We start from the raw sequence: 144179 nt of genomic DNA, 5'->3' as shown, positions 1-144179 counted from the left end.
ATATCTCATGTAACTGCTGCTATAGTATAATGTGTATACTAATGTGTTCATTCCAGTATTTCAGCACATGCAATATTGTCTGAACATACAGTATTTACACTGGTCTGCGCTTTTTTGTGTGTTGTCTTTTGTTTATTGTCTTTTGTGTATTGTCTTGTATTTTTGTTTGCACTGTCTTTTGTCCTGCTTTTTTGTCTTTCTGTCTTTTTGTCTTTTATCCTGCACTGTCTTTTTGTCTTTTGTCCTGCACTGTTTTGTCTGTCTTTTTTGTCTTGTTCTGCGCTGTCTTTTTGTCTTTTGTCTCTCACTGTTTGCACCAGGTTGCACAGATGCACTTTATGTGGCTAGGACTAACTTACTAAGTCCTTAGCACTGTCTTTGTTTTATGTAGCACCCTGATCCTGGAGAAATGTTGTCTCATTTCACTGTGTACTGCAACAGCTATATATGGATGAAATGCTTCTTGACTTGACTTGACTCGACTTGACTTGACTTGACATATAGGTGTGATGGTTAGGTGTACACATAGAATCTGCCACTTAACCCATTAAAACAGTACTAAATAATTAATTAAATCTGAGAAGCATTACAGGGGGCATGGTGGCTTAGTGGTTAGCACATTCGCCTCACACCTCCAGGGTTGGGGGTTCGATTCCCGCCTCCGCCTTGTGTGTGGAGTTTGCATGTTCTCCCCGTGCCTCGGGGGTTTCCTCCGGGTACTCCGGTTTCCTCCCCCGGTCCAAAGACATGCATGGTAGGTTGATTGGTATCTCTGGAAAATTGTCCATAGTGTGTGATTGCGTGAGTGAATGAGAGTGTGTGTGTGCCCTGCGATGGGTTGGCACTCCGTCCAGGGTGTATCCTGCCTTGATGCCCGATGACGCCTGAGATAGGCACAGGCTCCCCGTGACCCGAGGTAGTTCGGATAAGCGGTAGAAGATGAGTGAGTGAATGAGAAGCATTACATGGCAACAATGTGTATTTAAGGATCTATGTGAACGTCTGATGTTCAATCTCACACAAATAGGTTATCTGGAAAAAGCAATAAAATTATAAAATGTCCCATAGATGGCAGCAGAGGCCTGTTTTAATTCTAAATGACCTCAGAAAATATATTTTAAATGATTGTTTTGTTATACTATATAATGCAAGGTAGGAAATGTATTTCTCGACGTGCTTGATGTTATTTTGCGGGTTCAATAAGCTCACTAAATAAACCCAGTAACTCTAAACATACCAGTCTGCACAGTCAAGGGTTAAAAGCACTGTACTCAATGACCCTTATAGGTTGCACAGGATTCTGGGGTAATTTTAGAACATTTATGCAAATTTTAATGTTTACTATATAATCAAGTGTTGCATTAAAAAAATCTTATCTTAGCCTAATTAACAAAAAATACATAATAATAATAATAATAATAATAATAATAATAATAATAATAATTTACTCTTTGTGTAGTATGTTTATTCATGTACAGCCTACTGTAGTGTATGAATGACAGCTCCGAGTAGCCAATGAATGTATCGTTAATGGAAACGAAGCGAGGACCTGGTCCAATCCTAATGGGAGTTAAGCAGTAAGTCCCGCCTCTCAGGGTTCACCCAACCAATCAGATAACGGCATTCCTGAATAATTTACACTGGATGGCTTTGGGCAGTGACGCAGAGAAGGATACAGATGCTCGACTACTTTTCCGTTAAATTGTTAGAAATTTGCACAGTTTGGACGAACCTTTCGTTTGTTTCTTTATCGTGAGGCTTTACATCGACGTGTCAGCTCGAGTAAATGTAAAAGTGTGTGTTCGCTTCTTTATGTGGTGTGGTGTCGCTGAGTAGGAAAATAAAGATGCCGCAGCCCAAATCTCGAAAAATCGCCGTGCTGGGTTACAGATCTGTGGGTAAGTGAAGGCCTGATTGTGGCTGCACCTGGGGGTTAGCTGGAGGGCTAACGTGGCTAACTGCCACTGATGGCTAACGTGACTAAGTGTCACTGATGTCTTATTAACGTCGGCTTACGCACTGCTTAATCGTGTGTGTGTGTGTGTGTGTGTGTGTGTGTGTGTGTGTGTGTGTGTGAGAGTAAATGAGAGTGTGTGCGTGAGTGTGTGTGTGCGTGAGAGTGTGTGAGTGCGTGCGTGTGTGTCCTCATTGATTCGGCATGAGAATGGCTCTCCTTAGTGACAGATCTATCTAACCAGCTACATAAACTTTATATGTATATAACATGCATTGAAATTATTATTGTTGTAGTAGTTATAACTACAATTATGGATTATGATGATTATTTGACTAGTTTTGCCTTTGTGTGTGTGTGTGTGTGTGTGTGTGTGTGTGAGAGAGTGTGAGAGAGAACGAGAGAGAGAAGAAACAGTACATTCCTAAAATAACTTGGGATGCGATGATGTACATGACCTTGCGACTAAATGTTCTTGTTTCATTTTTTTTTTCTTTTCTATGTACCTGGTTATTTAAGTGCAATTAAGCCTCAACAAAGAAGAATCTAGCTGTTTCTTTAAAGGCAATAAAAGTAGCATCAAATTAACGCTGACATATATTTTCATTCATCATTCCTGCAGAAGACATCAGTGCAAGTAGTGTTAATGCTGCTGTCAGGGAGATTTACTCAGATTACTCTTTGTGAAAGGGTGAATAAAGGTGTGAGTAGTTAGTCAGATTTTATTCTACTGATGCATGATATTTGCTCTTGGAGTGAGTTTCCCATGTATTTCCCATGGATTAAGTAGATGCAATTCGTTCTTTAAAAAGTCGCAATGACACCATGAATCATTTGCATATTCATTAAGTTGTCGCGATCATTTGCATATCAAAAACACATTCTGGAAATACTTGGAACAGAACAGAGTTTTATCAGAATAGAAAACAACAGTCTTAAAATCTAGGATGATAATGCTGTACTTTAGTATTTACGTACTAAAATTTCTATTAAGGACATGTACAGAATAATGCACTTGATGGGAGATATTTGGGAAATAGCCCTGTTCTACATGTGCTTTAGGGTTGTATATGCTGGTTTCCTCCCACACTCCAAAGACACATTGTAGGCTGATTGACATGAGTGAATGCGTGATGAATTGGGAATGTCCCCTGGTATAAGTGGTACAGAAGATGGATGGGTGGATTGCTTGTAAGCATATCCAAGAAGATTGTTTACAACAAAGTTCAAATAAGTGCAGATATCACATGGTGAGCTGGGTAGAATGACTGCCTCACAGCTTCAGGGTCCTGGTTTTGGAGTTTGACATTTTTCCTTGGGTGGATTTGGATAAACATGCACGGAGGTGGATTGGCTAGGCTAGGTGGTCCTGGGTGTAATTAAATGTTGAATGTTGGGGTGAATTCTCCTGCTGTATCCAAGTGGTATGGCATCGGGAATGAATGAGTGAGCAAAGAAGTGGTTATTGGAAACAATGGGGATCAGTGATTGGTCATAGGAATGTAGATCTACACAAAAACAGAAGTGTAAATTGACCAAACTCCTGAAACCAAGCTCTGTGATGTGAGCTGGAGAATCATATAGAGTGCAGAACAGGTACAATTGTCTGCTGAAAAAGTCATACGATTTGTCAGCATGCTCTTTTTTGAAATCTTGGTTTGACAGCACTGTTGAGACTGCAACATTGGTATGTAGCTGCTATAGACGCTTGATTAGATTCTCTGCAGCATAGTTACTGTTGGCCTCTGCTATCCTGTAAAGTAGAACATTTTCATCCATATACAATCAACAACATACTTAGAAAGTGTTACACTGCATCCTGGTCAGTCTTCTAGTAACGCTCAGAGGAAAGATAGATAATAGCATGCCATACAAGGTAGTTTTACAGGGTCAAATTGTGATGGCTAGATGACTGGGTCAGAGCATCTAAAAAACTGCAGCTCTTGTTGGGTGTCCATGGCCTGCATTGATCAGTGTCAAAAGTGGTCCAAGGAAGGAACAGTGGTGAACCATCGACAGGGTCATGTGCAGCCAAGGCTCATTGATGTGAGGGGTTGAAGGCTGACCTGTGTGGTCTGATCCAACAGATGAGCAACTGTAGCTCAACTTGCTAAAGAAGTTAAAGTCTAGTTCTGATGGAAAGGTGTCAGAATGCACAGTGCATTGCAGTTTGTTGCGTATGGGTCTGCATTGCCGCTGACCAATCAGGGTGCCCAATCAGCAGGGTGCCCATGCTGACATCTTTCCACTGCCAAAAGTGCCAACAATGAGCATGTAAGCATCACAACTGGACCACGAAGCGAAGGAACAAGGCGGCCTGGTCTGCTAAATCACGTGTTCTTTAACATTACTTGGCTGATCAGGTGCATGTGAATCTCTCACCTGGGGAACACATGGCATCAGGATGCACTATGGGAGGAAAGCATTGCTGGTGGAGGTAGTGTGATGTTTTGGGCAATGTTTGCTGGGAAACCTTGGGTCCTTTCATCCATGTGGATGTTACTTTGACACATACCACCTACCTAAGCATTGTTGCAGACAATCATAATCATATTCAGAATCAGTCATTTTTAGTAGCAATCTGAGCCCATCTCTGGTTTTCACCTCAGTGTCTGTGGTTTGTTAAACTGGTTGTTAAATAATATTAGACTATAATATATATTTTGTGTAAAGTTATAAGGTGAATTAATAAAATGTAAATAACAGAAATTAGTCATAGAGACATACTGCTGGTTTTCTCAGACCACCACACATGCCAATTCAGGTGCCTTCATGCTAGTAGATCTTTTGTTAATTTTATCCAACCTGTCCATGTCACCTAAAGGGTTAGTGTTCAGACTTTATATGTATGAATGTGTTATTTCACTTTGCACATGCTGCTATATATCGTCTCTGTCGGGCGGAATCCTCGTATCTCCAAAACCATTATTTTTCAGGAATTTAAAAAACGGCGTATTTTTTTGAGTTATTAAACATTGTATCGTTAAAGTTGTTATACCTTATATTGCTACCATATACTGTTGTGTACCAACATTAACACAACATTTTCCTAAAGTCACGTTTTATCGGAGATACAAGTTATGACTTGGGAGCAGGGAGATACGAGATTATGCTGTCATTGATAAGAACGGTACAGACACAGACGTCGCTGCTGCCAGCTGTGTTCAATAAAGTCTGCGGTCACGTTGAGCCTTTTGACAAGAGACAGGGCTTCAATAGTTAACCAAAGCTAATGACTGTAGTTACATACATCTTCCTAAACTCTATTTTAAAGGTTTAAGAGCTATAAGTGATGCAATACAAAACACGATAAGCTGATTAGGCTGTCTAATAGGTGGAAATTAGTCTAATCTGCTCGCAAACTTACCTTTGTGGCTCACGGGTTTCTTTCTGCATAGAAGCATTATAGCTATCGATTTTTAACAAAACAGAAATACTCAAATGTATCTACCCTAACTATTTTCACTTGTTAGTGTCCAAAAAACAGTGTTTTACATGCACAGTGCCAAGCGAGGCATTGTCTATAAGTAGGCTGACTTAAAGTCAGTAAAATAATAATAAAAACAATAATTTAATAGTGGTATCCAAAACATTCAATTTAATTCAAATATTATATTATAAAAAAACATTTTAAAATGTCAATGAACATGTATAACAAGCAGTAATAAATAGATATTTAAAATACATCAATAACACAGATAAACATTGATAAAATCATAGTTAAAGGGATAGTTCACCCAAAAAATAAAATTAATAAAGTTTAAATTATCGTTTCACTACGTTATACGGCATGTTTACGTATAATAACGAGGCAAAAAGCCAGCCAGCTTGCTTAAAGTGATGAGCATGACGGTTGCACATAACGGTTTGCTTTGACATTGTAAGATACAATCCTATCTTATCTGCAGTGCACAGGGTTTAGTCCGTGTTGCAATGGATTGTCTTGCGCTAAATTCCTGTCCTCAGACGAGCACCAGAACTAGCGGGGGTCAAGAATTTTTTTTCTTTGAGCCCCACGAAAATCACTTTAGATATCACTTTAAGACGTGGTGATTCGTTGCGACTCTTAATCTTGAGGAGAAATATGCCGCGCAGCTCTCCTGCGGAGTGAAGAGGTGGAGTTACGAGATTTCTCAGACAGTTGAAGTGTCCAATGGAGTTATGAGATTTGCGTTCAAGCTATTTTCAAGACTTTAGATTGGTTAATAACTTGTAAAAATAACAGACCCACGTGGGGACTGACCAATAGTATCGATATGTGAAAAAATATGAAATTGACCAAATTTGGACATACGAGGTTTCCGCCTGACAGCGACGATATATGACTACTCTGAGATTCATGCTTTACTGTTTTCCCTGTGTTTCTAAGTGAAACATCTTATGGCACTGTAATATAAGCTGCTATTTGATACCTTTTCAGGAATTTACATTTACAGCATTTGGCAGATGTCCTTATCCAGAGCGACGTACAAAAGTGCTTAAGTCTATCATTGGATACATTAACTCTGGTTCACTAGGCCAGTGATTCAGCTGTCTGGAGCCCTAGGGAAAGTTTATTCCACCACTTTGGTGCCAGTACAGAAAAGAGTCCTATAATATATTTACCCCCTAACTCTTACCCCTGAGAGATGGTGGGACCAGTCGACCAGTACAGGTAGCTCTGAGGGTGTGAGGTGTAGTGCGAGGAGTGATGAGGGCTTTGAGGTAAGAGGAAGCTGGTCCATTTTTGGCTTTGTAGGCAAGCATCAGTGTCTTGAATCTGATGCGTGCAGCTACCAGAAGCCAGTGGAGGGATCGCAGCAGCGGGGTGGTATGCGAGAACTTAGGCAGGTTGAATACAAACCATACAGCTGCATTTTGGATCATTTACAAAGGACAAATTGCGTTCATAGGTAGACCTGCCAGCAGTGAGTTGCAGTAGTCCAGTCTTGAGATAACAAGAGACTGAACAAGTAACTGAGCAGCCTATGTGGGCAAAAATGGCCAAATCCTTCTAATGTTGTATAGAAGGAACCGGCATGAGCGTGTCACATTAGCAACATGCAGGGAAAAGGATAGTTGATTGTCCATGGTTACCCCAAAGTTGCGAGCTGTGACTGAAGGCGAGATCAGATCGTTATATAGGGATATTGCAAGATCATGACCTGGGGATAAATCACCTGGGATGATCAGCAGTTCAGTTTTGCTAGGATTGAGATCCGATCAGAAGCTGTGGTATCTGTGGGTGGGAAAGAGATGATGATAAGTTGCGTATCATCAGCATAGCAGTGGTAAGAGAACCCATGTGAGAAAATAACTTCACCAAGAGAGTGAGAATTCAGGGAGAAAAGAAAAGGACCAAGTACTGAGCCTTGTCGGACACCAGGGGAGAGTCTGCGTAGAGCAGATGTCACGCCCCTTCATGTTACCTGATATGAGTGACCTTCCAGGTAGGAAGCAAACCATTCCCACAGTGATCCACAAATCCTGACTCCTGAGGGTGGACAAGAGAATCTTGTGGTTGATCGCTGGATGGATGACCGCTTGACTGATCTAGCAGCATGTAGTTTCTCAGACACATCCAAAAGGGCTGTTTCTGTTGAATGAGCTGCTTTAAAGAACGGACTGGTTGGGAATTTTATTAGGTGTGTCCCAATACTTTAGAAATTCTTGAAATTCAGACAAGTTTCATTTGTTTCAAGAGTCTCAGCATCATTAGCTCCATATGTGTTTGTTTTATTGTGTGCTCTTTTGCTTAAACTTGCTCACACATCTGCTCTTTTTCCTGCACTAAGGAGTCTGAGCTCTGTGATACTCCCTACCCACTCTGTTGCTGTGCCTATTTATAGTTGGAACCATGCTTTAATTACCATGCATCTTTATTAAAGCCAAGAGGGTTCGGGAAAGCTCCTGCACACAAGTCTCAGAAAGCAACTGAAGTAACTGTAGTGTAATAAAGAATTGTAGAGTATGATTCAGATTAAAGGAGCAGTGTGTAATTTTTAAAGACCTCTTCTACTTGTCAGTTGAATCACAATCGTAGAAAATGTTACATTTCACCTATTTCCCGTACCCATCTTAGGTTTTGTGGTCAAGCATATGACATGTTTTAAGGACAAGCTGCAGTCATCTTTCATTCTGCCTGTTCTGAAGTTTTGCTAGTCGAAATTCAACAGCTAACCTCCCACATACAAGTGGGACTACAGACATGACTGCTACCCCACGTTACATCTTCAGTCATCACCTGGTATCCTTCACAATCACTCTCCCTATCCTGCCTAACACCACGGCAAACATTTCTCTCTAACCCACCATAACTTCCACTCTCTCTCTTTCCTTTGTAGCTTCCTGTACCCTTTCATCTCTTTCCAACCCTGACTCCCCTGGACTTGTACACAGACACTTTCATCTTTTTTTCTCGACTATGGATCTCCTCTATCTTCTAAAACCAGGAAGACTTCTTACCCGGTTCCTTTGCTATTGCATGTGCTGTATAGCCATTGGAGAGAACTGAGATCAGCGGAAAGAAAGTGGAAGAAATCATTACTCGACACAGATCTTCCCATACTTTCCTGTCCAGATTCTCCTCGGAGATGACTTATAGACTGCCTTCCAAATTTCTGCACTGTCCTTTGTAAGCATCACATCTCTTCACTTCTCAACTCTCTGTCTCTACCTTCTCTGTCCTCACTGAATTCTGAAGCCTTTGCTCCTTCTCTGACAGGAAGATTTAAAACAAGTCTGCCAGACCTTCTCTCCTACCACATTTATCCCTGCATTACTCAACCAGGATTCCCCTTCTCCTTCGCTGGGATAGTTTTCAACCCTAGCAACAGAAGAGATCCAAGTCATCTTGTCCTGCAATCCTACCACCTGTCTACTGGACCCAATCTTTTCCACAATGCCCTAGACCATCTTACAAGACTTCCTGCCTGACTTCATCAATGTCTCCATAATACCTGGTCATGTACCAACTACTTTCAAATCAACAAGGGTTATTACCATCCTATTAAAACTACTCTGGATCCTTCAGACTGTTTACAATCAACTGTCTTTACATCTCTCACAGAACAACCTCCAAAAAAAAGCTTAAGAATCTAGCTTTTAAGCAGCACATTCTGTACAGAGCTGTCACTGGAAAGTACATACTGCTAGATCAGCAAAACTGTCTTCATCCTCTTTGACCTTTCAGCAGTGGCCGACACAGTGAACCACAAGTCTCTCCTGTCCAACCTCAAGAATCTTTATATTCGTGGAGCAGTATGGCAGCGGTTTTCTTTATACCTGGAAGGTCGTTTATATCAGGTGACATTGAGGAATCCACGCAGACTTTCTACTGGTGTCCCACATGGCTTATTAATTGGTCCTCTTCTTTTCTCCCTCTATACTCGTCCTTACGTGTGTTCTCATTCCACTGCTATGCTGTGAAACTCAACTCATTTTTTCAATCCCTCTCTGACACCACTGTTTCTGCTCGTATCTCAGCATCTCTGGCAGACATTATTATGGAGTGCAGCTCATCAGCTGAAACATTATCACAGCAAAACTGAACAGCAGGCCATCCCAGGTGATTTATCCTCATGTCTAGATCTTGTGATCTCCCTGGACAACTGATCTCCCCTTTGGCCACTGCACACCGCACCAGGGTAATCATGGCCAATTAACTGTCCATTTCCATGCATCTTGCTGACTTGGCATTCTCCTGTCAGTACCTCCCTTATAATATCAAAAATATTTGGCCATTTTTATCCACAGAAGCCACTGAGGTGCTTATTAGGTCTCTTGTCACTTTGATAATGGATTACTGCAACTTGCTCTAGGCAGGTCCACTTCTGAGTGCAGTCCGACCTCTACAAATGATCCAAAATGCAGCAACACAACTGCAACCTTCATAAGTTTAATTCCCACACCACCCCATTGCTGCACTCCTTCCACAAGCTTCCAGTAGCTGCCCACATCATATTTAAAACACATTGCCTACAATGCCAAAACCAGAGCTTACCTGGAAGCTCTTATCACTTCTTTTGCTGTACCATGCTTTCTCAGATCTTCAAGCTCTGCTCAGCTAGTCCCACAATCTCTTAGGGTGCAAGGTAGGTATGCATCACGACTCTGTTCTGGCACCTAGGTGGTGGAATGCAGTTCCCCTAGATGTCAGAACAGCCAAGCTGTCTTCAAATGACTGGTGAAGACCTTCCTCTGGCATTCTTCATCTGTGACCTAGTGAACTAGTATTTATGTATTCATTGATGGTGGCTTCAGTGTAATTTTGTACATCTCTTTGGATAAGTAGTGGGCTGAGCATCTCCCTTCTAATTATTGGCAGGGAACACTTTAGGATTATTATTTCAGCCACATTTGTTCATTTGTCTCTCTTTTATTCAACCAATTATTTAAAAATATCTTGACACCATTTTTCTATTCTGTTAAAATTCTCTTTACGGCCTAGAGAACATTATGTCTTTCTGCTCTGAAATATCTGGAGGTCGATTGCGGTTACATAACCTGTTAATAGATTCCAGCAGCATCCATTCAGATGCCGTGTACAAATTAGCTTCATCTCTCACTGGGCTGCGTGTTCCTGTGCGAGTAGTCACGTCGTCCTTTGGGCTTTTCCCTCTGAAGGAGGGCTCACATTTTACACATGCTGGCGGGATTGAGCGGTCGTTATAGCAACAGGCTGAGTTACATGGCTGCCCACACGCTTGGACATCTCGTGCTGCTGCTACTCCAGTTCTACACTTCTCTAGTACAGATACCCAAAATCACTCTGAAAACACAGAGGCTATCCTTGTTCATGTCCGTACCTAAAATCAGGAACCCTGAACACAGAAACCTAAGGTTTTAAACAGTTGATTCATTCTGATTATATAGAACATATGTGGTGTTTATAACAGCATTTAACTTTTTGACATTTTTGTTTAAAACCTAAGATACAAGACAGATCAAAGTTATGTTATAGTTATTTTGAATAAATAAAAAACGTGGGAAAATTGCTTTGGTATAAGAGAAATAAAACATTTTGGGGTATTGTTATACGGTAACTCCTCTTCATGCATCATTGATTATTTTTTTTATAACAGCACATCCTATTGTGTTTTGTTCTGTACGTTTAATAATACTTAGTCCACGTTCCTGAATCTCCTGAATGTTTGGCCGATTAACGGCATGTTGGGTTTGTTTGGAAAAATTGCTGGGGAGTAATGAGAAGTGTCACTAATGCTGAAGTCTTTAAGCAATGCTTGGCATTTAATATCCGTGCACTTGCGCTGTAAGTAGCTCGTATGCGGTTAATATAATGCTGTTTTTTTTTATTGCAGGGAAGTCCTCTTTGACAATACAGTTTGTGGAAGGACAGTTTGTGGACTCGTACGACCCGACTATAGAAAACAGTAAGTGCAATTCAATTAATCTGGCAGACTGAGACTGAGTCAGAGAGATAGAGAGAGGCCCTGTCAAGTAACTGCTTCATTCTGTGTGTGTGTGTGTGTGTGTGTGTTGCTATTAGTAGAATTAGACCTCATTTCTCAGCCTTCAGCTGTATGATGTGCTTTGTGTGAAAAGCTTGGAATAGGCACCAGGTAGATTTCACTTCTCTGTTCCTCAGTATAGGCTGTAGTGTGGATGTGATGGAAGTGTGACACTCTGCTTTGTCAGAATCAGCACTTCCACTTCTCATTAGGGAGCAGAGAGGACGCTTACACAGCCACCTATTTGCATGCAGTTAGACAGCAGTGGTACAGCAAGGGCCTGCCAAAGAACTGCTCATTGCTGACACCTCGACTTTTAAGAGCCATCTCATATCATACCACAGGAGGTGTCTACTCACCGACATTTTCATCCAGCAAAGAACAACCCTAACATACCAGACGGTGAAACTGTTGTGTTGAGATACTTGACACGAGTAGTTGAGTTTGAGTGGTAACATCAGGCCATATTTAGCTACTGATATATTTGTTTTATTCAACACAGTTAAATCCTTTGAAAGTAAAACCCACAAATCTGAGGAGCTATTTGTTCAGACTTTCTCACAAGCTTTAAAAAAAGATGCTGGTATGATGAATAGGATCACTGTCTGATTTGGTACATATTTTCAATTTTTTTTTGCTTTTTTTTTTTGTTTTTTTTACTGTTAATGTTATGCTGAATGTCTCATTATGGATCTTGCATGTCAATACAAGAAATAAACCTGTCTTCAGAGTAATGCTCAGTACCAGAACCTCACACATGGTGTCGGTTACTTGTCAGTGTCAGGTGTTGGCTAGTACTCAGCCATGGCACCCTAACAAAAATGGAAAAACCCACACCGCTTGGGAGACCATGGACTTAGTATAGATTTGTGGAAATGAAACCTAGCTTTGTAGGTAAATGTGTTAACTGTATGTGTTTGAATATTACACAAACCCACAAAGATACTGCCATTTGGAAATATATAAGTGGGTGATAATTGAGAGAAAATAAACAAGCTGTTTTACTATGGTGTCAGACCACCATTTCCCACCAGACCAGATTCAAAGGAACAGATACCGCAAGTCTCTGGAAAATATACTTGAACAACAGTCATGAACAACATTCTTCTGAAAGATACTATTTTGGTAGCATTTGGTAGCCAAAAAAAAGCCCATGACTAAAAGAGACATTATGATGTACAGAAATGAAATTAGCAAAACACTGTTTGCCTTGTGTAAGCTCATGTATGTGGAAGAGGGCAGATTTCCTTTCTTTCCAAGTTTCAGTTCAGTTCACTTTTATTTATATAAAGGGCTTAGTAGTGAACATTGCCACAAAGCAGCCTTACCGAGCTATCTAAACTCAGGATATAATCGATAAATTTTAAATCTAATCGTGTTCATTAAAATGTAGCCCTGAAGATAATGTAATATTTGCCAGTGGCAAGAAAAGGCTCGAGGAACCAAACTTTTAAAAGGGAAGGCATCCTCATCTCTTATTATAAATCATTTTCCTTTTATAACTGTGTGGTCAAAAGTGCAATTGCATAACCAGGAAGTTAATTCTAATTTTAACATGAAGTCTTGTAAAACTCTTGTTGAAGTTTATTTTGGAGTTATCAACTAGTCACTGATGGTGACTTGAGTACAAATCTGTTTCATGCTAGTTGCAGTCCAAAGCCATTTTCATGGTTTTTAAGTTTGATCATCCACAGCAATCCCATTTAACTCGAAATGTAGCCAGCCTCAGCAGCAGCGAGTGACCTCCATAGGATGAGATCTCCAACCAGAAGCAGGGCATCGAGTGCGGAAGGGGTCAAGATCACTGGTATCTCAAGAGTAGCACATGGAGCTCCAAGAGAAAAGCAGCAGTTTGAAAATGGTTGACTGACTTCTTACTTCTCTGAGTTGGTGTCTGTAATTGTGGAGAAATGAGGGGATGATAAAAAAAAAAAAAAAAATAGTAATTGTGATTAATTGCATGTCTCTCAAGTTTAGATTTGTGTAAAATTCAATTTAAATGTAACTTTAATCTGAAATATCCACCAATTATAAATATAAGCAGGCCGGGATTTTGTATTTCTTTTAATAATATTCTGTTAATGAGCTAAAAAGTTAGCTGTATGTGGTTTATTCAGTATGTCTCTTACACTCACTTTAGCTAGCTGTTCAGAATCTCCTGAGGATGTTCAGTCCAGATCACCGTGAAGGTGGTAGCATGTAAACAATACATCAATAAATCTCAAATGTGATTATTTTTTGCAGAGTGCGTATTGCTAGGATCTTAGATGTACAGTATGTGGAACATTAGACTGTGCTGTAATGTCTCAGTGTAATTTAATCGGTCTGTGTGTGTTAGTGAAGCATGCAGGCTGCAGTTTGCGTAGCGAGGTTCAGCTCAGCTCAGAGACTCTCTGGAGCACAGAGGACATGGAGATCTCTGCTACAAACTGTGTCACACACACGAACATCATAATGATACCTTAGCTTTTGTCTCTGGAGTCTGAACATTAAATTCTTTCTTTCTTTTCAGCTCTGTGTGTCGGTGGTTTGAACGGAGAGGAGAGACTAAGGAAAATGCCTAGCGCAGTTGTATTAAAGGAGCAAATTGTCATTTTTAGAGCAGTTTGCAGCAAATGCGGTGAAATTAATTAATCTGCTTTTCCACAAGATCAACCTTGGTTGAAACTTTGTATGGCTCTGAATAATTTTTTATTGAAAAGGAATGAAAGCTGATTTGCTCTGTTTTAACTGGCTGGGGAGGCTTATTTCAAGGCCAGAAAAATGAAAACAAGCCTAAAATTAATTGAATAAACTAGCTAAGTTTATTTTGCTGCAATATATTTCTAATTACATTTGTGGTATGTGCTGATTAGAGGTTTAAAATGACTACGCTTTTAAATATTGCAAATGACATGTCCAGCCCCTCTTTAATGTTTAATGCCCCGCAACCAAACCTACCCACCACCACCACCACCCAGCACCAGAAAGATAAAGTGTGTCACCACCCCTGCCCCCATTCACTTACAGACTACTGTATTTTCTATAGTGTGTGACTCAAATGCCCAAATAATTATCCAGTTGACTTGCACTAGGTGTGGTGTTAGAGCGGCTGAAACGACTCGAGCAATCCAAAAGGCACATAAGTAATTTTACAAGGCCAGACCTAAAATATTTCTTATCCAGTATCGTCTCATGAGACACTTCTTAAGATCATATGGGTAATGTTTAGTATGGCTCCATTTTGGGAAGATTTGGTACGTCTTTAAACGTTGTCCGTTAAATAAGTTTGAAACACAATCTGAATTTAACTGTATTATTTTTCAATAAGGTATAGTTGTTTTTTGGCACTATGCAAACGTAGATGGGGAAAATTATGTTCTGTTAATACTCATGTGTAAATTGAAGCTTAGGGGGACTAAAGATTTCTAGCCCTAACATCAGTGGATGGAAACACACCTAGTGTGATGCAGTTAATTGTCCTTTATCTTGATGTGATTGTCTTTTCCATGTCCCCAAGCCATGAAACACCCTGTTCATTCTTCGCTTGTTTGGACAACAGTGTGACTTTATTATTGCTGAATTACCTCCTTCTCTCTTCTCCTCACATCCCCTTCCTTAGTGATTTTACTTGCTGGTTTGACTTTGGGAGTGGAGGAGAAGGAGGAGGATGGTAGGAGAGGAACTGTGCTCTCAATGCGTCTGAATGCTTGAGTAATAGTGCTAGGCGTGCTGGCTCCACGCTGAGCTATTTTCTTTCTCGGCTCGGCAGCTCCGTTTGTCCTCGGGGATCTGCTACGTCCTCAAATTGCTGCGTGTGACACTGTGTCTTAGATTTTTAGCCCCATGAGATCTCGGCCACACAGTTTCAGGCTGCATTGAGGTGCTGATGTATTAGCCGTGCACCTTGGCTTACAAATATTTCAGCGTTAGTCTGTACCAGTGCCAACCTTGTATTTAGCTCAATCACACCCATTTTGTAAAATCTACGGCATCATCCACAACGTAAGGCTGATGTCTTAAAAAATAAGGATCGCTGTCTTCCTCTGCCTTCGATTCTAGGTTTCTGTGGCAGCTGCAGTGATGATGAATGACTGTGTTGTGAGTTTGGGCGTCAGTTACAGAAAGAGCTTCTAATGGAAGTGAAATGTTTTGAAAAGCCCCTGGTCTGATACTGTTCTCTGCTCCTTGCTAACACCCTCCCCCCGAATTGTCCTTGTATCAGTTCTCCATGGCGTAGAAGCTGAGGACTGCAACATGTATAAACCTCTCATTCATTCACACACACACTCTTTTTTTTCTGCTTCCTTTAACACTGTTGTCTTTTTCTTTCCATTGCAGCTTTTACCAAAATGATCACAGTCAATGGCCAAGAGTATCATCTGCAGCTGGTCGACACAGCAGGGCAGGTAGAAAACACACACACACACACACACACACACACACACACACACACACACACACACACGTGTGTGTATGTATGTATGTATATATATATATATATATATATATATATATATATATATATATATATATATATATATATATGAGAGAGAGAGAGAGAGAGAGATACACTCATACCTACACACACACAATTAGGTGTGGTTGAGCTGAAATAGAAGTAGTACAAGTGAGCGACTCACACTGCTGTTAGTAAGCTCAGATAGCAAGTGCTCGCTGTGACACTCGGATTCAGAGTGATGTTTCAGCTGATTATCCATGATTCACAGCTTAATTAAGAAAGAAAAAAAGAGGTTTATTCTGATTTTATTCCTTATTATCTCTTTCTGACACCTTTTCACAATTAGAAGTGACTTTGCCTTTCTCTATGATCACGTGATGCCAAATTGCACGTCGGTCCATTTAACGCTTTCCGAATGCCCTGCAGAATGACTAGGTGCATCCAGATACTTTTGATTTGTGAACTCAAAATCACATCTTTTAGAGAAAATCAGTGACACAGGCAGTAACCAGTGACGGATCTGGGAAGAAAATGGCACGATGTGTGTCCAAGCTCTGTGCATGTGTACTGCAGAGACGGAGGATGGAGCTGCTGAATCCTGTCCTCCATCTTGTACAACTGGGTTTTCTCAAACACATCTTCATTCAGGCTTTTGCTTCTTACACCACTTGTATTATTAAGATACAGAGTTAAAACCCTTAGGACTTAAAGACGAAATTCTGTTTAAAAATTGTTTTATAATGTTAGGCTATAAAGTATCAAACCTAGACATTCATTTGGTAAACAGCTTTACACAAAGGCTGTTCTTGTCTTTTTTATTTGGCTTAAATTACAGACTTTTTTCTTTTCCTCCACAGGATGAGTACTCTATTTTCCCTCAGACCTATTCCATAGACATCAATGGTTACATTTTGGTGTATTCCGTTACGTCAAATAAAAGGTAGGTCGACATGTTATTGATTTTGGACTTTATGTGCAGTATGAAATGAAAAGTATAGAGTTCAGTGAAACTAGAGATGTGAAATCCTGGCCCTGTTTGTGAGTGTTTACCTGAGTGTTTACTTTTTTTTTTTTGACTAATTAGTCATTTCATTTGACAGTGTTTTACCCTATTTCTTTTTAACCAGTGGATTATTGAATGGACTACATAGGTGGACAAATCAATAGCCACATCACTGGTGCTGGGCTTAGGCAGATTCTGTGTTTGGTTTATTTTAGCATTAGGATTTATTTTTAACTCATTGTTGTCTGGAAATTCAATAGGAAGAAAAAGGATGAAGTTTCAGTATGCTGTTGATAGAAGTCATAAGCGCCTCATTACTTTACTCTTCAGACAGCTGAAAGGAACATTTTTTTTTCACAAATTCTTACTCTTCTTTTGATGTTTATTTAATCATAACCCACTCCAGTTGCTCCGTATATTTCTCTTCATGTATTCTTCACCATGTATTTCTATTCATGTATTATTCTTATATTTCTATTCATAATTCTTGCAAGAATTCAAGACGATCCTTTCAAAATCAGGAACATGAAAGGATGTGGAAAGTAACCAAATCGTCAAATACCTCTTATATGACGCTAATGCTGAGTCAAACTATATTAACTAATGCTTTTTACCTATTTACTGCAGCTTTAGGTAATTAAAATGTAAATTAATTAAAGATTTCCTGAAGGAATAGCTAATGTATTTATGATTTTTGGGAAATTCAAGAAACTATGCTATGGGAAGAAGGGCATGGATATGTTTTTAAGATTAAGCACTGAAGTGTCATGCTGCACAGATGTGTTATCTTTCACTCTTTCTCTATCTCTCTTTCCCATTCTCTTTGCTCTGATTTCAGTCACCCTCTCCTGTATCCGCCCTTCATCATCATCACTAATAGGAAATCAATCTTTCTCAAGACACTAATTTAATCAAACCACTTAGTGAAGCCTTAGTGATTGCATGAATAGCTTTCTCAGTCAGACGCTTTCAGACTCCCGAGCACTGACGTCCTCAAACCTAGAGTTACATTTACATTTATGGCATTTGGCAGAAGGCCTTATCCATTTTATACAACTGAGCGATTGAGGGTTAAGGGCCTTTTTCAGGGGCCCAGCAGTGTCAGATTGGTGGACCTGGGGTTTGCACTCGTAACCTTCCGATCTGTAGTCCACAGCTTTAGCCACTGAGCAACTACATCCCCCTAGATGAGCCTCAATGACACAATGCTATAAATCACCTCAGATAAACACCACCAACCACCTGAGTAGCAACATTACTATGCTTCCAGTGAGCAGCAGATGAAGATGACACTTCCTGCTGGGCTTCTCATGCACTTGATATCGGAGGTGTTGGAGTAGAAAATTAGCTTTCTGTAGCTGAATCACAAAATGGTCCAGGTGACAGCACTAAAAGTTACAGGGCACAATCATCACACTTCACACAAGCTTCTTTAAACTGGTTCTCTAGTGCCGAAGAGCTTCTTCCTCTGACACACGTTTGGAAAATATTCCTAGTCTCCAGCACGACTGCGTTCCACATAAAACTGTCACATATCCCAGTCACACCGTCCCCTAGGTTTTATAGTCAAAATTCTCTCTGGGGAAAATGTTTACAGCACTCCGTTATGTGAACCCTAAACGTCAAACTAAATAAAGATCTCAGTGGAATTATTTTTAATGAGAGCGAATAGCATTGCAGACATTTGGCCATTTACTACGCATTAATCGCTTGAATCATGTAAGCCTTTTGTATGAGCTCATTGTGGGATTTACAATTTGATGTTTATGTAGATTGACCAACACTAAATAACGTACAATTTTTTAGATGCGCTCGATTTTATTGACTCCAGTTAGTCAGCAATAAGCTCAAATTCTCGCATATTAGTGCAGCATGGAATAAAGACATGCATCAAGTATAGAACTGGATTTTTTCCCATGGTGCTATTTAACATACAAGGGATTATTTAGTATAGTTCAATAATATTAATATGTTCCATGTTTGGAAGGAATTATCACTTACAGGCATAAATGACCTTTTGGTCCTCTTCTGAAGAACTCTTGATTAGCTGCTGTTGCTAAATCATTTATCTTTTCTTTTTTCCTTCTTTTTTTTTTTTTTTTTTGCAGTTTTGAAGTAGTAAAAGTTATTCATGAAAAATTGCTGGATATGGTGGGAAAAGTACAGTAAGTATCCTTTTTTTTCCCAAAAAGAAATAATGTGACTGAAAATGCGCATCTTTAAAAAAAAAAAAAATTTTCATTTTGACAATATAGAAACCGATTTGTGATTTTTATACTGAGGTCATGCTCCTTCTGTCTTCTACACAGAGTACCAATAATGCTGGTGGGAAATAAAAAAGATCTCCATATGGAGCGGTAAGTGATGCATGTGATACATAAAGGGAAATCCACAGTTCTCCTCACTGCCAGCTCAAACAGCCTTCTCTAAAGAACCTGTGATATGTTCTTGTGTGATGAATAGACACTGAGCTTGTCTTATACACGTGTAGTAAAGTACTTGTAGTCTGGTGGCAAAAATGTCTTATGAGCATGAGTGCATGTGATGAGGTGCAACTAACTTAACCCCTTGAGAACAAGCTTGACCTCCCAGTGCACCCTCGAGTACATCACTCGAGTCTTCCCTTCTTCCAGCTTAGCGATTCGGTTTATCATCGGCACACAGAGCCATACACGACGGGTAGAGATGGATAAATGGGTCAATCTAAGTCAAGGCATCAGCTCTCAGAACACACAGGGAACACAGTGATGGTACGCAATCAGATGTGAAAAGATTTTCAGCTTGATGGTCCAACTATTGGAGAATAAGACTTTAGCAAACCTTTGTGTAAACTGTTGTCATGCTTCAGGGGACATACTATTGAACATTCCATAAATAACTACAACAGGGACACAAACAGGGAATAGAACTGACGTTGCATTGGCCAGGCATGCTGTTCCACAGGATATGAAAACATGGGTGAAAATTTCCCCCTCATTAATGCATACAGGGTGTTTTTTATCAAGTTTTGAGTCATCCAAAATTTTCCTCTCTTTTTACACTCTCCTAAAAATCCTACACCTCGTTTCAGTAAAACCTCACACACTGGTTTGCCGTGAGCACATCTGCTTGTGATTCCTGTTTTACTCATGCCTGTGATATCTGTTGCAAAGGTTAATTTACATTCTGCACCAGTGCTTTGAATTTTTCTTACTTTTTCTCATGCACTCGCATGCACACACAGTACATAAAGTGCTTGCGTATCTAACAGCAGAAGTGGGTAAAGCTGTTACTGTAAAAAAGAGATGTGTATGAATGGATTATTTAGGAGAAAGTAGTTTCACTGTGGTGTAGTCACCTACACCCTAGAGACTCGATATCCTGACTGTCAGTATCAATATCAGTGCAGGCCTCAGTAAATTTACAGTTGTGTAAAAACTGCAAAAGGAGCTCCAGGGTTTGTTTGGAGAAATGGGCTCAAATCGAATTTCAAGTTATTTTGGCATAGAGAGATCAGATCATCTTAAAAAAGGCAGTTAGATAGAGAAGCCTATTTAGATCATTTTGCATAATGCCTGGGGTTTCGTACCACAATTCAAGGCAACATGCTGTGAAAGGCACTTTTAAGTTGAACGTAGGGTTTGAAAATGTCTGCTCACTTGACATTCATAGAAATATAAAAGCAAAACTTAAATAAGTATGTAATGTTTAGGTTCTTGCATGAGAGCAGGAAGTAGAAGACTGGGAAAGCTTAGAGAAGCTTCTCTACTTCGCTTCCCTGTGTGCATGTGCATGGATACAGTTCAGCATGAGTGAACAGGACAGGGCAGTTTATCTGTTTTATTGGGTCTCTCAGGATGGAATGAGAAACACAGTCACACTACTGGCTTGGAGTAAAGCTGCCCAAAATTTGTAGTGTCACATTAAATATAGTGTTTCTCCGTGGGCATCCTCATGCCTTTAAAACCCTTTATTACTCCTTTATTGAGCTATAAAAACGTACATGGGAATACTGATGAGCTTATCATGATCAAGATCTTTGACCTTGTGGAAAAGTTCTCATAATTTCCCATCCCTTGATTTATTTTATTTATTTATTTTAATTGCATACTTCAGGTTTGAGGAAGGTTTTTCTTTAACTGTACTACAAATGGTGTACAGCAGAAACAATAACAGTGATATGCTGCTGACTAGTGAATTTGCTCCATCTGCAGATCAGCAGTGTGTGTGTGTGTGAGTGTGTGTATGTGAGAGAGAGAGAGAGAGAGAGAGATCTAAAAGCCATAGAGGATCAATAGCTCCATTAGAGTTCTGTCAATAGGCATGGGCAGTCTCCTATACTGACTGGTACGTTCAGCTTTATCTGCATCCCTGCTGAGGAAGTGTAGGGACACGAGCAGCGAGAACATAGCTTCTTATTTCATTATTAGTATATTACAGTTTACTATGCTGAAATGATCCTTTTTGTGAAATGCATAGGTCAGTCGCTGGCTATGTAGTATATCACAACATTTACGTGTTTCCCAACATAGATCGAATAAAAATAGATAGAAATGCTTAAACCCATTTGACGGTTCTGATTAGTATTCTGATGAGCAGGTTGGATTTAACATCCTTCACAGGATCTAATTAGTAGGAATCAACCATTTGGGTTCCCTGTGGTTTTACAGCTCCTTTACAACCCTGTTGATTATTTCAGAAGCATACCTTTTTTTTATAGGATTTAAAAGAAACCCTTTTATAGAGTAATTCCGTGTAAAAACATTTATTTGCTTCATGTGTAACAGGCTTAATCAGGACATATGCTGTAAGAGAAAACTGTGCTGTTCTATGACTCTGCATTATGACTAGATATTACAGAGCTTTATTGTTAAGTTAGCCATGTACAAGTTTATATAGCACAACAAAATGGCCTGTGACAGTTTTCTTGGTAAGTCTGGTTCCTTTCGTCAGTAAATATAGACAACATCTGCCTACTTGAACAAGAAGAAGCCTTCTGACTGACTTTACAACTGACTAGTTACGTTCTAAGAGGTTTCTGACAGAGTCTGGCATCACATTGGCTTGTTTATTTTATCAAAACTCATTATAAACTTCTAAGAATCTGATTCCGTGAACTAGTTTCCAGTCCAGTGACTATCTTTGATAGAATGCTTAATGAATCACAGCGTTTCATTTCAGAATCTGGTGCAAGTAAGTGCATATTCACAGAATGTGAATGACTGTAGCATGATCTCAGCCTTCATAAGAAGCTTGTGACCAGAAAAGTCTCAATAATTCTCACAATCTCTTAAGCTTATATACACTTTTCTCCTTTAGGGTTATCAGCTGTGAAGAAGGTAAAGCGTTGGCAGAATCATGGAATGCAGCGTTCATGGAGTCCTCTGCAAAGGAGAACCAGGTAACAAGCCATGCTCAGCACACACATGCTCTATATTTCCTTCTCACTCTATGATGTAGTGCATTTATCAGATTCTGCTCTCTGGCTGTAGTCAAGGTTATTTAATGATTTGTCTCGTTCTCAGCCAGTTTGTTTGTTTCTCTGTGCTTAACGAATGCATAGCCGCATATCAATCGGAGACGAAGCTAACAGCCCTTCCTGTGGTGTGTGACTTTTTCAGGCATATGAGCTATTTGAGTCGGTTTTTAGGGCAAGGATTGGTTGCTATGCAGTTGCTATGGCAATGAGGTCATATGTTGGCATTATGAGATGCACTGCAGAGGGAAATTGAGTACCTGGAGGGGAGAGTATGGATGTATGGATGAGAGTATAGATGTCATGTGACTGAGTCCCCAGGTTTCTCATGTTGTGGTTGTCGGTGCATATTTCACTGTTCAAACACTATTCAACGTGGTTCTGTATAAGTAAATCACATTTGTTTTAATTGTGTATCAAGGAAATGATTCCTAATACTGATACAAGATTTTATGCAGTTAATAAAACTTGTGCTCACTCTTTTCTTGTGTCTAAATCTCAAACAGTGTTTTATTATAACTCCTTATTTAGCTTCTATAACATCACTGTTTTTGTTAGTTGAGCGTATCATTTTAAAAAAAAAACAAAAAAACCAGAAAATTGTATAAAGATGAGTTGAAGATGGCAGATTGTTCACTTAAGATGTAAAATGTATACTATATGGGCAGAATGTGTGCACACCTAACCATCACACCCATATTTGTGTCTTCCTCAAAGTATTTCTACAAAGTTTGAAAGCATAGACTTAAGAATGTATTTAATGCTGTAGAATTGCAGTTTCCCTTAACTGGGAAACTAACAGGCCCAAACCAGTTCCAGCAGGACCATGACATGGTTTGATGTTGTTGTGGAAGAACTCACAGGTTCTGCACAGAACCCTGACCTCAACCCCACTGAACACTTTTGGGATGAACTGGAACTCTTGACAGCACCACAGACCTTCTCATCCCAACATCAGTGCCAGACCTCACTAATGTTCATATAGATGAACAGCCACACTCCAAAATCTCTAGTGGAAACCTTCCTAGATGATCAAGGGAGACAGAGTCCATATTAATGAGCTTGGTTTTAGAACTGGATGTTCAATAAGCATGTGGGTATGACGGCCATATTTTGGCCATATAGAGTATAATTTGGGGAAAGAAAACACAATTAAGCTGCTATTCCTTGTAGATTGACAGTATGTGGTGTAATCGATACAAATACATAGCGTAATGCTACTGCTATTATTTGCTGTATTTGTTGTTAGTATACTGTAAGTAATGTGTATTTGAAATTTGAGTAAGTAAATTATATTTGCACTAAAAGGAATATTATACTGATAATATCCTGGGTTTTCTTAGAACGTGACATTGTTGGGCTATAAAATAAAATAGTTTAGTCTGCTTTCATTACGACGGTTCCCCTGATGTCTTTTTCCAGTTGCATAAGAGTGACAGTTGTTAGTGCATTAATCCCAGTTTGCCCTTTGGTCCAGCGGCATTACAAAAGCTCTAACATATCAGCAGAAGTCGTCATCTGTAGCGCTCTCCTCCTGTCCACACAGGCATCATCCTGAGCAACAGCATCTCCCTGGAGATCTGCTAACTCCACAGAGGCAGATGATGTGGAAGCTCCTAATCGAATATCAGATCCACGGCTGCTTTCTCTCTGAGCCGACTGTCCACTGGTCAGACCAAAAAAAAATACTAGGTTTACTTTTGACCCATTTAATAAAGATAAAGTTTCTCTTTTGAGATTAAACACCGACACATTCAATCCCCCCCTTTGCAGAAACGATTAGTAATTTGAAGGCTATAAAAAAAAAAAATTTAAAATGTATTTTTGTAATAAATAAATAAATAAAACATTGCCTCAGGGAGAAAGCTCTAACAACTGATGTGGAAGTGTTGATATGCCTTTTAATTAGATTTTTTTGTTTTGTTTTGTTTTGTTTTATATCTATAGTGAACATCATAAATGATTTTGTTGAAGATCTTTGATTGTGGTTGATAACCGGTTTTGGGCTTTTTAGGAATTTCTCTGGACTTTGTTTCTAATGTGGTTAGAATGAAGCAGAACTGTTACTGCTCTCCAGTCACATGACACATCACATTGTACTCCATTAGATATTTTTAATGGACACACAATCACTTTTAGTGTAATCTTATTTATTAGTTTTCTTTAGTTGAATCTTTTTTTTGTTTTGATTATATAAAGACATGACTAACTTCTTTCACTCTGTCCCTCTCGTCAGACTGCAGTGGAGGTGTTCAAGAGGATAATCCTGGAGGCTGAGAAGATGGATGGTGGAGCCCCACCGGGCCGAACACCCTGCTCGCTGATGTAGATTCGCACTCCCTGCCTGTCCTGACCACTGGAGGACACACACAGACCTTTCTGGAGAACACTTTCTATCAGTCCTTTAGTTAAGGGAACACTTGAATTTTTGGCTTGGGTCAGGACGAGGTGTCGGGGTTCAGCTTGAGGGTTTGGATTGGGTTTAACAGTTAGAGTTAAGCACATCTAATGATAAAGGTTCACCAGAAAAGTCTGTTTGGAGTCCACTACCCCACCCAAACTCCCACAACCCCCAACTCCTTACCACAACACTGGACACTGGGAAATCCCTCTACTTGAAGTGGCTAACTGCCTGTTTTCCTCCATCAAAATGTTGACTTTTTTCTTTTTAACCTTCTTTTTTATACTTTATTTCATTTTAATTTTTGTTTTTTTTTATTTTAAATATTCTTTTGGAAGATACACTGACTCCTCAGCCGTACTCTCTTCTCTCTTTCTCCCTCTCTCTCTCTTCCTCTCCCTCTCTCTCTTTCTCTCTCTCTCTCCCCCTCCCTCCCTCCAGCCATCTCTTATTCTCCAATACAAGCAAACTCCTATCAAATACTGAGCCTTACTTTCTCACCGCTCATCTCCCCTCATCTCTTTTCTGCCTTCCTCTTTTCTCCCAAACCATTATCAATTTGTATATTGTATTTCTTAAACAGTAATAATGGCCAATAAAGTTTGCAGCATTCATTCTTCACTGTAATGAATGATGTTGAATTTTTTTGATTGTAATCATTAAATACAGCATTTTTGTTTCACTACATCTCGTGTTCTTCACTGTCTTGGGTTTTCATAAGCAATATTACAAATTTTAGTCAATAAACCTAAAATCTTATAAAAGGTGCTAAAATGACTGATGTTAGGGAGGTGTAAGAATCATCTGACATCTGCATGAAACACACTGATTAAAGATGTGAATGTGTTCATTTCTGTTATAAATAACAATCAGTGTTTAGATTGATTTAATAACATTTTGTACTATTCCATCTTGAAAAATCATCACCCAGAGCATCCACAAATAAATATTTGAGTACTGTTGGAGCAAAATACTGCGCCGTGGATCCTGATACAGCACGTTCGCTTTTTCACATTAAGCATGCGTAATTCAATAAGACACTGCAGTGCACAGCAGCTAGTGTTCACCCAGAGTGCAAGGGAGTTCTGTCCACCCAACCCCACCCCTCACACACACACACTGCAGTGTTATACTAGGATAACTACTGGCATTTTGTTTATAAGGAGTGTGTGTGTGTGTGTGTGTGCGCACGCGCGCACGGTGCTCTGCGTCCCATACAAGGTTTATTCCCGGCTCATGACTCTACCGCAACCTACCCATAATACTATTATAATACTATACTACTGAAGCTGAATGAATAAATTAGTTACATTTGTATTGTGTTTGCTTAATTTTAAGCAAAATGATAATGAAATGATAATTATTAGAATATGAACTGATGCAAATGTGTGTGTGTGTGTGTGTGTGTGTGTGTGTCTGTGTGTTTGTGTATAAATAGTAGTACAATATGTAATGTATGAGTATAAGGAACGTCACAATATTATTTTATTATATTGGTTTCTAGCACATGTGATCATTTCCTTAAAAAGAAACATTTCTGCACCTGTATAGCTTACACGTATAATAGAAGCAGAACAAAGTCGAAGAGCAAAGAAAGGTCAAGGCAATTAGCGCTTTGAGCTTTTCTGCTTCTCCTTTTTTACACATTTTTAACATCCCTCCACCTGGTTTCCATGGTTATACTGGGACCATACACAAGCTCTTTACAAAGGTCAAACCATAAGCAATGTCCTATAGGATACAATATCCTTACACTCTGCATTAAATGCTGTAAAGAGAAGTGTGGCCTGTGCACATGGCACAACGTCAAGCAAAGCAAAATCTATTGTTCTTCCTGCACTGAGCCAAATCCCAGAATCAGCAGTGCTGAAAAGAGAACAGAAAATGTCCACCAAGCAAAAGCCATAAGCCCTCTATTGTGGAGCCTTTGTTAGGCAAACGTCATGATACAACGAGGCACCAGACAACCCGTATATATTGGGGTGTCCAAATTTTTCCACTGTCACACTTTCTTACGTGTGGGTCAGGTTGGACAATCTCCAGTGGAAAAATGTCACAGTATTCTGGAAAGGTAAGCATCCAGGCCAATCAGGAGCACATCATCATCATCACATGTCACCAGAATGCAGTCTCACACAGCATCCTACTGCACTGCTGGGAATCTGGAAATTTGGAGTTGGCTGAATGGTTCCTGAAATGATTGGCACTTTTTTACGTCATCATTATCGTAAAATTGAAGATCACCTAAAACATGAATAACACCTGATTTTCTGTTTTGTTCTGTTACTAGTTTTATTAAGGAGACTAACAAGAATTGATATAATGAAAAAAAAATCTATGGTTTATATCAAACTGTCACAGTCTAGGTATTGTCCAATGTGCTCATCTATTAGGTTGCTATATGTTGCTGCAATACTGATTGTACAGATTGATTGATAATCTCTTTTCTATAAGATCTGATCGAATATACTGTACTATATATTTTTCTGTCCACTCCTGACTGTTTAACATTTTTAGTCTGCCAAATGCCATAAATAAATGTAACCTGATATTGAAACTTGTCCTACCTGCTGCTCCTTCTGCTCAGATAGTATTTTATGAGGGAAGATGCTTCACTGGCAGGAAGCTGGAGGTGTATGGAGACTGTGATAACTTCCAGGACCGTGGCTTCATGAACAGGGTGAACTCCATCCGTGTGGAAAGCGGTGCTTGGATCTGTTATGACCACCCTGACTTTAAGGGACAGCAGTACATCCTGGAGCGTGGAGAGTACCCAGAGTTCCAGCGCTGGAACTCCCACAACGACCACATGGGCTCCTGCAAGCCTGTCAGGATGGTGAGAACTCCACACAACTATTTTACACAGTACAAATTAAAAACGTTAAAGCCATAAACTTGTTGTACAAGAGCTCAGATGGCACAATTTGTTTAAAGAATGATTACCATTAGCAACCCAATGTTTCTACTCCAAAGCATGGAGAACAGTACAGGATCGAGCTGTACGACGGAGTCAGCTACACGGGCCACTGCATGGAGCTGTGTGATGACTGTCCCTTCCTGCAGAGCTGTGGCTATGGCAGGCCCTGCGTTAAATCCGTCAGGGTATTCGGAGATGGAGCGTAAGTGTCACTTACAAACCCATAGTCTGACGATCTCATCATCCTAGGAATACACTAAAAATGACTGATCTGAAAACCTATTCGTTTTACAAGCGAAGGAACTAGGCTACTGTATTTTATCTACATAACTGCTCCTGTGTTTCATTCTCTAAATAGCCTGGAATATGCTGCACTCCATTACAGTCTAAAATAATCAATACGTGATGGAAGTTAGTTAGTTATTTTATTGTGTAACAAATCCAAACACTTTAAGTACATTTACATTTATATTTATATTATTTAATCATCTGATAGAGATTTATTTATCTAAATTATAATCTTTTAATATTTTAGAATAATAATGAAGACATTAACACTATGAAACGACACAAATGGTATTATGCTGTGACACGTTTTACGACACAAATCAAACTATTTCAGGTTTTAAATTCTTCACAGTATTCCTGATGAAGCATTACACAATCCAGACACCTTATTAACCAGCTTCATGGAGATTTTTCACAAAAGAGCTCCTTACGACTTCAAAAGGAAAACCTGTTCAGAGAAATTTTCATATTTTTAAAAAACCTTCACATAAATAAATTTTACTTTAAATCTAAACTAATACATCCACATTTAACTTCACTATTTATATTGGCCTTAGGAACAAACCATGACTCCTTATATGCAGTTCAGTGTCTGAATTAATTTTTTATTTTGTTACTAGAAAAACAGAAATGTTTCTTTGTCTTTTCTTTAACAAGTTTAATCTTTAGCCAGTAATCAATCGAGTGATCAAATATAATGTAGTTAGTTTCAACCCACACTTTAAGAGAATTTCATTTTTAAGAGTTTCATTTATATCCGTATGTTTTTAGTTAACTGAGCGTTGTATGTTTTATGTGTGAAGCTGGGTGATGTACGAGGAGCCTAACTTCCGTGGCCGTATGTACATAGTGGAGAGAGGAAACTACTGCAGCCACAACGAGTGGCAGGCCCAGACCCCCAACATCCAGTCCATCCGCAGGATTGTTAACTACTTCTAAACCTCCATCTCTCTTTTCCTGTCCCCTTCTCATTCATACCTCCTTCTGCCAGGCCACAGACTGTTACTATCCACTCACATAATGTAAAATAAATTACTGAGTGCTACAACAAAAAGACGGTATTTTATTAAATGTGTGTCTGTGTCTCATTACGCTCCACTAAACGAGAATGTATGAGCAGTTACATACAAATATCTCTGTTTCAAATCAATACATTAACACTGCTTAGTCATAATTAACAGATTTTGTCCTATAGACGTAAAACAACAAAACTATTTGAAATTTGCAAATACAAATAATATAATAAATGGATCTAAAATTTGTCATTGAAATTATTACAATATAAAATATGACTCAAGACAACTTTAAGATGAATTAGTTTCTTAATTAAACTAATTAAATTTATTTGAAAAGAAATTAAACTTCTTCAAAGTTCAAAAGAAAAAAATTATTCATGTTTAATCAAAAATCAAGTCTGTTGAAAAGTTGAAGCTATATTGTGAGATGAAAGACTAAAAATATACATGGGAGCATGCATTTTCAACAGAAAACTCAAACCAAGAAATATCATTATAAACAAACCTTAACTTAAAACTTTTTTCCTTAACACTCATGCCAGAATTAAGCTATTACAGTAATGCAAAAGAAAAACAAAGTGATAAAATCAAAGCTTAAATTCGTAAAGTACATTGAAAATGTCTTCAGTTATTGCCTTGTAGCCAAGTGCCGATTGGGGCTCAGATTCAGGGGCTAATGATAACCTAATATGTTAAATTGATCTCAAATGATTGTAAAAAGCACATATGATCAGTTCTTTAGCGGGTGTGTACAGAGCTCTTCTCCAGATAAGACTTTATTAGAATGAGGAGTTCACGCTCTTCCTCCAGGGTCACGTCCAGATAATCCTCTTCATGTTCGGGGATGTACTTCAAAACCTCATCCACCAGTTCAATATCAGGGATGCTCGAGCCGGATGCTGAACACAAACACGGGGTATTTAACACACTTTTAACAGGCTAACTAAATAAATCTGGTGTGTCTAATAAAATGTATCCAATTAAATCAAATGAGTTAATAAAATAAAATGTAAAAACTTTAATTAGTTCTCAGTTCTTTAGACTGTGCAATCTAGCCACAGAGGTTGCAAGCCAGAGGATAGATTGAGGTGGTGTGGACATGTACAGAGGAGGGAGATGGTTATTTTGGTAGAAGGATGTTAGAGATGGAGCTGCCAGGTAAGAGGTCAAGACGAAGGACAAAGAGGAAATATATGGATGTGTTAAATGAGGACATGAAGTTAATTGGTGCGAGAGCAGAGGATGCCGAGGATAGAGTTAGGTGGAAACAGATGATTCACTGTGGAGACCCCTAACGGGAAAGCCGAAAGAAGAAGAAGTTGTTGTTCTTTGGACAGTACAATATGATAATATGCTTTCGATATTGTGAAAATTACAAAAACGGATAAATATAAATTTGAATTTTAAATGTTACATTTTTTTACTCAGAATTTTTATATTTCTGTATTGTTTTAAAAAGTGTTACATCCACACTTTTCTGGGATAGCAGTAGTATTTTTTCTGATTTTGGGATTACTTTTAATAACATAATAACATAATTATCACACACAATGAAATTTGGAAGCGGCTGATTTTATGTTCATTTTAAAAAATCTTTACAGATACTAAGTATTACATAAAATATATTTGCATATAAAAAAATATTTAAATTCATTTGCACACATGTACTTTAATAATACTTTTCTTCTGCTTATTTCTAGCAAACATAAATAATCAATACTGTGAAATGTCCAAATTATCATATTTTCATATTGCCCAGCCCTATCGTATGTATACTTTTAAATATTATCATGTGAATCAGGCTTCATCTGGAATTAAAGTGATCTTCAATAACTGGGTGAAACTTTAGTGCCATTTTTTTTCTGAAGTACTCGGTTCTGCATTGGAGCATTGATGGGAACTAGAATAAAACTGACTTTAGAGTAAAATTAACTTCAGAGAAAGGTGACGATATTTTGGTCCATATAAAATTATTGCACATACTACAGGTGTGAGTAAGAAATTAGACTTAAAAACAGTGAATCATTTGTTTAACATTCTGTCAACTTTAAGACACTAATCCACTATTACTGTTCCTTACCTGTGAGGTCATCTGATGAGGTGCTGGGCTCTTCTGGTGAGGAGGATGGTGAGGAGGATGGTGATGAGGGGGTGCGTAGCTCTGAAGGAATAACCCCCTGATTAATTAAGAGCAGCTGAACTGCCTGAGCTACATCATCTCCCACCAAATTCAGAGCTGCCTTCACTTCCTCCCTCTGGAAACCCATGTGTACAATCTACGCTTGTGCAAACACAAACATAAGTGAGGGCAGAAAATGAAATTAGCAGGAAAAAAAAAATGAATGACAGCGGCCATTAGTAAAAAGCCTTTAATCTTTTCTTTATGAGATGCTCTTCACCTGTTCCACTTTGGTCTCTATGTCTGTGTCTGGCTGATGGATCCCAGAGGTGCTGGGTTCAAGTGAATCCAGCAGAAACTATGAAGGAAAAACACAAATTTTAGTGGAAATGTAATGTTTAAGAAAACAGAAGGTGGTGGTTTAGCCACATTAAGGATATAATATGATGACAGGTCTCACCCTGTAGGCTTCATCCACATCTCCATTTGTCTTATTAAGGGCCTGGGCTGCTGCTTTCTTGTGGTAGCCAAGTTCAACAAGGGTGTTGATGGCTTCCAGACGCTGTCTTCTCTTATTTCTCTCCCTCTGCTTTATCTTTTCCCGCTCCTACTAGAGAGCACCATAATTAAATATTAATTTGTGGTTAGCTTTCTTAACTATAATGTGTACAAAATAGTGACAGCTGGCCTGACATAAAATAGGTGTTAGCACCTTGCAAGCCAACCTTTGGCAGAAGAAAGAAGCAGAGGCATTTATAAAATATTTAGCAAAATGCCTGAAAAGTAAAGCTAAAGTAAGCTGTTCAAACAAATAATCCCGACAATGAACAGTGGTTTAAACAGCAGTGTGTGTTTTTGCAGGAATCCTGTGTGAACTGAAACAATCAGATCTTTATGCATAAAAAAAATTTGATTTAAAAAAAAACTTTAAGGAGATGCATTTAATTATTTTCTCAATGGATGAAAGTGAAAGTATTAGGATTTAAGAGCAGCAAATAATTATGCTAAGAAATATATTCATGTAAGGCCCACAAATTCTCACTCACTCTCATTTTCTACCGCTTATCTGAAGTACCTCGTTTCACGGGGGGCCTGTGCCTATCTCAGGCGTCATCGGGCATCAAAGCAGGATACACCCTGGACGGAGTGCCAACCCATTGCAGGGCACACACACACTCTCATTCACTCACGCAATCACACACTACGGACAATTTTCCAGAGATGCCAATCAACCTACCATGCATGTCTTTGGACCGGGGGAGGAAACCGGAGTACCCGGAGGAAACCCCCGAGGCACGGGGAGAACGTGCAAACTCCACACACACAAGGCGGAGGCGGGATTCGAACCCCCAACCCTGGAGGTGTGAGTCTAATGTGCTAACCACTAAGCCACTGTGCCCCCTGGCCTACAAATTTATTTTAAAAATTTGCATAAAAAATTTCAACATGCATAAGCTTCAACATGCAACAGTTTCCCACTGTTGTGAATACAATGGATACTCAAACTGATTTGTGTGTGTGTGTGTGTGTATGTGTGTGTGTGTGTGTGTGTCTGACCTGTCCCCTGCAAGTGATGTGCTTCACAGCCATCCCCACATCACCCCTGCAGGCTCTCAGGGCCAGGCGTGCATCCTGCTCTGAGAAGCCCATATTCAGTAGTTGGGTCATCTTCTCTGGGTCCAGGCACAGTTGATTGTAGAGCTCCTCACACTACCACAAAGAGGAAAGAACAGTGATCAGCACAACCTCTGTGAGATAAACAGCTTCCCAGCATGGGCAGAAAACATTGTGTGAACTTTAAAGACACCTTCTGGAGTTTCTTAGACGCTTCAAAACCATTGCCATTCAAGTACGCCAACATGCTCTGAAGGAGATACAGCCTGAGAAACAGAACCTCCTCTCCACCTGTATTCCCCTGACAATCAAAAACAACCAACATGCAAGTGAGCAGGACCAAATGAATCAGTTTAGTGATCAATAACATCAACAACTCCTTTGAGTTATATTATGAATGGACTTAATATATTATAATCACCTACAAAACGCATGAAAAGACTTTTCACTACAATTTTATACAATATTATGGTTTTAACATTATACACAAAAGAGCACAATACTGATGGTGTTACATAAATTCTATACAAATTATAATTACTTACAAGATGCGATTGCGCAACTATTTGCCGGTTAATGAAATTCATAATTTAGAAACATGGTTCATAAAGAGACATGGTTGAAGTTTTTCAGCTTGCCAATAAAATAATGTTTATTGCTCTATTATGCTCCCTAGTGGAAGAACGGGTGTGTTTTATAACTTTTTCAAGCCAGATTAGAATGTTTGTCACCTCTGGATTATTACATACATATATATATATAATATGAAAGACTAGAGAATACTCTTCGGGACGGTGAACAAAATTTTTGTCCTATATAAAAATGATGAAAATGATGATTTGACAATGTACAAATTAGTGCTAGATGGCAATTAATACAATACTGGAAATTAATATATGAAGAAAAATCATAAGAATTGCTCATAGCATTGACAGTAATTAAAATCATTCCCTGATAAATCTGTGAGAGAAAGTAGTCATTAAAATGTTTTCAATCTATCCGATGCTTTCATTTCATTCATATCCGAACATTTCTCTGTAGTGAGAAAAGAAGGTTAAAAACCTGCTTATTCACATCTCACTTGCAGTGGAAGTCTAGCAGTCAATTACATTTGATGTGAAACAATTTTGTGGAAGACTTTCAGAAATATATCACTATATGTAATTTAACCTCCAAATCCCTGCTTTCGTACATGGGAGTTTTTTCTTAGATGAACATTTTGCAGTTAAAGTAATAAGCCACATGGTTTACAGTCATTTTAGAATATGTAAAGTGCATTGTTGAGAATGATTCAGAGCAGTGAGGACACACAAATGGTGCCTTAATGGTGCATGGTGACCACAAAACTTCTAAGTGCCTTGAGGACATATACTATACATACAGTAATATACAGTGTTATATAGCAGAGGTTTAAACTTTCCACTGAAAAAACAGGTTCAATTTTAATGTTTTTTTTAGTTGTGGAGATTTGGATTGAGCCCATTCAATTAATCATATCAAATAAATGTGTTAATTACTAAAGAAGCATAATAACAAATGTTAGTAACAGTATACTGGGATTTCCAGCACTGCAACAAAAGATCTCAGATTCTCTCACCATGCTCTACGTATCTGTTGGGATCCACAAATCCCACTTGGACAAACGGTATGTAAACGTTCATTTACAAAGTTTTAATAATTGTCTTTAGATGTCGATTATAAGCGAGTCTTGTGTCCATTAATAATTTTTTCCAGAAACAAATCTGTAAAAGTCTCTAAAACTTTTTTCCGCTATGTTATTAAAGGTTACTGTGGGCAAATCCATAGCAAAAAATGAATCCATTCTAAATCAATTAAAGATGTAAATAAAAGTGAAGGGGTTTGAATACTGTCTGAACTTACTGTGTGTTACAGGTACAATGATTAGAGATTAGACTGAACAGCAAGCCTAGGTGCAGTGCTACAGTCTAGGCAGCAGTGAAATTTACTAATCTCAGAACGCTCGCTCCAATCTTAGTTCCTAATGCAATGTAATGCAAAGGATTAAAAGTAAAAACCTTGATTTTCTGCAGTCTCTGCTGCTTTTCTCCATAACAACTGAGAAAGCAGTGCTCAGCATTCTGCAGTCTCTGTTTGCAATCCTCCAAACAGTGCAGAGACTCCTTAGCACAGTAACACCACAAGATGTCCAGTTGTAGCACTGCATAGTTATCCACAGTGTTCAACAGCGTAGAGACACATTTTCTAGAAAAAACAAAATCATTTCAAATCCATTTTTAAATCATAACACCAACAATATCTGGATGTATTTCTCTGTAAGGCAGCTGTGATTAGCAGTACCCAAACTGCTCATCTGCTTGAAGCAGGTGACAAAGAGCTTCATCATATTCCTTCTTCTTCATTAAGGCTCTGCCCTTCTCATGGATGCCCATGGCTAGGATGAGTGCCTAAAAAACCACAGAGAAAAAACAGACAAAGCAGATAAGATAAGATAAGATAAGATATACCTTTATTCGTCCCACAATGGGGAAATTTCTCTGTTACAGCAGCAAAGAGAAAGAAATGCAAATATATTAAAAAAAATAAAGACATAATATAAGATACAGTATATACACAACACAGTGTATAAAAATACAAAGAAGAAAAAGAGACCACGAGTAAGAAGTTACACTAACAGACATATTGCACACAGGTAATATTGCATTTTTTTTTTAATTTCTGTTATTGCTTGTTTATGTTGTTTAAAATACTTTGTTATTGTTATTATTGCAGTTAAACAGTAATAAGTGTGTGTTATGGTGACTGGTTCACTGGGAGCAGCTTTGGTTGTAGTCTAAAAGCAGCAGGGAGAAAAGACCTTCTGTATCGCTCCTTCAGACACTTAGGATGTAACAGTCTGTCACTGAATCGAGCTGCTCAGGGATGAAACCGTTTCATACAGGGGGTGGGAGTTGTTCTCCCGCAACGATGATAGTTTTGCTACCATCCTCCTTTCTCCCACCTCCTGTACAGTGTCCAGAGGAATCCCCAGGACTGAGCTGGCCTTCCTGATCAACTTGTCCAGTCTAATAATTTCTGTAGTAGAGATGCTGCTGCACCAGCATACAACATAATAGAATATGTCTGAGACCACCCACAGTCAAAAGAGGTCTTCAGTAGCTCTCCCTGCACTCCTTAGTCTCCTCAGCAGAAAGAGTCTGCTCTGTCCTTTCTTACAGATTGCCTCAGTATCGTCTGTGCAGTCCAGTTTGCTGTTCAGATGAACACTCATGTATTTGTAAGTGTTCACTCACACAATGTATTTTCTCTGAATATTCACTGGAGGTAAAGAAGTTTGTTTGTGCCTACGAAAATCCACCACCAGATTAGGGAACAATATGCATGTTTCACTACAACAGAGGGTTTCTTAGGTAACTAGTTAAAGTTACTGAACCTGGACAAAATACAGCACTGTTTAAACAGTTTGCAAATGGAATCTGAGAAACTTTTCTTGTCAGTAAGAGTATTGCCAAATGTATTTGTTCATAGCCTCACAGAGAACACTGAACAGCTGGGACTCGGTCACCTTTTTCTCATCGAGTGAGAGCTGGATGCTGTTGCCTTTCTGATCCGTAATCTCCAGAACTGGGGTGGTGTCTGGATCCTCACTACCATCTGAAAAGTGCCAAGAAGCCATGCATGTTAGTGGAGTGTACAGAAGTGAAACCCTCCTGCAAGATTTAAAGTCAGAAAGAACCATAATTCTACCATAAAGTTTACTTTGATTTGACGCAGCCATAATATACTTATTATTAGCTAATCTTATGCCACTGACCCCATTATGAATAGTAATATCTACAATTTGAAATTTACCTAATTAGACAAAACTGTACCAGCATACTAATTTATTTGAGAATGTACAGGTTTATGTTCCTGAATGTTCTGCCTACAGGACCAAAAAACATTTACACCAATATTTTTAGTATTTACATGGACTGTATAACATTAATATCACTATTATGAAATTCAATTATATACAAGGTGACACGAATTATGCTTGATTATCTATTAGATTGACAGAACCACTCATGACACAATACACAATAGTTTCTGTCTTCAATTAAAACATAAAAGTTATAACTACGATCCTATAACATCTATAACATCTTAATTAACCACATTAATTTTGATACAGCTGCATACTCCACATGTCTCATGATGCAAATGCACAGATGAAGCATGACAGAAATTTGACAGAATGTTTCACGGATGAGTAGAACCAAGTGCTCATAGTCTCACCTCTTTCTGAGAGAATCTGGAAAACTTTTTGGGTTCTTTGCACACTTTCGTCATAGGAACGCTTCTGTTCCTCTACCTCCATCATGGCTTTCTTCTTTTCCGGTTCGGTCACCTTCAACACCATGATTTTACTGTTGTTCTTTACGTTCTGTTCATCGAGTCGCTTATCTGAAAGAAGCAGGATGCAGAAAAAAATATAAAAAAATAATCTCCGATGTTCCCCATTTCTCACACATCAAGGTTCACATATTTATGAGGCAAATGCAATACACACCTGGATTTAGAGTTTTTCCATTCAAAATCAGCTTTATATATTTGACCTCAAATTTCTCTTTGATCCTAAAGGATGAGAAACACAAGACAGGACGCAAAAAGGGTGATGATTGTTGCAATTAAATATTATGATTAAGCATTTGTGGGAAAAAAAAGTTGTACTTACTTATTCATCAGTTCCTGAGTGGTAATATCCAGTTTTGTTTCGAAGTCCTGTTTCTTATGATCATTCTATGCAGTGACACAGAACATATATTGTAACACATTGGATGTTATTTCAAGAACAACACACACTTTATAATGTTAATACCTTTCTCATATCCTTTGGTAAATGGAGCTCCAGTGTTGCAACATTTGTCTCCCTGTAGGCTTTGTTTCCTTTCCCTCTTTTCACTGCCTGTGATCTTAAGTTTTCCAAAGCAATCTCCACATCAAGCTGAGGTAATCCCTCCAATTGTGAATAGTGAACAGCTAGCGCCTAAAAACATATTACACATAAGCATGAGAGGGTCCAGTGCCATCTCGCTCTCCAAAACAATGGGTAATACACATTGATTAGTAAATACAAATATAAGTTATAATTGAACACTTGGTGGTTACTATTAAGGTACACTAACTTTGTGTTTATACCCATTGACCCTTTAACCTGGAATGTGCATTTGTGCTCAAAAGTTTGCGTATCTTGGGAGAATTTGCAAGATGTGTACCATTTTTTTAAAACATGAGTAGGGCAAAACAAATGTATTTTATTTCTTATAGGACTCAAGTTAATATGTAAGGCATAACGGAATAAGACAATCATCAACAAGACATGACAAAAAGGAAGATAACAAAATAATTCCTGTTAAAAAGTTTGGATACCGTTAGTTCTTAATATTGTGTTTTGTTCCCTTTAGCATCAATGATGGCATGCAGTCTTTTGTAATAATTGTGCACGAGGTCCTTAATTCTCTCAGGTCATATAGCGGTCAATTCTTCTTGACAAAATGACTCCTGTTCCTGTAAATTTTTTGATTGTCTTGCACAAACTGCATGTTAGAGATCTCCCCAAAGTGACTCAGTAATATTGAGGTCAGGAGACCATGAGGGCCTCCAGAACTTTCACCATTTTCTGCTGTAGCCATTGGAGAATCAATCTTGCCTTGTGCTTTGGATCATTGTCATGTTGGTACATCCAAGAGCGTCTCATGCGCAGCTTTCGTGATGTAGAATGCAAATTGTCTGCCAGCATTTTCTGATAACATGCTGCATTCATGTTGCCATCAATTTTTACTAACTTCCTCGTGCCACTAAAACTAAAACATAAGAGATTCATCACCATGCTTTACAGTGAGGATGGTGTACTTTTCACTGTAGGCCTTGTTGACTCCTCTCCAAACATAGTGTTTATGGTTGTGGCTATAAAGTTCAATTTTGGTCTCATCACTACAAATGACTCTGCTCTAAAAGCTGTGAGTCTTGTCTAGGTGATGTCTGGCCTACTGAAGGCAGCCTTTTTGTGGCATGGGCGCAGTAACCTCTTTGTCCTGGTAACTCAACCATGCAGGTCATATGTGTTCACGTACCTCCTTATTGTGCTCCTTGAAACAGCAGCACTTTTTTTCCCAGAGCAGCCTGTATTTCCCTCAGAGATGTTTGTGGGGTTTTTCTTTGTGTCCCAAACAATTCTTCTGGCAGCAGTGGGTGAAATCTTTCTTGGTCTAACTGAACGTGGCTTAGTATCAACAGTACCTGTTATTTTCCACTTCTTTATTAGAGTCTGAACAGTACTGACTGGCATTTTCAAGCCTTTAGGATATCTTTTTATACCCTTTTCCTAACTACCTTATTACGCAGGTCTATTGGCAGTTCTGAGTTCTGTTGTCTTCCCCATGGTGCAGTATCCAGCCAAGTCAGTGCATCACCTCATGAGCTTAGAAACTCACTGCCTATTTATGCACAGTCACTAATTACAATAACAATGAGTCACAGGTGTGGAAACTTTGCTTTAATGGGCATTTAAACCTCTGTGTGTCAACCGGTGTGACCAAACATTTAAGGATATGTAAACTTTTGATCAGGGTTATTTAGGTGATTTCAGTTATCATTAGGTTTTAAAAAAATATTTTGCATTATCAGTCATATTTTCTAAATAAATGTCATTGTTTAACAATTTCTTTCAGGGTATGCAACCCTTTGAGAACAATAGGAGTAAGTTAAAAATATATAATTGCACAATTTGCCCATTATTGGAAGGAGACCACCTTAGGACCTCTGGTTTTCTGGTATTTATTTGAATGGTTGTCCATCATCAGTACAGTAGTGGAACCAAAATGGTGATGGTAGGTTAATGAGCAATTTGTTGGTACATCATGTACAACAGAAATGCTGACACCACAACAATTCCCCAACCAAAACTATCCGGCCGATACTAGTGGCTATGTGGTTAGTAAAGTCCAATTCATGCAAATTCATTCATCTTTGGTAGGCGACTTATCTTAGTCTGGTTTATCTTGTTCATAGTGGGTTTGTAGCCTATTACAAGAACAAAAGCAGGAATGCAGGTATACAACTAAAATACAGTATGCACATCGGACAAGGCTGTTTTGTGTATTTGTCTTGAATGTTTTTTTCCCTTGCATTGTTTGCACTAGTTTGGACACGTGGCACTTTATGTGGCTAAGACTAACTTACTTTGTAGCACCGTGGTCCTGGAGAAACATTGCTTCATTTCACTGTGTACTATGTCAGCTATATATGGTTGCAATGACAATAAAAGCTTCTTGACTTGACCTGGCTTGACCTTGGATGGGATTTCAGACCATCACAACGCTCGATGTATACATATTCACACATTCATTCAGAACCAGGGGCCAATTAGTGTTGCCATTTAGGTGGAAGGAAACAGGAGAAAACCCCCAATCTCAGAAACAAACCAATAACCCAGGATCTGTGAGGTAGCAATATATCAGAGGTACCAATGAATGCAGAAAAGAAGGGTATAGTCTCTATCTGCACACAGACAAGGTGCTCTAATTTAAGGAGGTGTGTCTATTAAAGTTAATACACACAGTGTTCAAAATCCCCAACAGCAAATGTAACAATATAACAGCACCAAAACAGGACAGGAACAGATTGCAACGCACAGTAAAAACAGCAGTAAAAACTAGATTTGTAAAGTTCGTCGCAACAAACTTTGATGTTGACTTTGACGAGGCAAGTATTCGCAAAGGCCGGTGCTTTTTGGAGGTGAGTGGACATAAGGGTCAGTGTTACTTTTGGAGGCAAGTGGACAGAAAGATAGGGTGCCAAAACAAGTGGAGACGAGCATGTGATGTCATCCGAATTCTCCTGAGGAAGTTCCCCTCCTGTTGTGCAAAGTTTTTTATTTTCATGTGACATCACGTGATGTCACGTGACGTCATCAGAATACATGCGAGGAAGTTCCCCTCATTGTTCTGAGTGTTTTGATATGTCACATGTGCATGTTGTAAAATGTTTTTTGATTTTGCATATTTTGGGGGCGGGGCTGCGGCAAAACCGGAAGGCCAGTCAGTACACCAATTTAAAAGTTTGTTCACCCTAAAGGAGCTGGCCGCATTTGGTGTAGATAGTTCAAAAGCTTGCCGAGTTATAAACCTCCAAAGTTTATAATGGGAGTCTATGGGAAAAAAAGCCACTTTGAGACCAGGTACCGGAAGTACCGGTACTCAGATCGCTTAGAAAAGTAATAGCAACAAACTTCAGACCAGCGTCTACAACATACCCGAATTGGGTGCATGTGGCTCGAAAGTTTATAAATTTTTGTCTAAGCTTAAATAGGAAAACAGAATGCTGGCTTCTACAAAGCCAACATAATAATTGGTTCCCCCTGCCCAATCCCCAGGACTTGTAAGATACAAGAACCAGAAACCGGGTAGGAAAAATCACTACTGACACTTCGCACCCTGGACCTCTTTCAGCTCCTCACTTCTGGCAGGCACTACAGAGCTTTGTTAATAAAAACTCCCAGACACAGGAACAGTTTCTTTCCTGGTAAATCACCCCGATTAACAACTCACCATAATTATATTCCCTGCTTCCTATCTATAAGTACTGCATTATCAGAACTGTCAGTCATTACATCATCTGTATATGTTACACACACTACTGCTGCTGCATATTGCACATAAAGCATAATATTGCACAATACTGTTATTTGCACTACTATGCACTCTCACACTTTATGTACATAACTGATCAGTCATATATTCTGTATTCATATTTAATACTCGTACTGTCTATATTGTATCTCACCGTCTGTATTGTCTTGTATAGTCTGTTTTGGCTTCTCTTTTATAGTATAGTGTTATTTATGTCTGTACTTTTGAGTCACAAACAGTTGGAACCAAATTCCTTGTGTGTGTGTCAACATCAACACACTTAAACCTGATTCTGATAACTATTAGTTACATTAATTTTAGTTATTTTAAGTATTAGATTGCACAATCCTCGCTTTAGACATTCCCTGGAAACTTTCCAGCAAAATAGTGCTGTTTGGAAGATAGAGTTTATTTACAATGATATATGCTTTCTGTAGGACACAGAATATTGTGCTTTATCTCTGTTGAATGTTTCCAGGAAAAAGGTTATACTGTGTACAAGCCAAAGCATTTTATTGTGATGTAGACAAGCTGGGAGAATCGACGTTAGACGTCATTTTGTCTCAGATAGTGAGGGAATGACTCAAACTGAATTGTAGCAATAAACAACTGTGAGGTTTCAGTAGTCAGATACAGTAAGCATTCTTCTCCAAACAACATAAAGATAAAAATATCATAATCTAACACCAAAATATTTTGAACGAGAAAAGAATATTCGGTCAAATCTGGTTCTTTTACGGAAAGGAGCGGCTGGTGAATGGCAAACATATAGCAAACATTTACATTACTTTTTTGTTTTTACAGTCATATCCTAATTATACAAGGCCATATAATATTAATAATCATACAATTAGCTGTTAGAAACACAGTGTAGATAAAACTGGTTCAAGGAGAACGTCAACAGGAAATGAACGTGAACAGACCTGGTAAATCTGAACCTCCTGGTTCTGACATTTTCTAGAAATTATCTTCATGCTCTTACCTGTAAGTGTTCAGGACTAGCCTCATTAGTTTCTGTTGTATATGGAGGATTCCACAGCAGAATTTTGTGTGATCTGAGCATAGCTTTGAGCTTCGCCTGGATGTGCTGCTCGGCCATCGTTCACACCGTAACTGCAATATTGAAGCAGCATTATTTATTGTATTCAAGTGAAAATGAAAGGAAAAGTTGCAGGGGAATTCTTAGTCTAACTAACTCAATGATATAATAACAACGTATTATAACGTATAATAACGTTTGTACGACATTCATTATTAATTTGTTACTTGATCATTCGTTATTATTTTATTGTCATTTCACAATGTGTATTTTAACCTCTTAAGTCTGAAGCCTATTTTTCAACCTGTTTTTCAAAAATGACATGCTCTATTTTATAAAAACTACAAGGTGTATTTGAATAATCCTGGTACCAAAATAAAGATAACACATGTAAGAAGTGATTAAATAAGTATATATATCTATATATATCTATATATTACCAGATCAAGTAAGAGGAGATGGAACACAGCAAAAACAAACAGAATCTGACAAAATATTAAAATTTTAGACAGTATATCAAAAAATATTGTTATAAAACATATATTAAAAACTCCATAAATCCATTTTATAACATCTCACCATTAACTTTCTCAAGATTTATTGATCTATTTGTGTATCAAAGAGATTATAGAGAGGTTGGTAGTGGTGCCAACACACACTCCTGTGCCAAGTGGGCACATGTTGGCACCTCTCTCTGTGTGTATATATGAGTTTTCTCAGCTACAAAAGTCAAACTTCTGATTTCTGTGTCACTGTAAGTGTCCATTAATGTTTTGTTTTGGAGATTAGAGCCCACCTCTGACTACAGTATAATACAGCACGATCCAAAACATCTACAAGCCACAGCTTCCTGGTTTAGATAAACACAAACAATCCACAGTAAACCCATCGTTACATACCTTACAGCTGTTTCAAGGTAATCGCGTTCAGATAATCCGGGGGGAGTGAAAACTTTTAGCACGATCGCGTTGTGTTGTAAACACACCCGTTTTCCCTTCCGCGCGTTTTCAAAAGGCCAAATAAAGCGAGAAAATGCTTCGTCATTTGGAAACGAGTTTGAGCCGCCAATCCAAAGCTCCAAGCCTCTGAATCGGTTTCAGATTCGCAGATTCGCGAATTTTGTAGCACGATCCAATGGAAAGGCAGTAAAGTCTTGTGCGTCATGGTGGTTGTCATGGAGACGCCAGTTAACAGGAAGTAGATATAAAGTAATAAAATATGTAAACAAAAGTGGATAAAAACGATGAATGTAGTTTAAAAAAACATACGTTTTTTTTTTTGGCAGCAGACAGAATAGATTTTGTAATTCAAGCGAATTTTTTTTGCTTAACAATGTATAATCCTGAAACTCTAAAATGTAAAAGCAAAACTTCTTTTATTTATTTATTTTTTCCTTCTATATTTGTGAATAATAGCCACACAGATCACTGTGGATTGTGTAGAAATCTTTCTGACTGATCGCAGGTTGTGTTTGTGTGTTGTAAGGGAGGATGACAGGGTTAGAAAAGTCGTACCGACGACACGTTTACCAAGTTTTGTTTTCCTTCTCTACTTCCTGGATGTGTTGCATACACTCATGTCTGCACAAATTACCTGAATTTCTAGGCATGTTCATCTAAGAGCGAGACCGTGCAGCACGACCCTCCACGATGCACCACCAGTGGGTCATAATTACCTAATAATCTCATTTATACCTGTGCATTCATTTATTCTTATGCACATAATACCTGCATAAATGTATTTATTGTCGTACAGACATTTATCTGCACGCGTTCCTTTCTACTAGTTTTATTTTTACTATTTGCACTAGCAGCATTTCATTGCCATGTACCTGTATTATGCAATGACAAAGTTGTTGTCTATCTATCTACACAATAAGTCTGCGTACAACCATCAATACACGTAAACGCTCTTTACATCACGCATTTGTTATCAAGGCCTTTCTGCATGCCAATATGACTTCACATGATGTCTTGCATTCAAATTCAAATGTTCATTTCTACGAGACTAGATTTGTATCTGAATCTGAATCTGAACCTCAATCTGAACACCCTGCTCAGAATATATGTGACATATTCTGAGCAGGGTGTTCAGATTGAGGTCACATTCCAGCAAATAAATCTATATAAATTGGACAATGACAATTTTTCAAAATGAAAAAATTTGATTTAATGTGAAATAAAATTTATATAAGAATGAAAGAATGAATGAAAAAATAGATATCCAATTGATCTGTTTTCACAATAACGTTTATTTTATTTTTTGTAACTTTTTAATTTGCTGAACGGTCATGTAGTGTGCGATACAAGTCTTTTTATATTCAGACGTTACTATTTAGTACAACCCAAATCTAACAATTTATGTACAAACTTACTTAAACTGTGTCATAACTCGCAGTACTGCTCGTTATAAGTATTGAGAAATGTTGTGTTGGATCTGATTCAAGTTGTACATAATTATGCTGGCAGATCTGTAGACATACACATTTCAGTAAGTGTATGAGCTAGAACTTGAAATGCAGTGTAGACAATATTCAGTGACCTTGAGCAAGGCACTTCACTGTAAGCAGCTCTGTGAACCCTCACTACAGTCTACAGCTGGTTAATATTAACTGCCTTAAAGTAAAAAGAGCAAACAATGTGTAAAACATTTTTATTTTCACAGCATGTGTACAGTTTTAAAAGAAGTCTAAGGCTTGATAGAAGGAATGCATAAAAAAAAACTTTACCTGAAAAGTTGTGAAGGAGCATACAAGAAACAACTTTTTTTTTTCTTTTTTCAAAACAAGGCCTATCAGGAGGCGCTGATTGCAATTTTTTATGCTCTTCTTGGCATCTGTTTGTCCACAATTCCACATTTGGTTTAATTAAGAAACTAAAGCATGAGAATACTCACTAAGTGTGCAGTCACTTGAGTAACACTCACTCTTCCATACAAAGACGTGCACACACACACACACACACACACACACACACACACACTACACTGACAGAGCAGCCTTTTAGAATGCTATAATACTTCTAATAATAATATGAATGACTATAATATAAACAATACAAATGCTGTACATTGGGTTTTAAAGCCACTGCTGTATTACAGAAAATATAAATCTAGATCTCTCATGAAACCTGGAATTAACACTTTTTTAATGATTTGATAGTTTCAGCCATTTTGGTGAATACAAGTAGACCGAATTTTGCTGTCACCACTTTATTACTTCAGGGAAATCAATAATGTAAATGAATAAGTAAGAAAGCAATACTGCACAGCCCTTGGTCTGTTTTGTTTTTGCATTGCAACCTATTTGTCAGAATGATGAATAAAGTCCAAGCCTGCGTGCTGCCTCAGACTTCTTAGGACATTTGAGCTGTGGGAAGGGGTAGTATGGACTCACAGGGGTATGAGTGGACCGGTAGCTCCCACAGCTCAACTGTCTGGACAGCACAGCAGGTGCAGAGAACTTCCTGAAACCCTCAGATCCACAATCCTCCTGCACTTTATTACAGAGATGATGTCTATTGTCATAACCTTCACAGTCTTCTGATAACTGATCACTTGACTCTGTGACCTCCAAACTGTGCACGGTGTTATCTGTAGAGGTTGATGTTGAGTCTCCATTGTTGGTCATGTGGTTGTAAGGTGGAATCGAGCAGGTCCTGCGGTGCATTCCCAGGTGTGTGCGCCACGTGGCATTGTCTGGGTCCCTGACAAAGTCAAACTGATTTTCTTGGACAGATGCCTGTCTCACAAGGGCATGTTGCACCCGTCGCATGGGAACTACGTCGACCAAGGATTTCCCAGAGATCTCCTCATTGGTAGAGGATGCTGGATTCAAAAACATATTACAGGAAGATGTAATGAGATGTCAGAAATCTTAGAGTAACAACAAGAAATTGTCCTTGACATAGATTTAACAGTTCAGTGCAAGTTTGCATAACAAACTTACATAAGTTTATTATTGTAAAAAAGACCAACAGTTCATGTGCTAATGTGTATTAAAAGAAAAATAATTCATCTAAAATAATTGTTTACATTTTTACTATTAGTCTTTTTACACGTTTCTCCGAATTTGGTTTTAAAATTCTATTTTGGGTCTTTTTTCTACATCCATGACCCCACTGATGTTTAACTTGTCTGCATAAAAGTTTGTGCATCTTTTAACTTTTCAAGTCTTCCAATGAATGACCATAAACAATATACAACTCTATTAAAGTCATTTAACAGTTTAATGGGGCAAATTCGAATAAATCAACCAGAGCATTCACATTTTTGAGATTGCTGATAAGCATAAATGCACAATTATACCCAATTGGTGCATCATTTAGGATGCACGTGAATAGTTTTCAAAATACCATTAAATGAACTGAATTTCTTCCAGATTGATTTGTACCCAACTGTAGGTTATATGTCCTTCTATATTTGGTCAATACTGTAGGTCAGTGTTTACTCGCTCCTGTTCCTATATAGTGCTCCCTGCTTCTATACACACAACTGATACTGAAAACATGTAAGATGGAACACATTTTACAGTACACATCTATTCAACTTTAACACACATGCGGCTGATGTTGCACAGCCCTGAATTGCACATACAACTGCACATATCTGCATTTTACTTCAAATATAGTCCATAGTGTTGCTGCCTTCGGTCTTTGATGTTCTTTATACGTCCTATCTTTTCTTTTTTCCAATTATATACGAGTAAGTACTGTAGTTGTTTATGTAAATACAGGTCACAAACATCATTTGCCAATGTCAGATGTCATTCTGTGTATGGTTCTCTGCGTGAGACTAAAATATTGTGAGAAATAAAATTGAAAATGTAATTTTTATAGTGACACTGTAAATGCAATGGATATAAAAAGTATACAAACCCCTGTAAAAATTGCAGGTTTTTGTGATGTAAAAAAATATGTCATGTTGAATCAAGTCAGATCTTGTTCCAGCTTTAATCTCATGACGCAACCGACAAAATTCTAATGAAAATCAAACAGGAACTTACCATAACCTGGTTATATAAGCCTGCACACCCTTTTGAAATGGGACATGTGACTGCGCTCTAAATCAACCAATCACATTCAAACTCGTGTTCAAATATATTTATCATACCATGCCATAGTTGAAGTGATTCTGATTAACCACTATATAAAGATCAGCTGGTTGCTTTAGGAATTTCTTGACATTTTTCTTGGATTTTCCTGGTTTCAACCAGCTCCTGGAGCCCTGGTCCACAAAACGTTTACAAAACATGTACAAGATCTCATTACTGAAAAGTATGAATCAGGAAAGAGGTATAAAAGAACTGATCAAACATTAGATGCAGGAAACACTGTGAATACCATCATCAACTAGTCAAGCAAAAGAATCACCACAGTGACAAAAACAGGCTGACAAAAACGTTCCATCTGGCATGCTGCAAGAGACAAAACAAGATCTACAGCAACATTAAGGAGCTGCAGGAATATCTGTGAAGTACAGGTAAAGCCTCAAAGCCATGTTTAAATCTAAATCTAGTGGAAAACCTTCCTAGTACGATGGAGGTTATTATAACAGCGAAGAAGAGTGGGTAATACTGGAATGGGATATATTCCATATGGGTGTTATAGTCAGGTCTCCACAAATGTTTGGCCATAACAAATTGTGTTATGGTCTGAAGAAACCAAGGTGGAACATCTTAGGCTTTATTTTAAGATATATTTGGTGCAAAAACAAGACAACATTTCACCCAAAGATCACCATACCACAGTAAAGCATCATGCTGTTCTTCTGTCACAAAACATGCAGGTCATCGGACAGCTAAAAATGAAGCCAGATTTGACCTTCCAACACAAAAATAATAAGTCAACAAATGTAGGGTGAACGACTCCAAGCCATGATACGCATTCTATATAAAACATGTGTATTGACTTGAAGATGACTGTAGATGGGAGATTTCCTCACAATTAGACCTGGAGCATTTTTGTAACTCAAATTGTGCCTTGTTTTCTGATTAATACAAATAAGGGCACTAATGTAACCACATCATTATTTTTCCTAATAGATTTCTATTTGTTACCTTGAATCATATTAATGGGAAGGACATGATTCAAGGGATTTTAATATTTTCGACAATTTTTATAGCCACTGTATATGTACTGCTTCTTGAATCTTTATATTCCTTTGCTGTACATGTGCTTATTATTTCTACTACTATTGTTTATATTATACTGGCACTTGAGAAAGTGAGAGAGATCCTCTAGCACGAGATAGCGTGATCTGAACCTAACAACAATCATTATATTACCCCAAAATGTGTAATTGTGTTAATCGTATCTGTACAATTAGGACAGGAGTTAAGTAACTGATCCATTCTTCATAACATGTGATGGATTGATTTATAACAGGTAGCCTAGTGGTTAAGGCATTGGAGTATTGATCGGTAGGTTGTGAGTTTGATTCCTAGGTACACCAAGGTTCCTGGGATTTGAACTCACAACCTTCTGGATCAAGGTCCCGCTGCTGAGCCCCTGAGCAAAACCCTTAATCCTCAAATGCTCAGTTGTATAAACTGAAATAAAAATGTAAGTCACTCTCGATAAAGGTGTCTGCTAAATGCCAGAAATGTAAAAAAGTAAATAAGAAGATGACAAATACACTAAGCAGAAACAACACAGGAAAGTCTTAAGATCAGCACTTAGCACCATGATACACAAGCTAACCTTAAGATAAAAACAAACACTTTAAAAGAATAAGCAAACAGAATTAAAACTGAGTCAAACCCCAAACTGATCTTTAACATTTTTTTGTGAACTTATAATAAGTTTCTATCTTAATATAATATGCTTTATTCTAGCTAGAACTTTACGTATAGGCTTAGAACAAAGTTACCCCATGTGATCAGATCCTAGTGTTAATCTCAGAAGAGAAAATGTTGAATTAGTTCCAACTCATCTGTTGGAACTAATTCAACATTTTCAGTTCTGAGATTAACACTAGGATCTGATCCTAGAGGATTTGTGATACATGACAGAAATGAACCTGCACCTTTTGTGTGTGACACGACAGAAAGTTGCGCACTGAACCAGCAGGAAACTGGGAATCCTCCAGCTCTCTCCTTTCCCAGTTCACATCTAAATAACACCACCACACATGTCTTTTCTTACCTTTCGCAAAGCAGATCACCCTGGTTTCGCGTTTCTGTTTCTCCCTGATGGAGTTGTACTGCTCTTTTAAAAGCGCTATGTCCATGTTGGTCGGAGAAGAAATGGTGTGTTGGAGTTCCTCCTGCTCGCAGCTCGTTTCCTTGCCGTAATGTTCCGACTTTATGAGCTGAGCACACGGACACATCCAGTGAGGGCAGCATGCAGACGCCATCCTGCCCCCCTGCACCAGGCTCTCATATAATAATTACCCCCAAATCCAGTGCACACGAACACAGTCAGCTTGTTTTTACCCTGTGTGGGAGCTACTGTACAAGTGAGTGGACACAGGCAGAGATACAGAAAGTCAGTGCGCATTGGCACTGAACCTGTACAAACATACTGGTGAGAAAGGAGGGCAATTCAAGGTTGCGCTTTATTTAACAGTATTAAGACAAAATCATCACCATGCAATAGCTCATTAGTTTAAGTACTGAGAAGTTATTATAGGTCATGGTCAAAACATGTAGGATGTTTGATCTTAGTTTAACTCTATTGTTTCTCTGTTGTACTTATTTTAACTCTATTGTTACTCTGTTGTACTTATTTTAACTCTATTGTTACTCTGTTGTACTTATTTTAACTCTATTGTTACTCTGTTGTACTTATTTTAACTCTATTGTTACTCTGTTGTACTTATTTTAACTCTATTGTTACTCTGTTGTACTTATTTTGACTCTTGATACTCTGTTGTACTTATTTTAACTCTACTGTTACTCTATTGTACTATTTTAACTCTATTGTTACTCTATTGTACTATTTTAACTCTATTTTTAATATGTTGTACTATTTTAACTCTATGTTTAATCTGTTGTACTTATTTTTAACTCTATTGTTACTCTATTGTTCTTATTTTAACTCTATTGTTACTCTGTTGTATATATTTTTAACTCTATTGTATTTCAACTAGCACTTCCTTCCCTGTTTGTTGTATGTATGTACTGTATGAGAGACTTTAGCACTTCTGTATGTCGCTCTGGATAGAGGTGTCTGGCAAATGCTGTAAATGTATTTTATTAGAAATAATGTGCTGTTACTGGAAAAAGTGGTTTTAGAGTAGTTAGGGGTGGTATTACTTAGGTATGTTTTTCTGTCTCTTTATTATTTGTGTTCTGATTAACTCCCAAAACTGCAGGCCCAAACTACCAACTGCAGGTTTATCTGTCCAACATAATATGTACTCCTTAATAACTGAGCACAGTACTGAGCACAACACACACACATCAACTGTGTGGACGACACAGACCTACAACAAATACACACACTTCCAATTTACATTAATCAAACTGTTTACATGCTGTTTTGCACACTGTTTTTGCTCTTTGCACATGCTGTCTCACATTTCAGTCGATTGCTGTTTTGCACAATACTTTACATTACCTCATGTAACTGCTGCTATAACACTATGTTCATTCCACTATTTCTGCACACGCAATATTGTTTGAACATACAGTATTTACACTGGTCTGTGCTGTTTTTGCGTAATGTCTTGTATTTATTGTTTGCACTGTCTTTTTGTCTTTCTGTCTTGTTTGTCTTGTCTTGCACTGTTTGCACCAGGTTGCACAGATGCACTTTATGTATCTAGAACTACTTACTTAAGTCCTTAGCTTTGTCTTTGTTTATGTAGCACCATGATCCTGGAGAAACGTTGTCTCATTTCACAGCTATATATGGTTTAAATGACAATAAAATCTTCTTGACTTGACTTGATATACACTTTATATAATATATTCTCTGTATAATGACTATTTTGAGCTAAATTCAATCAAATTGCAAAGAAGTACAATGTGTTCAGTAAATAACATTATAGTGGAAAACTGCACCTTAAAGATTCTTAAAAATATCAATTTCCTTAGGAATCCAAATGAATCCCATTAAGAAATCATGTAGTAGTGGTTCTACAGAATATTTGCCTTGTTCTATAAGACAGTTCCGATAGGAATTGCTACAGGTCTAAAATATAATAGAAATTCAGATTAGAATCCTGTACAAGTTTTGTATTTGAAGGTTACATTTTTCTTACAACGTAGAGATATGTTTTGACTTATTGTTGTGTTGTGTTTAGTGACTCTGGTGGTAATATGTTGGTTGGTACCGTATTTTCTTTATTCTTGTGATGTCAGTGGTTGTGTCATGTTTTAACATCACAGCAGGGCAATGTCAATTGATAGGAGAAACATAAGGGATATGGTTGGTTTTCTCTGTTGGAGGTTAAAAAGAAAAAAGCAACATTCAAAATCATATTAAAATGAAATTAAATGTAGAAGTAAGTGAAGATATCAAACAAGTTCTACAAGTTCCAGAAGCTCTAAAACAAAATTGTTCTGAGTTAAGGCAGACTCATCATGGCCTGATAGTGATCTATTTAATGCCACTGATTGTTTTATTAGCATGAAAGTTTGGATGTTAGTTTGCGCAAAGTGTACAGAAGGTAAAAAAATAAAGGAATAAAGTGCTGCTGCATCATTCTCTGTAGGTAGATTTGAGGCCAGGGATAATTTCCATTGGTTTCACTTTCAGCATGTAGTTGATTGGTCATTTTGGGAAATGTCAATGAAACAATTGTTTAAATTTAAAAGTCAGCTCAGAATTTCATTCATTCACTCATTTTCTACCACTTATATGAACTTCTCAGGTCACGGGGAGCCTGTGCCTATCTCAGGCGTCATCGGGCATCAAGGCAGGATACACCCTGGACGGAGTGCCAACCCATCACAGGGCACACACACTCTCATTCACTCACACAATCACACACTAGGGACAATTTTCCAGAGATGCCAATCAACCTACCATGCATGTCTTTGGACTGGGGGAGGAAACCGGAGTAGCCGGAGGAAACCCCCGAGGCAGGGGGAGAACATGCAAACTCCACACAGGAGGCGGGAATCGAACCCCCATCCCTGGAGGTGTGAGGCAAACATGCTAACCACTAAGCCACCGTGCCCCCTCAGAATTTCAGTACACACTAAATCTTGGACACAACTAAAATGTTAATTATAATTAACAGTCAGGAAGGATTTTTCCTTTAATTCTTCCATTTGTTTGATTGACTTGATATTTTTATGATCACATTTTCATGCAATTACACCACAATACAACATCATAGAAAAGTTGTATTTAAGATAATATCAGACAAAATGTATTGATCAGTTTAGCCAAGAGAATAAGCAAAAAAAAAACATGCTTAAAAATATCTCACATACTGGTACATATGTTTTGACCAAGTTTGATTTTCCAGCGTTGTACATTATAATGGGCTTTATTAATAATGATCTTATAGAATAAACTATCCTCAGGGCTCTAAAGTAACAGTGTTGACACAGCATTGTTGAAGTAATGGGTGAGTCTAGCAATGACAGCTAAGCAATGGCACTTATTCATATTGCATGTAATTAAAACTTTGGTTCAGTTTGATCATTTTAAATATATGCACATACAGTATATCATACTCAGTTTATTACATTCAGGGTAGGAAAAGAAAGAAACCATACCTCTATAGAATCCTGGTTTCATTTGAGTGGTGTTTTGCTTTTGAAACCCTAATACAATATACAGTAGCGTGCTCAATACACTGATACTGTACATTCAGTTAGCAGTCAGGTTCAAGCTCAAGTCAGGTCTGCACCCATTTTGACAAGCTGTACTTAATTTACCTGAATGTAAATGTACTTTATTTAGATTTATAATAAATTAAAACAGTGAGAATGTGTTTATTTTGTTAAATCTTGACCTATTTTGCTGTGAAAGAAAACTGTCAGGGGGATTAGCAGATATCAGAAAAAAAGCATAAAATCGTTAAATATTAAAAATATTTCATCTAATGGCTTCCAATAATTGTGGCAACAATTTGGGAAAGAACAAAAATGGGTGTTATGGTCAGGTGTCCATATACTTTTGGTCATATAGTAAATGTATTAATTAGTTTATATGAAGAGGTGTTAATTACATGACACTTGATAATTATTGACACTCACGTGCTCTTTTTATTTTTCACTATCAGTGCAGACACTGATTAAATATCATTTAATGTCATTTTTATTTCCATACAATAGTGATTTGGCTTCATGGTTGGTTTAAGGTTTAAAGTAAACACCCTTATCTGTTACACTTCCACAAATTGTTTCAGTAAGGTTAAAGAGTGAATTTCCTCAGAAGTAAAGTGTCAGCACTTTCGGACTATCAATAACAGTGGCGTGTTCAGGTTTTTAGATATGGAGGTTATGAGCGCACTGAAGGGTGACATCACCTTATTACAGTATGTACAACACAGTGCTGCCTCTGTGGAATATCAGACTTGAACTTAGATGCAAAATGATAGTGAATTCTCAATTCAGATAAAGTCTAGTGAATTCTAACTTCAAATTTTTTTGTGTGCTGTTACTTTAAATTTAGCAGCTGTGTATGTTTCTGTGTGTGTGTGTGAGAGAGGGGGAGAGAGAAAGAGAGAGTGTGTATGTGTGAGTGTGTGAGGAGAGAGAGAGTGTGTGTGTCTGCCTGGGTGTGTGTATGAGAGAGAGAGAGAGAGAGAGAGAGAGTGTGTGTGTGTGTGTGTGTGAGAGAGAGAGAGAGAGAGAGAGAGACTGTGTGTGTGTCAGAAATGAGAGAGAGAGTGTGTGTGTCTGCCTGGGTGTGTGTGTATGAGAGAGAGAGAGAGAGAGAGTGTGTGAGTGAGAGAGAGAGAGAGAGAGAACTTCTACCGTCCTACAAGACACCACCACACCGAATGGCTGCATTAACAGACTCCTGCTACTTAGGATTTGACTTCAGCACCCAGCAGGTTGTTTATAACATTATATATTATTATTATTGCTTTCTTATTGTTTGCATTTCAGACATGCGTGTTGTTTAACCACCTCTGAAGAACGGAAGAACGATTTTACTCCCTACCCATATTCTGAGAAATCCCGCCTTCTAGCCCATGATTGGTTATTACATTAAACGTCACACGCAGTCAGCCAATCGCCATAAAACAACCAGAACCCAGTTTTACTTTCCAAAACTAATTTGGACTTTGCTTTAAAAAGAAAAAAGGTGCAACTACAACATAAGAAAAAAAACTAACTCGACTAAAACATTTGATAGAAATGTGTTAAGTTGAATAGTTTATTAGTAAATCCTAAGAAATAATGGAGTAAATAAGAAAACACTTCACATAATTAGAAATGCAATAATAATAATAATAATAATAATAATAATAATAATAATAAGAACAACAACAATAATAGTAATAATAATAATAACAATAATAACAATAATAATAATAAAATAATAATAATAATAATAATAATAATAATAACTGAATGTATATAAAAGTTTAAACAAAATAAAAAAATCTAATACATGCTACTTCTTATATAAAGAGAAAACCTGTACAACTCAATTAAAAAACAAACTGGAATCTTTTTTTTAGTTTTTAAAAAACTAAAATAATGTGGCTTCATAAATGTGCACACCCTTAAACTAATACTTTGTTGAAACACCTTTTGATTACATTACAGCACTCAGTCTTTTTACAGTAGGTATGAGTCTATCAGAATGGCACTTGAAAATCTTGACTCGTCAGTATTTGCCCACGTCTTTACAAAAACACTCCAAATCTGTCAGATTGCGGTGGTGCGGTGGTCCTGTGCACAGCCCTCTTGTGATCACACCACAGATTTTCAATCGGATTCAGGTCTGGGCTCTGGCTGGGCCATTCCAAAACTTTAATTTTCTTCTGGTAAAGCCATTCTTTTGTTGATTCGGATGTATGCTTTGGGTCGTTGTTGTACTGAAAGATGAGGTTCTTCATATGCAGCTTTCTAACAGATGCCTGGAGGTTTTTGTGCCAACATTGACATATATGGAACTGTTTATAATTCCCTCCACCTTGAATAAGGCCCCAGTTCCAGCTGAAGAAAAACAGCCCCAAAGAATGATGCTGCCACCACCATGTTTCACTGTGGGAATGGTATTCTTTTGGTGATGTTCAGGGTTGTTTTTGTTCCAAACACACATTTACGGAACACACGGAATTATGGCCAAAAAGTTTAACCACATCAGACAATAACACATTTTCCCATACTTTTGGGAGACTTCAAATATGTTTTTGCAAAATTTAGCCAGGCTTGGATTTTTTTTTTGAAAGAAAAGGCTTTCATCTTACCACCCTAACCCATAGCCCTATGAAGAATATGAAGAATAACTGCGATTGTTGTCACATTTACAACCCAGTCAGTACTTGCCAGAAATTCCTGCATCTCCTTTAATGTTACTGTAGGCCTCCTAACAGCCTCCCAGACCTGTTTTCTTCTCGTCTTTTTGTCAATTGTGGAGGGAGGTCCAGTTCTTGGAAATGTCACTAGTGCTCCATATATTCTCCACTTAATGATGACTGTCTTCACTTTGTTCCATGGTATGTCTAATGCCTTGGAAATTCTTTTGTAACCTTCTCCTGACTGATAACTTTGAGATCAATGAGATCTCTGATGTTTTGGAAGCTTTGTGCAGACCAAGGTTTTGCTGTAAGATGTCAGGAAAACTTATTAGAACAGCTGAACTTTATTTGGGGTTTATCAGAGGCTCTTTAAATGATGTCAGGTGGGTACTGACTCCTATTTAACATGAGTTTGAATGTGATTGCTTAATTCTGCACACAGCCACATGCCCAGTTATAAGAGGGTGTGCACACTTATGCAACCACATTATTTTAGTTTTTTATTTTTACATGTTATTATTATTATTATTATTATTATTATTATTATTATTATTATTATTATTATTATTATATATGAATGTAAATATGGTACAAAAACAAATATGTACATAAAATTAAAATATAAGTATAACAAGAATTCACAAATATTATTAACAAGGCATCACCATCCCAGCTGATGTTCAGCATCCAGACTGCCTGATAGATGAAAGAGTTCTTCAGCCTGGTGGTGCAGGCCTGGAGTCTCTGGAATCTTCTCCTAGATGGCAGGAGCCATGAATAAATTGTGTGAGGGATTGGAGGAGTTACCCACAATGCTGCATGCTTTGCAGCAAGGAGGGTGTAGTAGATGTCCAGGAGACAAGGGAGAGGGCCACTAGTGATCTTCCCAGCTCCCTTCACCATAAAGATTGAGATATTGTGTACATGAATATTATGATTTTATTGGTTAAATATTATATGCATGCATAAATATGTTCACAGTGATGCACAAATTTAAATGTTTTTTGATAGACTTCACATCACTTTTAGAAAAACCTGAAAACCGGTTACAATTGTAATGTTACATCCATCTATCTATCCACATATAGGTGTGAAGGTCAGGAGTGCTTAAATGTTTGGCCATGCAAGTGTCCAGTATTGACTTCTGCATTGATTTTAAAAACTGTGGTTCTTTTCTCCTCTTTTTTTATTTTAAGCTGAAAGTCGTTGCCATTGATGGTAATCTTCAAGTTACTCACCAGAGCAATGTCCAGTTTGATGGCAACCTTCCAGAGTTCAGGTAGACACACGTTTGCACTCTGGTGTTCTTTATCTACAGAAATTACAGTAGTGTGTTAAACTATATTTTGTTCTGTGTTTCTACCATACAGGACTCATGGGGGAGTTCACATCCATGAGAACGGAGTAACTGTAACCTCTCCAGTGCTCATGTGGGTCAAGGTGAGGCAGCACGATCAGTGTGCTAAATGCACAAGATAGGTGTAATATAAAATATTTTTTTGTTTATAATGTTATTCATTGTGCATCGTTCATTATTCAGTTGTGCTTAAAAGGTTACTGATTTAATAAAGGTTTGCAACTGCAGGCACTCGACCTGCTCCTTGAGAAGATGAAGACTGCAGGATTCGACTTCTCTCGTGTGAAAGCTATTTCAGGCAGCGGTCAGGTACGTCACACACCCTTTAACTGTGTGTACTGACATGCATTTTGAATAAATGAAGCCAGTTTGTTTGATGTGTTCACTGCAGCAACATGGCAGTGTATACTGGAAAAAGGGAGCGAGAAAAACTCTGCAGTGTCTGGATCCGGGAAGATATTTACACAGCCTGCTGCAGGTACCTATTCTTTTGATCACTAACTCCATTGAGGAGATTTAACCTTCCTGAATTCCTTTTGAAAATGTTCAAGGGTCATCAGTCATGAGTCCTGTCAGGTTTTCTTTATACTGTTACAAAACGGTGAGTGTTTAATGTTTAAAGTAGGATCTTGTGATCCAGGAAACATGTTGAACACAAGAGCAGAGGGCAGAACCTGAGCGAAAGATGATAATTTAAAAGTGTTAATTCAGTCACTTTACTTTAAAGCAGGATGGAGATTTTCATGTCATGTCTTTCATATCATGTCTTCACATTTGAAAAGGTGTTGACAGAAAAATGCTGTGTTAAGTAACTTATGCACAGTGTGTTCCTACACCTGCACCCAGCTTTCATAAGATAGACTCCTGATTCATCAACCAGGATAAAGCATTTATGGAAGACGAATAAATAAATGTAACAGCATGAATTATAAACATAGGACAATTCGTAGAAATACGTCATGAAATGCATACATGAGTGAAAGTTTGACAAGAAACTTTGGCATTGGTTCGATTTAACCTTAATTATTATCAGTTGTTTGGTTTAAGTGATATTAGAGCTGAAATATGTGACTATTTATTTATTAATTTATTTTTGTATATTTCTTTTATAGAATAGTTTTGCTGTCCAGGACAGTCCAGTGTGGATGGACTCAAGTACAGCAGAGCAATGTAAGAGCCTTGAGTGTGCAGTAGGTGGCGCTCAACAGCTTGCTAATATCACTGGGTCACGAGCCTATGAGGTGTGGAGCTTTAACATCACTATTATATTCACAGTGTTACTCACATCTGAGATTAGATTTAAAAATTATTAGCATAAAAATTCACAACTTGAATTAAACCTAGCTTGTTTTGACCAAGCTTCTTTTTTCACTTAATAAATATAATATAATATTTATATTTCTATATATATAGATTTATTAATATAAAGAAATAATAGTAATTAATATTATTTTCTTTTATGCTTTTTTTTAACCCTTTTAGCGCTTTACTGCAAATCAGATTGCCAAGATCTACGGGTTACAGCAGGACCGATACAATGACACTGAGGTAAGTGTGTAAACTATCAACAAATTCATAATAGCTGCATTCATAAATAGATAAATATAATATATATATTTAATAAAACTATGTCTCTCTTTTAAAAATTTGATTTTGGTAGAGAATCTCACTGGTCAGTAGCTTTGCTGCATCTCTTTTTCTTGGTGATTATGCACCTGTTGACTACAGTGATGGTAAGTTAACCTATATATATCTGTGTTTATATATATATATATATATATATATATATATATATATATATATATATATATATATATATATATATATATATATATATATATATTGCAAGGTCATAAATTATTTTGTAATGCTTTAATATGCCTAGACTACTTAGATTTTTTTTAGGTCATTATGATTTATCTTTTGTGTTTTGTTTTGCTTTTTTGGTTGAAATGATAAGGTGGTGGTGATGATGCAAAGACGTTGGAGAAAGAGTATGCTGTGCCATGTTTATCTACTACCTTTGTGATTAGATTACAGAATACTTCTTTGATAAACAGTCAATGTCAAGAGTTAGATGTATGACATGTAACAGTTATACAGTATACCAGTTCACCAGTATAACAGTTATACAGTATACCAGTTCACCAGTATAACAGTTATACAGTATACTAGTTCACCAGTATAACAGTTATACAGTATACTAGTTCACCAGTATAACAGTTATACAGTATACCAGTTCACCAATATAACAGTTATGCAGTATACCAGTTCACCAGTATAACAGTTATACAGTATACCAGTTCACTGGTATAACAGTTATATAGTATACCAGTTCACCAGTATAACAGTTATACAGTATACCAGTTCACCAGTATAACAGTTATACAGTATACCAGTTCACCAGTATAACAGTTATACAGTATACCAGTTCACCAGTATAACAGTTATACAGTATACCAGTTCACCAGTATAACAGTTATACAGTATACCAGTTCACCAGTATAACAGTTGAATAGTATACCAGTTCACCAGTATAACAGTTGAACAGTATACCAGTTCACCAGTATACCAGTTCACCAGTATAACAGCTATACAGTATACCAGTTCACCAGTATAACAGTTGAACAGTATACCAGTTCACCAGTATAACAGTTGAACAGTATACCAGTTCACCAGTATAACAGTTATACAGTATACCAGTTCACCAGTATAACAGTTGAACAGTATACCAGTTCACCAGTATAACAGTTGAACAGTATACCAGTTCACCAGTATAACAGTTGAACAGTATACCAGTTCACCAGTATAACAGTTGAACAGTATACCAGTTCACCAGTATAACAGTTGAACAGTATACCAGTTCACCAGTATAACAGTTGAACAGTATACCAGTTCACCAGTATAACAGTTGAACAGTATACCAGTTCACCAGTATAACAGTTGAACAGTATACCAGTTCACCAGTATAACAGTTGAACAGTATACCAGTTCACCAGTATAACAGTTGAACAGTATACCAGTTCACCAGTATAACAGTTGAACAGTATACCAGTTCACCAGTATAACAGTTGAACAGTATACCAGTTCACCAGTATAACAGTTGAACAGTATACCAGTTCACCAGTATAACAGTTGAACAGTATACCAGTTCACCAGTATAACAGTTATACAGTATACCAGTTCACCAGTATAACAGTTACAGTATACAGTATAACAGTTGAACAGTATAACAGTTCACCAGTATAACAGTTGAACAGTATACCAGTTCACCAGTATAACAGTTGAACAGTATACCAGTTCACCAGTATAACAGTTGAACAGTATAACAGTTGAACAGTATAACAGTTGAACAGTATACCAGTTGAACAGTATACCAGTTCACCAGTATAACAGTTGAACAGTATACCAGTTGAACAGTATACCAGTTCACCAGTATAACAGTTGAACAGTATACCAGTTCACCAGTATAACAGTTGAACAGTATACCAGTTCACCAGTATAACAGTTGAACAGTATAACAGTTCACCAGTATAACAGTTGAACAGTATAACAGTTCACCAGTATAACAGTTACAGTATACAGTATAACAGTTCACCAGTATAACAGTTACAGTATACAGTATAACAGTTCACCAGTATAACAGTTACAGTATACAGTATAACAGTTGAACAGTATAACAGTTCACCAGTATAACAGTTGAACAGTATAACAGTTCACCCGTATAACAGTTACAGTATACAGTATAACAGTTCACCAGTATAACAGTTACAGTATACAGTATAACAGTTGAACAGTATAACAGTTGAACAGTATACCAGTTCACCAGTATAACAGTTATACAGTATACCAGTTCACCAGTATAACAGTTACAGTATACAGTATAACAGTTGAACAGTATAACAGTTCACCAGTATAACAGTTGAACAGTATACCAGTTCACCAGTATAACAGTTGAACAGTATACCAGTTCACCAGTATAACAGTTACAGTATACAGTATAACAGTTGAACAGTATAACAGTTACAGTATACAGTATAACAGTTGAACAGTATAACAGTTACAGTATACAGTATAACAGTTGAACAGTATAACAGTTGAACAGTATAACAGTTGAACAGTATACCAGTTCACCAGTATACCAGTTCACCAGTATACCAGTTCACCAGTATAACAGTTGAACAGTATAACAGTTGAACAGTATACCAGTTGAACAGTATACCAGTTCACCAGTATAACAGTTGAACAGTATACCAGTTCACCAGTATAACAGTTGAACAGTATACCAGTTCACCAGTATAACAGTTGAACAGTATAACAGTTCACCAGTATAACAGTTGAACAGTATAACAGTTCACCAGTATAACAGTTACAGTATACAGTATAACAGTTCACCAGTATAACAGTTACAGTATACAGTATAACAGTTCACCAGTATAACAGTTACAGTATACAGTATAACAGTTGAACAGTATAACAGTTGAACAGTATAACAGTTGAACAGTATAACAGTTCACCAGTATAACAGTTGAACAGTATAACAGTTCACCCGTATAACAGTTACAGTATACAGTATAACAGTTCACCAGTATAACAGTTACAGTATACAGTATAACAGTTCACCAGTATAACAGTTACAGTATACAGTATAACAGTTGAACAGTATAACAGTTGAACAGTATACCAGTTCACCAGTATAACAGTTGAACAGTATACCAGTTCACCAGTATAACAGTTGAACAGTATACCAGTTCACCAGTATAACAGTTATACAGTATACCAGTTCACCAGTATAACAGTTACAGTATACAGTATAACAGTTACAGTATACAGTATAACAGTTGAACAGTATAACAGTTCACCAGTATACCAGTTCACCAGTATAACAGTTACAGTATACAGTATAACAGTTGAACAGTATAACAGTTGAACAGTATAACAGTTGAACAGTATACCAGTTCACCAGTATAACAGTTATACAGTATACCAGTTCACCAGAATAACAGTTACAGTATACAGTATAACAGTTCACCAGTATACCAGTTCACCAATATAACAGTTACAGTATACAGTATAACAGTTGAACAGTATAACAGTTGAACAGTATAACAGTTCACATCTGTTTAAAGGAACATTTTAAATAATAACACATTTAGAAATCTTTTTTATTCGATTTTGATTATTTGGAGCATTCAACATACAAGTCCCTGTGTTACTTTAGAAATAATTACTATAAAACTTATTTGCAGCCAGGATTATTGTCAGAGCTTCTCTTACTAAAAACTGATCAACTTATATTCAAGAATTTAACATTTCTGTGGTTGACCCTATGTTGATTTCCTTACCTAAGCTTTGTAGAAGACTGGAACCTTTAGCCAGCTTGAAGATGTTTTTTTGTGAAACTTCCTGCTCTGTTCATTTGGGATCTGGGAGTTTTAGATGGCTGTACAGCATGTGACCTGCTTCCTTTCAGTTTACACATTATTAAATAGATCAAATTGAAAGAAAGCATTTTACTTTTAAAGGGATTATTGTGAGGTGTAAGTTAAACTCAGTGATTACTTTTGCACGTTTGCTCTGATTCAAGGTTCAGGGATGAATATAATGGACATCTTCACTAAACAGTGGTCAGAGCCATGTTTGAAAGCCACTGCACCTCAGCTGGCAGAGAAGCTCGGCGACCCCACGCCACCCACTGCAGTTCTGGTATTACTTTTTATTTAGCATTTATTCTTTGCTGTAATTGTAAATATGTAGAAACATGTTTTGTGTTCTTACAGCTGACTCTAGCTTTTGCTGTGCTAGTCATTTAAAGGTTTATATAACTTAACTTCTGCATTACATTGCAGCAAAAAAACTGTTATTTGTATAAGGCTGCTATCATTAATATTTAATATTCATGTGTCCTAGGGCGTTGTTTCTCCCTACTTTGTGAAGCGTTTTGGATTCCCAGGGGACTGTAAAGTGGTGGCTTTTACTGGTGACAATCCTGGTAAGGCTTAAACTACTATGGCAAAGCTTTCTCAGGTTAGTTTTACTCAACATAATACACCTGACCAAACCAGTTCAGGCCTCCATTACTGTCTGAATATATACTGAATTTATAATTTTAAATATAGAATGTAGAGATGCTCAGAAATGGGTCTGATCAGCCTAAGCACAAACAGGGAATACTCTTTTTAGGAAGACAAATATATTGTCATCTCTAAATGGGTTTGTAAATGTACACAGATAAAAAATAAGCTCCAGAATATTACCACCATTATTAAAAATGTATATACTGTACGGCTAAATCTGCAGTATATGGATGCCTGTGGGTTCAACATTCCATTCCAAACCCAGAGTGGGTTCAGTGGGTAGCTCAGTGGTTATGATGTTAGACTACGGATCAGAAGGTCGTGTGTTCAAATCCCAAAACAACCAATCCCTGAGCTACCCCTGAGCCCCTGAGCAAGGCCCTTAACCCTCAACTACTCTGAATACCCATTCAGCCACAAAGAACACAAGATGTCAGGGGTATATGTGATCGGGGTGATATTAGCTGTATTGTATTTGATATATTCCGTGTGCAATGTAGTTCTTTTCAGGTTATGTGTACAGTATGTTCATCAGGCTTTCTCACACTCCTCAGTGAGGATTTATAGTCACTAGATGGCACTGCAACTAAACCATATGACTTGTCCCTCCCCTAGCACATCCTCTTGGATGCTTTCAGTGAACAGCGTTGCCAGTTTGGGTGGTTTCACATCCGACTGGGCTGTTTTTTAATCACACTTGGTTGGTATACAGTAAATGGCCTTAGGCTTGGAATGTAGTTTTTAGCTGCTTTTGTTGATTGTATTTTATGAACATGGAATTTAGCAATCCCACTGTATTATCTTGTAATGATAATAACAATAATGAAAAAATAACTGCCACTATTAATAATAATTAAATTAAGATATTTGAAAGATCTGAAAGGCTTTTATAGTGACTCGGGTGGATCAGAATGGACGCTGAATGTGAACCTCGCAAACCTGGAGAGAATGGAAAAATTAGGTTTTTTGGATGTGGGATGTGAAGAGGGCATATTCTCACTTCTGGCCACTTGCCTGAATCTCTCACCTCATTAGTCCAGAGTTTAATAGGTCCCCCTCCCCTAATTTGCAGTCATAACCATAAAACTAAGCCTTATGCCAACCGTCATTCGTGTCTAGTCATTATGACAGCTTGCCCAGCGTGTTAGAGAGCTTCACCAGTATGTGATAGGTGTATCAGCGATACACTGATACAGTGATACAGTGATTATTCTTTACAGTCCTTTACGTAGATTCATATCATACAGTGTTAATGTCAGTGAGAAATAAGTGGTCAAAGACTAATGATGAAGATTAATGATTATATATATATAATGAATGCTGGAACATTTAGCTGTGTTTATATAAATTTACAGTATGAAATGTGATTGATACAGAGTATGATTTAGAGCTGACATACAGAGATGTTGGTTTCTAATGTTTCGCAGAAAGCAGAGCGTTGGTGTTAGCAGTGGAGGAGGTGAATAATGATTGCAGGGCATTACTCTTTAAGATGACTTAAGGCACAATGACTACACTTTGACAGCTGGAAATAAATGTATAGTCAATAGTTCGAAATGAATAAACAGCAGCATTCGTGATGAAGTATTGAAATGGTCTTATGGGATCATCAGTCCCATCTGCAGGAGGTCTCTATCTATCTATCTATCTATCTATCTATCTATCTATCTATCTATCTATCTATCTATCTATCTCTCTCTCTCTCTCTCTCTCTCTCTCTCTCTCTCTCTCTCTCTCTCTCTCTCTCTCTCTCTCTCTCTCTGTCTGTCTGTATATCTAGCTATCTAATGGCCAATGCAGGCTTGTTCCTCTCTTTTCTTTCTAATTTCTTAGAATCTAAGAACACCACTGACTACCCATGATTATATATTAACCAAAATTAAACCATAGCTAGGGTTTGTGCTGTAAATTGCAGTGGAGCAGACATGCTACAACACAGTGTTGTACAGTACGAGTCTGTTTGGAGACATGATTACTATTTTCCCCTTGCTGTCATCTATTGACATCACTTTGATTGCCAGGACTATATATTAGATTGATGGCATTCACTGGGACATTATCAGTCCCTGCATAAAAATTTGGGAAAGGAGCTGAATTTTGAAAGATATGAGTAATACACCTGTGACAGATTTGAAATAACTCTGTATATATAATTTGATTTTCCCCTTTCAGGATCCCTAGCAGGTATGCGGCTACAGGAGGGAGATATAGCGGTAAGCGTCTCCCAATTTTTGAAGATGGACTTCAGCTTTATTTGGTTAGGAGAGTGAGTAAGGTAATATGAAAAATGCAAAAGTTTTAGGAATATCTTTATACTGCATGTTTCACAAATGAGGGAATATCAAAACAGATGACCAGCTGCTATCTTTTCAGTCCAAAAAACGTATAACTTATTCTTGTTTTTTTTCGTCTTAAAGGGCATTATTCAGTAACCCCTATGAATTATGCAGTAACTACAATGAAGCTAATAGAAAAATGGTGTAGTTAGGAGAGTAAGGAATTTTGTTCAGTTTTTATCAAGTATTGCATACACTTTGTGGCCAACTGTATTCGGACACCTGACCATCACACCCAGGGGCACGGTAGCTTAGTGGTCAGCACGTTCGCCTCACATCTCCAGGGTTGGGGGTTCGATTCCCACCTCTGCCTTGTGTGTGTGGAGTTTGCATGTTCTCCCCGTGCCTCGGGGGTTTCCTCCGGGTACTCCGGTTTCCTCCCCGGTCCAAAGACATGCATGGTAGGTTGATTGGCATCTCTGGAAAATTGTCCGTAGTGTGTAATGCGTGAGTGAATGAGAGTGTATGTGTGCCCTGCGATGGATTGGCACTCCGTCCAGGGTGTATCCAGCCTTGATGCCCGATGACGCCTGAGATAGTTCGGATAAGCAGTAGAAAATGAGTGAGTGAGTGAGTGAGACCATCACATCCATATGTAGTTCTTCCTCAAACAGTTTCTAAAGAGTTGGCCATAATTTTCCTTCACTTCCAAAGTCTCTTTGTGGATCTGGAGAAGGCATTCGACTGTGTCCCTCATGGTGATCTGTGGGGGGTGCTCTGGGAGTATGGGATCCGGGGCCCTCTGCTAAGGGCTGTCAGGTCCCTATATGACCGGAGCAGGAGTTTGGTTCGCATTGCCGGCAGTAAGTCAGACTTGTTCCCGGTGCATGTTGGACTCCGGCAGGGCTGCCCTTTGTCACCGGTCCTGTTCATTATTTATATGGACAGGATTTCTAGGCGCAGTCGGGGGCCAGAGGGAGTCCGGTTTGGGGACCACGGGATTTTGTCTCTGCTTTTTGCAGATCATGTTGTCCTGCTGGCTTCTTCAAATCAGGACCTTCAGCGTGCACTGGGACGGTTTGCAGCCGAGTGTGAAGCGGCGGGGATGAGAATCAGCACCTCCAAGTCCGAGGCCATGGTTCTCAGCCGGAAAAGGGTGGCTTGTCCCCTTCAGGTTGGTGGAAAGCTCCTGCCTCAAGTGGAGGAGTTTAAGTATCTTGGGGTCTTGTTCACGAGTGAGGGAAGGATGGAGCGGGAGATCGACAGGCGGATCGGTGTATCTTCTGCAGTGATGCGGTCGATATACCGGTCTGTTGTGGTGAAGAAAGAGCTGAGCCGCAAGGCGAAGCTCTCTATTTACCAGTCGATCTACGTTCCTACCCTCACCTATGGTCATGAGCTTTGGGTCATGACCGAAAGGACAAGATCCCGGATACAGGCGGCCGAAATGAGGAGCTCAGTCACTTGGGAGGAGCTCAGAGTAGAGCCGCTGCTCCTCCACATCGAGAGGAGTCAGCTGAGGTGGCTCAGGCATCTGTTCTGGATGCCTCCTGGACGCCTGGTGTTCCGGGCATGTCCAACCGGGAGGAGGCCCCGGGGAAGACCTAGGACACGCTGGAGGGACTATGTCTCTTGGCTGGCCTGGGAACGCCTCGGTATTCCCCCGGAGGAGCTGGAGGAAGTGTCTGGGGAGAGGGAAGTCTGGGTGTCCCTGCTCAGACTGCTGCCCCCGCGACCCAGCCCCGGGATAAGCGGTAGAAAATGGATGGATGGATGGATGGATGGACTTCCAAAGTCTGTTCCAGCATGACAATGCCCCTGTGCACAAAGTGAGCTCCATGAGCACATGGTTGGCGTGAAAGATCTCGATTGTTTTGCACAGAACCCTTTATTCAATCCCAATGAACACCATTGATGAACTGGAACAATGACCTCTTGATTAGTTATCACTGCCTAAACTCACTATTGACTAGTCATGAAACTCTACCCAACATAACCCTTTATTATACCATCTAAACTCCTGGGTGTGACCCCAGTGCATGAAGATTTGCCGTCTTTACCTTCCTCCTTTTAGCACCACCTGTGTAGATCTGTTAATGCGTGGGTTATGCAGCAGCACTATGCTCCTAATAGCTCTGTATGCATGCATGTTCAACAAGCAAGTCTCCATACTTGCCTAGCTGTAGCAGCAAGACCAAGACCAAACCTACCTACATTTCATTTCCAATAATAAAAGCTTATTAAATTCATTTTGAGAGCTGTCATGACTGAAATACTCTTGTGGATGAATGCGCAGAAATTCTCAGAGCCACACTACAAAATCTGGTTAAAAACCTTTCCATCAGAGTGGAGGTTATGATGGCAGAAATGGAGGTACCATCTTTGTAATAGAACGGTCAACAAGCACATATAGGTATGATGGTGAGGTGTCCAAAAAAAAAAATTTAGTTACATAGAGTATTAACATTGAATTTAGAATTAAGTATATCATTTTTGAAAATTCTTAAGTTGCTTGTTTAATTCGTATACATATTAGTCCACATATACTTCAACTAAGGAATGAAACATGATGGTGGTGCAATGAAGCTGATTTTTCCAATAACAGCACATCTCTAACTGTTTTATTCCTCTTATAACAAAGCAGGTTTTTTTTTTTTAATTAAAGAACAGCAGTCTTATGTTTTATGTACTTATATTTAATGTTGAAGAATGTCAGCAAATTAAGTAGGATTCTGTTACTACATGCATTATAAAATCTATAAGCAGTGGTTTCATTTCCAGTCTCCCTTTTTATTCTCTGTTGAAGTTAATAAGACAAAATCACTTTATCCAATGATTCAGTTGATTCCCTAAAGAAAACAATATATTGATGTATTTAACTTATATTTCACACAAGTAGCTATATAGTATATTTCTTTTTATTATATTTTATAAAAACCATGCAGCTGGAACCACCGTCAGCGCTGCTGTTACAGCTAGTCAACAATCAACACTTTCAGGCTAAATAGAATTAAGATTTTAACAATGCTCTGATGTAAAAAGTTTGAGATATCTCATTCTTATAGGACTATGAATCCATGTAAGAACTTCATTTGACCTCCTTGTCCTTCCTCTATCTGCTTTTCTCACATGGATAGGATTAGTGCAAATGCTTCTTACCTATTCATATTCTTTGCTAGTTGTGTTTCACTTTATAGCATGTGATCAATTGAATCAATCTGACTAATGACTATAATCTCAAAGGTTACACTTTAGTACCTGTATATGCATGGATGTTTTCAAATACCAATAGGTCTTATTAATTAATAACTAGCATTTGTTAATCATGAACAGGAGTTAAATTCTTTTATTCAGCTTCAGTATACACTTTATCCGGGACAGGGGTGTGGTGTGGTGTTGTGAATGAGGTGGGAATACACAGGGGCTAAACTGGGATGTTCTATTAAGTTGTCCTTCTTTTCAACAATATTGGAACAACCTGATTTAGGTTGTATTATTAGTTGGCAGTCTCAGCATTGCATAGTGCAGACGTGATGCGAAAAGTTTTTCTGAAGTATCTCTTTCTGTACTTCTAGACTTATAAACCACAATCAGATTTCCAGACATAGCTTTTCTAGTATTTGTGCTTGGATGCATGATAAATTTGTGACATTTTGTATGGGATACGCCCATTTTTATGTTATCAATGGTCATGCTTATTTTTTCATTTCACCCAAACTAATAACCCCTTCCATTGCATGCAGGTTTACTTCTATAACTTTAACCTCTTCTTTTAAAGCAGTTGTGAGCAATGTGTCGTATTTCTGATCTTTGTTAGCTATATAAAAGAAGTCAGAGCATTATGCATCTCCATTCATTGTTCTTAAAGATGTTGCCACCCAGCTGACATCCCTCTAGTGGTTTTCTGTCAGTGAAATTTATCACATTGAATGGTTCAGTGATTTACATTTGCATTCAGTTATAATACTTGATTTCTGCTCTGCTAATATATGCTCAGATAAAGCAACACCGTTGGAGCTCCAATCCTGGTCACAGCACATGGGGTGTATCCAAAAAAAGCCTGCCATGATGCTCTGCTGTCTAGGCTTTCTATCTTCCCAGCCATCCTATAAATCAGTGGTTTTGATACTATTCAATTAGCTAAAAGAAATGGTTTGAATTTTGCTTCAGAGGCCGCACGTCACCATGTTGCCACCATGTTCTGACACAAACAGTCAGAAGTGAGAACGAGTTGCTTTTTCTGTCTTACAGGTGAGCCTGGGGACGAGTGACACTGTGTTTCTGTGGATCAAGGAACCCAGACCTATGGTGGAGGGACACATCTTCTGCAACCCTGTAGACTTCCAGTCCTATATGGCTCTGATCTGGTAAAACTGATCCAGCTTTACACTTACTCTAAATGTATCAGTGAGGTGTACAAATACCTCTTTAGATGTGTATAGTACAGTATATTATATCTTCAAGTGCTTTCTACTGAAGTCACAATAGAGATTTAAATAATTATACATCCATATAAAATCTGATTTGATTTAAAAGCTGTCATAGTGGAAGCAGACCTAAAGACCCAGTGGTAGGATGTTTTACAGCCCCATTACAGTGAACACCTTTACTGAGCAGGACCATTGAACAGCTAAAAAAAAAAACAACAACAGATTTTATTATTTAGAAATAATAAAATAGAGAAATAGTGTTTTTTAAAATGGGACTGATGTGAACCCTTTCTTTAGTACAAGGTAAGCAGTCTAGCAGTCCACCAGTTGCAATATGTACTGATTCAATTCAATTCAATTCAAATTTATTTTAAATTTATTTTTTATTTACATTACAACTGACATTGTCTCAAAGCAGCTTTACAGAACATAAACATAGAACAAAAGGTTATTATAAAGAATAATATAGAGATTAATATAATACAAAGTTCAAGATTAATATTAGATGTATTTAAATATGTTTGTATTTTTCCCCAATGAGCAAGTCTGAGATGTCTCAGGCAGCAGTGGAAAGGAAAAACTCCCTAGAATGGAAGGAAGAAACCTTGAGAGGAACCAGACTCAAAGGGGAACCCATCCTCATATGGGTGACACTGAAGGGTGTGATTATAAATATACAGTCTGACAAATGTTGTATTGCTGTAGAAGATCACATGGAGTTCACATCTCCTCTTTAGTATCGCAGAGTCTAACTGGAGCTGGTAGATCTCTAGATGCCTCAGGATTCTCACAGAGTCGGCCTCATCTCAGTCTTCGTCGCACGGAAGACAATTGGAGCTGGTACAATTAAAGCTTATTACTTTATGACTAAAGCTTATTAACATAAGCTGAAAGGCCACTGTGTGTGTTAAATGCTGTCCTTTTGTAAGGCAGGGCATTCCACAGATGCTCAATCAGATTCAGATCCAGATCCAGATTCAGCCAAGTCAACACCTTGAACTCTTTGTCATGTTCCTCAAACCATCCCTTAACAATTTTTGAAGTGTTGGAACACTTTTTGTAGGTATCAACCACTGCATATCAGGAACACCCTTGAAGAATTGCTGTTTTAGAGGTGGTCTGACTCCATGTAGCCAGCACATTTTGGCCCTAGACAAAGTAGCTCAGATCCTTATTCTTGGCCATTTTAACTGCTTCCAACACATCAACTTCTATGTATGCTGCCTAATATATCCCACCCCTTGACATGTGTCACAGTAACAAGATAATCAATGTTATACACTGTGTGGTGTGTGTATATATAAAACACAAACACACACACACACACACACACACACATATGTGTATATACAGTATAGGGGTTTAAAAGTCTGAGAGCACTCGTGATTATATTCTTGACAGCAGCTTGCATGAAATAGAATCTTTTAAAGATTTTACATAGATTTCAGACATTTTCCATGCTTTATTGAAACTGTGCATTCGAGCTTTCATATACAAATCATCAGAGTATCATCTGAACATGTGCTTCAAGTGAAGAGATCAGGTATGAGGAATAGATGACCTTTTGCACAAAGCAGTTAACATGGTTAACATTACAACTTGATTACATTTAAATCGGGATCTAGAAATAGTGCAGAGTATTATATATTACATATTAAAATGCTTTCTTTGTTCTACATTTGTGTGTGTGTGTGTGTGTGTAAGAGAGAGAGAGAGAGAGAAACCGAGAGAAAGTAGCTCTGCCCCCCTCTCTTTTTAATCTTTCTCAGTATAATGGTTATGTGTATTGAGTTACTGAATGGCTCATTTCTGAAGACTCTTGAAGCTTTGGAGGCATGTAGCAGACATGAAACTCAAGTGCTTTGCTCTCTGTAACTATATGAATGGCTGTAGGGAATTACCAAGCTAGCTACTGATTGAGGCAGCTGTATAGGTCACGCTCATGCTGCCTGCATTGAGATTATATGTCAGAAATTGTATGCATGGAATTATTGGTACTCTGGAAAACGATTGCTATGAACAAAGATATGAAGTGATCTTCCTGCAGGCTCAGACTAGGAACAGTAGCATGGTTAGATATTTCTAGAGTTATTTTATTGATCTGAACCTGTAGTTAGAAAAGTCAATTTTATTCTTCCACTTTCTAGCTTTCTTCCAGTTTCTATGTCAGCATGGTCTCTTCGCTTTTTCTCTTTGTTTTAATATCCGCTCAACCCAAATGGCCCTTGAAATTAGCCCATTTCCCTGTTTTTACTGCACGGTTCTTGGCTGTTGACAATGGCTATTAGAAGTCTATAGAGGCATACTGCTGATTAACTTGTTTTTAAAGGTATGCATTTATGCACTCTTTATATCCTACACAAAGGAGTGAAGACTGTCTAAAAATGTAGAAATTGCAAATAAAAAATGAAGCATTATTCAATTATTGACTAATTCATTCATTCATGTTTAGTGAGGGTTAAACCAGCGACCCTGGAGCTGTGAGGCAGCATCACTACCTGCTGCAGATCTGTGCCTCTCACTGAGATGTTTTATTTTCACACTGTTTGTTATGGATGGTTTTGCCATTTTGGATGGATAGAAGGTCAAAGGACATTTTCCTCAGGTTCTAGTTGACTGATTGACATTTCATCACTGAAAGCATGCCAAAAGGACGAACAAAGAAAAAGTAAACTCCACAGAATCATAAAACTAGAAAAAAAAAATGCCCAAAAAGAGATAGTGACAGGAATTTCTTAATCAGATACATTTATATTTCCAATCTCAATTTGGTTGAATAATTATAAAATGCCTTTTTTGTTTTTCCTTGGATAACTATTTCACATGTTTCTCATTACTGTAATTTTCCCTCATTTTCCCAATAATTCAAAAGAATTTAAAGCAAACAAGAGCTTCTAAAAACCAGGGTGATTTCTTTACAAATATGACTAATGCAGTTTTATTTATTTATTTATTTATTATTTACTATTTAATAATATTATTTATTATTTATTATTACATTATTATATTTCTGTCAATTTACAAAATGAAAAGTGAGCAAACAAAAGAAAAATCTAAATCAAATCAATATTTGGTGTTACTACCTTTTGCCTTCAAACCAGCATGAAGTGATGTGTGTGTGGGATTACATGAAGAGACAGAAGGATGTGAGAAAGCCTACATCCACAGAAGATCTGTGGTTAGTTCTCCAAGATGTTTGGAACAACCTACCAGCCGAGTTCCTTCAAAAACTGTGTGCAAGTGTACCTAGAGGAATTGCTGCTGTTTTGAAGGCAAAGGGAGGTCACACCAAATATTGATTTGATTTAGATTTCTCTTTTGTTCATTCACTGCATTTTGTTCATTTATGAAAATAAATGTTTAACACTTCCATTTTTGAAAGCATTCTTTGTTTACAGCATTTTTTCACATTTGCCTAAAACCTTTGCACAGTAATATATATATATATATATATATATATATATATATATATATATATATATATATATATATATATATATATATATATTATGGATCATATATATATTGTTTTGGAAGTGTGAGAAAAATGATCACACTGGTAGGCATGGGCAACAGGACCCAACACTCTTCGTGTAGCATGAATGAGGCCGGGCCATGATCATTGATTACATCAAGATTTTATACAAATAATTCAAACTATTTTTACAAACTATATATATATATATATATATATATATATATATATTCTTTCTTTACACAGTTCTGTAACTCCATATCGATGACCCAGTGGTTGTCTGAACAGCTTCAGATCTGACAAATCACCTGACATGTTTCTGCTTTTCAGTTATAAGAATGGCTCTCTGACTAGAGAACGGATTCGTAACAAGTGTGCTAGAGGATCATGGGAAGATTTCTCCAGTGCCCTGAGGTCCAGCCCCATGGGGAACAATGGAAACATAGGTGCCACATTATTATCTTTTCACATTATTTGTTGACTAAAAACATCATTATCAGCGCATCCTAGGAGTAATTTGATAAACATGCTTGCTTTGCACATCATTCACTGATTTAATTAAGAGAACTCGGGGCTGGACATGGTCATGCCCTACAGAGAGATGCCACAGTCCCACAGGAGCCATGCTGTGAATGGATGGTGATAAATGTATTAGGTCCAATCAGCTACAATCTCATGCTGTGCTTTTTTGGCTGGTCATTTTTTAGGAATTTATTTTGATGCAGTGGAGATCACACCTCCAGCTCTTGGGATTCACAGATTTGATCAGCATGATAAAGAAGTAGGTATCATCATATTTATGGTTGCAATACATAAACATATAAGCTAACAGTTAAAGTGTCTGTAAACAGAATTTGATAATTAGCCGTAATTGTTCGTGTCTTTTTTCCTTGCCAATTTATGTCATCAGTTTAAATTTGGGAGATTTGAAAAAGGTTCAACTTTTCAGTGCTATCACACTGTTCTTGAGCAGAAGTGAAATTGTCCAGTTTGAATTTGTGCTAGTTTTCTACGTTGTTTCTGTTTGTGTGCGTACCAGTGAGTGCATTTTTGTGTAGAAGTGCAGGATGGCTGCAATAAACCTGAGATAATCAAGATCTACTGTTAGAAAAGTAAAATAATAAGGTAGACAAGCTGTTTTCTATCTAATGAACACGTTTTTATATTATTTTTGACTTTAATTTCTCATATTTATTACCTATACACGGACACATTAAAAAGCCAAAATGTCCTCCCATTTGTATAATAAGATCTCATGTTATTATAAATGGAAAATGCTGACTACAAAATGGATCTGATCTTGCTGAGCTTCACCATGGCTAATAAGCTGCTGTTCGCTGTGTGATAGCCGGCTGTTAAATGAGAGGAGAGTAAAGCTCATTTTAGTCTAATTTATTAAACTGGATTCAAAACGTGCGCTGCTGCAGCACATTTAAATGCCCTGCTCTTTGTAGTGTATTAAACTAGCTAGAAAGGTGAGAGAAGCAGTAGATACAAATCATACTGTACAATCAGGACTAGGTACAAAACGTACAGTACCACAGCAGCGTGTAACGTTCACGACATGAAATATAAAACCCAAAGTGCTGTCGAAATGCCATTCGGTTATTCTAACATGCTTTTCTAGTACTAGCACTCCACAAGTTGCCAGAGTGCTGGCTCTGTCGATCAGTATATAATCTCACAAACTCACTCAGTTCTGATCAGACAGAAAATAATTTTCTTTCGAAGCCATTGTAAAATCCTTTCAAACTATATACACACATTACAATAATTGAATTCTGTATTAGTGCATAAGGTATAAATCAACAAAACCATAACACATAGTCATGCAATAGATATGTCTTGAGAATACAAATTATTTTTGTCTGTTACTTAGCAACTACATTGCATGGCGGAAACGTTGTTGAGCCATCCATCTATTTTCCATAATGTTGCTCAACACAAGGTTGCAGGGAACCTGAAGCCTTTCCCAGGGGACTTGTGGCACAAGGAAGGGGACACCCTGGATGGCATGCCAACCCATGGAAGTGCACAATTGCACACACTCTCACACCCATTCACACACCACAGACAGTTTAGAGATACAGTTTAACATGAGGCATGAGAAGCATGAGGAGAACATGCAAACTCTGTGCACACAGGATGGAGGCAGGAATTTAACCCCCAACCCTAGAAGTGCAATGCAGTAGGCTACTTGAGGACATGAGTTTAGTTTTAGAAAGTAAAAAACCTCATGCGCATAATAAAAATCACTGGAATGCATGCCCTGATTGGCTTATTACTTTATCTAATGACAGATCTCTTTCATAAATTTTTTAACATTTGAAATCATGTTGCCAGGATCTTTACCATTTTGCTTCTCATAATGTATTCATTCTTGATTTATTATGGCTTTAAACAACCAGTGACATGTAACTTTAGTGAGCTGCTTTTCCTGGTCTTCTTAAAAGACCTCCATTAGCAATAATGTTCATCTTTACTCTCTCTTTACCAGTAGTTATGGCCATGTTGCCCTTGTACTCTCGGTGAACTGCTGAGATTATCTCTCTGAAGGTTAGAAGTTACCCTTTCTGCACTGATCTGAGACCACCATTCTCTACTCTGAATGTAATCCCATCGGTTTCCAGACGCGCCTAAAAACCGTCCTGGGATCTGTGTGAAACAGTCGTTTTCCTAGAAAGAAGGATTCGATGAGTCGTTTGTGGTGTGAGCTGAGGTCATTGCTGCTGTCGAGCTCTTCTGTGGGAACGCTGGAACGGTGAAAGAGTGCTTTGTGGAAGCAAGAATCTGCCCTGTATCCATCCTAAAAGCCTGCCTTTGTCTTGTGCTTCTGCACAGGTAGCTGCCTTCACCCTGGAGGTGGAAATTCGAGCCCTGGTTGAAGGACAGTTCTTGGCAAAGAGAGTGCATGCCCAGAAGTTGGGTTACAGGATTAGTAAGTGTTCTCAATCTCATGTTCAACATCACATTTCTTTTCTGTCGTCTCTCCAAAGATGTCTCTTTCTTATTCTTTCTTTAATATCTTTTTCTTTTCACTTCACTCACTTTATTTAGTATTGTTTGTCTATTTTCCTCTTTATAATTGCACGTTTGAAAGTTTTGAGGTTTGATTTGATGTTTTCTACGAGTAATTCAGGGGAATTCAGCAGCTTCTGTTAGTACACTGAATGAAATGACCTTCATCTCCTTTTTTTATTGGCTAATAGTAGTTTTACTGCTGTATTTTATTTATTTATTTTTTTTTTAGAATTCACACAATGTCCTGCTTTTACCTTTTTGTGCCATTATTTTGTTCATTTTTCCTCCCCTATTATGCTGAAGCAGAAATCACAGCGAGGGTTATTACTTTACAAGTAGGGAAGCTTGCAGGCAGACAGCCGGCGAAACACACACTTTAATTAAAGTGTGATCAGGTGCTGAGAGACGAGAGTTTTCTCCCAGCCGGAGAGAGACTGCCCTGAGTGCTGCCTAACCTGCTCGCAGTTTGTCCCTGCTGCTGCCTGAGCTGTTTAAAATGCAATAACACCTTCTCTGCCTCACATCTTCTCCAAAGCGTACAGCCGGTCAGCAGCTACTTGTCAGCAACTTGGGAAAATCTTTCTGAAATTAGCAGCATTGGCAAGATTTCCAGAAGTTAACTTGACTGAGAAATGTTTCTTTTTGCTTATGCAACTTTGATTGACACAGACAAGGCAGACATGTATAAAATTATGGCCTTTCAAAGCTATTAGATGCCATCATCGCATAATATTTCAGCATTGCGTATTATTCCGTTTACCTTTTTTTTTCTCGATCTGTTTTGTACGATGTATCAAGCCTAAGTTGCAATCTCAATTTCAATCCATGTGTCCAATAGGTTCCATCTAGTGAAAAGAAAATTGCCTTTTTCTTTTTTCGACTAGTGTGTCAGTAAAGTGTTCACACTGTCCTTAGAATATTTTTAATTTGGCAGTGCCACAGTCATCTACATTATGGGTAAGAGAGCATAATTGGTCCTGCCTTCTGTCCTCTGTCCGTCTGAAGGACACCGGTGAATCGAGATTCACTGTTATGTTGCATGAACAGACGTTTCACGTGGCTTCACACGTTGTATGGTTTCACTCGTTGACAAATGTGATAACTTTTGACTCCCTCAATTGGTAGCTGTTTGATTATGGTGTGTATGTATGGCAAGAATGATCTATTAGAATTAATTTTCAGCCACTTATTGTATTTGGGAGAAAGTGAGGCAAATGGAAATAATGATAATGATGCTCTAGTTGATTTGCTATAAGTTGTGACAGAACTTTTATAGGCAAAGGTTGACTAGATTGGTGGAAGACATAAGGCAAAACCTAATAGTGAATTTGTGTTTGTGTGTGTGTGTGTGTGTGTGTGCGTAGAATGAGAGACTTTTCATCAATATTTAGGTAATATTTTAACCCCATATACCAGAAAGTTTCAGTTTATCCCCTAATGTAAAAAGGTACAATACAGTTCAAGGCTTTTGATTTCCTTTTTGATTAACATATAACACACTCCAGATTTATTGGACTGCTCAAATTGAGTAAGATGTTGAGCTCAAACAAACAGCGACATCACATGATAATGTTTGATTAAATGTTTAATTTAATTTACAAAACTAAAGGGATGTTACGTGTGTGCAACATCGAATTTGTCACGTTTTTTCAAGAGCGAATCTATTTACGTTTATTTAAAATGTTCCTTAGATTAGATTAGATTAGATTCAACTTTATTGTCATTACACATGTACAAGTACAAGGCAACGAAATGCAGTTTAGGTCTAACCAGAGGGCAATAATAGCAAGTGCAGGATATACAGTGTTTACAACAGTTAAATAAGTTAAATAAAGTGGTAATATGGGGGGGCACGGTGGCTTAGTGGTTAGCACGTTCGCCTCACACCTCCAGGGTCGGGGTTCGATTCCCGCCTCCGCCTTGTGTGTGGAGTTTGCATGTTCTCCCCGTGCCTCGGGGGTTTCCTCCGGGTACTCCGGTTTCCTCCCCCGGTCCAAAGACATGCATGGTAGGATAGGCACAGGCTCCCCGTGACCCGAGGTAGTTCGGATAAGCTAAGGTAGAAGATGAATGAATGAATGAAGTGGTAATATGGAAGTGATTTACAGATGTGTGCATTCTATGAACATAATATACAGTACAGATTTACAGAAGGATATGTGCTGTAACAAAATATATGGCTATTACTATAAACAGTAATTTACAGATATGTATTTTCTATGAATATAAAATACAAATGAATATATATGAATATAATATAAAGATGAATATATATGTGCTTTGAATAAAATATACAGATGTCTATTATGATAAACTAAAATTTACAGAAGGTTATGTTCTTTAAACAAAATATATTGTTATTACTATAAAGATGCATTAAGTCGTGCCATTTAAGAGAAAATGCTGCTGTTTTAAAAATAACAGATTAAACAAACTAAAAAATCGTTCTTATTAGAATGAAAGTAAATAATAATAATAATAATAATAATAATAATAATAATAATAATAATAATTATAAATAATTGGTTGTGTTTTTTTATTGTAAATCTGAATTATTGGGTAGAGCTTTTTTATTTATAATTAATTTTATTTTATTAAGGGTGCTAATAATTCTGAAGGGCTGAATTATATCAGTCTGTTTTGGAGACTAGTTTTATTAAATTGAATTATTTTTCAGAAATTTAAAGTGGCGGAATCAGTAACACGGGTGTAAGAAAGCATGAGCATTAAATCTCAGTGTCACATCCATTCCTCCTAAAACTTCTGAGGTGCCAGGTGCTCCGTGCTATAGCTAACACTCGAGACCATTTCATATTTATCAGCTTGCGATTACATTTTTTTCCTTACATGCTGAATAATAAACCAACTGACCGGCAATCAGGGGATTATTTTTCTCCAAAATGCCGCCAGCAAAAGATATATTAGCACGAAGGTTTATTTTCCCCTTTTTCCATACTAGCACTTTGTCTATTGATTTATGCTCAGGGTGCTTTGACATTTTGCCTTGCTGCAGGGTTTTTATCTGGGGGTGGCAGGAAGCTGAAATCTCTCTCTGCTGAAGGTCAGCTGGACTCTGACGGGAGCATTTTTGCTAAAAGTATTGCTTACTCCTGTCTATTGATAGCTATTAATAATGTGCTCGGTGACTGACAATTCACTCATAATGTAAGTGTACGTGAACATATCGGATGATGTATGATGTACATTTTATAAGTGATTTCATAAAAAACGGCTTGAAGAGAAATCCTTGCCTTTCAGTAATGTCTGTGTCAGTTGTCTTTGAGACGCCGTAGCACATTTTAAACATGTTCCATGTACATCCATCTATCAGCATAGAGCACTGATTGAGAATGATCCATAAAGATAATGTCAATAAGGATTAATCATATGAAGGTGCGCTCACCCCACATATCCTCCTCATTTTATCCAGCCTGTTTCTAAACCCCCCTGATGGGTCATATGTGTTGTAAATCCATCTCTTAGTTAAGGGACATTGATTCTCCCTGCAGTCCTGCTGTTGCTGTAAATTATTCACTGTGCTCTTTGATCTGTGCTGGCCACTTACTCAGGGACCAGAGTGTGGCCTCTCTCTCTCTCTCTCGTTCACACACACACACACACACACACACACACACACACACACACACACACACACTGCCACTCTCTGTCACACACACACTCTTTCTTTGTCTCTTTCTCACACACATACACACACACACACACAAGCACACACAAACTGCTTTTCTCTCTCTCATGCACACAAACATATGCTGTCTCTCTCTCTGTCACTCACACACTTTCTCTCTCTCTCTCACTCACACACACACACACACACACACACTGTCTCTGTCACACACACTCTCTCGTTCTCTCTCTTACACACACACACACAAACACACACACACATACACCGTAACTGTCACACACTCTATCTCTCTCTTTCTGTCTCTATCTTACACACACACACACAGAAACTGCTTTTCTCTCTCTCATGCACACACGTAAACATATGCTGTCTCTCTGTCACTCACGCACACACTCTCTCTCTCACTCACAAACACAGACTCATACACACACAAACTGCTTTTCTCTCTCTCACTCTTTCACTCACACACACACACACACACACACATACATACACTGTCTCTCTCTGACAAACACGCACTCTCTCTCTCTCTCTCTCTCTCTCTCTCTCTCACACACACACACACACACACACACTTTCTTTCTTTCTCTCTCTCTCTCTCTCTCTCTCTCTAACACACACACACATACTCTCTAACTCACACACACAAACCGCTTTTCTCTCTCTCACTCATTCTCTCTCTCTCTCACACACACACACACACATGCTGTCTCTCTGTCACATACAGTACACACACAGACACAACACACACTGTTTTTTCTCTCACTCTTTCTCTCTCACATACCTACGATGTCTCTCTCTTTCTCTCGCCCTCTCCCTGTTGTCCTCCATTATTCTTTCCCTCTGAGTTTATTTGCATGACTTTCAAAATTTCAATACTGCCACAACATTAAGATTAATCTAGGCAATCATGAAAGCAATGAGTTGATTAAACATACAATATTTCAAATGTTCCACACAGTACAACCGCACACAATAACAATAGAAACCTGACAAATTACCATTTATTATCATTCACACACACTAATGCTAGCTGGTAAAGCTGTGGCAGTTTTCTATAACTGTATAGTAGTTGCTATAAAGCAGTTGTCTTTAATTATATATTAAACTCCTTTCTACATATGACCAGAAATAAACTACCTATAACCCTGTTATCTGTACAGAGATTGTTTACTGATGTTAAGTCACATTATGTCACCCTGGTGAGCTCTTCCACTGGGTTGTTTTCTCTTCTTGGGACCTAATTTCCAGATTACAAATTTGATTTCCACCAAATCTACAGAAAGAATTTGATTCATTATGGCATTTGGCAGAAGCTTTCATTCAGAGCAACTTACATTTTATCTAATTTTATACAGCTGAGCGATTTAGGGTTAAGGGCCTTGCACAGGGGCCCAGCAGTGGCAGCTTGGTGTACCTGGAATTTGAACTCATAACCTTCCCATCTATAGTCTAACACCTAACCACTGGGATATCACACCCCTAATTATTTTTATAAGACACTTATTTTGCAAAAGTCAGTTTTTAATTTTATGTAAATTCGGTCTAATGGAGATAATAAAGGCCAAACTGGTTCACAATTAGCCAATGAATCAAATGGAAACTAATTTGTCTTTATGACACTTCTCAAGCCACCTATAGTGTCACTCTCAGGACAGCTGGGCTCATCTCTTTTACCTTAGGAAGCATTTTGCACTTGGAAACCTAATATGAATTCTAGGATGAGCACGGGACAGGTTTTCAAATTACAGCAGCAGTTCGTCAGAGGTATAAGTCTACAGTATTCAGGAGGGATTATCCATTGCTGCAAAAAGCTGATCTCCAATGATGCTGATTTTAGTAAATAAAGGCTTAGAGGTTTTGCCACATTTCGTTGTTCAGCGATGTAGTTTAAAGCTGCAGTCACATTAGAACTTGTGTCATTGCAAAATCTAAACGTGACCAAGGCTGTTTAAGAAAATTAGCTAATTTTGAAATTTAAGACTGGCACAGCACGGGTTAGGTTCCTGGGCAGGGAACCGACTTAGCCACTAAGGGGTTTACTCTCAGTGATATCACAAGCTCGTATAAAATGGGAGGGTATCCGGTGTAAATCCTGTGCCAAATCAAAATATGTGGATTGGACGATCCACAGTTGCGACCTTAAACAGGGAGCAGCCAAAGGACAGCAACAACAAACACTGTAACTGTGACTTAGTATTCGGTTTGCTTCACTTTTTACACAAATGCAAATAAAATTGACTTTAAGGCTACTGTATCAAGATTGCACACAGTATGGAAATCTACCTTGGCTTGCTAGCTTGCCTGGGTTGGTTAATATTTTTTTAAAACATTTTTAACCAAAAAAAAAATGCAAAAGTTAAAAGACAGGTATGTTATGTAATTAAAATAATTGTCTTTTACCTTAAAATGCCAAATTTGTGTTTATAGTGAAGTGGTAGCTCAGTGATTAAGACACTCGACTACTGATTGGAGGTCATGGCTGATACAATGAAATGAATAAAAAAGAAGCAAATAGACTTTTCATGATGTTCTGTGTTGGTATTGTTGCAATGTTAGAGATTTAGTGAGACTCAATACCTAAGGTTGTCATGTCAAGACTGGATCTTTATTATTTACACAAATTAGGAGGTATTGAATATTAGACAAAATGGAATACATACTCATAAAATCCAGTTAATTTGATGTGCTGCATAGATACGGCTAGCTCCGAGTCATGCAGGAGTCATTAGCGAACACGATCTTTATAATATCCGCTCTTCTGCTTGTTCTGCGTCTGTACTTTATCAATGACACCATCTTTACTATGATCAAACAGTGACCCTATGTTCAGGCATAAGAATGCACATGTTGTAGAGGTATTTATGTATTCACCTGGCTGTGGGATTGATGGTGTTTCATGTATGTGAGAGAGGCCTACATACTCACTTGGTATTTGTGGGAATTGTAAATATGTGATTAATGTTAATCATAATCCTTCTATCATTTTCTGTATGCGGCAGTAGGAGTCATGTAAGACGTATCTCCTAAAATAGAAGGTTCATTCTGTTCATTTGTGGTTTCTGTGTGGGAGAGTGCACTTGCCTTTTTGACCTGAATCCTGGCAGAAATAGATCTGTTTAAGTACAAATTTACAAAAAAAAGGAGAAGATTTCACAACTATTCTACAGTAAGCACATTCAGCAAAGCCCTCATTTGGCCTTACTGTATCTTTCGGAATTTTTACACACTCAGGCTATTTTGAAAGATGCTAGAAGCTGTGAGACGCAGGTGAGACATATCCTCAGGAGGCACCCTTAATTGTTTAGATGATGCCCACTTTATTTGGAAACAGATCATGTTTTTCTAACCTTCAGCTCTCTAGTGTTGGAGAGACAGTGTAAGATTGTAGTTCTAGGCTTACAAGAGTGTTACCCGAAGTGGTCTTCTGCTGTTGTAGCACATCCTCTTCATGGGTACCGTAACCTTCCTCACAGTTCAACCCAGTTCACCCCTTCTCCTTTGTCCTATCTCATCACCAAGGCTTTCCACCCACAGAACTACTGCTTACTGGATATTTTTTGTTTTCCATACCATTCATGCTGCAGCAGATTCTGAAATGCTCAAACAAGCCGGTCTGATACCTACAATCATGCCACAGTTAAAGTCACTGAAAGCCTATTTTTAGATGTAGATGTAACATTAACTGAAGCTGTGGTGCTCCCACGTGATTAAGCAAGAGTCTGGGTGTTCCTAATAAAGTGGCTTGTATATTACAGTGTAATACTTAATAGACTCATTGCTATTTATTATAGAAAACACTTATAAATATAGTTTCTCCCTTACATTTAGTAGGAGTCTGTTTAGATAGACAGCTTTGTGCTTCTATAATTTAAAACTGTCCTTCTCAGACAGCAGGGTACGGACAGCTGTCTTGTCAGCTTTCATCCACTGGATGTATTTGAAGGCCACGTTTTGGACAGATGTGACCTTCTCTTTGAAGGTAAATCTATAAATCTTACTAAAAGTAATGGACAGACTTGTTGCTTTGACTTCGGTGATCTTTATATTAAAACTGAACCCAGCAAGCTGAGTACAGTTTGCCGATAATACAAATTGTGGTAAAATATATTATTTTATCTGTTATCATGTTAAAATGATGACATATTGGAACGAGCTTAATCCTGACTTTTTGTGTTTGCTGCTTTTTGATCTCAAGTGAATTGGTGTAATTTGACAGTGTGACGTTCATAATCAAGGCAAATTGATTACTCAATTGATCAGCCACCTTGCTTGCTTAGGAAAGCATAACAGGGTGTACGAGTAAATGGATGGTGAGAGTTTGTACTCCGGCATGTTGTGGGGTTAAAGTGCTATTTTCCAGATGCCAGAAATGGAACTTGTGTCTGTTTTGGCTTTGCTCATGTTCAGCATTGGATTTCTTTGTCATATCATAGAGTCATATCCACAGTGGTGCTTAATGGCTTATATGAACTTTAATAATTAGTAGTTTTTTAATAAGTATTTTTGTTTTTTCAATATGAATGTTTCTATCTTTAAAGTAAACGGTGATATCAAACTCTCTTAGATGCCCCAAGTGCTAATTTTATATCATTCATTCATTCATCTTCTACCGCTTATCCGAACTACCTCGGGTCACGGGGAGCCTGTGCCTATCTCAGGTGTCATTAGACATCAAGGCAGGATACACCCTGGATGGAGTGGCAACCCATTGCAGGGCACACACACACTCTCATTCACTCACACACTCACACACTACGGACAATTTTCCAGAGATGCCAATCAACCTACCATGCATGTCTTTGGACCAGGGGAGGAAACCGGAGTACCCGGAGGAAACCCCCGTGGCACGGGGAGAACATGCAAAATCCACACACACAAGGCGGAGGCGGGAATCGAACCCCCAACCCTGGAGGTGTGAGGCGAACATGCTAACCACTAAGCCACCGTGCCCCCCGTTTTTTTTTTTATTACTATCCATTAAATGAATTTGATGATTCCAGAAACCTGCACACATGCAATGCTCTATAGATTCCCTTCCATTCTAAGAGATAAGAGAAGCAAAAATAAACGGCTCAGTGCTTCCTCAGCTCCGTGCTTACTTTACTGCTCTGTTTGTCAATAGTAATAGCCAAGAGATAGAGATAGAAAAGATGTCTGCTTTTTTTTGCTCGTAATCAAAAATCACATTTATAGACTTTCTGAATAGAGATATTCATACATTCAAGGCTTTCATCTCTGCAACTATACAGTATAACCTCAACCTGGCTCTCATATTAACATGTATTAATGTTCAGAGGTTTCTGTTTTTGAATTGGAGAAAACATGAATGGCAGCATTACTGGCTTCTTCATAATATTTGAAACTGCCTTATTATAAGGAGTTCCATTATGTTTTTTTATACAATGGGAGCTATGTAGAGAAAATGTTCTGTCTCTCTGTCTTTCTACCTCCTACATGGTGGTGCTTTTTTTTTTCTCCTTCTCCATTTTGACATTTGATGTACGTAAGTCATTGGTGGACAATGAAAGAGCAATGAACAAGGCAAGAAAATCAATCATGGTTGCTCTTGGTTCTTATTGGCACCCCAAGGCTATGCTTGGTGATGAGATTTAATATAGCACAGGAAGGTATGATGATAATGCACTGCAAGAGGGAGACATGTCATTGTGGGCTTTGTCCTATATGCTGTGGCTGTGGTAGGGCATGACATCAGCCTGTGGGTCACAGCTAGGAGCAACTACTTATTGAAATGAATAGAAAATTAAGTTCAAATGCTTCAAATTCTTCTTTCAAGTTAAGGTTCAAAGCTCTAATCTTTCAAATAGTAGCTAGCATGTTTGATGATCAAATGCTTATTGCTTGCAGTGTCAATACAAATGAACATTGTACGTAGGACACGTGGTACGTAGAACACGTGGTGCAAGACCATGGTGCAAGACCACAGTGCAAGACCACAGTGCACATTGCAATCTGTCAGAAACTAAAAAGTAACATTTTGATTTGATATATAATGATTTTGATATGATATATTTAATATATAATTTTAAAATTGTGTAAAGTACAGATTCTTAAAAAATAAACTTTGTACTTGTTATTTCCAGCCTTGAGTGAAAGCTGCGTTTGATTTTCAGCCATAATGATTGTCAGCTCAGCTCCCTCGTCCCCAGAGAACACACCGCAGCATACAAACATGGCCGCCCTGTACTACACTTCCCAATAACTCTCAGGTTCACATTCACCAGGCTTGTAATCATGCACATGGGTACCCAGTCACACCAGTCAGTATAATAAGGACTTACAAACACTCAGTCACTGTGAAGTAATGATCAGTGTGTTGTACCTGCCTTCACCAAGCCTTTTGATCATGTTGGTTTTCTCTCTCTCTCTCTCTCTCTCTCTCTCTCTCTCTCTCTCTCTCTCTCTCTCTCTCTCTCTTTCTCTTTCTCTCTCTCTCTCTCTCTCTCTCTCTCTCTCTCTCTCTTATTTTTGTAATTGTTCTCTCTCTGTATATTTTTTGTTTTCTGGACTTGGACTTTTGCAAATTGCCTGCTGACCTTTTCCTGTTTTTGGATAATGTTTTGCCTTATGATTTGAATTTGTTTGCTTGTGTTTGTTACCATTTAAATCTCATCCATTTCAGCCCACCTATTCTGACAGAGTCGGTGGTCAGAAGCAAGAAAGGCATTAAAGTTGCACAGAAAAAAAAAATCATTATACTGACTGTAGCAACGTACAGAGACACTGATTTACTAAAGTTTTGCATATGTATAAAAACATCACCTTTCTGAAGTGACACTTTCCGGCATGCTAAATTGCATTGTGAATGCAAAATTAATCAGTGTGCATTCACACTGTCCTACATTTTGTAGTTTTAGGTAGAATCAGTCCAGATTGCATATTCATAAAGCTAGACATGCAAAACATTCCAGTCCTGTTCATTTACTCATGCAATCCTCTATAGATCCTGTTAGTAAACCATCTTGCATGTTCTTTTTCAAAGGTTTTAAATGTTTGCAGATGTTTTTACATGCTCACACCTTTTAGTAAAGCAGAGCTTAAATTTATCACAGCTCCTTATGTAACTGTGAGGGCAATATATACGCAATATAAAAGCTCTAAATATTCTTTTGAACCTCAAGTCCTTAAAGACCACTTAGTGCTATTAATATAGAAAAGGTTGTCATTTTAGCCTATGAGCGAAATAACAAAGCCAGTACATAAAATGTTTAATAGTGTGTGTGTATGGTTGAAATCGTGTATCCCTGAGGCCATGCTTCGCATTTGACATTACTGTAATTACTGTAAAAGTATTTTTTTTTCTATAGTTCAAGGAACAAGAGTTCTGGCAACAGGAGGCGCCTCATCTAACAAGGACATACTTCAGGTATGGAGAAAAAAACAGCAGACAATTACAAATCGCGTGATGAATGCATGCTTATTTTTGACCACAATCAGAATTCTGAAACGCTCTTTGCATGACTTTCTTAGCAGTGCTTTGTTTTCATGAAATTAGAAGGAATTTCTCTGAAATGTGTCACATTGTGGTTTCATAATGAACAAAAATGTGGGCCTGTCTGTCTGTCTGCATGTCTTTTTTTTGTGCATCTCTCAATCTGTTCAGTTTGTTGTAAAATTGATTAAAGGATGCAGAGGCAAGCGCTTGAGTTTGCATGCCTATAAATGCATATTCAGTAAATGGTTATTTATTGATATTTTGTTTGTTTCTTGCTTTTGGAGGGCGAGAGAGAGCGAGAGAGAGACTTGTGGAGCATAGCTAATGCGCTTTGTACTTGCACACACAAATCCCAAAGCATTTAACATTACATTATGTTGAACATTATGTTGATTACAGTACAGTATTTTGTCTTCTCGTTGTTCATGCCTGTATGACATTATGCTATTATTGGCACTAATATTCAAGATAAAATAACTCTGAAATTTAGCTCAAGTGAAAAGTATGAAAGGATTTCATCAGATTAAGTTCCATGCTACAATCCACAAAACGTTTAATGAACGTAAACTAAAATTAACAAATGTGTCCTTTGACAGTGCAAGTTACTCAATATTTTGGCTTATCTTTCTGATATATTATTATTATTATTATTATTATTATTAATTAATTTATTTATTTATTTATTTTTACAAATAAGTAGTTTATTTATAACAAACACTTGACATACTATATATAATGGAATATTTTGCATTACCACATTGCTTTTGCTGCTAAACCACATTAAGCAATTATGGCTTAATTTTTTTTGTGTGTGTGTGTGCATGTCGAGGTGTAAAAACATTAAATTTGATTTATGATAGATGAATCATCTAGTAATTCTGTCCATTTTTCAGTTCCCTATTTGATTTGGAAGTTGACTGCTCTGGAGGTTTTTGGTCAGTTGCGTGTTGTTGCTTCATGAGTTTGTACACTAGTAACCTTACGAAAGCTTTACTGTTTACAGCATTTGCATTCTTGAAGCTGTGTCAATGTTGATAAAAATTCATAATATATTAGGGCTGAAAAATATAAAAAATGCCAAAAGAAGGATGTTTTGTAAGATAAAGCTGTTTAAGACAGTCACCTAACATGGACCCCACTGAGCAGAATGCAAAAAAAAACTGAAAATGGTTGCATTATAGATCTGAGTGAGAGACTTCCAATTACTCTGGATAAAAGCAACTAAGCAGTGTGGGGTTAAAAGCTTTGCTCAAGGACTCAGCAGTGGAAGCTCGTTGGTGCTATGATCCCTGTATAGTTCAGCCGATTCTCTGCGAGCACACTTTTTTCTAATAATATTAACATAACGGTGCTTGTATCTTCCAAGTATGTACATTTAAATATAATGTACATTTAAATATAATGTATATTTTCTAATATGAATTCTAGCTCACACTAAAACAGATGTACAGATGTAATTCTTATTAGAAAATATACATTATATTTAAATGTACATTATATTTAAATGTACATACTTGGAAGATTTAATGTACATCTGTTTTAGTGTGAGCTAGAATTCCTATTAGAAAATATACATTATATGGATAGAGGAGGTATGTTGGTGTAACTTATTTCACAGTTTCAGGGTAACTATTTCAAACCTGAGCACAGGTTACTCTCTGTGGGTGAGAATCTGGCGATGTCAGAATCCAAGGTGTATTTTCTGCTTTAGAGCCGTATAGAATTCATAGGTTATAGATCTACCATAACCCTGATCGGGACGTAGGGGTTGACCAACCACTATTTTATTTTAGTAGTCAACCAGTAATTAATATTTTCTCTATGGAATGCAAAAATGTTGCAGGTTATTACATTTTGTAGGCTGTGTTTTCTTTTCAGCAGCAGAAAGCACAAGACATCACACCACACTTCCATTAACCGCTAAACACAGGCTACAAATTAAATCTCCAGCTTCAGTGCTGTTTTTAGTCTTCACTGTTAATAATGGAACACAAACAATTTATATTACATGGCACTATTTAATAGTGTATTACACCATATTGCACCGTTTAATGACCTTCCAATTTTTAAAATGCACTCATGTGGATGAAATGCCTGATTCTGAAAATAAGAGCACTGCATAGTGTGATGACTCCTTACAGTTTAAAAATGGATAGAGGACATAAACATAAACAGCAACATCTGGGAGCTTTAGTGTCTTCCAATTGGAAACCAATTCTACACTCAACTATACTACGCTCTATGCGGCGAAAAGTCGTTCGTTTATTTTCCGTCATCTTAATAGAACAGAAACACTAACACTTTGCGTAAAGTGGAGAACTGTAAAGTGAAGAGTTTAATCTCACTACTGCTCCCATAAGAATTCCTCCTGAAGTTATTTTTTCTCTAGTCCTTTAAAGCTAAATAGAAATTAAATAAAATTCTTGTCCTGTGGCATAGTTTACTCAGTTGTTACAGTTATTACATTTACAGCAGTGTGATAAAGAGTGCTCTCAGAGCCACCGTTTGCACAACACAATCCACACACAATCTACCCTATCTATAATCCATCTATAACAATACATACATTCATACTTACATCTTTAATAAGCATTTCAGGGCTCCAGTCCTTCACTGGGCATCAGTTTTCAGAACCCAATCCACCTGAAAAAAAAAGTAGTCTTTGTGCTATCCTGAAGGGTATTCATAGTCTGTGCCATAAAGAATCAGCATTGATAGAGACTTTAATTCACTTTTGCATGTCACTCTGAATAAGTGTATCTGCTAAATATCTTAAATGTATATTCTGACATGTTATTGGGAAGTGGGAGAAAACTAGAGAACCTGGAGGGAACTCACATAAACGCAGACAAAATATGTGGAAAAAGTGCATATAGTTTGGGTGGGTGGTTGGGTATGGGTGAGTGAGTGGTTGGGTGAGTGAGTGGGTGGGTGAGTGAGTGCGGCGGGTGGGTAGGTGAGTTTACTGCTCCTATGACATTATTATAGATATATAGATATTATAAAACAATGCAAAGGACAATTTAGTTTCACACAAAGCAGCTCCTTATAAAAATATTTAACCAAAAAGCATGGTATGTACAGTACAGTATATGTGCATGTGTATTGTTGCATATTGGCATATAAGAGGTTTGGATGATGGTATACATCAGTAGTTCACATTGTATAAAGGCATACATGATGGTATCATCTGTGTAAATCAGCCATGTATTCCACCTTTGTGACTGAGATCGTGTCAGGAATATAATGAGCATGACCTCTTCTCAATGACACAGGTTCTGTCTGACGTGTTCAACGCTCCAGTGTACACCATCGACTTGGCCAACTCTGCCTGCCTCGGCTGCGCCTACAGAGCTGTGCATGGTAAGATTGTCTCTTCGTACATATGAACAGAGATCTTATTTCTCTTAATTATTCTTATTGAAAATAATCAGCAGAACAGCTGTAGTATAAATGTCAAATATTTAACACCTGATCACAACAGTTGGGAGGATAAGTGATTACAAAGTGAGGGCTTGATGTACAGTTTCACAGTTTCTCCCAACCGTTTGTCTAATTTAGCCTTCATTAATGTTTATCATCCAACTCTTCTGGGTATCATACATACAGCTCTGAGTGTTATATAAAGGCCCAGATTTGTTTCTTGTGAGTGCTTGGTTTGAATTCCTGTTAGAGTGCTACATCTTGTCATGACTGCACTCCAGACAGACTCATCAATCTGATTAGACTAATATGACTTAAAGGAGAGTGTCGTTTAAAAGCATCAAGCCTGAGTTAGCCTAAGATCTGCTCAATCGCATGTTATACACCCTATTGCTTAATTGCTATAATGGAACAGGGGGCTTTAAATTCTTGAGTAAGTCTATAATTATTCTTTTATTATTCAGTCTGTTGTTTGCTTTTTTTTTATTTAATTATTTTTTTTTTACTGACAAGGGGTTGGTAATGCTTTCCCATCTGCATGGAGTGGTAATGTGTGACCCTAAGCTCTTTTGTTGTTACATATAAAAGCTTGCCTGAGCAGCAGCTTTCACTTTTGTTTTTTGTACTCTTGGATTCTGAATTCTCTTGAAGCTCTGGTTAATTAAATAGGAAGGAGAAGCAGGCAGGAATTATTTGACGGGGGAAAATGCCATGCCTTTTCTTTAGAGACCGCTGATGCATCTGAACTCATGACCTCTATGTTGTTCCACTGGATGAGTGCTATCACTCTTGGTGTGTGTGTGTGTGTGTGTGTGTGTGTGTGTGTGTGTGTGTGTGTGTGTGTGTGTGTGTGTATATGAGAGAGAGAGAGAGCGAGAGAGAGAGAGAGAGCTTGCTTGATCATATCCCTTTTGTTAAGGTATTTTTAATTTTTTTCACTATATATTAAACTATATATTTAAATACAATAATGTCCTCTTACCCTACATTTATATTTCAAGTATTTTATGGTATATTATACTGTCTTCCACTTTTTTTATTATCTGTTTAACATGGCATATCAAGACTACATTCCTGTTGTTCCTATTAGTGTTTTAATCCACATTAAAGGTTTATTTTGTTTTGCTTTTTGATCAGTATCATTATATCAGCGTTAACGTGATTTGAGTTAAGCGTGCTAAGCTCTATGACAACATAAACAGTTAAAAAATAAATATACTACAACATTGTAAAGTTTTATGTACAATGTACAATTGTACAGCCTAAAATTCAGCAAAGTAAGCTTCTGTCATTTTAAGATATCAAGCTATAAATCTAAAGACCTTAAAGCAACCTCTTACATATTGTCAGTGTCATGCTAATTACATATTTATTACACAAATGAATTTTTTTTCTAGGCAAATTGTCAGACCTAGTAATTCCAAGGTCTTGATTTGTCTGTGTAACTGTTCTATACAGTCCTATGTCATGGCCTTTCTTTTGTTTTCAATCAAATGGTCTTCAATGCTTATTGTTAATGATTCGGCAACCAATAATGAGGGGGAAAAGTAAAATACGTGACTATGTATATTATGCTTTCATCCTGACAAAGGAACCAAATGGTGAAGTGCTGAAATATTCAGCGTGTAACAGTGTGTGACTCTGCAGTCGATTAATCCAAACAGCTTCCTATGAGCTGCAGTGTCTAACATCCTAATCACCGGTTTCATCAGGCACATATAATTACACGTTACATGACTCACTACAGTGATTCACAGGAGTTTTAACACGATTCTGTGGTATTCAATTAAAATTTCTAAAGGTCCAGGTAAATTGCTTGCTTACAAAATTTGGGATAAACAGCTAACATGGCTGAATGATTAAATCAGTCAACTTTTAATGCTGAACCATTAATGGTTGTGTTATGTTTGGTTCTGGAAATTCAGGTTACAATTTCTGACTAAACAGAAAACCTATTTGTTTTGTTTTGAAAGCGATGTTGATTGGGACTTTACCTATTTTGCTTTCGTTTATTTATTTATTTATTTTTAAATGACCCAGCATTAATTTGCTAGTCAGACCAGAGGGTTACAAATAAAATGGAAAATCTCTGAAAAGTGTGGAAAACTGACATAATGTTCATGCTCCATCTCAAACTGAACCTTGTTTATCAATTTGGATACAATCAGATTTATTCGGTTTTACATCGTAATAATATTATGATTTATACAGTAAAGGTGCTATTCATGAAAGTCTAGTTAGTTTGGATGTATTACCACTGTTGCCGCGTCTTTATATGCTATAGCCTTAGATTTTCCCTTCACTAGAACTATAGGACTTTTCCACTATGATGGATGATCTTGAGTGTCACGAACTTGAGCCCTGACTTCAACCTTACTGAACACCTTTGGGATGAATTAGAATGCTGATTGCAAGCCAGGATTCCTTACCTGGCATCACTGCATGAGCTCATCAAATCTCTTGTGGCTGATTGAGCAGATTCCCAAAGCGATGCTCCAAAATCTAGAGGAAAACCTTTCTAGAAGAGTGGAAGTAATTATACAGCAAAGGGGCAACTATTCCACAATAATGGCACTTGGTTTTCGAATGGAATGGTCAGATATCAACATACCTTTAGGTCTACAGTGTATAATGTGACTCACCTTAATTGATTTATAGTTATATAATAGCCTGCAATAAAATTGTTATATATGGAGTTTGCTGACAAGCTTAAATCGATTATAAATTTAATTTGCAAGCACGAATGTGATAAACGTTGTAAATGTTGCAGTCTAGTGGTTAAGGTGTCGGCCTACTGATTGGAAGGTTGCAAGTCTGAATCCCAGGTCCACCAAGCTGTCACTGCTGGGCCCCTGAGCAAGGCCCTTAACCCTCAATTGCTGAGTTGTTAAAAAATGTAAGTCGCTCTGGATAAGGGTGTCTGCCGAATGCCATAAATGTAATGTAATGTAAAATCAGTTGTTTCATATTACTTGAAAGAAAGTTATATTTACTGCATTTTGCAGACTCCCTGTAAGGGTGACTTACATTTATACAGCTGAGCAATTGAAGGACCTAGCTCAGGGGCCCAGGACTGTCACCTTGGTGGCCCTGTGGTGCGAACTCACAACCTTTTGATCAGTAGTGCATCCACTGAGCTACCACTGCCCTTTGAAAGTGGAAAGAGTTCATTTGTTTGTCATTGCTGACTTGTATTGGCTTAGCTGTATTACCAGAAGATTTAATGAATATCTGCACTTTCAAAGTGGCAATTCTGTCACCATTTTGTCATTTTCTCTTTGAGCTTTGCCTTCTTAAGGAGTTTTGCAGCTGTCACTAAATTTAATTCACAATGAACATAACTTGAGTTTTACAGGTGATTTGCAATGATCATTGCACAAACGTGCATACAAAGTAAATCAGCATTTATAAAATCTTGTAAATCTGACTCTCTAGTTCAGTGTGGCCGGTGAAGACATTTACACATTATTTTACTAAAAGACTGGATTAATTCAGAGGTGGCACATCTGTAATTTTTTAACATGTTGGGGAAAATGGCCTTATAAGACATAAGAGACAGCGAATTGATATTAAAGACTGAGTCTCTGCCATTAGCTAAAACCTCGGATGGATGACACATCAACTTAATCATGCCTTCTCTGGATCCTTGCTCTAATTTCTCATCTGGTCTTATCATAATCCAGTCACACAGATGTGAGATGAGGCTGATGAGGGCCCTCGGGGTGTTAATTAAAAGCTAAAGCAGACCCTAGGTTTGAAATGATCGTGGCCTACATGAGCAATGGAGAATGGTGTTCAGGTCGGCACAAATGCACTTTTATTATATTCGTCTAACTTTTATTCATACATGTTATTTATTCATTTCTGCTGTGGCCATCAGCAGTATAGAATAGAGATGGGTGCCAGTGGTTCATCATCATAAACCACTGTCTCAATTTCTCCTTGACTTGATTGCATTAGTATCAGTATTTCTCTTGTGTCAGCCTTAATGGCGAGAAAGACAGATGGGGATATTGAGTTGAGTGAAGGTTCGCTGTTGAGTGCCCCCGTCTCTGAATCGGTTCTGCCTTCATTAATGTAACCAAATCTCATAGGCTTCCTAGTCCTAAACAACATGGAATGTCTGGAGGTGTAATCTCTAAAAGAAATGACTTTTTATAAACTCTAGTTCTCTGTAGTTCAGACAGCCACCTGAGGGGTGTATGTGTGTAACTATAATATGCGTATAACTAAAATATGCATGTGTCGGTTCCCCGTTGCACAGTTTCAATGTCTACCATTACAGAATACAGCACTCTGGACCATACACAGAGAATGAATTGGAAATGGACCTACTTAAAACAATAAATGTGCGACTGAAATGGTTTCAAGGCTATGATTTGATTCTGTAGGCATATTTTCTTTTAAAACAGGAATTCAGTGAAGAAATATGTTGACAGTGGGTTCTTGACAGTTTTCCACAGTAGCCACTATAATTTCACCTACAGTATGCAACACCTGCCACCGAATCTCACAATGGCTTAGCATCCTGAAAAAAAAAAAGGTTTAAAGTTTAAATTGTGCTTGATTTCAACTGTGTATGTCTTCTTATTGCTAAGTACCATTTTCAGCTTGATATCAAGGTGTGGGTCAGCGACTTTTGATCCTTCTTCCCATTGGCAGTTAGAGAATTAGGATATTCAATGGAGAGTACTGAGAAACAAGCCAACACTCATCTCTCTAACATAAGCACACACACACACACACGCGTGCACACACACACACACACACACACACACACACACACACACACACACACACACACAAAGTTGCCTTCATATGCACAAGGCCTGGTCATTTTCACAGTATTATATTTTGCCACTTTTTTAGTATACTGCATATTGCCTTGTACAATATACTGCATAGAGACACACAAAAAGCTCTAAAACAGCCGTGTTTTCATGTGGACTTTAAGTGAAAACTAATTATAAACCAATCTGCACATAACTAATTATAAAAAACTATAATAAGCAATAAAAATGATCACATATTAACTTTAAACAATAGTACTTTCTTTTTCAATTTCAGAAATGAGGGATTAGTCACATCTTGTTTTGATGTTAGCTACCTTATACAACAACAACCATCTAACACCCAGGGCTGTCGGAATTCATTTTCTCAGTGTTTTCTATGTAGAGTAAAGAAAAAACACATTTGAAGATTTGAAATCGCATGTTTTATTATTTTGCTAATATACTATGAAGTCTTAGCCTCACACTAGTGTTTATAATGCTGTATTAATTGAATTTATATTAGATGTAAATTGCTATGAAACGTGTTTGCTCCCTGTCTGTTCTGTATTTTTGCATATTTTTACACTGAATGTCATCAAATCTTCAACTGAAACCTAATATTGCATAAAAGAGATCTTGAGTGAAGAACAAATACACTAATTTGATATGCAACACCCACTGCCCTTATATGAGAAGTCATTTTCTCCCTTAGTCTCAAACTAGTTACTAGTTACAACATGCTCCTGTAAAATTATCTGATACAGATAAGAATTCACGGTTCCTTTAGAAACTGCATGGCATCCAGACCTCAAACCATCCCCAAACCATCACACTACCACTATTGTGCTTGACTGTTGGTATAAGGTTCTTACTGTGAAATTCAGTATTTGGTTTTGTCCAGCCATAACAAAACCCATGTAGGCCAAATTTTACATTTATTTTATTCATTTGTGCACAGAATATTGTTGAAAACACTTGAGACAAGCATTCATGTAATTGTTATTAAATAATTAGGAAGAAACTGATGCTCCAGTATCTTCTATTGTACCAGGAGAGTGGTAATTTTTTACTCCTGAAGATAATATAATTGATACAGTTACAGCATTTGGCAGATGCTCTTATCCAGAGCGACTTACATTATCTCATTTTTGTACAACTGAGCAATTAAGGGTTAAGGGCCTTGCTCAGGGGCCCACCAGTGGCAGCTTGGTGGACCTGGGATCGAACTCACAACCTTCCGATTGGTAGCCCAACACCTTAACCACCAGGCTACTACATGCCCGTACATGATACATTACACACGGGAAATGAAAGAACTAACTGTTGTCAGTTTTCTAAATTATAGTACTCTGTCGAAATTATAATATTACAAACCACAATAAAACCTGACCAATACAATGCGATAATGTGCAGAATTTCTGAAAATGGGGCAAATAGTTTTTTCTCAGCAGTCTAACACTTTTAACATCTCTTAAACGTGATATTCTGTGTAACCATGCATCAGGCACCTGTTTGTTCTTCTTCCCTGTTGCTGATACTCTCATACTGTTACGCTGATAAATAGTCTACACCACCATTATGTTATAATTTGTTTGGTGAAGCCATTTTGGAAGCCATTTTGAATGCAGCCCTAGTGTGCAAATTATTCCCCCATGTGCACAAGCTAGAGATTGCAGGGTTTTATGTGAAAATGTTATATTGAGATAAATATCACTGACTATATAATGTTATTGTGTGTAGTCTAAAATGACTGAAAACATAAAATTCGGTGATAAAATTACGATATTGCTTCTTTGTGATTTTCCTCCATAAGAGTGTTCCTCTACTAATGTTTTCTCTGTCTGTGGCAGCATTTGAGGATAACTGGGCTCATTCATATTCGAAGGCATTTCAATACTAAATCATTTCAACAATCAACAAAAGGCATTTTACTACCAAAGCAAGTGTAATTTTAGAGGACTTTGACAACAGTAATGATTGTATGCAGCACTACAATTAACAATTAACGACTTGCACTGAATCAGCCGCATATCTAGTTAATGACATTCAGCAGACGTTTCCCAACTAACAAGCTGGCTGCCTGGATCAAGGTCAAGGTTGCCAGAACTTCATGTAGGGGAAAAAAAAATCATGTCAACCTAATGACCATTCAAAACTAACCAAACTGTCAAAAAAAAAAAAAAAAAGAAACTATAAAAGTCAGCATTCAAATCTGACCTTAATATAGTTTTTTAATTAAACTCCAAAATCACTATAATGAAAATCACATTCAGCTTTGTTAACTGTTTATTCTGGACTGGGTGATGGTGAATCCAGAGTCTGACACAGAAACACTTGGTATGTGGTGGGAATAGACTCGCACTCAGGACTTGACACCAGTTTATCACAAGGCATGACTGCAATAGATAAAAGTATTTTCAAATATGTAACATTGATATAATTCATCTTAACATCAAAATCATGATAATCAGCTCAATTATAAAACATGGATTTGGCAAGCCTGACTTTCTGGTATCAGAGGGAGCGAGACATAAATATTTCATAGCAAGTCTGCCTGGCTGGCACTTTGGAAGATAAATTTTGAAAACCCAATAAGCTGTGGTAATAAATTCTGGTAAAAATTATATTGGTTGTGTAAAAATCGGTTAATTATTAATTGGTTAGCCTCTGCACACAGTCCGTTCACATCAGCTTAACTATTTTTGTAGGTTACTTTAGAGGTGTCCAGTATTTCATGAACAAATAGTATATGTGTTGCATGTACAAATATGATCGCCAGTTCCTTCATGTTTTGTGCCCGTATTTCTATTTTATTTTTAAAATTTGTTAGTCATTATGTTTAACTCTGTAACTTTTTTACTAATTAGCATTAGTTAATTAGTCTCAGTCACTTTCTGTTATTATTAATCTGAATGAATACACCTGGCTTGCTATTTTATATATATATATGTGTGTGTGTGTGTGTGTGTGTGTGTGTGTGTGTGTGTGTGTGTGTGTGTGTGTGTGTGTATGTATGTATACTGCTGGTTTCGGATAATTACTTCCCCACTGCATCGTCTTGCATTTCCACACAAACACTTTCCTTTACTGTTTACCGCTGACTGTGCTGCTTTTATATTCTGTTGTTCCTGAAAGGAAATGAATCATGGTTTAGCATGACTGAATTAACTTGTACCTCCATCAGTTCTATCTCATTCCTCATCCGAGTTTATACTTATTCTTTTGGCCATTCTGGTATTTAATCGATATGGAATGATGCACATGTGATTTATGTTTTCAAGGTGTTTTAGTTTCAGCTTGAACTGTCAGTTGCATATTTCTCAGTTTACTTGACATGGCCTGGCTGGTTGTTTGGTTTATAAAACATTGACATGTCATCAGAATCATGACTGAAAATGAAGACGTTTTCCTGTACATAGATCGGGCTTCTCTTCCACTATTCATCACCGTGTAGCCTCGGTTTTCCAGGCGCACTTTAAATCCTCACCTCCACTATACTATTTTCCAAATTTCATTTTCGTTACAACCAGTGAGCAGAGAAAAATGCTGGATATACCAAAGGTCAACTAACACACAAAGAAAACTGAACATGAAGACATGAGCTGTTTGAAAAAGCTTGTGAAGCCTCTGTGCACTTTTTTAATGCTTTGCGTTTTTATTGCTGATATTTTTCCATAGGACTTGCTGCTGAAATGGGAATGTCATTTGCAGAGGCAGTGAGTAAAGCCCCAGGAGCACAGCTCGCAGTGAAACCAACCCCAGGAGCTGAAAAGGTATGCCAATACCTTCAGCATCACACACCAGCTCACACATGCTCAATTGCGAGCTTTAGATCAACAAAAAATTCAATTCACATACTGTATTGATCCCATGGATAAATTTAATTGAAATTGTTCTGTATGAAAGATTGGCTTGCTCTACTGTTGTGCATTCCTGCTTTAGTTCACACAAAAAGTTTAATGTACAGAATTTGTGAATTTCCTTTTTTATCTAACTATTTTATGGTTTATTTTGTGGATTTGCACAATGGCTAGTGTATTCAATGTTAGATGGTCATTATACATGCATAATTAATATATGAAATACATTTTAGGAGCCTTTGAAGACTGATTTAATACATTGTAATGCATACATACATACAGTCTGCTGTATAACTTGTTTGAGTAAGGATTTAATATTGCAGCCCCCAAGTGGTCCCTGGGTTTGATAACCGGGCAGGGCGCTTACCCAGCCACTAAAGAGTTAACTCCCAGTGCCGGTCCTGAGCCCAGATAAAAATGGGAGGATTGCATTAGGAAGGTCATCTGGTGTAAAACCTGTGACAAATATAATATGTGGACCATGTGATCCGCTGTGGAGCAGCCGAAAGGAGAAAATAAAAATAAATAAATTTTCTTTTGAGCTTTGCGTTGTAACATACATTATAAAAGTTTTTTATATAGATTTCTTTCATCAAAATGCATTGAAACACAAAGTTTTTTTTTTTTTTTTATAAAAAAAATCAAAATCAAAAAATTCCATCAAAATGCCTCACCTTATATATGTGGTGGTCTGGGACAAAGCAGAGGATGATGCTTTGTCATCCATAAATACATCAATACAGTATATATATTATCAAAATGGCAAAGAAATGTAATTTATTGGAGGAATCCAATGCTAGAATTTGTGCAGGAGATTCATGCAAATTAAAAGGTATGTTAACTAGAGAAGGAGGTCCAAAAGTCTGATCCAAAAAAGAGAGCACGAGTGAAGAACTTTGCGTTCTTATACTACAGTTTTCATTACAAATTATATTATAGACAGAATCTTGAGTGGAATGTAGAATCTTTGAAAGATTTACATGAATTTCAGCTCAATTTCACGGGTTTCTTTGAGTACTTGTTATGTTCCTTTTTATTTGCTTTAATGACAGCGTGCACTTGAGGCTGGCATGGACTCCACAAGATTATACAAAACCTTCTGATCTATTCTAGATGAAATCCATTGGAGTTTCATCTGAACAAATGCTTTTAGTGAAAAGTTCGGTCATGGGGAACATCTGACCTTTTTGTATTAAGAAGGTAATATGGTCAAAATTACAAACTTGATTATAGTATTAGCTGGAGGAAGTGTCTGGGGAGAGGGAAGTCTGGGCGTCCCTGCTTAGACTGCTGCCCCCGCGACCCGGCCCCGGATAAGCGGTAGAAAATGGATGGATGGATGGATGGATTATAGTATTATATAAGTATAGCTGAATGATTACAGTGCTTCAGCTCACACAATCACAAAACCCACACTGAATTACAAATAATATGCTCATATAGTGTAATCTAAAATGTTAAAAGAAGGTAGTGTGCACACACACACCCACATGGGAAGGCTATGCTGCAGCACACTTGTGAAGTGTAGCTTTATGATCCATTAAATATGATTTCTTTGTTGATGATGATGAGGATGATGATGAGAACAGTAATAATATTAATTCTAATAGTGGCATGTTAATGGTTTAACCACTTCAGTGATTTAATTATATCAGAAAAGAACTCTTGTGCAGATCATTAGCAAAGGCTCATTTCAGAACTATAAAAGAAAACCAAAGACTGATGGTTGTGGTCATGAAACAGATCTGCTGCATTGACATATTGACCCCAGATTTAACTTAGAAACTAGGATAAACCACTTTGTATAAGGTAGCGCAGTTTACTTAATGCCTGTACTTTAATTAGCTTGTATCATTTCTCCTTTTCTTCTAACCTCTTTTCTGAACGAGAGCATCCTGTTCGTGACTACTGTCGAGATCTGCAGTGTGTTGTGATGGCTTCATTTTGCGAATCACTAAAATGAACAGTATTTTTTTGTTTAACACCACATGACGGCTTAACTTAAACATAAATCTAATCATTATGCATGAGGTTGCCTCTGACAGCTCAACAGCAAACTGTGAAATTGTATTTATTGTTTTGCGCTGCTGCTTTGTCTTCTTTCCTTGCTGAAGGTCATTCCTTCTGCTCAATATAAAGGTGTTTCTTTCTTTATGTGCATGTCAGAAACAGCAGTACACTGATAAATCTGATGTATGGATTGTGTTAACCATGTCGTCGGCGCTATTGTCTGTGATTTCTTCAGCTCAGCTGTGATTAAAAAAACAACGTATTATTGTTTTAATGCTGTTTAAAAGGACCAGAATTATGAACGAGCTTTTTTTTTTTTTTTTTAAATAACTCACTAGGATTAGTAAAATGAATACACAGCCAGTGGCATTTCTAGGCCATTTTGCTCACCTTTATTTCTTCTTGGCTGCAATTGCAGTAGTAATTTCTTGCCAGCTATTTTTCTAGTGACAATCAGGCCTTATTCCACTTCCATTTTAACTAAATGAAAACAAAAATGCCTTCTGGTCCATATGGAAGAGTTGGTCCACTGCCTAAGGAGGTTTGAATAGAATAGGTGTTTTTGTCTGTTTTGAGTGTGACTTTGGCCATGTTGGGTGTACATAAGGGGCCAAGCCACCCCAAAACCTGCTAGTGCATCTAGAGCAGGTGAAAACAGTAAGACTTTCTGCTTTCCTGTGAGATGCACCTGCACTCATTTTAAGTCTTTAAAAATATAGAGGCACAATGTTTAAAATAAAAATAACTAGATATGCATTTCATATTCACTCAGAAATAATACAAGATGCCTAATGATAATCGTATAGATCCTTTTCTGGGATATTGGGCAGAAAGACCATGTTACCGACTATGAATATAGAAAGATATGAAATGTGCTTCTAAATTTAATGTGAAGACACAGTGAATATTTCCTCTTCAGAACAAAGCTTGCTGCTTTGTGCACTCTGACTCTGCTGATGCTGCTGCCCACTGCTGCTGCACACTGATTTGCTTCCTTATTGATTCATTAACTGTACAGTTTCTAAGAATACACTGTGCCTCCATGCAGTGTGCATTATTTAACATGATACATAAATAGCAATGTGAGATTCAATCCATGCCTGGATACACTCTACAGTATGGAGTAGCAATTGCCATTGGCTGTGAGAGGTGTAAATTGGAAATGTCATTTTCTCGCAGTTCGCTGCATTTGTTGTTGACTGCTTTTATTTTTTTAATGCTGGAAAGGCATAGCCATCTTGGTTCACCCAAACCTGGACCTGCTCCTCGAGCCAGAGAGCAATAAAAATGGGCCCCATTGTTCTCGAGCATTTGATTAATCATCATAATATCATTACAGAATGTTCTGAAACCTATGGGAAATAGAGTTCTGCTGTTATTAATTTGCTTCACTTTGCTGTTTCCTACTTCAGCTCGGCGGTGGAGTCAGTAGAGTGCATGCCACTCCAAGCTCCCTTTTGATGAAGGGTTCTCTTTGATATTTAATGGCATTGGTGTTCTCAGTTACATGCTGAAGTCCGGGCGACACGAAAACGAGTGCTGGAGTTTTCAGGAGTCGTATTTCTGATTTCACACCAGGATGTCGAGAGCTGCGTAGAGAGCACTCCTATTTGATTTGTACGAAGGAACATGTCTCTTGAAAAATATTGGCAGGTTTAAAGAGTTTTCTAGTGATATACTTTTGGAAAGATGGTGCTGTCTGCCAACAGTTATTTGTTCAACAAAACACAGCGAGACTGCTGGGGCTGGCTCATGTGTAAGGAAAGATTTCTGTTTTTTGAATTAAAAATAAAATCCATAGGAGGTAAATATGCAGAAAACAACATACCTGCCTGTAAATTACCCATGCACCTAAAGGGTCTAAAAGAAAGAACCTGTATGCTGCAAACCTATTTAATAGACAAATGCGGTAAAAGTTGGTGACATGAACTTTTCTTATGATGGGGATGAATTGTGTGGGTTTAATTCAGGAACTCTGAGCACTGTTCGCTATTCTACATGCCAAATCTTGTGGGATCTTGTGCTCTATTCTGTGTCTTAATTGCCCCACATGAATCAATTACCAGGTCCAATTAATGCTTGTCATTCTGTCCCCAGAGGTGCTACACTTCTCAGAGTTTGAGCACACAGGTGTAGTAAACCTGTACGTTTTTAATGGCACCCCTCTAGCTGGAGAAAACCTTTTGAGATCTCGCCAGCGCCACGTAGACCCATGCTTTGAGTGATTTGCTTGGGGACCCAGTTGTCCAGTATATTGTGGAAGCAAAACATCCTCTCTGGCTATACAAATGTAAATCGCAACAATAATCTAGTAGTCCTCTGGCATGGTCCCTACTGAATAGCACTAGACTTTCTCTGGCCTTATTAAGATTGACCCCGGTGGATGGAGAGGGAAGGGAAATGGTCCACACCAATCTTTCACGTTTTAATTGGTATTTGTTTCTCCACAACATCTCTGTCTCCTTCTCCATTTCTCCTCCAGTTCTGCGCCTATCACACTTTCATATTGAGGATGCTGTTAGCGTGTAACATGCTGCATATTTCTCTTGCTATGCCCCAGAGATGGGCTGCCAGAGCGGAAAATGGATGGATCGTGTCAAGGGGCGGAAAGCAATTTACCATGGGATGCAGAGGGAGGGGAAAATGCTCTCCATGAACTCAAATACAGATCCACCTTGGATAGACAAAATGGCTGACCTTGACGTATTTATGTGGAGGTGTTTCTTTTATGTAATTCTGCACTGAGTATCATTATTCACCGTGTAGAAACTGTACTTTAAAAAAAAAAAAAAAACAAGTCAGCACTCAAACCTGAGGACCAAAACTTTTATTTAGTATTAGAATACAGAAAAACAGATGAAAAGATGTCATATGTTTGACAGATCTGTGTCTTCTGTGTTCTTAGTTAGATACACAGAACATATTACAAGCACTGAAAATGGATCCAGATTTTCTCACAGCTATGAAAGTTAGTTTAATTATGAGTCACTTCTCAACTTAAACATTGTCACCATGGCATTTGATGCTTCTTTCCCCACTAAGGTTTCACAATTAATTGCACAACATAACACTATGTCCACATTATTGTTGTGCGTTTAGGATGAACGTTCAGCATGTTTCAGGATAAACAGAGCTTATGAAGGTTAAGGCATTAGAAATGGGATTTTTATTATACATATTGATTTTTCCATGCTTATCTTTCTTTCTTTTTCTCTCTGTAGTAAGGACACTACAATAGTGGTTTCTCTGTATGTCTTAAAGAAACATACCTCTGCCTTGTGTGTGTGGAGTTTGCATGTTCTCCCCGTGCCTCGGGGGTTTCCTCCGGGTACTCCGGTTTCCTCCCCGGTCCAAAGACATGCATGGTAGGTTGATTGGCATCTCTGGAAAATTGTCCGTAGTGTGTGATTGCGTGAGTGACTGAGAGTGTGTGTGTGCCCTGCGATGGGTTGGCACTCCGTCCAGGGTGTATCCTGCCTTGATGCCCGATGACAGACTCCCCGTGACCCGAGAATAGTTAGGATAAGCGGTAGAAAATGAATGAATGAATGAATGTTCCAAACATAATACTCTTCAGTTACGGTGCAAGTCACAACAATAATCCCTCTTTTATTCAGATAAAGCCAACATTAAAAAATGTCCTTATTTACTTTGATAATTACTTATCATGGTCATGTCATTGGTTATTATTCAAGCTGCTATTCAAAAGCTAAACTTAAATTTTAAACTCAAATTTTTTAAAATAAGGATGGAAAGGTTTTTTTAACAAAAAAAAACCCTCAAGGCTATTCTACTAAAACACACACACACACATACGCACACACACAAAGTTTGGGTTTAAATATGCTGCATGTTGTTGCTGAAGTCCTCATGCGGAGTCTTCTGTTGCATTTGGTCTAATGTTCACTGTTAGAATGTTTTTTGATATTTTGTATCACAAAGGTCTAGGCACTAGTTAGAATGTGAGGATTAGAGTATATATATATGTAAACTACTGTGAAATGATTAAAAGCATTGATAATATTGTCTATTCCATGGGTGGATGATGATTTATTATATTTGCTGCTGTGAAGTCAAAGATAAAATGAAAATAGACTATGAATAGAATTACAATAAAAATGTCAATACAGATGGATGGATGGATGGATGGATGGATGGATGGATGGATAGATAGATAGATAGATCTGTCTTTTCTGAATAAAGTGCAGATGTGTGCAATTGCGTGCCATATTTTATAAGGTTATAATATATAAACAGAGCTAAATGACTTGCAGTGAAGAGTGTAATCAAATATGTGTTACAAAACTGTGTAATCCAGTATAATTCAGCTCATAGTCCATATCCTATTTACAACATCAAAAGGATTTGGCCATTTCTCTCCACAGATGTGACTCACATGCTTGTTTATTCTTGAGACTGGACTACTGCAAATCACTCCTGGCAGGTCTTTCCCTCTGTGCTATCCGACTCTTGAAACTAATCAAGGAAACAGCTGTATGGCTTGTGTTCAATCTTCTCAAGTTGTCTAACACCAGCATTCACTCTACTGTAGCTGGCTGCTTCTGATTTAAAACACAAATGCTTGATAACAAGTCTAAAAAAAAGACCCACACCTAACTACTTAACAAACCCTGCTAGAATGGCTTGACCTGGCCCAACAGTTCCTCATAGTACAAGAAAGACATGGATTCTAGGAGCTTTCACAGTAGAGGTTTATCTTCCGCAGTACAGAACTAACTGTAGGAGCTGGTCGGAATTCGGGCCACGATTCCCATGCATTCGAATGCAACTGGTACTCATGTCCGCACTTGTTCAGAAACTTGTTAAGTTCACGTTATTGTGCACATCATTAGTTTTCACAACACATTTGTACCATGAGTGGCAGGGGAACATCGTGGGACATAGAAGATTTGAGGTGCCCTGCTGTGCTTTATAGTACCAAAATAAATTTAAAAACATGGTGAGTCACACTGTGTTCTCCTTGCATATCTGTGATGATGTAAGAAGAATGCAAATACACCAGGGTTCAATAGAATCAGGATAATATAAAATCCAGACCAACGCTGTTGGGGCACCGGGAATAGACACACTCACACTCACATTCAGACCACAGCAAAGGTGCCAAGTATGAAAACCTCCTAAGACTCTAATCTGCACTGGCTCCAGGACTCAGGATCTACGTCCTCACCAAGCACTTAAATAATCTCTCATTTAATTATAACAAATGAAGATGGGGATGTGGTAGCCTAGAGGTTAAGGTGTGGGATTACCAATCGAAAGGTTGTGAGTTTGAATCCCAGGTTCACCAAGCCCTTAACCTTCAGTTGTATAAAATGATGTCAATCAATGTCAATGCTGTAAATGTAATGTAATATAAAATCACATCTGGCAATTATAGAAAGCACGTATTTCTTCACACTGTGAGTAACAGTTTATTTCACGCTTTCATAGGTCTACGGACCGCTCCTGAAGAGATATGCAGATCTGGAAGAGAAGATTCTCAGGAACACAATGACATCATGATTCACACATTCGGTATCTTTTAAGCACCTTTTTTTCTGGTTATCAGCCATAAACAAATGATGCCTTTAACATGATTCTGTATAAAAGATACTGCGTTGGTTTTTTATGTGAAAATGTATGTGCATTGATTCTGTGGATGACTCACACTGTTCCATGTTAATTGTGAGCAGGAAGCAGCTCAGTGTGATCGTTAATTTGGCCTGACGGGTTCAAATCTATCACCATGTCAGGAGTAAAAAAAAAAAAAGAAGACGAAAAAAAGCTATTGTGTAACATAATATAATTCCAGTATAAGCAGTGAAATGAAGGAAAACAATAACTGATAGGAGCTGTTTGAGTTGACCTTCCTCTTCCCCTTTCTAAGATGAAACACAATTATTTTCTAAATATATATGTGTGTGTTTCACTGATACTATGACCTAGGGTTGTGTTCTATTAATAATAATCCATCTGAGTTGCACACATTCCCACTCACTGACACCGGTGTGCCTTGGCTGCCGCTTTAAATCAATTGGTCATTAGTCTTCAGCTCCAGCCTTCGCTGCTGCTAAATGTGAAATGTAAGGTAGTGTGCATGCATTAATGTCTCAGTTCTGCAGACCTGTAATGTATTTAAGGCTACACATTGTGCATTAATTAAGATCAACAGTTTGCCACTGTTTACAAATCTTTTTATCATATGTTTCACTTTTTAGCCCCACGAGACATTTACTGGTGCTGATGATCTATTAGTGTTACACAGACCCAGTCATCAGCAGTCTAAATAAACTGGTGAATATACTGTATATAAAATTATTGGTGACCCAGATACCTCAAGATATTTTTACTTTTGTTGCATATATGTCCAAACTAGATTCGCTTTGTGAAACCATTCATCATAAAGTGATGGGACGTTATGAGATATGTATATAATATAGTACATAAACCTTAGTAACCAAGCATTTTCCTTCTGTCTTTATTGTACTCCGCACACTTACAGAGGGACGACTGAGGAAGGTGGACTGATTGATTTTAAAATCAGACACACTGTGTGAAATGTTGCTCACTTCCTTGTCTATATGCCTCACAACACGTTGTATTTCTAATCATATCAGAGGAACTGATCGAATAAACATGTCATCGTTTAATCGTCTGTTTGTATGCTTGTTACATGATACTTGAGTTTTTGTTCAAACTTTGTGTTTGTGTTTTGTTCAAAAGCAGTTAGTAATCCTATAGGTTCATTTAAACTTGAAGATGTATTAAAGAAGTAATCAGGATGTTGGATTACTGACTGATTGCATTGTTTTTTTTCTCATGCAATCAAGGGACTATAAACTTTCCACATGGAAGCATTTGCTAATAAGCCAGTAATAAGTCGGTAATGTGGGCAAATGGAATGTAAATATTGGCTTGCTTTTTCTCACAGATCCAAACAGACACTATAGCATTACAGTAATACCGCGTGCATTTACGTTTCGCAATTTTTATTGAACCTAACTTTGCTTTCGTGATTTTTTTTCACAGATCTGCGAAATTTGCAAAATCCTCGAAAAACCCTGAAGAAGTGTTTATGTTTAATTTCTGAAGTCATTTTTATTTTAATAGTAATATTTTTAATGTGCATATGTATTTTTGTTCTCTCTCTCTTCCTTTCTCGTAGTTAGCGCGCACAAATCTTTTTACAACTTATTATTTCTCTGTACGTCTTTGTCATTTTAAATCGATTGAAAATCTGTACCCTCTACGTACAGTACGTACAGTTCATATTTTCTTTATATTATTGAATTGTATACTGTAGAGGTAACATTAGTATACCGTACTGTAAATGCGCTAATGTGGCAAATTAGGCGATACTGTACTCTATTTTTACGCCAGCCATTAATTTTTTTTAAGCGTAATCTGTTCAGCTAACTTTTAAATTAAACTAAAGTGCTTTGGGAACATGATTTGGGGGGTCATATTTAGGGGGTTAAACTCTAGAAATAAGCATTTTTAGTGACTCGTACCAAACATTCGCGGTTCCTCCTGATCCGCGTGGGATCTGGAACCTAACCTCACGAATGTTCGAGGTATTACTGTGTTACTATGTATTATAGGTTTTTTTATTTGGGAAGCGTTTGCAGCTAAGGTACTTGATGTGGGTAAAATCTTTTTCTTTCAGAAACACGCATACAGTATACATGTACAGTGTATGTACAGACAAACTATAATTAATACATTTATAGACATTTGTGCCGCTACAGTGAACATACTGTCATGCATACAATCTAAATGAACATGAATGATGACGGTTATTGTGTGTGTATTTGAGCTGTGGCTGGTTTAGGATTCAAGACGTGGAATGACAAAGAAGATTTTTATTTTAATGCAGCGTAAAAAAGGTCATGTTTATTAATAGCATAACTAGATGCTTTTGCTGCGCTGCATAATTACAATTAGTGCAATTACAGTGTTCATAGTAACAGCTTTATCTCGTTTACAGTCACTCTAGTTCGAATGAGTAATTTGGTTATATTTTTGGAAACAGAAATAACGAAGTTCATTATAAAATATCAAATATCAGGAAATAGAATAGAATGAGTCAGAATCAGGAGGAGAAGGATTTTAAAAATCTGCCCTGATGTAAGTTTCATCCCCTGTACCTGAGGGCAATATACAGCAATTACTTACTTTACTTGAGGGTAATATTGGGTTACTGACTATGACTTTGTGTCATCGAATTTGGGATTTGATTCATATAATGAGCGATTCTAAATCCTGTACAGAATCTACTGCATGAGAACTGACATGTTTTGTTGATTTTTGAAGGAAAAAAGAATATTTTATTGTGCAAATATTACTGCAGAAAAAAACGAAAAACTTAATTAGTAATTATAGTATATGCAAAAATGTCCTTACCGTGTGAGTGTACTGTTTACACAAGTTTGCACGCATGCATGCACTTCATGTAGAACGATGTCAGTGTACTCAGTTCTTAGTTCTGTCTTGTTTTATGTAGCTCTGCATTTTATTTAACACTAGAATCCTGGAGGAACATTGTTTTATTTTACTGTGTACTGCACCAGTTGTATATAGGTGAAATGACAATGAAAGCTTTTTGACTTGACAACGTTTTTGTGCTACAGGACAACACACAGTCCCAAAGCATAATAGATACACTCTTTGTGTTCAACATTTGACAAGATGTTCCTTTCAACAATTGCTACTCCTTTTTCCTCCAAAATTACCTTTGGTGTATTGGTGATATTTCATCAGACAACAGCTGACGATGTCCTAGATGATGTAGGCTACGACATTTTGTGATGAGGTTTCCTTTTGATGACCATTATATGCAAATCATCTTTGTCCAAGCAACGCTGCAGAATAGAACAGTGGACCACCACTTATGTCCCAGCTAAACCTTCTTAGAGGACTTTAGTGTCATAGAGGGGCTTTGCTTTGTGTTTTTTCCGCATATGGGCAGTTTTCTTGATTTTCCAGATTGTCCTTGCCTGGACTTCCACAGTGGAAATGATGAGACAGAGGTGCTTTAATATCCCATTTTCTTATGTATAGGCCTGTCAGAAAAACAGCGAGGATAAAACCGAACCCAAATGCAGGGATAACAAAATACACGATTTATTATCAAAAAGAAACCGACAGGAGAAAAAAATGACAATCACTGGAAACAAGAACCGGTAAAACATAATACATAAACTGACACAAAAATGGACAAGGACCCCGCGTAGCTAAAGGCAATGCAGGGGAAATGAATAGACATGATAATAAATCAATTATAAAACAGGTGAGTATAGACGAGACACGTGACAACACACTGCGAGATGTTGCAAGCAAAGTCCTGACAAGGCTACAAATTTCATTTTCAGATTCTCAGTCAGCTGCTTAGAGAAATAATCTTAGTCAAATAAGCCCTCGGGAGTAAATATAGTAAACTCTTTGAGATTTTACCACAAGTACAAGCACCATCACAATTACTATTTCATTTTTTCTGTTTTTATAGAAAAGTATTTATAATATTTCTATATTTACCTCTTTTCACTTATAAAATCAATAAATTGTGTAATTTGTCCATACTTACCTGCTTGCATACAACTACAGATGTGTGGAGAGTGCATATTTCCTGTTTGGAAATTCTTCTCTTTTGTCTTGAGACTTTTATCTTTCAAAAATGAGATGGTAACTTTCTTTTGGCAAATCAGTCAGTGAGAAAAACAATATGAGGCTTTCACTGCTGTCACGAGTCTTTCTGTCACAGATGGTATGTCTTACCAATTGCTCGATTCCACTGTGAAACTGAAGCAGATGCAGTCGTGGTTGTGGATCTGCCATTCAAAGCAAATATAAAACATTCTTTATTCATATGAAATCAAAACATGAAAAGAGACAATCAGAATTTCTGAAATAGTAAAACAAACACACACACACCATGACAGTGTCTTTTCTTAATTGGCAAATCATTACATTACAACTGAGGCACAAAGTTTATGGGTGGCGTTGTACTGGCAAGTCCTGGGACCTAAGCACGGAAGTAAGCACTGAGACACCACTGTCTATGAGATCATCCATGATTAACTGAAAAAATTAATGGTGAGGTTTATTGGCTCAGCCACAGAATTCGCACCTGAACAAGGCCATGGATCGTTTGATATGAAGCTGCAGAACTGTAGCAAAAAGGAATTGTGGTTTCCAGCAGAGGGACAAAGAATGTCATTTAAATAAAAGAATCAGCTAAATGAGGAAAGAAAATCTTTCTAACCAATACAACCTCATATCATCAGTTTCATTCTCACTCATTCTGCTTCTCTTTTAACACAACGGCTGTGCAGTACTGGCTGCATCATGGAACGCACACAATACATCATTATACAATCATATGAATAGATCCTTCTCCATTTTACCATCTGTACCAACCAACCATAATCAATCATATTACCACAGTTCACGTTGCCTGCAAATACCCTGATGTGATACCAAGCCCCCCCTTTTGTAATTTAAGCTTAAAATGGTATTGTTTAATTGGCAGGTAATTTTTACTTTCATTCCAAACAAGAATATTTTAAGCATGAAGTGAGTAACAATGTATAGAAAAAAGTGCAATAACCATCTTAAACCTTTAGATATCAGATAAATTCACTTATGATAACAATTAGGGATTGGTAGGTAACAATACTAGCAGCATATATACAAAAAATGCATCAATGCAACATGATGCTATGTGATGCAACCTAGCATACAGTATGTTGTTGCACTAATCAACAGACAACACAAAGTGACAGCGATCTGGACATGTTTCATGAATCAATTTCATGATTAATGATAGCAATCAAAGCAGACCGCAAAATGTGCTCTGCTTAAATCAGTTGGTGTACAAATGAGCCCCACCTTCTTACAGTTCTAGCAATCTAATAAAACATCTTATGGTGTTTAAAAAGCATTTTTATTAGCAACTGACCTGAGCATGCACAGCCGACTTTAGATTGTGCCTGCATAAAAGTCTTTTACCCTTTGCTCATGAGTCAAACACAATTCATGGCACCCTGCGCTCTTTTTTAACGATCCAGCTACTCGATGCTGCTCTGTACACTCTGGTCAGCCACTCTCAGCACTCTACGTTAAAGATTATGTATAAAATCTGTAATATCAATTCAATATAAAACTCAGTGTGAGGAGTTCATTAATATCTGCACATGGCAGTAATGTAAATATAAAAAGGAAATACAGAAAAATACAAAATTATGATTCCTCCTGATTGCTTAATACTAAATACTTTATTTATTTCAGTACTGATATTCAGTACTGATATAAAGATATTCAAGACATTTTGACTTGATGTATCTGTATTTTTTGCAATTATTTTTGCTACAAGTCTTGCTGCATGTGCCAGTTTACAGCTGTGTGATGGTCAGTGAAACACTGTTAGAGATCCCGCTTTTCCAGGTTCTTTTGAAATGCATGCCAGATTTAGTAATTATAGTTAGACGTAGAGCTCAAAGATCATCCCAAAAAAGACACTTAATTAATACAGAACTTGACAGCACTGCAAATCTAACACATACACACACACTGTTTGCACAAATGCACTATATGCAGTACTGTGTAGTGGACTTAGTCCTGTGTTGTTTCTTGTACTTCTGTGTTTTATGTAGCACCGTAGTCTTGGAAGAACATTGTTTCATTTTACTGTGTACTGCAATAACAATAAAAGCTCCTTGACCCGTCCCTTGACTCCTGTATTCCTGTTTATTTATATTCAGTCCACTGATTGGCAGCTTGATGTTTATGATGATGCGGGGCCATTGCCAGAAGACCAGATTGACATATTAGATGCTCATTTACTGTATGACAAAGCTAAAGATTGCTGAGCTATTTCTATATGGTAACCATAGCAACAAAAACCTAAAATAGCACATCAACGGTAATCAATCATGACATGTCATTCAGGAAGTTACCATCATCGTATCTGATGGAATAAAACATGCATGAGAGGTAATGCTAGGAGAATGAGGCAGACAATAAATGAAATAAAGCCTCAGCACCAGATGTTTCATAAGTGCTGTCATGTCAGCATAGTTCAGCATCCAACAAGGCTTTTTGCCTTCCAAGAATAAATAATTCTTTCAAAGTATCTCATGTAACAAACAGGTAAAAGAGCTGTGGAGTGGAAGAAAAGCATTACAGTTGAAAGAAACAGGCTAAAACATGAGCAGAGGTTGTGGGAGTGTCATTGTGTTGTTTGTCAGTCTGTTGTTGTGGAGGATTAGTGGCTAGGATTCAGCATCAGTCTCTCAGGGCTGAGCATACTGACACTTAACCACGTAACACAGCAGCTTCCAGTCATGGGAACAAAGATGCTGCACATCAAAGATAGAAAACAATAGTGACAGATCCCCCATGTGAGGTCCTTCAGGATCAAACACACTGCAGATAGGAGCTAGATGAGAGCCTATTTAATCTCATAGTTCAGGTATTTTGTTCCACTCTGTGAAACACACAAAGAGCAAAAAAGGTACACTGGTATGTTTCAGGTTCCTTCACACGATGTGACTTTTAACTTTTCTTATCCCTTTTGAGAAGGAGGCTTTTCAGTTTTCCTGATTATTAAGCCTTGTAATGCAAAACCACACAAGAAACATCAATTAATGCCTAGCAAATAGATCAGTCAAACAAAGAAGATAGTAACACAGGCAAGTTCTCTCTATCCTAATAAGACTGTATATTTCATTTAATTCTATTTATTTGTATAGCACTTTTAACAATTCCCATTGTCTCAAAGAAGCTTTACATAAGTATAGAAACTGAATAAATATTTGAACGTTTAAAATTGAGTTACTAATTATCTCTAACATTTATCCTAACATTTATCCTATATTAATGAGCAAGCCAGAGGCAATGGTGGCAAGGAAAATCTCCCTGAGATGATATAAGGAGGAAACCTTGAGAGGATCCAGGCTCAGAAGAGAACCCATCCTCATTTGGGTTACATTTAGTACAGTTAATAATGTAAATGTAATTAATGTCCCTTCTACAATAGTTTTTATCATATATGTTATGTACATAAACCTAGCATTAACCAGCATAAACCTAGCATTAACTATATAAACTTATTTTGTTTTTTTTACTAGATAAATCCAGATAGATAATTACAATTCAATCAAATCATCAACAAACTTTTTCTATTAAATGGTTTCGTATTAACTTATACTTGTCTTTTACTGAATCTTCAATATTCAGATTTAGAGTATATATATATATATATATATATATATATATATATATATATATATATATATATATATATATATATATATATAAAACTAGTTTTATAGTCCATAATCTATATTGGAGACAAGAAGGAAGATGAACACAGACATGTGCAAAGAACTTTCAGCAGTTATATTGAGTCTGTCTTAGAAGTACATGTGCATGCTGAAGTACCGTGAGTAATCACATAATCCTTTCCTCAGCATGTTCCCCTGGTGCATCCATCAACCTCTGCATGAAAGCAATACTCCTTAGGCATGTACTCAAAGCAGCACCAATTTTCCATGCATTACAGCCAAACAGAGGTAAGCATGCCTTCACCCAGGGGTAAAAAATGAAGAGTACATTAATGGTAAGCCCTAGCCACTAAGATTTCTCATGCTTTATATTAAGCATATCAGGCAAAATGCATGAACTCTGTGCATTTCTCCTGTCAAGTTTGCAAGCTTCCTCCTTTATCCATGGCCGAATCACAGATATCTCCACGAACTTTAAACATCGAGTGGTACGTGCTAAGACTGAATGGTACTTTCCTCATGTTGAGCAAAGAGCTGATACGTGTTCTCTAATTATAGGCTTGAGTTGGTGTTACAACAGAGAGTTGTTAACTTCCTCCAATTAATTACTTAAATCTAAATTACCTGGCTCCAATCATTTCCTTGTTGCACATCAATTAATCACACACAATCTATACAAAACCTAGAAGAAAAACTAACAAACAAATAATAATAATAAAAAAAACTAAAACCATGATTTAAACACAAGGAACTAAAGCTTACATTTCTGACCAAATTAAGTACATATCCAGCAACAAAGAATGAGAATAAAAACTTACTTTCTCAAAATTGAATGGTTTATGAGTAATTGGTGTATAAAAAATGAAAGATAATATAAATAAAGGAAATAAATAAATAAATAAAATCATTACCATGACCTCATCTGGAAAAGTGGAAAGAGAATGAATGAGTGAATAAATGGATGGATGAATTTATGTATGTATGCATGTATGGATAAATGGATGGATGGATGGATGGATGGATGGATGGATGAGTGAATGAGTGAATGAATGAGCAAATGGATGGATAGATGGATGGATGAAACTCATGAACATATTGTATATGGCTTTACAAAGAATTTCATCATACTACCTAAGGATTTACTGCAGGTGGTCATCATTTATTTTGGTAATCCCACAAGGTGGTGAAGTCAGGAGACGCACGCAGTTCAGGCATGAGGTAGTGGCACAGATGGTCAGGTCTGCAGGAGTCAAACACAGTGCAACTCAGTGCTGTTAGACATTGTGACCTTAAAGCTGCTGGATGTAGGATTTTTGAATTTCACCCTCTTTGGTAGAAAAATGCCAAGAAGGAATTTTTGTAAAGTGTATTACAAGTGTCAAGTAACACATACAACATTGTACCACAATTCAAACTGTAGTCTAATTAGGCACTAAATATGATGCCTAAATAGCAATGACATTATTATGGTGCTAACATACTATGCATTGGTCAAGAATTTGGCCACTGTTGGCTACACATTAGCTCCAAAAGTGGAGAAAAAGACAGTAAATAAAACATAGACACAAAAGTTTAATTTACCTTTCTGTTATCCAATATAACAGACATTTAAATTCATATAAAAGAATTCAAAGAGATTTATATTCATATAAATCTAGCACAAATAAATAATCTTCAAACACATTAAGTTAATCACTAGCTAATGCTCATGAGTATGCTAGATAATAAAGGTTAACAACTGGCTAATGATACAAATTCCATTATGATAAATCAGTGTACTATACTGACCTAACACTAATTCCTTCACTAACTTAACACTAATTCTTCATTCAGTGATGAAGACCTGAGCTGACAAGGCTGACTGACAAAATGGCAGTAATAGTTATTCTGATTTCTTTTTTTTTAGTTTAAGCATCTACATTGCATTTAATCATTTTCCTGCTAATTTATGTAACTTCTAATTAGCTCAAGAAACAGTTTATTAAATAATAATTAAGTGTCTTGCTCAGTGAGGGGTTCAAGAATAGCAGAACTTGGATGCACAATGCCCAACCTGAGCCACCACCACCACCACCACAAAAGTGGGCTGTGATATGTCCAAACAGATTTCCCACCAATTCCAAGCTGATACGTTGGAAAACACAGGCCTGCATGTGAGTTTCTAATACAAGATTGTCAGAATGACCCACAACAGCTCAGTAACATTGTATTATGTGTTGTTTTACTGCCTGTTTACTGAAAACTTAAAATGTATATAGCTTTAAATAAACAGCCAAACTGAGGTGTTCAAAGAAGCCAAGGTTTCATCCACAAACATGTTGAGTGATCCGCGTACATTTTGAGCATACAGTGCCAAGATAAATTGACAGAATTATTAGCCACATATGCAGCACAACAATTATCTCAAATTGTTTCCCGGTTAAGAGGCTGGTCATTATCATAGTGGGAAGTCTGTCTTTGATAGCTGCTCTCATACAGTATATCCTCTCATGGCTTTGTTTTTCACATAAATGGTTGCCTCTCAGTATGGAAAAAATGACATTCAGGCTTCAAATGTGTTTCATTTTTAAAGACGTGGGTGGTGGGGGCAGGTAGCTGTATAGGTTCCAGATGTGCTTTTGTGTATAGCTTTACCATGACACTCTCTGCTACCGCCATAAACAACCAAAGCTTTAATATGGCTTTCTGCAGCAATGAAACCAGGTGTTGTGACATACATCTGTGGAGGTTATTTTATCTTTGGAAAAACCTGATTAACCTGGTCAGTAAATATAGAGAACAAAGCACTGAGAACTTGAAGAAGGTCCCCTCTGTGCTGCACTTTTCTCCACAAATGTCAGGAAACACAGCTCTTTGTTAAAGATAAATGACAGCAAAGGAGAAGAGGTAGAAATATGAAATGGCAGTAGTAAAGGTTAAGAGCTGAATATAGAGAAAGTTTGTAAATAAGAATTATGCAACTGACCCCATTGCAGTAACTAGGGAAAAGTTGGACAGTAAATAATGTGTGATTACACAGCTTGAGTGCAGAGAGGACATGAGGCAGGTAAATGGGACAGTCGTAGGAACTGTAACACACATTATTGCATTAAATGTGAAGTTCGAGGGCTGGTTGGTTATCTTTATGGAAAAAACAAAAGGTTACAATAACCGCATCTCTAACCACTAACTTTAACTTTATTTACCATGTGCTTAATTTGCTAAACCATGCCCAGTCTCTTAATTATTACCTTATTTACTATTTACTTTTAGGACATGGAACATGGACTAGGTTTACTAAGCTTGTTTTTAATACTCCATTTAGAATGCCTTTAAATATTGTCCTTTGACTTTATGAGCATTTGCTTTATGTTGGTCTTATACTCTCTGTGTTAAAAATGCTGAAAATTTGATATTTCTTATTCCTTGCGTCTTGCTATGGTGGGTCTCAGAATACACCAAGGTCTGAGGTGATATAACACTCTCTTGTTCAAGGTCTCTCTCAATCTGTTATCTAATTAAAATGATCTCTACATACACTGACTGAGAGCGAGGTGGTGTTGACTTTATGAAGTTGTATATCTTTTGAATAAAAGTGTTATTCTCCAGCCTAAGACTTCAAATCTTCTGCATGCTCTCTTTAGGTAAAGCATTTCTGCATCATCTACTTTCATATGATTTGCTCTTTAGACATTGTGTCCGACAGCGCTGCCACTGAGGGTTTTCATCACTAAACCATCACAGTAAGAGCACTGTGTGTGTGTGTGTGTGTTTGTGTGTGTGGGTGTGGGTGTGTTTATCCATATACTCTCCAGGTAACACAGGTCATCGGTCTCTTCCCTGATCAGATTTATTAAATGATATTCCTGCTGATTCTTGTGTTAATCCCTTGCAAGGTCGTTGGGTATCAGAGACATCACGAACAGAGCTGCAGGCCCATTTCTCAGTCCTCATATTATAACGTTTATATTCATACACAACGTTCCATTACCTGAATTAGTTTTATATGAGAACAAATGGCGGTGAGGAGTAGGGAGTGTTCGTGCAGAGTACAGAGTGTGATTTGTAGTGTAGATTCAGGTGCGTGAGTGCACTGGTAGGTGAACCCTAGGGGTAGTGGGGAGATTGAGATTGATTATGAACACAGCCAACTGCATTCTAATAGCCGTACTGCAGCTACAGCTACTGTAGGGGAGGCAGCACACTGAGCTTTGGCCTTATACTGCTGCACATCATACAGTTAGCTTATACTTGTGGCAATTATTTCTTACAGGGCAAACAATCAGGATAAGTTTACTGTACAAACAAATGCTCGACAATGCCTCACAAATAAAAAACTAAATCTAGGAAGGTCTATTCATTGCTGTTACGTATACCACAGGTAAAGTCGAATACCACAATGAACGTTGGCTGTAACAGCAGCTCCATCATATTTGTAACATTTAGTTGGTTTTACTTTACTAATTAGTTTTTACTTTACTAGTTTTTAACATTTACATTTATGGTATTTGGCAGATGTCCATATCCAGGCTGACTTATCAAAGAACATTGAAGTCTCTATCCGTATTTTTTGTTATATTTTAAGTTTGGATTTAAGTGCTTCATAAAGAGGTAGATCTTTAGATGCTGTTTGAAGACAGCCAGTAAGTAAGCTGTTTGAACATCTAGGGAAAGTTCATTCCACTTCAGAAATGCCAGAACAGAGAAGAGTCTTGCTGCATCTTATACAGGGAATTATATGGTTTACTCTCTAAACAATCTAAGACAAATTAGAAAAAGATCAAAACAAAACAAAACAAAAAAAGAAAAAAGAAAGAATTGAACCTTAATAGGTGAATTTATGGAAGGAGTCTCATGTGGTTTTAATAATACATTTTTCACCCCAAGATTTCTGTTTTCTTTGGTAACATGACAGATTGAACAAGTGTTTATAGATATTATAACAAAACTGATAACAGAAATGTACTTCTAGACAAAAAAAAATGCAGTATGTAATTTACTGGATGTTATTTCTGAGTCACCATCAATTTTGGATCTGTCTGGTGTTGCATTTGCTTTTTAAATAATATAATTTTTATTATATATATATATACAGTTGAGGCCAAAATTATTAGCCCCCTTATGAAATTAGACAAAACTCTTGATTTCTCCATGGAAATGACCATTAACAACAAGTGTTTTATAGTGTGTTTGTTTCCAAAATAACAAAGACAAAATCTCCACTAAGTTTGATTAGGATATTTAATTGAAATAGTGAGTTGAAACAAGAAAGGGCAAAAATGAAACGTCCAAAATTATTAGCCCCCGGTCATTAATAGTCAATAGTGAACCCTTTCTGAGCCACAACTGACAACAACCTCTTAGAGTAGTTCTTTACTAGGTTGGCACAGGTTTCCAGAGGGATTTTAGCCCATTCTTCCATTGCAAATTGCTAAAGCTGGTCCAAATTACGTGGTTTCCGAGCATGGACATTCACTTTGAGCACTCGCCACAGATTCTCAATAGGATTGAGGTCTGGGCTCTGTGCGGGCCACTCCAGGACCTTTGTTTTGGTATCCTTCAAGAACTGTTGGACCAATTTCGATGTATGCTTTGGGTCATTGTCTTGTTGGAAGACCCAGCGACGACCTAAGGCTAGACTACGAGCAGATTTCTGCATATTATCCCTCAAAATGTCAACATAATTTTCTTTTTTCATGATGCCATGCACCCGAACAAGGCTCCCTGTGCCTGAAGCTGCAAAACAGCCCCACAGCATGATGCTCCCACCACCATGTTTAACTGTGGGAACTGTGTTCTTAGGGTTGAAGGCCTCACCCTTTCTTCGCCAAACATAAGCAACATCCATGTGCCCAAACAGTTCCAGTTTAGTCTCATCAGACCAAAGCACAGACTCCCAAAACTCATCTTTACCTTTCAAATGTTCACGGGCAAACCTCAGTCTAGCTGTGATGTGCCGCTGTTTGAGTAAAGGGGTTCTTCTGGGACGATGGCCCTGAAGCCCACCACGATGAAGAGCCCTCACAACTGTGTTCCTTGAAACATCAACTCCAGAAGAGGCCAGGTCAGCAACAATCATCTTGGCAGATGTCTGGGGCATCTTGCTGATATCTCTGACTATTTTCCTCTCCAGGGTTCTTGAAATCTTGCGCTTACGACCACGCCCAGGTTTGTTTCTTACAGAATTTGTCTCCTTGTACTTGGCAATGATGCAACGTACGGCGGTTCTAGACACTGTGAAAAGCTTGGAAATGGCAGTATAGCCTTCCCCCTTATCATGAGCCTCCATTATCTTCTTTCTGAGCTCAAGACAGATTTCCTTTGTCTTTGGCATGGTGAGTAAAAGTAGTCTCTCCCAATAATGTGTTCAAGTGCCCTGTTCCTTGGAGTCCTTTAATGCTGATTGAATGCCCAGGTGTTGTTAGGAAGCCAATTGACTGCACAGGTGTGGTTTGAAAGCTGATTGATTAATTAGGTGTGTTTTGAAAGCTGATTGATTAATTGGGTGTGTTTTGAAAGCAAATATTCACAAGGGGCTAATATTTTTGACCACCCCATTTTCACTATATTTGATTATAAAGCAAGCCTAAAAATGTATTTTATATTCCAAAATGTACCAAAAGCTACTAAATAGCACTGGCGAATGTTTGATTATATCAAGTTTTATCAATGCTGCAAACATTGGAAAGATCTTTAGGAAAATGTTCCAAAATTCCTGGGGGGCTAATAATTTTGGCCTCAACTGTATATATATATATATATATATATATATATATATATATATATATATATATATATATAAACAAATGCTCCTGCTTAAGAGATACTCTGTGCTGTTGAGTAAAATGTCAGTATTGAGCTAAATACCTGCAATATTAATAGTTCATGCCATCTCAGGACTGGACATTATTGCACTAGAGAGATCATGAATTTGTCATATTCTTTTTCTCATTTCCAAAGAGCTTGTCTCGCTAAAGGCCTATACCCATTCCATGTACTGTTGAGCAGAAAGCACTAACACTAAAACTTTATTATTTTTCCTCTCCACTGCACTGCAGTGTCACTGCTGCTCATTTCTGAGTCCTCTTTTGATTACTGAAGAGACTGTGCCCACTGTGCCACTGACTTCTGTACCTCCAGATTACATCATGCTAATTAGACCTTCTTCAGCACTCCTTTTCCCCTCTGAAGCCCCCGTGGACACAGCCATTTTCATTCGAGGTAATTAATATGCACCTTAATTGACTTACATGGGTAATTGTGCCTTAATTTATGTGGTGCCAATTTAGGATTGCAGTACCTGAGGTGTTTTTGGGCAGCCCTCCTCCCATTAGTTTGCAAGAGACACCATTCACTCTCAGCAGTAAAAAACGGCTCCTGTAGAGTGTGGTCATCCTTAAAGCTGCTGTCATTTCAAATGCAGTTTCAAAGCAATTATAGAAGATCACAGACATTTTTATTCAGCACATGCTGCTACTTTGTTTGAGGCTTTTATTTATATGTTTCTGGCCCTGAAATGAACTTGACCCACAGCTGGATCAGAGCATTAGTCTAGAACTAAACTCAATTATAGTTGTTATGACATTTATCCTTTTTCTTCTTCTTCTTCTTCTTCTTCTTCTTCTTCTTCTTCTTTTTTTAAGAGAGTTTAAACACTGAATTGAAACAAGTACTAAACATACATTAAAAATAATAAGAAACCCAGAGTTTCAGGCATTTTTTTGTTAGCATAGAATTACCAACTACTATATATGGTTAACTAGCATCAATGCTAATGACACAACAATATTCAAGACAGTCTAATGATTTCGCTAAGGTTATTAGTTTTGAATTAATAATTTATAGTCAAACTAAAGTCTGGTAACAGGATTGCACTTTTAAAACCAGTCAATATCACAATATCATTGAAAATAAAGATAAAAGAATGAGAAAACTTACTGAGATCATCAGGAAATTCATTTAATGTAAAGTCCTGTTGGACATAGTGAGATACTGTATTGACTCATGGAATATTTCAGGTGGTGAAAGAGTTCAGCTAACACATTTTTTATAAGCTGCTGTGGATGACTCATGGTGCAAAATGTTTCAAGCATGAGATTTTTTGAATCACACATTTATGAATAAAGCAAAATGATTTTGTGAAATATTTTAATTATTGCATTTTATGCTAAAGTGTAATATAGTTAGCTGGGATGCTGACAAGCACTGTAGAGATTGTATTAATGTTTTAGGTTTCTCTTATTTATCTCAAACATGCACATATGTTTATCAGTGAGTAAAATGTCTTTAAATTACATACTGTATATGTTTGTACGTGTGAAATTTATGGGATGCAAATGATTCCCCAATCATGGATTCACCTTGAGTACTGTATTTATCTAATAATGTAAATCCATGATGCTAAGAAAAATCAAGGTATTGTAAGCATGTATGCAAGCAAGCAAATGAAACAAACAAACCAACAAAAATAATTGTACTGTAGCTTGTGTACTGTGTATTTTATTAATCTTCTAACTCTTTGTCATGCTAACGGTGTTAACTAGCAAAGATCGGAGTTTGTCCACAGATGTAAAAAGCATGTGATGATATGTGGTGTCAGTACAAATAAACTAAAGGTGGCAGAAATGTTCAATTTCTGCTTCACATACACAAAGGCTTCACTTCAGACCTCACTTATGTAAATGAGTAATGCATGCAAAGACATGACTTCTGATTTCTGCAAAAGTATTCATTTTATTTTCTTTGCTTTACACTGAATATGAGTGAGGCTGACATTGCTGTGAAATTATAGGATTCCATCCCATATGTCTATGTGAAAGATATTCTCCATTTTTGGATCTGATTGGATGTGATTTTAACAGAAAAGCAAGTGTAGAAAAGCAAGCAGCAAGTAGCTGTTCCAAAGGAGTAATCATGGCAAAATGTCAATGATGTAATTAGCTAGTTTCTACTAAGAAATTGATATTTGATATCAACCATATTTCTATTAGAAATATTGATCTGGATGATATCATTTCATATATCTCCCTGAGCTCGGTGCCAATGCTGCTGCCTCTGTCATATAGATATATGCACAATATATGGTAATTATAGAATGTAGAACATTAAGCCATTAAAAAAAGATTTAATTATGGAATGATTTTTTTTTTTTAAAAAAGGCTTTAAATGAATTAACAAGTTAAAGGACTAAAATAAACATTGTGCAGAATTTGTCTTTATTCGTGTATATTAATTAGAACCAATTTTACAGATCGGAGTCACATTAGCAAAACTCTTCACATAGTCAGCGAAACAGAAGTCTATGCAGAACTAACTATGAATCTATATTCAGTGCTTTTGGGCAAAATGCACTCAATGAGCACGTCTTCCAAAATCCATGAACTCTTATGTCATTCCTACTTCACCACCTGCAAAACACTATATAATTGCAGCACATTATTTCAAACACTAGCACCCTGCTTTAAAACTTTTGGACAGTTTTGAAAAGTTTGGCACAATCCATATTGAGATATATAGAAGAATAATTAAATGAAATAATCATTTCCAACACAGCTAATTGTAATTTAAACTGAAAGCCCACCCAAGTGTCTTGTTTTTAGACTTGTTGCCATCTTTTAGTGCCGTACTTGAGGGCAGGGCAGCAGGTAACGTTGCCGCCTCACAGTCCCTGATTCGATACCAATCTCGCCTTACTGTCTTTGTGAAGTCTTCCATGTTCTCACAGTGTCTGTGTGGGTTTACTCTGGCTTCTCTAGTTTCCTGCAACCCACCAAAATCATGGCGGTAGGCAGATTGTCTACGCTGAAGTGCCCTTGGGAGTGAGTGTGTGTGTGTGTGTGTGTGTGTGTGTGTGTGTGTGTGTGTGTGTGTGTGTGTGTGTGTGTAGGGTGCCCTGCAATGGAATTGTCTCTCATTCAGGGTGAATTCCAAACCCACGCCCTGTGTGCCTGAGGGATTAGTTTCTGTATCCTCCACAACTCTGATTAGGCTAAAGCATTTACTGAAAATGAAGGAATAAATGAATAGGTTTACATGTCCAATTTTAATCTGTGATTATTAACATCTATGCAATATTATGTTTTATATAATAGTTTTATATAATATTTTTGATTTTGCAAATATTATGAAACTATTATGAATAGTCCGGGCTTGTGTTGTGTTCATTTTAAATGAATGCTTGTATTCTTACTTAATTTAGTTCGTCATTTAGTCATTTTAGTTTAAAATCACGGTGTAGAAAAATGATCAAGAATTATGCCAATGCTGTGACCTTTTTATTCCACCATATTCCTCCAGGTAGCAATCTGTTCTTGAGTGTTTGAAGATGGAATAAGTCACCGTACTGCAGTGCTAGCCTAGAGCGTGAACACATGTGGCCCTACCTCAGTAAAGTGTTTCAATATGCTGGAGTAAGCAAAGACTTTGGAAAAAAAAAACAGGTGTCTCCTCTGTCTCACTGGAAGTCATCACTGGCAAGCATGTTCGGTTAGTAAGTTCAGCTCATTTGTTAATGTTAACTGGCTTTTCAATGTTAACTGGCTTCAATTCAATTCAAATTTATTTGTATAGCGCTTTTTACAATTGATGTTGTCTCAAAGCACTTTACAGAACATAAACATTGAACAAAAGGTTAATATAAAGAATAATATAAAGATTAATATAATACAAAAATTCAAGATTAATATTAGAAATATTTAAATGTGTTTGTATTTATCCCCAATGAGCAAGTCTGAGGTGACTCAGGCTATATGTAATGAAGTTAACCTTCCCATTTCAATTGGGAAATATTGGTTAAACACAATTCTATTCTAAGTGTATATCTTACCCAGAATTCCACTCTAAGTGTTTATCTTAAACATAGATCCATTCAAAGTGTATTTAAGTCAATTAATGTTGCTAGAAATGAACTATTCATACGTATGAAGTAGATTTGGGCTTATTTCCACACTTGGTTTGTTTTGGTCTGTGTTATTTGCATTCATTAATGTCTCATGTGGCTGTATCCATTTCTATGTTTTGTTTACTAATCTGGTGTTAATTAATGCATGTCTTTGCATATTCTAGTGATATATTTTCAAGCTCAGTCAAAGTGTCAAGTATAATTTTATTTGATGAATTGACACATGGGCTTTGGGGCATTCGGGATGAATCAGTGTCACCTCTGGTGTTGATGCAGCATGTGAAATGTGTAAGAATGTGTAAGAGAAGATTAATAATGCATGTCAGGCATGTTTGCAGCTGTGTTGAGAGCCACTTGCTCCTCTGGTCACATGCATGGAGTTGTGTGGAGGCCATGAACACTGGTCTATTTTCTTGAAAAGTATTCGGATTACAACTGCTATTACTTTAATTTGCCAAACAATATCGAACAATACAGTTAATCATTATAGACTGCATACAATCAAATATCAACCTGAAAAGGGTCTTTTAAGTCAAATCATAAGAAAATGTAAATAAATCTAATAATAAACCAAATAAATCTACAACTTAAACTGAATAGGACATATTTTACAGGAAAGTATGTTGCCCTATTTTTATTATTCCTCATTATCAGATTTCAGAAGGCTTCAGGAGTCTATTTAATGATTGAAATGGGGAAAGGATGAAGCAGAGGCTTGATAATCACAGAGACTGCTATGTCCTAGATACCTGCTGAAGTGGAAAACACTGAGGAAAAACAAATCCAACACTTTCTACCTGCCCATGTGAGTCCACGCCGTTGTGTGTTTCTCTGTGTGTGTGCACACTCCAATTTATCATTACATTGTCTTGTTCCAACTGAATTTGACAGTTAAACTAAACGAATCAGTTAGCAATTAATTCAATTAATATAAACAAACATAAAAAGAACAATTATTTCATATTTCAAATATTTCATTGTGCACCTGTCAAAGGTTTAACGTAATATTGAAAATAATAACATAATAATGGGATAATGATGAAATAATACTGCATGATTGGCCATATAGTGCATTTGTTCTTTAACAATAGATATACTATTCTACCCTATTTAGTGAAACACTACATGATGATGAGGTATACTAATTGATTGATTGATTGATTGATTGATTGATTGATTGATTGATTGATTGATTGATTCAAAGCAGAGACAAAGCAGCAGCACAGCCATGTTGGACAGAGTTTGTGTAGCTTGGCTCTGTGGCTCAGTCATAGGTAGGTCTGATATTTAACTCTCAGAATATACAAAAGCCTTTTGATCCCTGACTCCAGGCTCTCTTAAGGAGGCAGGGGGGAGAGTGGGAGTGCAATAGCCAGCAGTGTTACTCCGACTGCGTGGGTTGTGCATGCACAGCGGGTGTTAGTGTATATGAAAGACAGGGGACTAGTGACCCAGCGAGTACATGTGTATCACTGAGACAGAAACACAAGGGAGAGAGACAAATAAGACAGAGAGGGATAAAGTGGTTGTGTATCTGTGACAAGACAGTGGGGGAGAAAGGATGAAGTGCTGCAGGTACGCTGCAGAAAAATAGGAAGGGATGGACAAAGGGAGGAAGTGAAAGATGGCAGAAAACAAATACTTGAAATTGCTGGTTTTCTCTATAGGGAAATGAAAAAGCTACCTTGAATAAAACATGGCTCTGGAGTCATGGGAGAAGGCCAGAAATAGTGCTCCATTATTGTTTGCGTGTAGGCAGTTGCAGTGGACGCACACACAAACACAAACACACATACACATGTACTCTCCTAGCTCATTTTTCACCTGTGCTTCTACACAGGAATACACACTCTGATATTAAATATACATGTACTCAGTAATCCAAATCCAATATGTGAAATTGCAGCTTGCTAAATTTACACGCAATCAATACCATTCCTGGCTTGGCGTGTTATGTTTGTCAGATAGGCTTTATCATATTAATATTGTAACATCTATGAATGCATTGGCTCTGAACGTACTGGAAAACCTCCTCATATTTCAGAGAGAACAATTCTGGTAATATTCACCTTTTTAAACCACTTAACCGCTGTCAAGAGGATGTTAATCATGCATTTTGTCTCTCTTCCATCTCATGCTAATAATTTACTGTGTTTGTGGAAGACATGGGAAAGTGCATTTCACCATGTTATACCCTAAAAACCATGGTACATTATATGTGTGATCACATATGACAAAGGAAACCACATGCAATACAGTATACATGAAAAAAATGAATTTCTCCGTAAACATAAAATGTGAAAACAAATAAATCAACATAGTACAGAAAATAAGTGAATCAGGTGAAAAAATAAAAAAATTGTTTTGATTAATGTACACTAATCCAAAGAAAACTATTTATTTTCTAATGTGTGTTCAATATTGAAAAAAAATCCTCCATTTTGAATCATGAAAAAATCTCCTAATTATTATTTATTTAACAGCAATTATTACTAACTCCTCCCCATAGATAATTGCTGCTCATAGATGTATTTTCTCTTGTCACTCTCACTTTCTGATTGCTTGTTAAGGTTTGTGGCATAGAGGTGTGTGCAGCCGGTGTACAGATATCAGTATTATGTATAAATGTGCTTTGTGTGTTATATATACTCTCAACTCAAAGGTCTGTCCCTTACTAAAGAAAGGCAAGGCACGTATGAGTTCTCCTGGGAACCAGATCCTTCCTTCTCTCTGTCTCTCTCTCTCTCTCTCTCTCTCTCACTCTCTCTCTCTCTCACTCACTCTCTCTCTCTTTGTTTGTGCCACTCTTCCTCTCTCTCTCTCAGTCACTCTCCATCTTCCTCCCTCTCTTGTGTAGGAGCCAAACACACACATGCTGAGCATTTGAAGCACTGCTACTATTTGTTTATAGTCATCACTGGTAGGGGTGAGAAAGCAGCAAGAGAGTAAAAGAAAGTGAGGATGCCTTAGTAGCGCAGAACTGAGCTCAGTAGTGCACTAAATTTCTAAGTAAAACTGGAGGAGACCATCAAGGGCAAGATGAAGTGCACAATTAGCAACACATCCTCTATCACTTTTACCATGTGCCCTTTAATCCTGATCTGACACAAGATTTCCTACTTTCTTATTGAACTAAAATTTCCTACTTAGTCATTCTGCTTCTTCAGGGCCAAATGTAGAAATCATCGATTCTGTTTAGTTCATGCCCATGCCCATGAGTCTTTCACTCATGCCACTCCATGCTCCTTCTTTTATTATGCAAGGGCATAAGCAAATAAATCCTCTTTAATAAGTATTTTGACTACCACTGTGCCACCGCTGCATGGCTGCGTGTCCTTCTCTTACAGTTTAAGTCACTTGGGATTTATCATCATTCTTTCAGCGGTCAGCTCGATGCACCATATCACAGACAAGGCCATTATGGAGATAGGAGAACTTAGATCTTAAATTTGGTGTGTTTAAAGGCCTGAACAAGGATGGTGGAGATGGTAAAGATGGTTACATTGTGCAGCTTTGTGATCCAGGAAGTACCAGCTACAGAATATAGTGTGGTCCTGATTTGCATAAACTAATTATCAAAGCACTTCATGATTCAAAACAAAATGGAGTGTAGAGGCCTATTATGTGCAGCGGAGCTTTGATCACATTATAGCCTTTACGGATGGTGATTTCTGTTAGCGTTTAGTGGCTGGGAAAGAAAACTACATGATGTTTTTAATAATGCGGAAAAGTCTGCATAGCCCATAAGCTATTATTCTGCTAGGAGCTTGAATACATGAAAAAAAAAAAACATCTCACGTTCGGAAACATCATTTGGGAATGATTAAGTCAAATGCATTTTAGTGAATCACAAGTAATTAATTAACAGAATGCATGAAATGTGGATTAGCCACCAAGATGAATTATGCTACAGCATTATAACACAATTAAATTAGAATAATGGCGTTTTGATTTAAATGCAAGATAAAAGGATTGCTCTAGTTTTCTCAGTAATAAGCTGTGATCATAAGAGTGCTATACAAGGTATTTACAGTATATACAATGTATGTGTCATGGTTACACCAAATCTATCTGATATCACGTGACCCAATCACTCTCACCTGTATCCCAGTTTCATCCTGATGAGTAGCCCTATGTTCACATCCCTGTGTTTTATTGTCTTATTGTAGATGTTGAGTTTTTTGTTTCACATGTTCATAGACTGTATGTGTTTTCTGTTATGTTACTACATATGGGTTTAGTTTTTTAGGACCTTGCACAATAAAATGAGATGAATGATCAAATTATGTCTTTATGTTATATATCACTGTATTACCAGTACTATTACTTTGTTACTGTGCTCAGGTTTGCTCATAAAGTATAAAGTATGTATGTGTACGTTACAAAAATCTTTACTTTTACTATATAAATTTTTAAGCATGACACTATATTTATCTATAATCGTATATTTGTGAAGTCATAGGGTGGCATGAAGAATGAAACATCGCAGTAATCACTGTAATTTGTCTGCACACACACAGCTATCTTGTTAATTTGTAGTTCTGTAGTACAGTTTGTTTGCTTTCAGCTAGTTTGTATTTTCAGAGTTGTTTTCATGCTAACTAGCATTCGCGAAGTTTTCCCACTTTCTTTAGCTTCATGGTCTAAGAGGGACTAATTTACGAGCTATATCTTTGTATGATTTGAGACCAGGAATTCATTTCCGTTTGGAGGATGGAATATATGAAATAAAATCACTGTGTGATCTGTACAGTTTTATTGGATTTAACCATTGTTAACCATTTTGACAAACTGATAACATTGCTGTAAAATACCTTTATCAATGCTAAATTGAATTTTAATTAAAATAAGATGCTAGCAATAGGGAAAATGACATTTAAAAAATAATAAAACCATATCATCCCAGTATTTTATTGGCTTTTACACGGATATATTTGAGATGGGGTTCTAGATAGCTTCAAAATAGACTCAGAAAAAACACGACAGTGATTGTCGATTATTTAATCCTGTTTAACACAGCAGCTGGTAGCCAATAAAATTGCTCTGACCTTCTATAAACATCGCAATAGTGCAATGGGTTCAACACTTCTCTCCTCCTCTTAGTGCTACTCCTGCATTTTCAATTCTTTCACTATAGTCACAAGGGAGCCATTTTACACTCTGTGTTTGTTACAGCTTTTCAAGTATACTTTCAAAGGTCCTTCTAGCAAACTGGAGAAATTGCATGCTTTGTCATGCATACAAAAACTACAAAAGTAATGCAATAGCTATTTGTGTTCAAACTATTTACGGTGGACATTTTTCTTCTCTTACCATTCTTTTTTGATATACAAGAGAGCTGTAATACATGTAAAGCACCCCTGAGCTTTGATATGCTCATATCTCAAGATCTGAAGATTAGCCTGTTTTAGGAAATCTTAACCTATAATTAATTTGAGTTATCTTTTATCAGGTCAGGTTCAACTTATAGAATTGTGGTTTAACCATGTCAAAGTAGAGGCCATTACACTCTCTAAATTTCACTATATTAAAATAGCTTTTATTAATATTGTATTAATATACAATTAATGTTGTCCAATCGTCTAGTATCTATTGGCATCTGTGGATATACTTTTATTTCTTCTTCTTTCAGCTGCTCCCTGTTCAGGGTCTCCACAGCAGTTCATGTGGTCCACATATTAGATTTGGCACAAGTATAATGCCAAATGCCCTTTCTAAACCCACCCCCCCTTTTTTATCTGGGCTCAGGACCTGCACTGAAAGTTAACTCTTCAGTGGCTGGGTTAGCACCCTGCCCGGGAATCGAACCCGGGCCACGGAAATAAGCGTGTGGGATCCAGCCGAGGGGCTACCTGGGGGCACATCTGTGGATATACATTATAGCAAAATGAAGCCTCTTTTCTTTCACTGCCAATTTTTCGAGTATTGAAATGCCTATACATGTCAATTCATAAAAAAATTGAAAATCAGAGCAGAAAGATGTACGAATGCAGAAGATAAAAATACAATAGAAAGAATTGAAACAGAAGGAAATGTGCTAAGATTTAAGTGTAACTTGTAAGACTTTTGCCAAAGAAAAGGACACAATCAATACATTAAGGTCATTATGTTATCAGGCGATATTTTACAATAAAATGATTTAAACTAAACGATAAGTATGAGCGACAAGAATAGTGAGTAGTAATTTTATGCCATGTGTATGTCAGTATTTCTTGTGCTGCAGACAGCTTTCAATGGAAAGACAACTTAAGGAGAAAGATGGTTCAATATTGTACTGAAACTAATACTCTTTTTGAATTAGAGTTACTTTTCTGATCAGATTCAGACACAAGTGTACCTGCGTGGATCCGAGTGAGCTGTGATGTGATCTCTCGAGTGCTGTCGTTTATAAGGAACTAATAGATTTTCAGTGATGGAGAAATGATTGCACTTGGCTGTGTTTATTAATAAAGGCCGAGCTATTTTGATTTAAACAAGCAGTTCCAGCTTTAGGGAATATACTAAGCAAATAAGCAACAATCATTTCTCGCTCTTATCTCTATCATTTCTTCTATGGTTTGTGTTTTTTGCCTTTTTGGATTGTCAAAGCACAAGTTTGGAGCTATATTTTTCTCTAAAGGAGCATCTAAAACACAAATGCTAATATGTTCATTTACTTTTTCTGTGGTATTTCAGAGCACTCGGTATCTTTATGTACCAGGTTTAGCTATTATACTACATTAATGTAGTATCGTAGGTTCTGCTTCCTTTCTAAATGGCTTTCACTATTTCCTATTCTTGTATTGTCAAGCAGATGTTGATTCAAAATTGCTGAGTATAGTGCTCCTTTTATGTTTGTAATCTTGTTATTGTTTAAATCTGCACTGTCAGATATTGAGAGTGTGTTAATATTGTGACTTATTACTAGCTTCAAGACAACTGACTGTACAGTATTTGCTGAATAAGCACATGGTCTATTGTTTAATCTGGTGTGCAGCACCATGGAGAACACTGAAGAATAAAATACTAAATCATTTGTTAAGTGTAAAGTGTAATAGTGTTAGTGTAATTGTTTATGTTGCATGTTACATGTTATGTTGTATTGTTTATCCAGCAAAGGATTTAGTCCAGACTTGGTCATGGACTAAATTGTTTAGGACCTAAAAATCTACACACTAGAAACAAATGGATGGTTTACTGATAAGTGCTTAAACATTTCTTGAAGTTGAGCAATATTTGTGATCATGATAATAGTGCAATCAAAAATTCCAGCAATCAACGTGCAAATCTCAGTGGAATCTGAAAACTGTTTGCTAAAGGTTTTCTATTTTGGGGGAATTGGTGTCTCAGTGTTTAAGACTCTGGGCTGCTGATCAGAAGGTCATGAGTCCAGACTTCAGCACTGCAAAGCTGTTACTGTCAAGCCTTTGAACAAAGATAATGGCTAACCCGGTGCTCAGCCTCTAGCTTCCTAATAACCCAGGATATGTAAAGAAAGAAATGTTTTTGTAATATACTTGTATATGTGCCATTAATTTTTACCAAAGGCCAAAAAAATCTAATTTGCCCTTGTTTTAAGGTGTTCATGTTCAGCATTGAATTTCTTTGTCATGTCACACACCAGGGGGCATGGTGGCTTAGTGGTTAGCACGTTTGCCTCACACCTCCAGGGATTCCCACCTCCACCTTGTGTGTGTGGAGTTTGCATGTTCTCCCCGTGCCTCGGGGGTTTCCTCCGGGTACTCCGATTTCCTCCCCGGTCCAAAGACATGCATAGTAGGTTGATTGGCATCTCTGGAAAATTGTCCGTAGTGTGTGATTGTGTGAGTGAATGAGAGTGTGTGTGTGCCCTGCGATGGGTTGGCACTCCGTCCAGGGTGTATCCTGCCTTGATGCCCGATGAATAGGCACAGGCTCCCCGTGACCCGAGGTAGTTCGGATAAGCGATAGAAAATGAGTGAGTGAGTGAGTGAGTACATTCATAGTGTTGATATTTTCCTTTAAAAAAAGAAAAAACTTTTTTCCACAAAAATGATTATATCTGCACAGTAATTAGAGATATCAAGCCCATTTCAGCTCTCTTAGATGCCCCAAAAAGTATCTTCAGCAACTAAAATTCTGTGCAGTTATCCAAACAGAGGTGAACAAACCTCACATTGAAGGCCAGCAGTGTCCTGATTGCTTTTATATCAGACATGTGGCCAAATGAAAAATAATTCATTTGTTGATACTGATGGAAAATGTCTGATAAGTTGATATCTATTCCCCCATTGGAATGGTACACCGGTGTACTGGTAAAAAAAAAAAAAAAGGGCTTCTTCTTCTAAACACAGCTGGTCCCACAGGGTAAAGCAATGATCAAATATGCATACTTTAACATGCATTAACACTTACTCCTGGGTAGCACACTTGTGCACTCATCTAAACCAGCGATGTGGAGTTCAGTTCAGTTTGCAGAAACTATATGTTTGTATAGTTTCCACACATCTCATGTCTTTTGTGGTGAGTTTGATTCATCTTCATCCTCAGTAGCATAAAGCATCTTGAGTAATTTTGTTTTCACCCTTTTAAAGAGCAGTATTTAAGTGGTGACTGATTCCTATCTGCACCAGGAAACAGATTTGAACTTGAACTCATCCGACCCATATGAGGTCATTCTAATGCTAATGGAATCACTTTGTTATTGCCGCTTGGCATTGTAATGAGCAACAGGGGAAAATACTATAGTTGCAAAGGAAACTGATTTGTTACCAATCATTTATTCAGATTTATTTAATTCAATGTTAGTATTTGATTACACACTGGCTTTTGGAGGACCCTGAAAATATCTTTCATGTTTTAAAGAAGTCTTCAATGAGACACTGTGCACACATACCTGATGACATACAGTATGTTTTGCCATTGCTAGCATTAGTATTAGCAAAAGTCCTGTCACTCGTCTATAGCAATAAATAAGAAAAAGCCGGAGAATGTTTCTTCATTGCAGATGTAGCATAAAATATTTCCGCCTCAAAAAAAGAAACTGACCGAAATAGTCTGGCAGCATTGCTTACATTTGTCAGTACAGTAAAATGGCAACTTGTTCTTTAGGCACTCTATTATCTATTATCTCTATTATCGCTATATCTATATAAGCTATGTGTCACGGTGCAGGACAAAGGCGAGTGAGGATCCAAATGCAGATAGTTTAATTATTCAAAACACAAGAAAGCAGCTGAACATACAGGCAGACAGAACAAGGCAACAAACAGGGATAACAGGAAACGGGAACAGGCACACCAACATCCAACATGCAACACACCTGAAGGAGAGAAGGAGTACAATTAATGTCCATGGAAACCAAAGAGTGGGCGGAGCAAACAATTAACAACCGGGAAAGACAGCAGACAGAAACAGGACAGAAACACAGACAGACTCATTACACTATGTATATATGAAATCTCTTACTTTTGTAGTTGTTTATGAATGATGCAGCAAACAGTTTGAACATTTCTCCTGCTTGCTACATTGTGAAAGAACCAGAAATGAAGTAGCAGTGCTAAGATGAACACAGGAGTGTTTGTGCAAGAATCCAATAGCTTAGGGTTTTTCTCATTCCACTTTTTGTAGTGAGCCAGTTATAGAGGAGATTAGTTGTGAGTGAGAAAATTGTCATGTTACACACCTGGGCCTCGGCATACTCAACTTGCTCTATAATGTTCTCCAATGGCAAACCTTCAACAGTGGCAGGCTGGGGTTATGTGTTTCTAATGAAGACAGATTCCTGTTTTGACTTTTTATTAAATCCAAAATTTGTGGCACTTGTTTCTCCTTCATTTTTTAATGTTCTGCTTAGGAACACCAAAAGCTCAGTAGGTCTGTCCATCTTCAATATAAAACAGCAATTTCTTAACCTTAATGAAGTAATGTGAGAATGTCACACCACTGAATCTTGAGAACATTTGGAGTTTATTCATTTCTTTTATTTCACTATTGCATTATTCTTAAAAATTAAGAGCAGAAATAATAGAAATGTAAATAATAGGAAATATATGAATGACCGAATGAAATGTTATAATTTATCGCTTCCCCTTTTACTACCCTTACTACCTCACCTAACCCATAATTCCAACCCAGCTTGTATGAAGTATCTACTATAGTACAAAACCACAGTATATACTATAAAGTTCAGCACAGTATATTACTGCGCAAAAGACAGTAGCATGTTTCTATTTTTTTTTTTTTTTTTTCAATTTGGTTTGCTTGCTGTAATTTTACAGCACTTCATCGCCATTAACTGTTAAGTGATGACTAACAGCAAAGCAGAATGCAGTTTAAATATTAATGTAAAAAAACACATTTTAAAGATGGTCTTTCATTAAACATTATGAATAATCTATCTGAGTCACTCAAAATCATTTAAAGCTCCGGGCACTTGAACGGGTTTTCTGGGTAAGTTTGAATGAATTTTTTTTCTATCTCTCTGTGAATAAGTATTAGAATTTAAAAAGTTAAGAGAAATCATTACAATCTGTTACTCCCAGCTAAAAACTTAATGCTAAAATGCCTTCATTCTTTCAAACTTTCCACTCCAATTTAGCTTTGTGTGTGACTGAAGGCCACTGTAGATTAGCAAGATTTTCTCGCTCGTTGAATATTGAACCAAACAGTCAAACATCATTAAAGTCTCTTTCTAAAGCACTCCCAATGAAGTTTCCAGTGCGTGGTGTTTAAATGTAATGTTTAAACAATATTCATCTTGATACCAATAATGCTGGTGGAATTTTGATATATAAGAGCCCAAAAACAGGGTCACCAGCTGTTTGCTTCAGTCTGTGTGATGGAAATGACCCGTGAACAAATGAACAGTGGCTCATTTTCAGTGCTCCAGAGGCTGTTTACTCTGAACAAAGCTCCAATCTCTCAGACAACCTCCTCACAATGCGTCTCCACTTACTACTGCCAGCATGTGCTCTTTCATACAACTGTTTCTAAGGTTACTCTTGTATCTGTGTTCATGTCAGCTGCCCTTGAATTCTGGGAAGTAAAATTACTGAAAATTGGTGATAGCTTTCCTTCAATCTTTGTACTGTTTTGACTCTTAATCTGTGACTGAAGTTCAGGAACTGAGGTGGAATTTATTTATTTATTACAATGTAGTGAGTGTTTAAAGGATGAATCTTTACTTCTGATCGCTCTGCTTCAATACAAATCACAGGTTTATGTTAACGCACTTGCTCTAATTAATGAGCTTGTTTGTAGCGCACACACACACACACACACACACACACACACACACACACACACACACACACACACAAACACAGGTATGTTTGGAAGAGAATTGGCAAGAAGAGATTTTAAAATGTGTTTGTTTAGCATTTTTGAAAGGAGTCTCTAAGGTAATTTGAAAAAAAAAATCACCTAAATCTCTTTATTAGAGTGTTTTATTAAACACTCTGCATCACGCCATCACCACATCACAAGTGTTGATTATTTTCCTATAAAAGCACACCCCATATGTTTTAGTCCTTAGTCCAATCATTATGTAATGAAGGTGGTTAAATATGCTCAACAAAATAAATTCTAGACTTTCAGATCTGGATGCTACAAACAGGCAGTTATTGCTTTCGAATGAAAAAGAGGGAAAACTCCCAGATGCTATAGACCACACAGAGGCCATTGCCTTTGATCTGCTGATGCGCATCCATCAAAAGTGGAACTACGTGGTTCCCGCTGTGAGCTGATGGGGTGAATCGAGGGGAAGCATCTCAGTGTGGAGAGGACACCCTCTCCATTACAGCGGCTGCTGATCTTCCCTCCGGCGGCTTTGCATCTGAGTTGATGGATGGCTGTGGTTTGCAGCATCGTAATGGCAGCCATTACCCTGCTCAAGAGAAAGTCTTTGCTTCTTTCATCCCCCTGCATCCAAACCCTCCCTCCTAGGCACATTAAGACAATTAAGACAGCCCCTTAACCTTCTTGTCTGCTTCTCGGTGTAGGCGGACAAAGCTGCTGTTACCGAATCCCATGAGTGATGACATATAGAACACCATTACTGAGGGTAACCTCACAGCATATATCAGTCCATAAAGGATTTCATGATTTTGTAATCACAGAAATGAACGCAAAACCAAGCTATATCTGCGATATTTAGAGGAATTTATTTACTGTCCGGTGTCACCCAAATGAGGATGGGTTCCCTTCTGAGCTTGGTTCCTCTCATGGTTTCTTCCTCGTAACATCTCATGGAGTTTTTACTTGCAACCATCACCTCAGGCTTGGTCATTAGGGATAGATGTCAGAGATAAATATTAACTTCATTTTAAACTTGCATTCTTTTTTTTTTTTTTTTTTTTGTTTTTTTTTTTTTTTTGTTTTGTTTTTTTACTTTGAGACAATGTGAATTATTAAAAGCTCTATGCAAGTAAATTGAATTGAACTGAATTGAGTTTGGAATTTTTCAGAACTACTGCAGATCTTTCACAGATTTGGGCCAAGACAAGGGTGAAGAAGAAAGTTCTGTCATAGAAAGAAATATCATAGATAGTATTTATGTATGTCTTCTCTGAGTGTAAAATAATAATCTGTGTTTGCAATTGAGCTAATTCTAAGATCTCTGTGAGATCCTGAAAGGACTGTTATAGGCCGTGTCTATACCATGTAGGTTAAACAGAAAGACTCTTTTTTGCAGTTTAGCACTGTTGAAATGTTCTTTATAACAGATTTCAATCCATATCTTGCATTAAAAATTGTGTAAAAGTAGTGTAATGCTTGCGTTTGTTCTGAGTGCCACACCTAGGCTTTATGTGCCATAAAAACTAGGCTCAACTCATAACCTCCCCTTATTGCAAAACATACCAACACAAATATGACTTCAAAACTCCAGGGCAACATAAGAGTGGCCTTCATAATGAGGACTGCATTTCAAGACAGCACTTTCCCTGCATCCCGGCAGGTCGACTGTGATTGGAGTTAACCCATGAGAAGGACAGCAATCTATTGCAGCTTTAAGTGCATTGCTGCTAGGCACTTTTATGAGCTGATTTAGAGAGAGCCACATGACTTCCACATGGCTAAACTATGCACTCTGGAGCTGCTCACCAGACCCTTTCCTGTCAGCTGGACAGCTGTTCATCAATCTGAGACATAGAATTGTCCTCCTTTTCCTTACACATAAGATTCCTGTTTCGCTTTGTCTCCTGGGGAACAGCACTGAGGATGCTGTGTGTCATGCTGTCGAGAAGTGTTGCAAAGTCTATTTACACGATACTGAGTTCAAGAGCAGGGTTGAGATTTTTTTTGTGGCTCTAGTAACCACATAAAGCACTGCTGCTGTTTTGATCAATGTCAAGAAATAAAACCACAGTCACACAGCAGAGAGTCACAAAACCAGGCCACTAACATTGACTAGAGGGTTTTGTATAATTTATCAATAAATGCAAACAAGAACTGATTACATCATCAGACTGTTTAACGGACATTGCATCCGACCAATAACAGAATTTTCCAGTAGCCTGTGGGCAGCATGTGAGTATCAAATTTACTCATGAGTGTATGGGTTTTACACAGAAAAGCTCAATGTATCTCAGTTATCAAATGTGAAAGATGTACAAATAGCTAATAAGAGTGTCTGAGGCTGTAACAGTGTGGTAGCAATTCTCAATTCTCAAATCTCAATTCTCATTAGGGTGTCTAGAAAGTAAGCTGTTTTGTATGTTTTCATTCTCTCTCTCTCTCTCTCTCTCTCTCTCTCTCTCTCTCACACACACACACACACACACACACACACAAACACATGACACTGGAGACAAGACAGACTCCATAATAGATATTATTACAATTAGAATAAATTTTCTAGTTACACAATTGCACTTTTTGTGAGAAGCAGTGATGGCTCAAGCGGTTAAGGCAATAGATTCAGGACCAGGGTTCAAGCCCCAGCACTGCCTAGCTGCCACTGTTGGGCAATTGAGCCAGGCCCCTAGCCCTCACTGCTGCAGGGGCACTGTATTTTGGCTGACCCTGCACTCAGAACCCAACTATGCAAAGAAAGAATTTCTCTGTGCTGTTATGTATATATGACAAGGGTTCTCTTTCTTAATAGTGCAGTTCTTGAGGGGAAATTATTTAGAATCACACACTCTAGTGTCACCCAGATGAGGACCGGTTCCTTTTTCTTACAAGGTGTCCTCCACATGTTATCTGAGGGAGTTTTTCCTCACCACTTTTGCCTCTGGCTTGCTCATTAGGTATAAATGTATACATATACAAAGAAATGTGTCTGAATAAATGTGTTTAGCATTTTGCTGCATTAAAGTAAAACAAGGGGGGGCACGGTGGCTTAGTGGTTAGCACGTTCACCTCACACCTCCAGGGTTGGGGGTTCGATTCCCGCCTCCGCCTTGTGTGTGTGGAGTTTGCATGTTCTCCCCGTGCCTCGGGGGTTTCCTCCGGGTACTCCGGTTTCCTCCCCCGGTCCAAAGACATGCATGGTAGGTTGATTGGCATCTCTGAAAAATTGTCCGTAGTGTGTGTGTGAGTAAATGAGAGTGTGTGTGTGTGTGCCCTGCGATGGGTTGGCACTCCGTCCAGGGTGTATCTTGCCTTGATGCCCAATGACGCCTGAGATAGGCACAGGCTCCCCTGTGATTCTAGTTCGGATAAGCGGTAGAAAATGAGTGAGTGAGTGCGTAAAGTAAAACATAGATTTCAGTATTCGCAAGTAAGCTAGAAAGGCTTGTAAGCATCAGGAGCAGGGCAGCTTCATGATTCTGGGAATTTCCAGAGTGCACACAGAGTGCTTGGTAAAATGACTGCGATCAGGTTTTGGTACATTGTCTGCCCTTTCTCTAGTGCTTTTCTAGGCAATTACCCAGGTTACCTTTTACGGAGGCACAGGTGCCGCTCTTCTTTCTATCTCTACAGCTCTTGAATTAATGTTTTTTTTAGCCTTGTCGTTTACCCATGAATCAAAACAATCATGTGTAATGGCAATGTATCACTTTTGATGATGTGACTCAAGTGTGTTTGCCGCATTTATAGTCCTCAAATAAAGTGTCAATCTCAAAGCCCATAAACCAATACAAGGAGGTGAACTTCATCAAGGTTACTTTGTCATATTGGCTTTAAAAATCTGTTGTGGTGCCTTCAAGCATCAGTGCGGAGGAATAGAGAGCCTCAAGAGTTTAAATAAGAGATCAGGATACGATACTTTTTCCCGCTTCATGATGCTAGAGTTGTCTTACACTTTGATGCAATTGCAGTATTGATAAAAGGCCAATGTTTTTACTTTTATTTGTGAAACTTATCAGTTAAATTAAGTTATGTAGCGCCATCCAGGGTAGATATGTTTGCATCAGTTTCTATAGGGAAGCATTGTCTGTATCTGTGTCGAGCTCCTATATTTGTTTAACAATATCGCTATGAATGGTTTCAATGAGACCTTTACACGACTTGAAGAAAGAGGGGGAAATCTCTGAAGACAGACAATGAAATGACTTAAGTTGACATTCTGTCTTCACTCCCAGTCACAGAGGAGGCACCCGCATTAAATTTTCACAAGATTGTTCAGCTATTCTATTGTGTTTTCTTCTCATCGTTCTCTCCCTCCCTCCTGTTCTCGTCACCTCTTCTCAATTTGTGTTTGAAGTGTGCAACATTAAATTTTTATTCCTCACCCTCACCAGTCTTTGGCTGCCACTTTACCTTGTGTGTACAATATGTCCATGTCCCCCTGTTCCTTATAGTCATTACTGCTGCAGAATCAATACATGCCTCTCATCTTCATCCATGTCTATAGATTTGAACCTCATTTCTCCTCTCAGAGGTTTGTTCGGTTTTCCTGCTATTTGTTTTTATCACTGTTGTTGTGGGAGCTGCTTTAAAATCAGAGCAAGGTCAGACCACTGAGGAACATGGTTCGGTGTTCTATATCTAATTATATAAAGATATGTGTAGCAACAGTAGTGTTTTTTCTCTGATGCCTAATACCACAGAAGCATTCCTTTCACAGAATTATTTATGAATCAACATGCAGCTAAAATCTTAAGATTCTCACAGGAGGTGTACATGCCTGTCCATCAAACTTTGCAGTTGCTTTTAATAACGTGCTTATTAAAAGTGCTTATCAGATGCCTAAAGAGAACCTGGATTAACTGCTGAAAGTGTGGTTCCAGTACCACCATCCTGTTAACCTAATATTCAGAGAAATCTTGACATTTAATTTGAGCGTTCACACCAAAAGGTTAATGGCCCTGAATTACCCATTAGTGTTATGGGCAGCCCAGGAATCCGGTAAGGCCATCAACCAGTAATCCATTGGTGTGAACTTGCATAAAGCCAGCTTTTATCTAAGCATTAGAGTTTGATGTACTTCCTTTGACTTCCAGACACTACACTGTATCATGCAAGTCAGTCCAACACCTTGCAGAAGTATTTTATAGAGGTGCGGTTTATAATAGTACCATCATTAGAAGAAACATCTTAATCCGATGCATTTCAAAAGGTCAAAAAATACTTTCTATGAACTAAAATGGAGCAACGAGTCATATCATGGTCATTCAAGGCCAAATGATACGGATGTTTTGTTATATTTTCTCATCATATCATTAACAGTTCACTATGAAGCATGGGTTCTATAATCATTAATTTTTTGCAGGCATGGTCTTTAGGTGGACTTTCATCGTAATCATTATTTGAAGAATCTCATTAAAGAAACATGTCAATCTGGCTATTAAAAGGCCTGTAAACACTTGAGGACAAAAGGACAGTCAGGCAACCCTGTCCAATCTGAGCATCTTGTGGATGTGTAGATGGTGACCTGAAGTCCACCTGTCCATTTCCTGTGCCACTTAACTTACACAGGGTCACGGGGAACCTGGAGACTATCCCAGGGGGCTAGTGTGTCACATATACACACTCATACACTACAGACAATTTTAGAAATGCCAATCAGCCTAAAACGCATGTCTTTGGAATGGAGAAGAAAACAGAGAATCTGGAGGAAATCACTGAAACTGCAGTTGCACAGATAATCAAACCCTAAAATACAGAGGTGTATTTACAGAGGTTACTAACTAGTAAGCCAACTTGAACCCATGCATTGTTTCAGTAAATATGATATTATGACAATATTATGACAATTCAATTGCTGTGGTTCATCTCAAGATTTAAAAAAAAAAAACAACAACAAAAAAAAACCAATCAAAAATAATAATAAACAATCTGAAAACTGAAATGCAGGTAAAATATAGATGTGGTTACAAAAATCAGCTGCTAATAACTGCATTTATGGCATCTGGGTGCTCAGCAAATCTTTAATAAACTACCAATAAATGTAATTTAACAACAGTGCTGCACATTAAATCGATTTTTTCTTTTATTTGCCAGTTATAAAAATCAATACTGTACTGAGAATAAATTAAAAGCAAGCTGAGTAAAATTACCTACATACGTCTGTGCTGGATTTATTTCTTCATTTCTGAACATAATATTGTAATAAAATTATTAATCAGATTTGCTATGTGATTAGTGTATCGTGAGGACAAATCGGCAATACCATTTTGCTCTTGCGAGAAAAGTATGTAATTGAGACATACATACATTTTTAATTGTGCCAGTCCTTTAAGGGCTTCAGTTAATCAGTATAGAGACTAACACTAAAGTTTTATTGATGTTTTGAGTGCACATCAGCTGTATGATGCAGTGGTGTATGTAATTTTTCTCTTATGAAAAATATCCAATAGATTAAATATCTATTAATCACATATGAGTCTTGGAGGACATGGAACTCACTCTCATCTATTCTCTATAAATCTTGCTCTGCTTTTATTGAGGTGATATCATCATGTTCTTTCATGTTGCCTGTTACCTCCATTAGTGGTAATGTGCAGTCTGTTCAGCCTTAAAAAGCCCCACTGATGAGTGTATAGGCGAGTAACAGAAAGAGTACACAATTCCATTACTAAGAAAATGGAGGCCTGTGTAAATGCAGCATTAGTCTCTTACACATAATATTACAGCCTCGAATAATGCACTTAAGATGGAGTAATTACTGTAAACTTCTCTTAAGGGACCCCATCAACCTGAAACACATGTTTAGATGGATATATTTGTGATGAGCCTGGCGATTCCATTGCTAATTTGTTGGTTAATGCTGTATTGTCTTTATTTTATTTCCAGCAGTAGTTAGAGGTTCTGTGGCATGTTGAGAGCACATGAGGACATTGCTTGCAGAGTTATAATGGTGTTTAATATAAGAATATTTTCAAAAATCTCAAACGTAAGTGTAACAGTTTACATTTACATTTACGGCAGAAGCCCTTTTCCAGAAAGACCTACAAAAGTCTGTATCGATGAATACATTATTATTACTACATTTTTATTTTTATTCATGTATTAATACATGAATACATTTGAATTTTTGAATTTTTATCATATTAATTCTCTATATTACTCCTTATGCTTATCTTCTGTTCTATGTTTACGTTCTGTAAAGCTGCTTTGAGACAATGTCCATTGTAAAAAGCGC

At 37.5% G+C, this 144179-nt stretch overlaps 5 protein-coding genes across 6 annotated transcripts; 3 read left to right on the top strand and 2 right to left on the bottom strand.

Moving 5' to 3' along the window:
* The first annotated feature begins 1646 nt into the window (after positions 1 to 1646).
* On the top strand, positions 1647 to 25388 carry rheb (Ras homolog, mTORC1 binding). Its single transcript, XM_060869176.1, has 8 exons — positions 1647 to 1898; positions 11254 to 11325; positions 15724 to 15791; positions 16702 to 16784; positions 18956 to 19012; positions 19157 to 19204; positions 22146 to 22227; positions 24539 to 25388. The coding sequence occupies exons 1-8, from the start codon at positions 1847 to 1849 to the stop codon at positions 24629 to 24631; spliced, it is 555 nt and encodes a 184-aa protein (XP_060725159.1). The 5' UTR covers positions 1647 to 1846; the 3' UTR covers positions 24632 to 25388.
* Positions 25389 to 26753: 1365 nt separating this feature from the next.
* Positions 26754 to 28847, top strand: crygn2 (crystallin, gamma N2). Its single transcript, XM_060869703.1, has 4 exons — positions 26754 to 26774; positions 27291 to 27539; positions 27677 to 27822; positions 28712 to 28847. Exons 1-4 carry the CDS (start codon positions 26754 to 26756, stop codon positions 28845 to 28847), a joined length of 552 nt encoding a protein of 183 aa, XP_060725686.1.
* A 104-nt stretch (positions 28848 to 28951) lies between these two features.
* Positions 28952 to 43429, bottom strand: nub1 (negative regulator of ubiquitin-like proteins 1). The gene is made up of 15 exons (XM_060869702.1): positions 43247 to 43429; positions 42291 to 42421; positions 37498 to 37665; positions 37354 to 37418; positions 37189 to 37253; positions 36915 to 37082; positions 36202 to 36290; positions 34977 to 35083; positions 34694 to 34880; positions 32851 to 32958; positions 32601 to 32753; positions 31504 to 31650; positions 31324 to 31401; positions 31005 to 31200; positions 28952 to 29823 (listed from the first exon to the last, which is right to left on the bottom strand). Exons 2-15 carry the CDS (start codon positions 42405 to 42407, stop codon positions 29663 to 29665), a joined length of 1809 nt encoding a protein of 602 aa, XP_060725685.1. The 5' UTR covers positions 42408 to 42421; positions 43247 to 43429; the 3' UTR covers positions 28952 to 29662.
* Positions 43430 to 44982: 1553 nt separating this feature from the next.
* On the bottom strand, positions 44983 to 49790 carry LOC132845606 (uncharacterized protein C9orf152-like). The gene is made up of 2 exons (XM_060869700.1): positions 49490 to 49790; positions 44983 to 46172 (listed from the first exon to the last, which is right to left on the bottom strand). The coding sequence occupies exons 1-2, from the start codon at positions 49698 to 49700 to the stop codon at positions 45655 to 45657; spliced, it is 729 nt and encodes a 242-aa protein (XP_060725683.1). The 5' UTR covers positions 49701 to 49790; the 3' UTR covers positions 44983 to 45654.
* Positions 49791 to 53984: 4194 nt separating this feature from the next.
* xylb (xylulokinase homolog (H. influenzae)) lies at positions 53985 to 108177 on the top strand. Of its 2 annotated transcripts, XM_060869698.1 has the most exons (19): positions 53996 to 54305; positions 56921 to 57003; positions 57095 to 57164; positions 57310 to 57390; positions 57473 to 57559; positions 58194 to 58322; positions 58564 to 58629; positions 58742 to 58814; positions 62669 to 62787; positions 62992 to 63073; positions 65331 to 65371; positions 69686 to 69801; positions 73670 to 73785; positions 74047 to 74124; positions 76185 to 76277; positions 87335 to 87393; positions 90738 to 90825; positions 99336 to 99430; positions 106979 to 108177. In XM_060869698.1, the coding sequence occupies exons 1-19, from the start codon at positions 54126 to 54128 to the stop codon at positions 107048 to 107050; spliced, it is 1728 nt and encodes a 575-aa protein (XP_060725681.1). In that variant the 5' UTR covers positions 53996 to 54125; the 3' UTR covers positions 107051 to 108177. The 2 variants fall into 2 exon arrangements, with proteins under 2 accessions (XP_060725682.1, XP_060725681.1); XM_060869699.1 differs by lacking the exons at positions 76185 to 76277; positions 87335 to 87393; positions 90738 to 90825; positions 99336 to 99430; positions 106979 to 108177 and adding an exon at positions 75219 to 76152 and having other exon boundaries at positions 53985 to 54305; positions 74047 to 74120.
* Positions 108178 to 144179: the final 36002 nt, after the last annotated feature.

The sequence above is a fragment of the Tachysurus vachellii genome, chromosome 5 (genome assembly GCF_030014155.1).
Source record: "Tachysurus vachellii isolate PV-2020 chromosome 5, HZAU_Pvac_v1, whole genome shotgun sequence".
NCBI lineage: Eukaryota > Metazoa > Chordata > Actinopteri > Siluriformes > Bagridae > Tachysurus > Tachysurus vachellii.
The sequence above is the reverse complement of the archived record's forward strand: the minus strand, read 5'-3'. Positions and strand labels throughout refer to the sequence as shown.

Excerpts from the sequence above, each read along its gene's own strand:
- xylb (XM_060869698.1), top strand. The coding sequence starts at position 54,126 with ATGAGAGAGAGAGTGTGTGTGTCTGCCTGGGTGTGTGTGTATGAGAGA. Across the intron at positions 57,391-57,472 it reads CTATTTCAGGCAGCGGTCAG|CAACATGGCAGTGTATACTG; the intron begins GTACGTCACACA and ends TGTTCACTGCAG. Across the intron at positions 74,125-76,184 it reads TCAGCATGATAAAGAAGTAG|CTGCCTTCACCCTGGAGGTG; the intron begins GTATCATCATAT and ends CTGCACAGGTAG.
- nub1 (XM_060869702.1), bottom strand. The coding sequence starts at position 42,407 with ATGGCCGAGCAGCACATCCAGGCGAAGCTCAAAGCTATGCTCAGATCA. Across the intron at positions 36,291-36,914 it reads CCAGATTCTCTCAGAAAGAG|ATGGTAGTGAGGATCCAGAC; the intron begins GTGAGACTATGA and ends GGCACTTTTCAG. Across the intron at positions 32,754-32,850 it reads CGTCTAAGAAACTCCAGAAG|TGTGAGGAGCTCTACAATCA; the intron begins GTGTCTTTAAAG and ends TCTTTGTGGTAG.
- LOC132845606 (XM_060869700.1), bottom strand. The coding sequence starts at position 49,700 with ATGGCGTCTGCATGCTGCCCTCACTGGATGTGTCCGTGTGCTCAGCTC. Across the intron at positions 46,173-49,489 it reads GGTGATCTGCTTTGCGAAAG|CATCCTCTACCAATGAGGAG; the intron begins GTAAGAAAAGAC and ends TTTTGAATCCAG.
- crygn2 (XM_060869703.1), top strand. The coding sequence starts at position 26,754 with ATGTCACAGTATTCTGGAAAG. Across the intron at positions 26,775-27,290 it reads TGTCACAGTATTCTGGAAAG|ATAGTATTTTATGAGGGAAG; the intron begins GTAAGCATCCAG and ends CCTTCTGCTCAG. Across the intron at positions 27,823-28,711 it reads AGGGTATTCGGAGATGGAGC|CTGGGTGATGTACGAGGAGC; the intron begins GTAAGTGTCACT and ends TTATGTGTGAAG.
- rheb (XM_060869176.1), top strand. The coding sequence starts at position 1,847 with ATGCCGCAGCCCAAATCTCGAAAAATCGCCGTGCTGGGTTACAGATCT. Across the intron at positions 15,792-16,701 it reads TGGTCGACACAGCAGGGCAG|GATGAGTACTCTATTTTCCC; the intron begins GTAGAAAACACA and ends TTTCCTCCACAG. Across the intron at positions 19,013-19,156 it reads GATATGGTGGGAAAAGTACA|AGTACCAATAATGCTGGTGG; the intron begins GTAAGTATCCTT and ends TCTTCTACACAG.